The sequence below is a fragment of the Prosopis cineraria genome, unplaced genomic scaffold (genome assembly GCF_029017545.1).
Source record: "Prosopis cineraria cultivar Desert tree isolate PC_DT_omini unplaced genomic scaffold, ASM2901754v1 PC6, whole genome shotgun sequence".
NCBI lineage: Eukaryota > Viridiplantae > Streptophyta > Magnoliopsida > Fabales > Fabaceae > Prosopis > Prosopis cineraria.
Window position 1 is genome coordinate 5,572,923 of NW_026555337.1, and position 133,698 is coordinate 5,706,620.

Below are 133,698 nucleotides of genomic sequence, written 5' to 3' on the forward strand. Positions count from 1 at the left end.
CTGAAAACCAACCCAACCTCAAGTCCTCCTTCTTCAGATCCACTCTCAGCAAGAGACATGCACTTGAAGGAATGAACCATCTCAACCTTTGTAGGTCTCCCAAATCCAAAGTCAGTCTCATAAACGGTGAATTTGGGCGACCCTGTAACCAACACCGTGCTTCCTAACACGAACATTTTCTGAAAGTTTTCCTTCCACTTTTCTGCATCTTTGAAAGGTTCTTTCTTCATATCTTCTATTGCCCCATCAATCACCTTCACCGCCTTCAAAAACCCTCCTTCTTCTTTCAGCTCTTTTCTCTTCAGCGATGCATAGCATCGCGTTAGGCAGTTTTCCAAAGTAGTTCTTTTGTACTGCATACTCGAGGCGGTTTCTGCAATCTGCTGCAAAACGAAAGTACTCATCTTTCTCTTCTTCATCCTCGTCCCTATATCTCGTCTTCACCAAGCTTGTCCACACAAAACCGCATATCACCACAAAGTTTGATAGATATTTCGGTGCGTTCGATTCGTCATTTTTCTTCCATTGATAAAATGCCCAATTTCTCAGTACTTCAATGTCTTTTCTGCCGAACACAATCGTTGCCTTGCAAAGGTCATTATCATTATTGACGACACGCTTTGAAGTTGTACCCGCAAGACTGTCCTTCCACGTTGCTCTTTCTTTAAAATAGTCTCTCAAGAAAACGGCTTCAAGGCCCCTCGGGTCTTTGATCACTTCCCTGTCATACGAAGGAAGTGATTTGTCCAGAAAAGTCATATCTCCACCATCGGATCTACAAATGGAAGCCCACGTTTTCATGAAATGACTGCAACAATTGTCGTCCATCACGTGGCAATACGTGATGGCGATGCAAAGGCCAGCGTTAGGAAAAACCGTGACCTGCAAGGCTACGATTGGGAATACGAATGTGGGATCAGTGCCTTCGAGGTCTTCATCCATTGTACGACATGACAGCTTGGGAACCAAGCTGTCCAAGTCTTTGAGATTTCTGGGGTGGTTAGCCGAATAATAATTGAAATTATCAGAAGCAGACTCGACCACCGTTAAGGAGACAGAAAGTTCACCGGTGCAGAGGATAAAAGGCTTGTGAGGCGGCGGCGGACAGAGGAGGTTTCCGGCGAGAGGAAAGAAATGGTGGAGAGCGATGGAGAGAGAGTGTTTGAGAGAGGGAAGCGTAGAACGGATGAAATGATGAGTAGGGTAAGGAAAATGGTAGAAGAATTGACGCCTGACATAGATAGGCCCTGCAAGAGAGATGTCTAGGAATGTGAGAGGAAGAGTGGTTCTGTCATTGGCTATTGCTGGACCGACCTTGGATTGCTCCAGAAGCTTACGAGAGCTTGCTTGTTCCATTGGAGAGATCGATCGGATTAAAGGGCTATGGAATGTTGATTATAATGGTGTGGAGATGCAAATACCATTTATAGTACGTAGTCTCGTTCTAATTAGCGTGACATAAGGGAGTCCAAAGTTCAAAATTCAAACGATGGCTGAGTCTGCATGGAGGAATGCGAGAATCGTACTCACAGGACTCTTCAGTGTAATTACTAGTTGTTGAATGCCAATTAAATATACTCTTATTCGCTTGCTCCTCATGAGGCCAAATGTGAAGAAGTTTCATGAATTGAATGGAAGCTATGTCATTCAAGCGTTTAAATTTCAATAGTAGCATGTTAATTGGTCCTCGAATAGTAATTAAATTCTGAGTCGGCGCTGTCCCATTGCCTGATAAGAATATTATATTTTTGTCGACACTTTTGCGGAAAGCGAGCGAAGAGCGAGTTTAAGAGTTTCTGGGAAAAGAGAAGGGATTTCACTCGCAGTTTCACGACTTCTCTTTCCTCACGGCTTTTTCCTTTGAGCTGGCAATCGATTGCAATTGCTGAGAAAAAGTTCTGTGATGAAAACGGATTAAATAATTCCTTTCTTTTTGATGTGATAGCGGATTAATATCTAATCAATCTTCTGTTTTTTTTTTTTCCCGGCCAGTAATATCTAATCTATCGCACTATGAAACGGTCTTAGCTTCATGATTATAATTGAAAATTATAACTCATTCACTTGCAATTTACAATTAATTCTCATAAATTATTAACTGCATTATAAATAATATTAAGTATATTTTATAAATTTTTAAAGTAATTTATCTATGCATCAAAAGCAAAAAAAAAATATAAGTGATTAAATTGCAATTTACAAATGACTCTTATAAATTTTCAATTAATCTTGTAAATAATTTTAACTATATTTTATTAATTTCTTGAATAATTTATTTGTATATTGACAATAAAAAAATTAAAATTTACAATTAATTTTTGTAAATTTTAAAATAATATTACAAATATTTTAAATATGTTTTGTTGATTTTTTATTAATTATTATCATTATTTTTTATTGCAAGTAAGCTCCATGGTGTTATAAAAATTTCAACAATTTAAGATTTATAACTGTCCTTAATGTTAGTATTCAATAGGTCCCTAATTGTCATTTTTCCTAAATTCTTTGAAAAATTAAGTTGACGTCGATAACTAAGAATCATGAAAAAAGTAATGAAAAACAAACCATAAGATGCAAAAGACTCAACATTTTTAGAGCCCTCCTTAAATTAGTTTTTTTCCCCCCTTTATAGTCATGAACATTAAATCTGAAGTCATCCAAAGAATCTTGTTAAGAATTCAAAGCAGGGGCTTCTGCGAAAGTGGGAAGGGGCAAGAAAATGAAATAAGATGAAGCATTGGTGGGTTCGGTGGCAGTCATCATCTCACATGGGATATGGCGGATCGCGATGCATGAATTTCGATCAACGCATATACTCGCCCCATTTAGAAATATAAAATATTTTTAATTAAATTTTATTTTTAATAAAATAATTATTTAATTTTAAATTAATTTTATCTTTTATATTAATTTTTTATTAAATATTCTACAATAAATATAAAGTTATTACCAATAAAAGTAGTTTTAAAAAAGATAATAATTACATTTTAAAAAATTTAAAATATTTTATATTTTTTAACATTTAACTTTTTAAAAAATATTTTATATTTTTAAATCGGACGGAATATATTTCGCACGTGTTTGGGAAGCTCTACTCTTGTCAGCTTTTCGGCTTTTTTATTTTGGACTAGTGTTTTTCAAAATTTGTGCTGAATGTTTTACCAAAAAAAAAATTTAAAATATCTTAATTTAAATATAAAATTGGTTTATTTTGTGTCAAAAAAATTTAAGATATGTACGTTTTCTTGCCCAATTTATATTTATGATCTATTATATTTAAAACGATCTGCTTTCATTATTTTTATTTGGGAGAATATCATTAAAGAATTTTAGAAGCAATTTAATTTCATAAAAAGATCTTTAACAAGTAAGCATTAATGAATAATAAGCGAAGTTTTTATTTTAACAAGTGTTTGATCTGTCTAGATCTTTATTAGATGTTAAAATCTTTCAGATATTCTTCCTTTTAATTTCTCGCACATCTAGTGCCCTTCAATTTTTTTTAATTCTCTTATTGGAATTTTTTATGCTCTCATTAATTCATGGAAAATTACAGAGGGATCTAAAATAGACATTATTTTTTATGAAGGACGACAAAATTCTAATCACATGGAAGGACCAAAAAATTGATAGATAAGGCACACCCTTTGGCGTATTAATGAATTTCCCTCTGACATTTGATGAATTTCAATATTTTACTAAATTTATTGATATTTTTAATGTAATTGAAAGTTATTTATTTGAGTTTTTTAGTAAAAATATAATTAAGTAGATGATTATGTGTGAAAATGGATACGGAAATGTGCTTGAAAGTTAGTGGATCAATTTTATCATTTATTACAAGTTTTATGCATGTAGGGAGGCCCAGTTTATAGGTTCAAAGATGAAAATTTTGAAGCCTAAATCAAAGGAAGTGAATTCAAAAAGAAAATTTAAACAAGTTATGTTTGCTATAGCGAAGATGTATTTGCTACAGCGAAGCGTAATTTTAATAAAATGTACAATTTTGATCTTCAATAAATTTTTAAGATTTGGGGACCTCATTTTCAACCATTCTTACTTCTAGTAGCTGCAGAGCGTCTAGAGAGAGCAAAATGAAGGGTTGGATGAGCTTGGATTTAGTGAAAAATTAAGGATTTTCCTCAAGATTGCTTTGATTAACCTTTTCTCCTCCTCCTTCTCTTACTTTGATGTATATATTGCTAAATTTTACTATTAATAGAGCAATGTATGACTGATTTTCTCTTAATCTAGGGTAGCTATCAACTAATTCTTGGGTTAGAGTATGTCTAAGCCATTTATTTGAGCTTAATATTAGTTTTATTTGCTTAATCTTGTACTTATTTGTCTACTTAATACTCGGCCACCATTGAGTGTGAATTTAGGGGTTCAAATTTTGCCTTGAAAGAGAAAAATTTGAATTAGACCATTAAATTAAGTAATATGAGATTAGAATGTTTTTAATTTGCAATAGGATAGGAATATACTTATTGTACCTATATAATTATATTAGAGTGAGTTTGTGCCTTTTTGCCTTTTGGGTATTTGTATTAGGAATAACATATTAATTTAAGAGAAGGGTGTAATTAATCAAAAAATAATTATTCCTATTAATACTCTAGATTGGCAAATTAATATTAAGTAAATTTATATGAGTAATAACATGTTTTATGAATTGAAGAAGAGATTAGGCACCTTAGGTTGCCTTAATTATTTGTGGTTGTTGAAATTTTTATTTTAATGCATTCGTATAATTTTAATTAATTATTTTACAAAATCAAATCTAAATCTTGCTTTGCTTGACTTAAATGAAAATAAAAAATTTATTATCTAATTATCAATTAACTTGATTCACTGTGAAAACGATCTTAATTTATCACTTACTATTCTATGGATCATATAATTGCAAAATTCATTACATATTTGTGAGCATCAATATTTAAGAATATTTGATCCTAAATATACAAAAGTTTTTTTCCCTATTCAAACAAATAGTATAACTATTTTTCAAAGCTTTTGTTTTACCTATCCGTTTTTTTTTAAAAAAGAAAGAGGCTGATATTTGACTCATATATGAGTTATTGCAATGCAGTTTATTAATATTTCTAAGGTATATAAATTTTTATGAAGTTTATTTTTTAAGAAAAAAATATAAGATTTCATATTTTGTAAAAATAATAAAATGAGAAAAGATATAAATTTTCAAGAATTTAAATCCCATCATTATTGTTGTCAAACTCTCAAGTTAACTATATAAGTCTATCATTTTTTATATTTTAAATTTATAAAATTATGTTAACTTACTCATAAACTTAAACTAAATATAAACTTAGTTCAGCTTATGATTTGATTCTTTGAGTCCATTATTTTTATATTTATAGCTTACAAAATCATATTAACTCACTTATAAACTTAAATTAGATACAAATTTAATTGCTAAACTTATCAATTTGAGCAAGTTGTGTGTGTGAACTCTAAACAACAGGACCCAATTCAAAGAAAAATAAAAATCAAAAAACAAAAACTAATATTAATAAAAAAAACAAGAAATACAAATAATAAATTACCAAATTTTGAAATTTCTACATTGAGTATGATAATTTATCAATATAGATAAATTTAATTTAAATGATTTATGTTTGAAATATATTGAAATCAATTTATGTTTATATTTTATATTTAATTATATATTTTTAATGACTATTTATTAATAGAAATAAATTCTATGAGTTTATAATTTGAGTTTATTTAAACTCATGAGTTTGACAACCTTGCCTATCATCATATTTGCTCTGTAAATTATGAATGAAAATGAATTTCCTCTAAATTCTAACTAGTAATAATCAACAACCTCACTAGACATTTAACTATATTTGTAGCATTTTGAGTCCAGCGTCAGAAAAAATAAAAAATGGTGATGTTGTAGTGAAGTTTGATTCTTACGGAGTGACGTGCTTCTACTACTTCCTTTTACTACACTAGTTCTTCCAAAGGCATGCTTATAATTGGTTACCAAAATCTTGAACGAAAACTAGAATGAGATCCTGCTATAGAAGAAGGCTTTCTTCTAAGGCCTTTAACCCTATTTCCACCATACTGTGTCACCAAAACTAGAACCATCCTATCACAGAACTACTTCGACGCCAACATATCCCCAATCGCTCCTAACATATCTACATTATCTAACAAGTTCGACAATACTTCCTCATCGCTTAATCCTTCTATCTCCACTATGTGCTTCTTCCCCACCATTACTAGGTCATAGTTCCCTTCCAATCCTCGAATCCTCTCGAACACCTCTGATCCCTCCATTTTTATCTGGGTACTCTACTCATGCTCTTCCAAACTTCACCACCTTGAATTCGTCTATCAAGCTCTCATCCATCCTTTGATCCTCCTTGCACTCTTCCTCCTATTCATCCTTATTCTCCTGGTTTTCATCCACAATAAACCTAAAAACCTCAAGTCTCATGTCCTTGTGCTTTTTCATTCTCATGCCTAGTACCAGTGCTTCTCGATCATCTGAGCCTCTCATAAAGAAGATTCCAATATGGAGTGATAATATAATAGTCAATCCTAGTCCAAGGTCTAAGAGTCGTACACAGTCTAATAGCTTAAGATAATAGAAAGCCCAATCTTTTTTATTGTATATTTCTTTATTGTATATTTAGAATAGTGTATAAACTGTGACGTGGCCTTTCTGTTGTGACAATCTGCTTTATAAATGATGAATATTTGCACAGTGGCCACTTACGTTGATTGAGCCTCCTTTTTATATGGTCATATTTTCTTAATTTAGTATCAAAGCAGATCTATGCCTATGGTTTACTTTTCAATTCTTTCCACAACTAGCTCACCATTTCTCTTCTCTTCAACCTTACCTATTCTTCACTCTTCCACTGCTCCATTTCAAATCTCTTCTTTTTTGACAACATCCTCTCACACCAATATTCCTTCTATTTTTATTGAGTCATCGCCTCCCTTTATTTTTACTGAGACAGTTCCACTCCTTAACAATCTAACCAAGCAGGATCAATTAAGTTAGATCGATCCAATTATTTGCTTTGGCACAATTTTATGCAATCTGGCTTACGTGATTATTGTCTTGATGGGTTTCTTACTGGGATAAAACCTAGTTCACTAGAATTTATTTCCAATAGTAATGATATCATTGTGAACCAGCATTTAATGATTGGCATGCCACAAGTCAGCTTATATATGGTTGGTTACTTGGGTCTATGAATCCTGACATTTCTTTGCAAGTTCTTCACTATAAGATGACATCTTAGCGTTGGAAAGCAGTCACAGATCAACACTCATGGATTACTTTCATGAAGACAAAATTTCAATGACAGAGAAAAGGATCCCTCAAGATAGAGGAATACTTTATAAAATGAAGCTTCTATCTGATCATATGGCTCTTGCTAGATATCCATTGGCACTTTCAAATTTGATTATGTAGACACTAGCAGGTCTTGATATTGAGTATACTCCGATAGTAGTGCAGTTAGTTAACAGAGTTGATTTATCATGGATAGATTTGCAATCATACTAGCTTAATTATGAAAAACATCTTGAGCACATCAACAATGCCACCTCAGTAAGTCATGCTTTTGCTAATTGGAGTTTTCGATCTGACAATGTTGTTGGTTTTAGTTCTACATAGATATCTGGTGTTTCTTCTTCTTTTAGATTATAACCTTCTTAGAGAAGCCAAGGACGAAGAGGACGTGGTAGAGGTAGAAACTCCAGAGGCAATGGACCTTGGTGTTCGCTTTACACTAGAACAGGACACACAGTTGTTAATTACTTTTATCATTTTGATAAAAATTTTATGCCTCCTAATAATCATTCTTCTTCTTCTGCTTATTATGCAACTTTTGAGACTGTTCAGGATCCTTTATGGTATATTGATAGTGGTGCCTCTAACTATATAAATCATTTGAATAGAAATGATTCTGGAATAAAGGGTGAATCAGGATCAGGTACACTTATAGTTGGAAATGGAGCTAGCTTACATATTGCTAGACATTCTTCTAGTTTTATTGATTATGATAATAATACTCAATTATTTTTAACATCTAGTTTTATCCATTAAGAAGAACTTACTTAGTGTCTCAAAATTAGTTTTGGATAATAATATACTGATACAATTTTGTGTTGATGATTGTGTTGTGAAGGACATGAGAATGGGAAGACCCCTACTTAAAGGAATTAGATGCGAAGGACTTTACAATGTTGATGGCAATCCTCAAGTTTATAAGCTTTTATGTACTCCCAGCATTGATAAGCTGGTAGCACTGCAAGTTGCTCTTGATACTTGGCATAAATGCTTAGGACATACTTCTTGTAAAATTGTCCAACAAGTTTTGGAACGTTGCAATATAAAGCTTAATACTAATGAATCTCTTGATCTTTACAATGCATGTTGTTATGGAAAAATGCATAAGTTATAGTTTCTACTATCTGAATCACAAGCTAAAGCTTCTTTAGATCTTGTTTATATCGACGTGTAGAGTCCTTTGCTAATCTTATCTAAATCTGGATTCAAATATTATATAAGCTTTGTTGATGATTTTAGCCATTTTACTTGGCTTTTTTCCCTTATGGTTAAAAGGAGAAGCATTATCTGCCTTCATACAATTTCAAAAACTTGTTGAAAATTAGTTTGACAAGAAGATTAAAGTATTACAGAGTGATTGGAAAGGCAAGTTTTACTATAGTTTTAACTGAATCAGGCATTATTTTTTGTTACTCATATTCTTACACATCAAAACAAACGAACGTGTAAAAAGGAAACATCGATGTATAGTTAAAATGGGTTTAAGCATGCTGCTCAAGCCTCTATGCCATTTTACTATAGTAGGAAGCATTTAGTGAAGCTATTGTTACATTATAACCATCTGCCAACCCTTGTTCTGACTTTCAAGTTCTAGACTTTCAACCCATTTTCAAGTTTTTTTTGGTTTGAAAACTAATTATGGTGGTTTTAAGATTTTTAGATGTGCCTGTTTTCCTTGTCTTAGGCCTTACAACAAGCATAAACTTGAATTTCGCAATGACATAGTACTTATTTGGGACCAAGCCCATCATATAAGGGATATAAGTGTTTAAGTCATTTGACAAAAATATACATTTCTTGTCATGTTATTTTTAATGAGAATGATTTTCCTTTTGCAGGCTCACAAAAGAAGAATGATGTGTCATCAATGGCTTCATCTTCATAGTGGTTGTCGAACCCTATTTTTGATATTTTCTATTAAGCACGTCGACTCTATTTTTATTTCAGAAACCAAGGTTGAAGATGATAACTCACTACTTGAAACGATGTCGTCTAACTCTATTAAGCCAAGTAATGACTCTCCTTTAACAACATCGTTCGATAATGCTTCTATCGATACTCATCTACATGTTTTAGTACAATCTAATATTGGGCCTACTACTCAACCTGGTTTAGTAATTCAATGTCCTGATGAAAAGAGTGGGCCTGTTAAATCCACATCAGAGAGAATTCTATCGCTTGCCTCAAGTGGGTCAGCTAAATCTTGTCCACCTATAGCTATTATTCCTGTGTCTAATAATCATCATATGATTACATGGGAGAAAGCTGGTATTTCAAAGCCTAAGAGACCTTATGTTGGTTATGTTCAGATTGATCCACAGTGTCTTCTTACATAGCCTCATTCTATAATTGAAGCTCTGAAGCTCGATCATTGGAGAAAGGCCATGGCAGCTGAGTATAATGCATTGATGCATGATAAAATGTGGGATTTAGTTCCTTTTAAGCTATCCTATAATCTTGTCAAATGTAGATGGATGTTTTTAAAACTAAATTTAAGCCTAATCATTTTGTAAAATGATATAAGGCGCCGCTAGTAATAAAAGGTTGTCTCTAAGAACTAGATGTTGATTTTAGTGAAACTTATAGTCTAGTTGTTAAACCATCCACCATTGAGTCGTTCTTACTCTTCTAGCATCACAAAATTAGGATGTTCGACAACGGGATATCAATTATGCATTTCTCAATGGATTTCTTAATGAAACTGTGTTTATGTCTCAATCAGAAGGTTTTGTTGATCTTAATCATCTTACTTTTGTTTACACATTGAGAAAAGCGCTGTATGGACTAAAACAAGCTCCATGAGCTTATTTTGATAATCTACGGTCTACTTTATTGTCTTGGAATTTCAAAAACAACAAAATTGATTCTTTTCTGTTTTACTTTCAAACAATAGAGTAGATTATATTAATTCTAGTTTATGTTGATAACATCTTGGTTACAGGAAGTAATCCAACAAGTGCAACTATGTTTACTACTAAACTTAATGATATTTTCTCTTTGAAGGATATAGGACCAATGCATTACTTCTTGGGAATAGAAATTACCTGTGATGACACAGGTTTCTTTTTGAATTAGGGAAAATACATTAGTGATTTGCTTGATAAGTGGAATATGAATCATGCTTTTTTATGCATAACTCTAATTGTACCTAGTCGTACATTATCAAAATATGATAACACTATTATGGTAAATGGTCATTCTTATAGAAAAATTATTGGTGCACTTCAGTATCTTGCAAACATACGACCAGATTTAGCTTTTCTGTGAGTAAACTCATTTAGTTTCTTTCTGCTCCAACTAAGCAACAATAGCAATCAATTAAGCAATTATTGAGATGCTTATGTGGTACAATTAATCTTGGGCTACATATTAAAAGAACAGACAATCTTGACTTTGTTGCTTTCTTTGATGTGAATTGGGCTTCCTGTCTTAATGATTGTTGATTTACTAGAGAATATTTTATTTTCTGTGGTGATACACTAGTGTCATGATCATCTAAGAAATAGAGTGTTGTAGTTTGATCTAGTGTTAAGTCAGAGTATAGAGCTCTTGCTCATACTTCAATCTCTTCTCAATGAATTAGGACTACTTTCATAGGTGACTTTAGTAATATGGTGTGATATTATCTCAGCAGTTGCTTTGGCCTCTAATATTATTTTTCATGCTCAAACAAAACATATTGAAATTGATACATACTTTATTCAAGACATAGTTCTTGCAAAGAAGATAGCCATTCGTTTTGTTCTAACTAAAGATCAAATAGCAAATATTCTGACAAAGCCACTGTCATCTTCATGTTTTCTTGCTCTAAGAAACAAACTCAATTTATCTGTCATAACCCTTTGCTTGCAAGGGCATGATAAAATAATATTCAAGACCAGTCTAAGGTTTAAGAGTCATACACAATCCAATAGCTTAAGATAATAGAAGGCCCAATCTTATTTATTGTATATTTAAAATAGTGTATAAACTGTGATATGGCCTTTCTGTTGTAACAACCTACTCTATAAATGATGAATATTTACATAGTGGCCACTTACATTGAGTAAGCCTATTTTTCATGATGTCATATTTTCTTAATTTGGAGTGACATGAGACCAAAGATGCTGCTCATTCTTAGATGGGAGTGTTGGTCCATGAATATCCCTACTATACACCTAGTATGAGCGTGGAAGTTTATGTTGAATTTGCAGATGGTGGCTGTGAGGCCACCGACGTGGGTTTGATTGTTTTGATAAAAAGGGATGATGATAAGAGGCATTAATCGATCTTGAACGAAATTGCAGATGGATTCGTGCATGCTTTTATAAAGGGCGATGTTGATACAAGGCACCGGGTCGATGGAGCCCTCATTGAAGTTTTGAACATAATTATCGAAGGCTCGCATGATGTAGTTTATGGAGGGATGAGTTAGGGATTTTTTCTTATTGATGTCTACATGATAGAGCATAGGTGTGCTTTGGCCTGAGAGCTCGATAAGTTAGATGATGTAGACACAAATGGGATTTTTGTTGGATAGGTTGATGGATTCTAAGAGGCTGATCATGCTTCGTACTTCTCCTTCCTTATACACATATGACATGATGCATAACTTTAAGTTTCTTGAGGTGTTTTGTATTGTCCTTATCATTGTTGATGCTTGTTGTGATGACCTCGAAAATGTTTCTAGCCTAATAAGAGGTTTATATAGGAATTCAATCAATAGTGACACAATTGTTGTAATCTCGATCACAAAAAACACCCAGTGAGTGAAAAGTTGATCATCCACTATCTGAAAAACACAAATCACATAGAATCATCAATATGAATTAGTAATATTATATTATTTTATTTAATCAGTATGCCAAACAAAGCTTTGAGAGAGAAAAGAGACATATATATAGATATAGAGAGAGAGATTTAGACCTTGAGTCTCCTAAATTTAATGAAAATAATGAGATCAATGATGCCCTTGCAGTTCAACATGAGGCCAAGCACAATGCCATGTTTGAGTCTAATGCTGTAAGAGAGTGAGATAAGTATGCAAGCCATGAACTTGGTGACAAAGCTCGCAACTATGATGAGTTGAACCTTAAAAATGATGCCCCAAGTTTGAAGGGTATACACATTAACGTTTAATCCTATATAGCAGGAAAACAAAGGCATAAGAAAGTGTAATATGATGCCCTTTATCCTCTCCACTACAGTTATGGCTATTAAGGACCCATGGGGCATAACCAAGCCTACGAGAAATGGTCCTAAAATGAAAGACATCCCAACTGGGTTACTTATAGCCCCCATAGCCAAAACCCTAATTTGTATGAGAGCAACATAACCCTGACTTAATGGCATCTTAGAAGGTATCCTCCTAGCAATCATCAACATTGCTAGCTTTATCAAGAAAAAGCATAAACATATATAGGCAACGCAAGAACCCTAATGTGTTCCCCACCTTAAAGTTGATGACTGTTGAGATCGTTATAAAAACCCCGTGAGCAATCTTGTTGAGGATGGTTGTGACATCGCAATCTGGCCTAACTTGGAAGTTAAGAGGTTTAATTCAACTAAGTTTTCAGACGACGGGGAAAGTAATGATTGAGGTTGTCACACACAATAACATGCGTACGCGTTGCATGTTGTCTAGCTTGGAAGATACATGGGGGAAGAGGAGAAGAAGAAGCCGGACATGACCTAGAAACTGGACCAAAAGGTATTGTTCCTAATTTCCAGTTTTTTATGGCATGTTTCAGGGTTGGACACCACCTCCATTTTTCATTATGACGATTAAAGATGTAATATGCGACCGACGTTGATGACATGCACCACAAGATCTTGGCTTGAGTTGGCCGGAATAGAAGATTCTTGAGTTTCTTGTTGTGCCCTGCAACTGAATGTCCAAGAAGAATCCCAGCCTACAAGTTTACATAACCAAAAACAAAAAAATTTGGTTCCTGTGGAACCACAAACATGAATGCATATCTATGCCTCTGAAAACAATATAACATAATATAATATTTCTTTTTGTTGTATCCCAAAAAAAAACATAATATAATATTGTTGGCAAGAGCTCAGCCTCAAGATTATTTTATTCGTTTATGTATATGTGGATGAATATATAAAATGCAGGAACATATCAAAGATATATAGCGGAGAAAAATACCAGAACTGAGCATATGAACTTGGGAGTTCTGACAGGCCTGAGAAGGAAGTAAATTAAGCCTATAGGAAATGAGGAACAAGAAGATTTGGAGCAGCGTGATGGGAAGTACACTATGGAATGGGCTATTCCTATACCCACGCCGTGGAAGAATCTGGAGCGTATTGTGTCCTTGCTTAAACAAACTTCATAATACGAATTAATGTCAAAGTTATCAGGATTAATGGTTCCATTCACTCGCACTTCAACATTTACCATTGTTGTATGCAGGTGACCAAGAGAGAAGAAGAACCTAATGTTTTCTCTCCAGGTTTCTGTGCTACAGATGAATTTATAATGGCCTTCCAAAGGAGATATATATAATGAAACACTGCAATTAATTAATAAGGGAAGCATGGGTTCGAGATGGCATTGTCACGTTTAGGTATATCAGTACAGCATTGAATAAAAGCTATTTTGGTCCCTTGGTATCTAAAACTGGTAAATGATAATTAGACAAGTTTCAAGAGAACATATCGAAGTATTAATGTTCTAAAGAAAACCAAAAATCGGCTGACAGGATGATGGGCACAGAAAACAAACTTCAAGGTTTGCATAGCTAAAATTTGAGTTGTAATGCCAAAAAAAAAAAATTGAGTTGTAATTATGTGCACATATATATATATACAAAATAAAAATCAGAAGAAAGTGTAGTGCGTAAATGGTAATTGAGCTAACAATATTCGTCAAGGTACAAAGGTCTCAGGTACAATCGTAAATTCTAAAAGTAGTATACAATCTGTTAGCTAGTGTAGCTTGCATAAACGATTTCAATCAATTTGGATTTCAATGTTATAGAGAAGTAGGTTTTAAGAAATGAAAGAATGCCATCTTATATTTTCGTGCAATTAATTCCATCAAGTAATAATTAAAATGAAGAACAACTATGATTAGTTGGCAAATAAAGGACAATTTCCAAGATTAAGGAAAAGAGGGAAGCACAGCAATATAAGTAACCTAAGGGAGAAGAGAAGAATTCACTAGTTGCAGTGTCACACACTTCATCACAGTACAAGAACATGGACGACGAGAGTGATGGAAGAGAGAAAGCAAGAGATGAAAAGCTTCCTTCGCATCCCCCCTCCCCTCCATTAGTTTTGGGATTTTTGTTTATCTTTTTAATATCAATAGAAAAACTTTGATTTTAATTGGCATTTTTAAGTGTTGAGATCCTAAATCATAATTGCGAGGCTAAAATGGTTCCAAGACTCAAGATTCCAACTTTGGTTTTAGGTATTCTCTTTAAATTATAATATAGGATATTAGTATTTCACTATTTTTTTTAAAAAATAATTGAATCTTAATTGTTTTAAAAATTTAACATCTTTAATTTTTAATTATATTCTCGTTAAATGTTTATATAAATGTCTTGATAATGATAATTAAAATTTTAATACTTATATTTATTTAAAAAAAATAAATGAAGTATGATGTACTTGAAAAAAAAATTATAAGATTAGTCTATGCCTTATATTTTTTTATCAACTTAAGATATCCCGTTTCTTGCTAGGAGGAAGTAGGTGAAAACAACATGGTCTCACTCGCGAGTCATGTACAATAACCCTATCATTTGGACTCAAACTCTCTCCCCCCTATTATCCCCTCCTCTTACCCTTCTCCCACCCCCTTATTAAATTTACATTTGGATAATCTAGATTTAATTTTTTTATTTTTTTATTTTATAGTTTTTAAAATAAAAATTATATAAATTTTAATAAATTATTTATCAGTTTAAATAATCTTGATTAGTATAAATAATTCATATTTAATTCATATATAAAAAAATGTAATATTGAACATATATGATTTAAAATATATTTAAAAATTTAATTATAAACATTTTGATATTAAATATGAATAATTCATATTAAATTTGAAATTTACAAATAAATAAACACAAATTTATTAAAATATTTGGTATTAAAAATATCTATAAAGTCAATTATAAAATTTTGATATTAATATGAATCATTTATATTAAATCTAAAATGTCTAGACAAATAAATAAATTTATTAATTTTTTTTAAAATTAAATAATTTTTTTATTTTAAAAAATTTAAAATACAAATATTAAATTTAAACTGTTTAATAATCTAGAACATCCAGAGTCTATACCTCCTCAGTAGGGAGGATGGCTTCTCTCCTAACATCTTAAATGCACGTGAGCCAACTTTTTAATGGATCCCGCATCTTTGGTGTCAATATTCCAATCTCCGCCATTATGTTTAGAGAGAATTTTAATAAACGCCCTTAACCATATTTATTTAAATGCAAAAATTTTAAAATGTTGAAATTATATTGTAATTAGAATACTAATTGATATTAAATTTATAATAAAATAAAAATAATTTTTATTTAAATTAATATCAAACTTTCTTATTTCACTTGTTAATTTGCTTACGGAATACTATTAATTATCTTACTTAACTTGTCTTCCTTTCATATATTTAAATAATCTCAAAACAAATTGTTCATTTCTATACTATATATATTTATTTATTTATGAATTATTATTTATTATCTTACTTTACTATTTATTGTTCTTTCACTTGATTTTATTTCAGAAAAATAAACAGTGAAGTAAGATAATTAATCATATTTTGTAAGTAAATGAACTAATGAAGTAGGGCAATTAATAAAGTAAGTAAGACAATTTTATATTAATTCAAATGAAGGATAATTTTATCATTTTTTAAAAATTTAATATAAATCAATACTCCTAAGTTATAGTAAAAATGTAGGGGTTTAAAATTGGAAGAGTGACAGAGAGGTTCCAAAAGAATTAATTAATTTAAGTTAAATTTCAAATATTAAATTTTAAAAATTTACAACTCTATTTCTTAATTTTTAATTTTATTGTGATGAATTTATAATTTATATTTTAAAAGTAAAAATTAAAAAATAAATTATAAATTTATTTAATGTAATTGTAAAATTGAAAGATAGACTTTTAAATTTTTTAAGTTTAACATTTAAGATATAATTTAAATTAATTAATTTTTTTTAGGATGTCTTTGTTATTCTCCCTGGAAATTTAAATAAGCGTCATCAAGGGTAAATTCTCCCTTATTTCCAAGGCATGGTGGTGTCCTCCTCCTTCCTTCATGTCTTTCTGGTCCCATCCTTTTTCTATGGTATCACTCGCATATCCGCTAACTTAATCCATGTTCAATCTTTTTTTATTCAATATCAACAGCTCACGGAACACGGTCTCTCGTTCCCTACTCGGATTCTTCGTGCGCTCATCTCTTCACTCGGATTCGGATTCGGATTCGGATTCCAACGGACCCACTAAGATCCCTTGTCACTTCCCAGATTTCTCAGTCGCTTTGTACTCCACGTCCATGAATCGTCTCCCTGATCCTATTTTTACCAACTCAACTCACCCGTTATGCTTCGTGTGTTAGGTTGATGATATTTCATTTTTCTGATTCCCCTCTGCATCTCAATTCTGCAATAGAGGACTCAGATCCCGCCAGAATTTCCTTTCCGGGTACGATTACGATACTGTTTGACTGACACAAGCCTTTTGTGATCCAATTTGCATAAATTTAGTTTTATTGGCAAGTTTTTCTATGAATTCGAATCGTTCACTTCAGTCCTCTCTGCTCCAGCTTTCCCCCTCTATATCTACATTTTCAGATTGTCTACTCTCCTTCTGAGTATCTGTCTCCTTCTTGTCCTCATCGGTCAGGCTGATATATGATAACTGAACTGGTGTTTCTAGTTTGCTTTATTCCCGACTCTCATTTTTTGTTTTTACGGTGAAATCGAATTTGACATGGTCATTTTCCAAAAAAAATTATGATATATGAAAATTTTTATAATAATAATAATAATAAAAAGCTTGTAATAAGTCTTATGTGATGCATGATCAATCGTAGACATAAAATTAGTTTTTTAATATGATCTTAAAGTTCATATAACTTTGAGTCTGCCATAATAATATATCATATGGATCACATAGAACTGTATATTAGTTCTTTTTGTTATCTTTGTAGTATTATTATGTAGAGTAAATTTGCTTACCTACCTTAAGAATTGGTTAAATTATATATAATATTTTTCTTGTTTAAAAAAGTACACCAGGCCCCCTTACATTTTGATATATATTATAGAATTATCCCTTCCAGTTTTTTTTTTGTCAAATTAATTTTTTGTACTAAATGAAACTGTGATTTTATAGACTAAATAAAATTATTTTGGAGTACCTAAAATTAACCAAAGAGGTATTACTATGGGGACGGCTTGAATCATTTTGAAGTACCTATACCAAAATTTGTAGGGATGAATCATTTGGCATTATTGTTAGGCTTGCTAAGATTTTTGAAAGGAAACTTGTTTGTTTATAGTTCTATTGTGTTGTTTATCATCTTTTTACCTTTGTTTTATATACTTTTTTAATGTTGAAGGTTCGCCATCCAAAAATAAAAATGTTAAAAGGTTCTTGAACCCCATATCTTCATTTCTTTACAAGGTATATAAAAACATAAGCAATATGCAGTCTTATTTGCAAGTAAGGTGTTCTAGTAATTGGTTTGTCCAGTATAGCCCGTCTATATGTGACTTTGAAATTTGCTCACTGGAATCCCTCCGTGGAAGATGCAAGTTGTATCCAAAACCTGTTTATTATTATTATTATTATTATTATTATTATTATTATTATTTGCATTACAAATATATGTCCCTGAGAGATCAGGTTTATTTTGATTGATATTAATTTAGGCCACCAATATGTACACAAAGGCAGACATTGATGCACGCAGAAAGGAAACATCTGGAAAGAAAAAGAAGCTGTACAGTACCTTGTTATCTCTGAACATTTTCTTTTTTTTTTAAATTGTCTCTACTGAGAGTTATGACATTAAGTACAGTAAGCGATAAATATATGAATTCATTTTACTCAATATATTAATTTCATGGTGATTTGGACCTTTTCACATGATATCATTGTGTTTAAGTACTCTGAATATATTTAACATAATAATAAGGAATATTGGTTGTCATTGAATTTGATGGTAGTAACGATGAATGTCACCTCACCTCATGGATGGCTTCTTAGTTATACATCCCTTTGTTTATCTGTTAACCCCTGCACTTGTGAACATGGTACAGTTGTGCAGCAGCATACAAAGAATGGCTTGTCCCAAGTCTGAGCCCAACTTCTTGAAGGACTTTTGGATCCCTAGCTACATACTTGCACCAGAGTCACCAAAGGGTGAGATCGATCATGATGCACCTTCATGCCCAGTGCTAGTTTTTATTAACCCCAAGAGTGGTGGTCAGCTGGGAGGGGACCTTTTTAAAACGTATTGTACTCTTCTTAATGAAAAACAGGTAAAGAAAAAGAAAAGAAAAGAAGTATTACTGGTCTCATGTTGAATATTTCTAGAATCTGCAAGTCAATGATTACACATTGGACATTGTAGAAATGAACTCCACAGTCGAAAATTTTCAATCTCAAATGTGCCAGGGAACAATTCTCAGGTTTTTGATTTGGGGGAAGAAGCTCCTGATAAGGTGCTGCGTAGAATCTATATTAATTTTGAAAACCTCAAGCTGCAGGACGATCAGTTTGCTATGAGGACTATGGAGAGATTGAAGTTAATTGTGAGTTGAGATATACTTGATGTTTTAATGGAAATTTTTCTGACCAGCTTAATTTCCCTTTTGAATTGTCAATTTATTGATTTTATAGGTATGCCCTCTTGTGAATTTCTGATACATACCTTTTCTTTAGGTTGCAGGGGGAGATGGAACTGCAGGTTGGCTACTTGGTGTTGTTTGTGACCTCAAATTGCCTCATCCACCACCAATTGCCACGGTTCCCTTAGGCACAGGGAATAATCTTCCTTTTGCATTTGGTTGGGTATGAGATTGCCCTTTGTGGGTGCTGCTTCATGAAAGTTTGAATTGCTTGTTAAAACATACAGACACTGCAAGCAACGTAATAGTTCAAGAACTATGATTTTAACATTAGAAGTTCTAATTGAATAAGTGCTTGTTTTGAATTGGAACCTTTACTGTGTTACACAGAGTGCTGTGCAGCAGTGCAGCACAGCAGAGGTGAAGTTAAGAATAAAACTCAAAAAGGAAAAAGAAAAGAAAAAAGGGCCCCCTTGTTCCAGAGGGGCATCACAGCACAGCAGGGGATACTCACTCTGCCTGTATCTTTTTTGATTGTATGGTCATGAAAGGGCACGCATCTTGCCTTTTTTTTTATTTTTAATGTTGTGGTTCCTGTTATGCCTTTAACTTCTAATAGAAGGTGAGGAAATTTCCAGTTAGCCCTGATATGTAAGATTTAATAGAATAAAGTAAATTAGACCCATTAGTTTTTCAGTTGATCTTAGTGAAGAAAAGTAACTGCTTAACATGAATAGCAGGATGACACGTGTATTTGGCTGCTATACAGGGGAAGAAGAACCCAGGAACAGATGAGCATTCGGTTGAGTCATTCTTAAAGCAAGTTATGGAAGCTAAGGAAATGAAAATAGACAAGTAAATTGTGGTCCTATTCTTTCATATGCTGCTATTTAGATTGTTTACATATTAGTCTGTGGCAACAATGGTTTTTTCTTCCTGGCTTAGTGCTATGCACAAAATGATTCAAATATCCAAACAATTCAAGAAAATAAATTGTGGAATATCCAGGCTGTGTAATTGAAGTGGAGAAATGATTCTGTGATTCCAGTTCTTGTTGAATTGTAGATGTTTTATAAATCCAAATTGAAAGTTTAAAATTTCCCGGTGGATATATTAGTGAATTTTCATTTTGTTGAAACCACTACAATAGGCTCCTTTTAGTGATCTGTTCAGACAGTGTTAACCTCAAAACATTATGTTAGCGATGTTTAATATCAGTCACTGTAATTTACACGGTTGAATTAATTATTTTGGTTCCTTAAGGCCATGGTTCTTTCTTAAGTTTAGTCATAGAACTTTGTTCCTTGTTTTCATCTTTTATTTCGCTCCTTCTTATCTTCCCAAGTCCAGTCTTTAGGACCCCCATAAACCCTTGGCAAAAATATGAATTTTGAAGGGCTGCTTTTTTTTTTTTTTTAATAACACATCAGCTGGCACATTCTTATGAGGATGAGGATTCCAAAAGAAGGTTCCTGTGATCCAATAGCGCCTCTTGAGCTGCCGCATTCTTTACATGCATTCCATCGTGCTTCTGAGGCAGATGAATTAAATATGGTAAGACATTATATGATTCACTGTTTTGCGATCTCCAATCTGGTTCATGGTGCATCTTCAGGAATTTAAATGGGAAAGCATCCACTTTAATGTCATATGTTTTCATTGGCTTGACTTTGACATGTTGAATTGCTAATTACGGTAGTAACCTTCTTGGAGATGACTGGATCATGTTGAGCGTTGACTCCAATTATATTATCGATGGAAAAAATTTGTTTTGAACTATGAAGGGCATAATGCCAAATTGCTGGTGTGACATTGCACACAATTACAATGAAATCTTCATTACACTCTGTTTCAGAGGAGAAACTAATCCCAATACGCAAGCCAATAGAGGAGAAGGAAGCTTCCACTTTAAATGGAAGTCCCTTGTCTCCCAGCCAGCTGACATTGGTTCAGGCTCCAAATATGTTTTTCTACTTGTTTTTACTTATGGATTTTAAAATAACAAAAACAATGAGGTGACAGTGGTTAATAATTTTTTTTTTAATATTTTCAATTTTTTTAAGAAATTTTCATCTTTCCTTGCTTACTTTCCTCATGACTGTTTCTTCTTCTCAGGAAGGTTACCACACTTTCCGTGGGGGATTTTGGAACTACTTCAGCATGGGTAAGAATTGTTCTTCCTGGATTTTTCTATAGCTGAACCTAAGTTAAAAAATTATATTTGTTGTCTATTTGATTTAACTAATTGGCATGAAATATTCTGGATGGTATCAAGTTTTCTCCTTTCCTCCTTCTTTGATCTCTTCAAGGTTATACAAGTGTGGTTGACAACCATGTAGCACACATAATGCAGTGTGAATCAATTTTGACAGTTGAAACTTTCTTTATACATGGTCTGAAAAATGTGTCAGTTATATAATGTTACTGTCTACCAATTCAAATTTTATAGATTTCCTACATGGTTTCTCTTGATCTTCAATGGTTGGTTAAAAAAAAAAAAAAATCATGATCGCTGACTGTAGGAATGGATGCTCAAATATCTTATGCATTTCACTCAGAACGAAAGATGCATCCAGAAAAATTTAAAAATCAGCTGCTTAATCAGGTAATGAAGCCCTCTTTAGTATTTCAGTAATAAGAGTAAATGCATGAACAATAAATTGTAGGTTAATGCCTATACTTGCTCGATTTCCTTACTCCTTGATGGAAAGCAATGAGTCCAGTTTTAGATATGGGAGATGTATATCCATCCACTTCTAGTTACCCATTTTGTAGTGATGATTCCGATCTAAATGTCAGAGCACATATGCTAAGCTTGGATGCACACAAGGATGGTTTATGGCACCTCTTTTCCATCCACCTTCCAGGTTAGTTCATGTAGATCTTTCACAGATTAGACAATCATTTGCGTGCCTTTTCTTTATAAGTATTATGTGATGTCTTTTCTTGTCTTGCACCACTTCAATTGATTCAGGAATGATTTTATATTGTGCAATGTAAATATTTGTTCAACTGATTTTTTTCTCATTCAAGATGTGATCCTGATAATTTATTGGTGCAATATTTTAATCATATTATTTATCCTTATGTGGAGAGAACATCAGAGTCAAGATTTGGAAATGATCTCTTCCTCTGTTCTAACAGAAAATTGCTGGATCTAGACTTACACCTAGAAACGTTATTAGCTTCTCTAAAAACATGTATTCCATACCACTCAGTGTAGGACTTAAGTTCCCCATATTTGCCTTGGTCTCTCTTCACCAAGTCAAATGTACACGCATGCATATGTGTGAACCTGTTAGGATAGAAAGAGACGAAGAGAGAAGAAGAAGAAAGATAGGTAGACGAGGAGGAGAGAATAGAGAGACGCGTAGAAGAGACGTTCTGATAGTACGTTTATTAAAATGAGTTTCAACAACAACACTGTGCATCTGGACTTGGGTATTTATAGGGCTGGACCATTAGACTAAATATTAGTAACAGCACCGACCCAAGGAAATAACATTTATACCCCTGCCCTAACTAATTCCTAATATTTTCATATCAATACTCCCCTCCCTAACATCCTTGCCCTCAAGGATCAAAAAGAGGAAAATCCGGAAACTGTTTTTGAAATTTGAACTGAGACAGCCATGTAGCTTCCTCATCTGGCAAGCCTTTCCACTGAACTAACACTTCAGTAATAATCCTTCCTTTCTTCCTTCCCACTCGCTTGTTTAATACCTTCTCAGGAAATAACATTTCTGGGATTTCTGGCCATTCATCAGGCGGATGTCACTGCTTCACTGATGGGTCAGGGCATAACTTGAGGAGAGAAACATGAAAAGTGGAATGAATTCTGGAACTAGGAGGTAATTCCAGTCTGTACGCAACCTTCCCAATCTTTTTGAGCACTTTATAAGGCCCAAAGTACCTTGGTGCTAGCTTTTGAGTGCTTCTAGAGGTAATAGAGATTTGCCTATAAGGCTGTAATTTCAAAAACACCCATTGACCTTCTTCAAACGCTCGATCAGATTTTTCAAATCAGCCCTTTGCTTCATTAAATTCGCTGCCCTATGCAAATGATGCCTTAAAACTCCAATCATGCGTTCCCTTGCCTCAAAACTCCTGTCTACAGCTTCAACGATTGCTAATCTAGGCAAATAAGGAAATATTAAGGAGGTTTCTGTCCATAAAGTAATTCATAAGGAGTAGCCTTAATGGAAGTATGAAACTAGTATTATACCACCATTCAGCAAGTGATAACCATTTACTTCCATTCTTTAGGATTCTCCCAACACATACAACGTAGATAAGTTTCCAAACACCAATTGAGCACCTCGGATTGACCATCGGTTTGAGGATGGTAGGAAGAAGTAAGCTTTTGCTCCACTCTAATCACCTTGAGGAACTCCTTCCAAAAATTACTAATAAACACTAGATCCCTATCACTTATCACTTCAACCGGGGCTCCATGCAATTTATATATATTATCCAAGAATGCTTGAGCTAACGTAGAAGCTGAAAATGGGTGAGATAGGGCCATAAAATGGGCATACTTGCTCATTCTATCCACGACAACCCAAATGACTTCCTTCCCACTTGATTTAGGGAGCCCTTCGATGAAATCCATAGTAACACTTTCCCACACCTTACTCGAATTGGTAGTGGCTGTAACAACCCTGGACTTGCCACTATCTCATACTTACAGCGGGCACAAGTGTCACAATTTTGACAAAATCCTGCACATCTCGTAACATTTTCTTCCACCAAAATAACCCTTTGATTTTCTGATATGTGGCTTGTATTCCAGAGTGTCCCCCTTGAGCACTGGCGTGTAACCATTCTAGAATAAATTGCCTCAAGGCTGGACTTTCCCCTACCACCAGCTTCCCATTTCTTCTAAGGAATTTGCCATCCCAAGAATAGGCTTTAATACTGCCATTTTGTCTTTGTAACTCAGAAATAAGGCCCTTGAGATCTGGATCCAACTCCCAACTCTCCTCAAGCTTGTGTAATAATTCTGGAGATGATGTATCTAGAGTCATCTGAAGTAACTGAGGTCGTGAGAGTCGAGAAAGAGCATCTGCAGCTGTGTTATCATTCCCTTTTTTATAATGAATTTCATAATCATACCCCATTAACTTTGTAACCCAATACATCTGAAAGGGGTCTTCAACTTCTGTCCCAACAAAAATCGAAGGCTTTGCTGATCTGTTTTGATAATAAACCTCCTTCTTTCAAGGTATTGATGCCAATGCTCAACAGCTAGGACAACTGCCAATAATTCCTTCTCATAAACTGCAAGCTAGAGCTGTTTGGGACCCAAAGCCTTGCTGAAAAATGCAATGGGTTGATTTCCTTGGAGCAGGACAGCCCCAATGCCCCTTCCACAAGCATCCGTTTCCACTACAAACTCTTTATTGAAATCTGGGAGAGATAAAACAGGTGCTGAAACAAGTATTTGTTTCATCTTCTTGAATGTGGCAGCAGCTTCTTCATGCCACTGGAATGCATTTTTCTTCAAAAGGTCCGTCAAGGGTTTGATTATCTGTCCATACCCCTTTAAAAACCTTCTATAGTACCCGGCAAGCCCTAAAAAGGACCTCAATTGTTTAATAGTAGTTGGTGTAGGCCAATCTACCACTGCTTGAATTTTCTGAGGGTCAGTAGCCACCACTCCATTACTAATAACGTGCCCCAAGTATTCCACCTTATTGTTGGCAAATGTACACTTGCTCCTCTTGATGAAATAATGATTTTTCTGCAAAATTTCAAACACCAGTCTTAGATGCTGAACATGCAGATTTAAATTTGAACTATAAACTAAAATGTCATCAAAGAAAACAAGAACAAAGTGGCGTAAGTAAGGTCTAAAAATAGAGTTCATTGCTCCCTGAAATGTTGCTGGAGCATTGGTTAAGCCAAATGGCATAACCAACCACTCATAATGACCCGAGTGTGACCGGAAAGCTGTTTTGAATGTGTCTTGAGGCTCCATTCGAATTTGATGGTATCCTGCTCTCAAATCCAGCTTTGTGAACCATCTAGCTTCCTTCAATTCATCCAACAATTCTTCCAATAGGATATCTATTCTTGATTGTCTTCTTATTAAGCTCACGGTAGTCGATACACATGCGCCATGAGCCATCCTTCTTTTTTATCAATACAATAGGTGCAGCAAAAAGGGAGCTACTCTCTTGTATCACGCCTGTAGCTAACAACTCTCCCACCATTTTCTCAATAAGGTCCTTTTGGGCAGAAGAATAACGATAAGGCTTGAGATTAATAGGATCTGTCCCTTCTTGTAAAAGAATAGGGTGGTTATGACCCTCCTAAAAGGGGGCAGACCTTTAGGTTCATTGAAAAGACTAGTAAATTCTTCCAAAAGGTCACCAACAGCTTCTGGAATGGGTTCTGTTGGTTGCACAGCATGGATTTGACTCTGAAACTGACTATTTTTTGCTAATTGGAGTAGAAATAATTGGCACCCGTCTCCATTCTTAATTTCCAACTTGCTAGAATCAACCATTTGCCATTTTGATGGAGGTTGCGCCTGCAAAACACACATTTTCCCATACAACAACAAGCCTTTTAAGCCATTCCCAGCCCAACACAATATCGTAATTGCGTATGTTCATTATCCTAAGGTCTCGGCCAAAGTCTTCTCCTTGCATTTTCCATTTAAATGCCTTCCAAACTCCATATATTTTCAATTTTTCAGCCCCTGCAACCACTGCATCAGTCCATCCATCTCTTCTTCATTCCAACCCAGCTTCTTTGCCAAGTCATAATTGAGAAAATCATGGCCATTATCTATGAGAATTTGGATAGGTCTTCTTCCCACATATCCTTGAAGTCTCATAGAATTCATACTAATTTCACCCTCAATGGCATGTATTGAAATTTGATGGCATTCAGGAGGAATTTCATGTTCATCAGGGTCTGTCTCGTTAGGTTCCACCTCCTCTTCCTCCAGATTTTCATCCAGCTCTATTAATTGCAACTGAATCTTGCGTCTTTGAGGGCAATTATGGTCTCTAGAAAATTTTTTGACAATAAAAAGCAGAGGTTTTGTGCTCTGTGTTCTGCCTCCTCCTCTGGTGTTAATTTGTGGGAATTTTAATCCCAGAAATAACTTGGCGAGAAGGAAGATGAATCTTTTGCTGTGTTGGACGCTGAGCCTTGCACGACTGAGGATTCTGAGGTTGGCCGTGCTGTTTTTTTAGTTGTGTTTTGGTGAGACCCATCACGTGAGAAGCTCTGTTTCGGTGTTGCCCAGGTATTCGCAGAACGCCAAGAGGCTGTAGATGCCATGATGTTGCTCTGCGGTGTGTAGGCCCTTTCTTGGGCATGTGGTTGCTTCTAGTGATCTCTGAAGGTGTATTTCTTGAAGTCGTGCCAGACTTCTTGCATCCTGAACAGATGTGGGCTTAAGTAATCTCACTGGCCCAGCATATTCTTCTTGTAAACCCTCTAAATAGGTCTGCACCAAATACTCCTCAGTTAGATCCAGCTTACATACGATTTCATCAAAAGAATCATTGTAATCTCCCAAGCTCCCTGTCTGTCGCAGCCGCATCAGTTCCGCCATGGGTGCTTCATAAGTGGGTCCAAATCGGTTCTTTATGGCTTCCGAGTATTCTTCCCATCCAGTCGCACGTCTCCTTCTGGTGTGCATGAAGCTTTGATGCCGTTGGAAGGCTTTCTCATCAAGATGAATACTAGCCATCATGACTTTCCACGCATCTGGGGTGTTATCAAGCTGGAAATACTGATCACACTTCATGAGCCATCCAAGAACATCTCCTCTCTGAATTTTGGAAACTCCATCTTGGTAAATCGGGGTAGGAGGTTGATATTCTCGTTCTTGTCTTGGTCGCTGGCGTCCTTCTCTAATTCTTCGCTGGTGTCCTTTTGCCTCGTTGGAGTCGGTCTCGTGATGAATTCGAGACTCTTCTACGTGCGGACAAGTTTTGCGATCTGGGCAGTGAGCCCCTCAATCTGGTTTTCAACCATCGTGAGTCTTGCATCTGTTTCTTCAGCCATCCTTGTTTGTAGACAAGTGACGGGCATATGAGGGAGGAAGGACTGGCTCTGATGCCACTGTTAGGATAGAAAGAGATGAAGAGAGAAGAAGAAGAAAGATAGGTAGACGAGGAGGAGAGAATAGAGAGACGCGTAGAAGAGACGTTCTGAATAGTACGTTTATTAAAATGAGTTTCAACAACAACACTGTGCATCTGGACTTGGGTATTTATAGGGCTGGACCATTAGACTAAATATTAGTAACAGCACCGACCCAAGGAAATAACATTTATACCCCTGCCCTAACTAATTCCTAATATTTTCATATCAGAACCATACTAGTGCGCACAGAATAAATCCTTAGCAGTCCATCTTATGGAAATGTATGCATGCATGTACACATCTATGACCGTTTTTGCATTAATTGTACCATGAATTTGTGATCTATCATTTCATTTTCTCTTCTCTCAGTAATCAAATATTTTTTCTTCTATTGCAGGAACATAGCACACATGTTAAAAGTGAAAATCATGAAAGCGCATGATCATGGTCGCTGGCAAGACCTGCACATACCTTCTAGGTCAATATTCTTATCAAACATACAGGAATGAATGCCATTGAAAGTTCTAATTAGTGGATCGATGATAGATCCCTGCATTTTTCCCTAGCTGAAGGTTTAGCACTCTAATTTAGTTTGCACTTATTTCTAATAGTTTCTCCCGTTGTTGTCATAAATATTCATGTTTTTCCAAAACACATTTTGCTTTTGTTGATGACGGGATGATTAGTGTCCGATATGGGCCATATTTTGTAAGGATTTCTAAAGAAAAAGTGTCATTGAGCACTTCTTAAATACTTCCTCTGATTCAAAATATATGTCCAGTTTAACTAACTTAAGGGACTGAGGGAGTTAAAAATAGGTCAACTCATTAAATTGTCCAAAAATTACACTGCTTTCCTGTATTATTCTTATTGATAACTCTAAATTTTAATATACAGCATCAGGTCAATTGTGTGTCTTAACTTGCCTAGCTTTTCTGGTGGTTTGAATCCTTGGGGCATGCCAAACGGAAGGAAGCGTCATGAGGTCAATTTTCTCTGCTAATTCTGAACAGTTTTGAGTTAAATTTCTTTATTCCCTGGGTTGAGCTCAATTCTGGGGAATAACTGATTTTCATGCAGCTCTCTGTTTTTTTTTTCCCCTGGGAAGAAAAAAAAAACTCTAAATAACACATGGTCTCTGTTGGAGCACAGGGAGGTTTGACACCGCCATTTGTGGATGATGGTCTTCTAGAGATCGTTGGTTTTAGAGATGCCTGGCATGGACTTGCTTTGCTTGCTCCAAATGGACATGGAAGGCGTCTTGGTCAGGTACGTGTGGAATGAGCAAAAGTGGGAAACTAGTTTTAATTCCAAAACTACCAAGATTACCCCCAAAAAAGAATCATTATAAGTAGATGTTAAGGAGGAAAACCAAAACCAAATATACGGGATTTCAAGCTGTCCTGGTTATCACCAAGTAAAAAGTTGGCTGTAGTCTAATGATCACACGTTCATTACTTGAGATCATGGACTAAGCCTTCAATTTGATTAACATGGCACTTTTATGTCCTCTGTTGGCATCAGGCTCACAGAATCTGCTTTGAGTTTCACAAAGGAGCAGCAGATCATACATACATGAGGATCGATGGGGAACCATGGAAACAACCTCTCCCACTTGACGATGACACTGTTGTGGTTGAGATATCTCACCTTGGCCAGGTCAACATGCTTGCCACTCATGATTGCAGTTCTAAAAGTGTGCATGATGCATCAAAAACACACCATGATGATGCGGAGGAAGATGATAGTGAAGATGAAGACTCTACAGCTGAGGAGTTTCGGAAGTTTGGCACAGCAGATACCTTTAAAATCCCAGATGGCGTTGATCTTTCCCATCTTAGTTAGGTCTTTCACCATTAAAGCCAGTATCGTGTATTCTACGTAGTTGGCAAACTTGGCATTTCTTACCCCAATAGCATATTGATGCAGGGACCTTTTTAATACGGTTTTCAATTTGTCATTGCTCATTGCTGTCTTTAATTGGGAAATTAGGGTTGAAATAAAGAATTTGAATAAAAACCTTGAAGGGTTGAAGGTTTTTTCCGGTATGTTAGCCCAGAAATATGGAGACACATTTTCTCCCTGCAAACAAACAACTATGTTGTGATAATTACTTTTTTTTTTGACTGATATTAATAAATTTGATTTTTGAATTGTTCTTATTTTTAACTAGCCGTTGTATTGGTTACTATATTAGCCGTAGACGACGTCGAAGTCAAACTACGAATAGTTCTTAAGAACTTTACTGACCAAAAACTCGACCATATCCTTGCAAAAAGTTCTTTACAATAAATAACTCGATGAAATCTGATCGTGGCTTAGGAAAAAAAAAAGGCATTAAATCTGGGCAATGATTTCTCAATCGAAAAACCGTTCTCTACCCGTGAGCAGATTAACTGCACATATGTATATGTACCTTTTACAGGCACCAAATATCTGCAGAAATTGAAGGACAGAGATGAGCATAGTTTTACTTGTAACCACACTATACATTCCTCGAGGCCAGCAATTGATAATTGATAATTGATAATATATTAAATATATATATATATCTGCCGCCGAGGAAAACAGTACATTTAAAAGGGGAAGATATAATCATATTGACAGGGTGAGGGTTCAGCTGGATCACCGTGAGAGGTAATACATTAAATACAACATGTAGAACCAAGCTGATAACAGAGCCTGACTGATTATTCAAGAACCAAGAAAAATGAAGCCGAGGATGCGCAATCATCATGGGGAGATAGTTTCATTAATGTCTAGAGGCCAGAAGATTGATACTTTGTCCCCAAAATTTTGAAATGGCCTCATTAACCGTTTGAGATTCAGTCCTTTCTTCTCTTTTCTTCTTCTCCCTGAAGCAATATATCATTTCAAAATGTCAAAACCTTGATATGAAAAGCAAGTAAATCAAAGTTTTATTATGTACCAAGAACAAGAAGTAGATTGACAACTTCAGCCTTAAATAGAACTCGTTTAAAAAGAATTTCAGCATTATAAATTCATAAATTATGCAAATTTATTTTGTCTTGGGGCTGGAGATAGTGACAAAATTACAAATGACTGTCATCCGAAGATCTGAATTTTACCTGTCAACATATTCCCTCAGCAGCTCTTTTGCCTGAACCAACTTGGAAAGCAGATTACGGTACACATCCAAATCCCTATCAACACTTCTTTTATTGATGTTCAGAGCTACACAAAGCTGTTGAGATGACAGTATGGATTACTTGAGCAATAAATCATATAAAAAAGTTATGGACTTATTCAAGAGCAAGTTTTACTGTCTGCAAATGAGGCTTGGAGAAAGAGTTTCAAGGCCATTTATTCAACTCAGTTATTCCAAATAGGCCGACCTGATGGCATCTAGATATGTAGGACTTTCTTGGATGTCTACTTTGCTTACAACTCAAGAAAATGTAAACTAAACTTGGCAGAATATGTTCAAATCATTATCATATGACACATAACAATGCAAATATTTGTAAGTTCGAATGAAACAGCCATGATCCCTAACCATACCTTCTCCAAAATGGCCGGTTCTGTCGCATTTGCCAGCTCAAGAAGTCGAAATAGACCAATTGCAAAGAAACGACTATAACTGAAATCCCCCTTGCCACCTGCTCTTTCTGCGATATTCTTTAATACCCCCTCCACCTCTCCTTCTCTGGAAGAAAACTCAACCAGGGAAGTTGGGTTCTGAGCCCGGGCCCACTCTTCCAACTTCTGTGCATCTATTCTGTAGAGGCCCATACATAAGATCATTTATGATACAGAATTCTCAATGCAAGTTATTCAAATTCCCACAAAACAACGAAATGTTGACAGACAATGCTACTTCCATTTTTGCAAAAAGACCTTCCTTTTTATCTTAGAGACTCAACTTCTGTCTCAATGTTATTGTGTACCAATTCATGTTTCATGCCCCATAAATGACACTGGAAGGCACTTATTGACAGATGTGAAACAAACATTTCATTCTTTAATTCTTGTGATTCACAGTTAAGAATAGAAGACATATAAAGAAACAAAATAACTAGATCAATTTTGATTAGTTAGTTTATCTTGTTCAGGCTATGACATGTCTATTTATATGTTAAAAATAAAAAATAACTAGATCAATTAATTACGGAAGGAATCAATTATTCTATCTTCTAACCTATATCGTTCTGGCTCTTCCTTCAATGCCTTAATATATGCTTGGAAGATGTCATCTCGATCTTCATCACTAGGATACCCATCCATGAGTTGATCGTACACAGTGACAAAACCAAGTGCAAATACGGGGTCATAACGGTAAGATCTCTTGTATCTCATTAAATGTTGCTGAACAATGAGCTCCTGAAGCACAGTGTTGTAGATACTAGGGATTGGCCGTTTATATGCCTTGAGGAAATTTAACTTTGTCTCGGCTACAGTGGGAACATCTGCAGATCAAAAAGGTGGACAACCCGTGACGAACATTAAAATGAAGAGGTTTATTTTTCATTTTTATTGCCTCTGCCCCAATTGCAGCACGAGTCTCTAGAAAGATGAAAGAAACAAGTGCGGAACTATCAGCAAACAAATACAAAAAGCATATCTGCTCCTCACACAATCGCACTATGGACTTGAAGTGTAGACAAAGCACAAACTCAAAATACCATTTGTCGAAACATGATTAATAATTAGGAGTATGTGGAAATGGGAACAATCATACTGAACTCTTTACCACTTGGCAATGAAGCTACAGCTCCCATACCTAGTCAAGGACTACTTCAGCCTAAAACCTTAAGCTATTAAGTGGATGCTTAAAATTGATTTTTATATCTCTACCAGTTGCTCCAACAAGCTTTGACACTCCATTATGCGTATAAATGTCAAATGGATTGGAAATGCTTACAACAGACAAAGCCCCCGATATGCAATTTTAAGAACCTCTTCCTTTTTAAGAAGAATACGCTGGTGGGTGAATTAGAAGTGCGTCCACAAGAACTTAGATTACAAGAAATTCCAAAGGAGAATAGAACGTGAGATCAATCAGGAAATTTCCCAAATATAAACTCAGAAGTAATTGCATTCTGGTTGTTACTGTGAAATTGTGAAGTTCAAGCGTTTGCAGAAATTCAGGCACAGTACTCAACAACAGCAATAGTATTTAGCAACAACCGCAAAGAGAATCTAAGGAATATGTATTCCCTTCGATTGGGTAACATCACCCCTTGGAAAAATTTTCCAGGGTTTCCTTGATAGATATGAAGTTGCTACACTTAAAAATCAGTAAAAGCACAGGTTTTTATTTCATTAATAAATAAAAACCTGCAGTTTAAGAGTAACTTGCAGAACCAGAGTTTCATCGAAATCGAACTTTAAAAGAGTCAATATATCAAACGCCAAATGGGAAACGATTTCGTGAATATGTAGGACATCCAATCATGATAACAATAGGAATCAACAAATGAAGCTTAGTAACCCTTTAGTAAATTTGAACTTCAGAATTCTTAAAAAGATTTAAAACGATAACAGAAAGTTCATAACTCACCCCTTCCCGAAATCTTCCTCGAAAATCAGAAATAAGGAAAGAAGCAAATAGATACCAACCTGTCGCGGAAGACATGCATTGAATAATCAGTTTAGAAGTGGAATTGGAAGCTCTAACGCCAGCATAGTGATAAGAAATATTCGTCCGAAACCGCAATGCCTCCGAATTGAACCCGAGGAAGCGAGTGGAAGGGACAGCTGGCTTTCTTTCAGAACATTGGGTTAACGCGAAGAAGGACAAAGAAGTAACGGCTGCCATTGAAGGGAATAGTAGCAATGAGAGAGAATGAGATGATGTAATCAGAGTGAGCGAAATTGCGGCATGGCGGGTTGATTATGAGGGGAAAGGTAAGACTTAAGAGAGAAAGCAGCACCGTTGGGTTTCGAAAGTCCGTGAGAGAAAAAGCTTATCCAGAGTGTGATACCGAAATTTTTGTGTGTTTTCGAAAGGGCCGGTAGAGTGATGACACGTGGAACGCGTAGCGAGGTTGGGTTCTCTCGGGTTTTCAAGTAACGTTGTTGCTTGGAGTCTCTCATTTTTTCCTCTCTCTTCTTCCTTTGCGTGGACTTCGGCGTTGGCTTCCATTTCCAGTTCGACACTCCCCTTGTCTTGTACGCTTGTGAAAAATTGACAAATAATCCTTTTATACATTTTTTAAAAAAGGAAAAAGGTTAAGGTTTTTTATTATTCAACAACGTATTTTAAATCTTTTTTTAGTGAAAAAAGAATTATGATGAAAGTGAATCACCAAAATTTCTCTCAACTCCATAGGTTTATGAAGAGCAACTTTTTGCAGGTATCTAGGGGATGGGGGAAAAAAAACAAAGAAAAGCAACTTCGATTTCTCTCTTGAGCTTTGTGGCGCAATTCCATTTCTTCATTGACTAGGCAATATTTAGTCTCTGGGAGACCGAGACCGAGACCGAGACCCGGGAGCGAATAAAAATCATCGTTGTTGATTTGGTTTCTTTTTACCAATATCGTTTGAGTTAAAGTTTTGAGATAACGACCTTTCAGACGTTTATTATATATGATATATTATGGGTTTAATAGTTAGTCGACGTACAATTAAACAAGTGTAATCTTGTTAAGCTTCAACCACGGTCAAACTCAGATCCAGTTGCAGTGATAGTGTTAATCAATAGTAAGTCTGTCATGCCTACAAGTGAGATGGGCCATGGACTTGAGGTGATCCCCTCCTTTCCCATGCATATGGAACAGTGAATATTGCCCTATCAATGACTGAGCTCGCACCAACGAGAGTTAAGTCTCGCATAAACAACTAATGAATCAATATTTAAATTTTTATTAAAAGATATGCAATCATATTTAGTATTCATCCTTGTGGGTAAAGGGGGAAAAAAGACTGAGCCTCCTGAAAGCACTACAAGCTAAAATGACCCTCAAGATACGAACGTGAAACAAGTTCATGCCATGAGTTAGGTGGATTAAATTCGGGAAGATTAGTTCTAAGCGTCCGGCTAGGGGGATAACCAATAATCACACATGACCAATGGTAAACACTATAGGTGTGAAGATTGCTCACTTCTTATAGGCCCAGGAAGGCTACTAATTAATCATGATTCTTTCTCAATTCCTGGTTTCACTGAATGAAGGATCAGAGTAAGCACCCACTGCTGATGAAAAAGCTTACTGAATCATGACTTGTAATTCCAAAGCTAAAGCATATATAGTGTGCAATTACCAGGGATAACATGGAAGGTTTCAACCTGGCATAAGCTAAGTCACCTCATTCGTCAGTCACTTCCCCTGTTTGGTCAACTCTTGTCAGGTTAATGAATTTGAATGAATCATATATTCATTATATTGCGTAGAGATACCTATTTACAGTTCCTTCATCAATAATGGCTCGTGAAGCTATATTTTTTAAAAAGCGAGGGGCTCATCATTAAAAGTAAAAGATATTAAAAGTAGGGAATATGCTAATAATTTTTTAAATTATATAAATAAAATTTTAATTTTTTAAAATATTATAATTCTCATAAAGTTTTTAAAAATTTTTTTGTCATTAAAAAATTAGTATAAATAATTAAATTATTATTAATTTAAATTTATGAATTATTATTAAATTTTATAATTTAAAAAAAATTGTGAATCTTAAAATAAAACTCATAAATAGAAGTTGATATTTGAATTAAAGACAATTTGATCATTTACATTAATTTCTTGATAACAGAAATGTCTCCAAAGGTTTCAAGAAAATTATGATATTTTAAAAAATTAAAATATTATTTATATAATTCAAAGAGATTTGATTGTCATCTTCCCTAAAAAGTATAAAAAAAGAAAATAACATTAAATGTGATTAATCTAATTTTGATTCAGACAACATAGATTGATTCGAAATTGCTTCTAGTGTGGAAGATCTCTATGGTTATATATAGGGGTTGAAGCTTGCTAAACAAGCCAACGCTTAAGTAGTTAAAGACTGTAACAATTATTAAGACCAGTATAAAAGAATATGAGAATTTGGATTCGATTCCTGTCTCAAGTACAGACACATAGTGCTTGTTTCATTCGAGTTATTAAAATTTAAAATTATTAATATAAATTTCAACTAGTTAAATAAGACAAGTACTTAGTATGTGCACTAGGATAGCACTGAATTTAAATCCGAGTGCATGAAAGCTTCAATCTTGATGTTGGACTACTGTTCATATAGCCCTAGGGCACCGGAATCCAACTCATATATTAGGTAAAAAAAAAAGTCAAACTTGAATAATATATATAAACATTTAATTTAGAAAAATTATCCGGTACTTAGGGCGTATTGTATTGTATTGTATTGTTTATATTCTGATTAATAAAAAAAATAATTAAATATTGTCAATACACTCATATATAATCTCCCCACTTGTTATTGACGTATTATTTCGTCTTTTTTTTAAATTAAAGATCTTCTCTCTTATCGATTTTCATCATAAAGAGGATGTGTGAAATGGCACTTTCACAGTGTAATTATCTTTCCATAAGTTCCCGCTGATAACTCCATGAAGTGAAAGCCCCCTGATGAGTTGGAGCTTGCCAGCTCGCGTGAGTCCTACTACGTACCCTACGGCCTTTTAGGTGCCAAGATAAGAGAGGAAATGCTTCATCTTTCGGACTTTCCACTGATAATATATATATATATATATATTGACGATCAATCTTATCCGATCTACACGGGGTCACATGAATATATTCGTTCTCATCCAGTGCTTGATATTCATCCTGCTTCTACATATTTTACAATTCCTTTTTCACTCTAACGTGAGACTCAATCAACAGTACAAGAATCAGGGTTTCGGAAGAAGCTGGTTATGGATTAATTGAGGATATATATATATATATATATTAAGCAAGCTGCTTTTAATTTATGTCACGTACACCTCTTCATCTTTGCCGCAGATTACAGAATCTTGTCCTTGTTTTTCAATTTTCACTATGATATCTGAAGCTAAGCGCCAAGCAGACAATCAAGCGTGACAGGTGGCCACTTGTATATTTAATTTGTTTATTTATAGTGCAGTACAAGTTGAACTAGTTATATATGGAAATTTTTGAAGATGGTTTGATCAAGCCTACCCGATCTTGATCACACCTGTGAAATATTCCGAAGTAGTTCCGAAAATGGAAGGAATCAAAGGTCCAAGGAAACAATACATGATTGGTTCTCCGAAAGGATGCTCAAGGCAAAAGACACAGATTAATGATAATGTTCATCATCAGGCAGGAAAAACCAGTAGTATTACTACTGATGCTGGAAGGTTCAAGCAAGCAGAAGAAACCCTCCGCACCGTGATGTATTTGAGTTGCTGGGGTCCTAACACCTAAATCCTCATTTATTACTTTTGAGTCAGCTGGCAAGTATCATCTTTTCTTGTTACTACTACTGCTTGTGTAATTTGTATTCATTTTCTCTAGTAATACCCTGCAAGCTAGCTGAGTACTGTTCATAGAGTTGTTGTGTCGAGTCTAAATAAAGACCCTATTTTATGTGCTCTTCTAACATCAGAAACAGAATATGATTAATGAAAAGTAGCCCTCTCACTTGACTTGAGAAGGTATAATGCTACTCGTTGCGTAGTAATGACTTGAATAATTAGTTTATCATGCTCAGGGACCTCTGAGAACTTTCTGTTCAAGCAAAAAATTTGAAACAAGTTAACGAAGCCGCTATTAGGGTTCTTTTCTCTTGTCAAACATTTAGCTCCATTTGATGCACGCTTGAATATATGCGTATAATAAAATGATCATTATGTGAGCAAGTAAAGCATGTGATCCCCTCATCCACCCATCTTTAATTTATTTAGAACCTATTTTTTTTTTTTTCTATGGATCATAAAATTTAAATGGCTAAACTTGACCGAGATAATAACAAAGAACAGACAAAAAGAAGTTAAATGCATACATCAAATAGCTACGTACAAAGAAGTGTGATATGTTTGTTTAGATATGGTGGAAAACAAAACAGAGGATATGTATATATATGTATGTATGTATGTATATACATGGCATATTTAAAGCCTTTCCTCTAACACTTGACAAAGTGATAACTGAGAACCGTGGTACAAAAATAAAAACGAAAACATATGGAGTTTATTATACGAGTATTTATTTATCTGGGTCACCACAATATAACATGCATGAGCGTTTCAGCGCTCTCTATTTTCTTCAACTTGTATTTCTTGTTTGCTCCCACCATCTTCACGTTGGCTTCTTGTCCAGCAAGACGCCTGACCTTGTAGTTCCCTCGCTGCGTCGCACTCACAGCGGGCGCCAGATCCTGTGAGGCAAGCTCATTCATGGCTTCAAATTGAACCAGAAACAGCTTCCCCCTTATTCAAGGGCGAACCCTCAGCAGTGCGAGTCTATGCATATGTAAGCAGTTCCGTTTTATATATGGCATTTTTGTTGGTCTAACGAAAAGGAAGCCATTATAATAATTGATGATCGAGACTGATGGACAATAAATGTGGCTCTTCTGGTTACGTTAAAACTGAGCTATCTGATAAAATAAAGCTCAGCAATGACCTTTCATGACACTTGGAATGAATTCGAGTAGTAATTGGTGAAACTGCATCCTTTAAAAGTTCTTTATATGCATTTTGCTTTATTTATAGGGTTAAAGGTAACATTTATCTTTGAACTTTACCCATATTATCTCTTGATATTCTAAACCCCACATTAGGTTATTTTTGTCCTGTTATATAGGTCATTTTTGTCCTTCATATTAATGTGCTTAACGGCCGTTATGTAAATCCATCATTTGCATTTTTTAATACTTTTTTATAAGGGTTGATGGTTATGTTCCCCTAACCTTTTTCTTGAGATTTGTGGTACCTTAAACTCAATTTAAATTTTTTTTTTATCTTTGAATGTTTTAAATTGTATTTTTATAATAAAATATTATGTGTGAGTTTCATTCTTCTTCTTCCTCTCCCCTCTCTTTTCTCCCCACGTTCTCTCTCCTCCACTCTTCTTCTCCATGCTTTTTGCAATAGAGTTGGTTATTCGAGCAAAATCTAAATTAAGCTTAAAAAAATTTAGAATGAAGCTCAGTAAAATTATTAAGTTTGGGGTTAGTGTTTGGCCTGAATACTGAAATCAAAAATTATTTTTTAAAAAAATTACAGATTATATATTAAAACATTTTTCATTTGAGTATTCACGTAAAGTCTTAACTTGATCATATTTGGCTTGGATTTGTCAAGTTGACCCAAAAAAGCTTGAACATTAAAATATGATTATTTTACTAAGTTCAGCCTCAAAATTTTCTAGCTTATTTGTGCTTGACATGAATTGTTGGCTTTGCAAAGCCGGAGAGAAATACTAAAGGAATGTTGGGGAGAAGAAGAAAGCTAGAACCCATGTGTAATATTTTATTATGAGAATAAAATTTAAAACATAATTTAAGGAAAAAATACCAAAAATCAATTTTAAGGTAGCCGCAAACTTTAGGAAAAAATGTAAAGGCAAAAATAATCATTAATTTTAATAAAAAAAATTAAAAAAATGCAAATGATGGGATCCACACAACTGCCATTAAGAGTGCTAATGTCGGGGACAAAAATTAAATAACCCATATAATGGCCATTGAGGGACAAAAATAATCCAGAGTCGAATTCAAAGTATCCGTATATCTCAAAGGTAAAGTTGATCAGTAGCAAAAGTGATCCCTTATTGAGAGATAAAAGAGATGAGTAGATATTGATAGCAACACTTGATTTTAACCATTTCTATGTGGTGGTTCTTTGGACCCCACCTCACCTGCTTCAATACAAACAATGGATTCATTTCCAAACTAGGGTCTGAAATAACAGACCAAGCGTCAAGTGATTCTCGCAAAACCATGTGCCGCATAAGAATCCCCCAATGAATGCAAAGTTGAATCACTAACGATTTTGGGTTCATTTGGTAGCTGATATAGTGATACATGGCCCCACCATAAATGAGATCCATTGGCTATGATGACACCATTTCTGCAAGATCCATGCAAGTGGTGAACTCATCTTAGTTTGTTTTACTAAACTAATTTCAATTTCAAGCAGTGATTACAACCCCTGAAAGGTACACAGAAAAGAAGGGATCAAAGGTATTGCAAATGGAACAGCCAGACAAGGTCAGAAGCTCAGGCTTCTTCAGTCATTTCAAAGAAACCGATAAGAAATAATGAGAAGGTGAAAAAGTCATCAGAGGAGTCTCTAAGAACAGTCGCGTACTTGAGTGCTGGCTAACAGCTAGAAAAGCAAAATTTATGTGACAGAGTTAGGGTGCTAACCTGCTATCAATGTGCACCTCGGAGTTTTGATATTGATAATTGTATATATAAATACGTGCTCTTGTTTTTCTAGAGATAAGGGCATCTAAACTGTGACTGTGACCGCTCTCCTGAGTTCTGACTCTGGATATCAATAAAAATGAAAGAAAAATCATCGGGGAGATTGATTTACGCGTCCCCGGTTTACAGGATTGATGTAAATACTGAATAGTGATGATAGATGGGGCAATCGTTGGAGTAACACTACTCCATTAAGAATATGGTGTCTTCATTTCAGAATGGATGTTTTGTTCAAATCTTATTATATAGCCAAGGAAGGAGTAGAGATGATGATAATGATCCTTCCTCGACATAATTATTTTCTTTACATTAATAATTTACCTATTTATTTACTATCATATATAAATTGATGCCAAGTTTGAATTATTTAATTACCCACGAACTTCACAAGAAAACGAGAGGTGTTGATTCCCCTGGTTTTCATCCCCCGCGTCTATAATATATAATATAATATAATGTAATGATAGGCCATTTGCGTCCAAAGCGAGAGTCGCTACGTGGAAATTTCTCTTCCCTAAGCAATTTGGGATTGGGCAGCTGTTGACACTTGTCGCTGACATGTGCTAATACAGCAGAGGAAGAGGATAAACTGATAGAGATAAAGAATAAATAAATATTACTTTAACATCTTTAGCCCATCAAACAGGGGAAAGGGCGGAAAAACCAGAGGCTTTCCCGCCCCCAGGAATTCTCGCACAGACCCTGGTTTTCTACAAGTTTGGCCTTTTCTTCTTCTGTTTTACCGATTCAGGCATCTAAGACCTCACTTGTATATAACAACCACATATCCCTCCCCCTCTCCATCAAGCATAAATCTTGACACTGATATACCATTCCTCAGTGAAGAACACTTTTAGCGAACTTCAATAGTTTCTGAGAAGAATAGAAACATGGGTTCAGCGAGCAGAGCCTGGGTTGTAGCAACGAGTGTTGGAGTTGTGGAGGCCTTCAAGGACCAAGGAATTTGCAGGTGGAACTCTGCTTTGAGGTCTATTGAGCAGCATCTGAAGAATCAGGCTAGGTCTATCTCTCAGGCTAAGAAGCTTTCTTCTTCTTCTGCAGTGGTTTCCAGAAGACGTAAGGGTGATAATGCAAATCAATCAGAAGACTCCCTCAGGACGGTCATGTATTTGAGCTGCTGGGGTCCTAATTAGAACCGAAGGGCGGCGGCGGCGTCGTCGTCGTCGTCTTTCTTTTTTGTAACAAAAAAATTGTTTGGACCCTTGTGAAAGTCGAAAGGACTGATGTAAATTTTGATAAATGTTAGATGCAGTGTGATCTAACACTTGCGAATTTCAAGCATGCTCGTTGGTGGTGTTTTTCTTTTTACTTTCATATGCTTCGTTTCAGCGTGGAAACTCCACTTCGTGCGAAGCCTTTATTTTCCCTGAAAAACTGATCCGACAAGTGTAGAACAAGAATATTTTGTACGACTAGGAAGAATTCTGTCTGATCAGGAATTTGTTACAGTCCAGGCTCATATATACTGGGAAAGAGGACTGGAACTCAAGCCACAGCGGCGGAAAAATAGCAAAGTGGATTTTCATGTGGAAATCAGAAAATGAGAAGTGTGCCTGTTTCGATTATTCTATCAAAATGAACATAGATTGTTGAACCGAAGTCTGCCACTCAACAGTACCTAGACGCTCGATTCAAAATTTGGAAAAATAGGGCAAATTGACCTTCATGTTATAAAAGAAATTATTTATTATAATACTACTTTTTTAATAATATTTATTTAAATGTCATAAATTTAAAATTCGGTGTTAATAGTTTCAAAAAAATATTTTTATCAAGAACGTACAGAAAACTCTATTTAATTTAAAAAATAAATATTTATCTCATTATCTTTTTCATTGGCGGAATTTTTTTTGTCAGATAGTTTTACTTAATTTAAAAAAATTAAATATATATTTTATTTTTTCTCTCTTCCAACTACATTTTAATCAATTATTTAAGTAAAATTTAAATTATACAATTTTTATTTTAACATCCTTAATTTCATTAAAAATTAAATAATTAATTAAAATTTTTAAAAACTCAAACTATATCTGGCTTTAAGTTTTCTATCATCAAAAAATAAAAAATCAAAGAGAGTGTGATTAAAAAAATATTTAAAATACTTATATAATTTAAAAAAGCTTGAGATCATATATAAAATATCTTATTATAAAGATTATGTATAAAATATCTTATTATGGACCTCTCCATCTCAATTTTTCACTATGTACTGTGCGAGAAGAAGGCAGAAATAAATAAAGAGGAAGTGATATGTATAGAAGAATAAATAGAATTAGAAATAATAAGATAAGTTAGTGGCTCTACATTTCGCTATCCATTCTATCTTTCTTTTTGTGTTTTTTTCTTTTAACCTTCTTCCTTCTTTTCTTTTTAATAATTAATAATCTATAAAATTTTCCCCACCCACATATTATGTAATTTTTATAGTACTTTTTTAATATCTTAAAAATTAAACTCTACTAATATATTTTGTTAAACACAATTTTTTTAATATTTATATGATTATAGTTTTTTTATTTAGTTTTGAGGAGTAAAAATAGAGATGTTACAATGATTTAGTGTCATTTACAATATCTCAATTGAACAATTTTAAGGATCTACAGTCATTTAATATCACTTATGGTATAATCTAAAATATGCTAGCAATTTTATTATTTTTATATATGATAACTTAATATCACTTAAAGCATCTCGTTTGATAATTTTAGAGATTCGTGGTAATTGATTCGGTTAATCCAAGTGTTTAATATTGTATTAAACATTAATATTTTAATTTCAATTGATTAAAAACTTCAATTGATTATTTAATCTTTCATGGAGTTAATAAGATTGAAATAAAAATTGTATGATTTAGATTTTACTTAGAGAATTGATTAGAACTTAGTTGGAAGAAAAAGAGAATGAGATGTATATTTAATTATTTTAAAATTAAATAGAATTTGATTTGATAGAAACTAAATTTTAATAAAAAAAATTTGATTGAAGAGCGAAATGATGGGACATATTTATTTTTTAAAAATTAAATAGATTGACAAAAAAATTTAATTTTTAGGTAAATATTATTGAAAATGTAGTATTGTGATAAATAATTTCTTTTTATGACATGAAGGACAATTTGCCAAAAAATAAAGATTACGCCAGACTCTTGATTTATCCTGTCTGAGGCTTTTACTTTTTTTGGGACCGTACTACCCGACATAATTATATTCTTTGCGTTACTAATTTACCTATTTATCCAATATCATATGCAAAATTTTGCCGAGGCCGAGTAATTTACCTATTAATTACCAATAACAAGTTGGTCCGGAAAAAGAAGCCAACAACTTCACTAGTTCGCTGGAAAACCAGCCGTTTTTTGGTTCTCAATCCCGCTACATCCGTGATCAATAATCAAATATACACTTTTAAATAGGACTGTGTAAAAGTTTTGTGGTCTCGTTCGGTCCGGTCTGACATATAAAAATTCAGTCCTGTCCAGTCCTGTAAAATGCTGGTCCTATAGGACTAAAAAAATTAAAAAGACAGGACTGATTTTTTGGATAAGACCAGACTAGAGACCAAGCATTTGGACTAAGTAGTCCGATTTGGTCTTATATAATTATTTTAATATAATTAAAATTAATTTATAAATTATTAATTAATAAGCCTTAGAAAAAAAGTCTTAATCCTGCCTTGTACTTTGCACTCTGATCGAAAAAAAAACCTCAACACTATTACTCAACAGCACTTAGCGTCTCAGCCACTCACTCAACTTTGCTCTCATTCTCAATTTTTTCAGTGTGCCAAAGCTTCTAGCCCCTGCCTTACACTTTGTACTCTGATCTTGATCTGTTCAAACTTTGAAGGAACATGTTTGTGGATTGATTTTTATTACTTCTGTTCTTGTTGATTTTTTTCCTCTGATCTATTTTCGGTCTTTCCTCTGATTTTTTATTGAAGTTATGTATTTAAATCATTTAGAGTTTGGACTGTAACTAAAATATTATTTTCTTGGTTTTAGAAATTATTATGGATTTATTATGATTATAAGTGTTTTATTATCTTAATTGAGTTTGTTAAATTGAAATAGATTATTGATCATCATAGAGAAAAAAAAGAAAAAAAAGGCCAAGTGGGTATTGGACTAACAAGACCAGTCTCCCAGTCCTATGGACCAAGTCCAGTCTTGTTAGTCTCCGGGTTTTCACAGGACCAGACCGGACTACGGGTTACCTAAGCCAATCCTTTTCATAAAAAGGACCAGACTTCGGGTCAGATTAAAGTTCAATCCCGTCCAGTCTCTTGTGCAGCCCTACTTTTAAATATACTCTCTCCCATCACATTTAAAAACTAATAATTTTTATTTTTTCATATTATAAAAAAAATATTTATAATTTTAAATAATGATATAACTATATTAAATATCTTTACATTAATTAAAAATAAAATTAAAAAATGATTTAATTATTACATTCTATATTTTAGAATAAAAATTATTTTTAAAAAATACCCTACAAATAAAACTGAAGGAATTACAAGATAAGTAACTTGCACTCTCTATCTCAAATTATAAAATATTTTTAGATAAAATTTTACATACTAATAAATTTCATTTAATATACTTAACAATCTTATCTTTTTCAAAATAAAAATATAAACTTTTAAAAATATCCATCATTTAATATTTAAAAAAAAGGACATAAATTAATTATAGAGAGAGAAATGATAATATTAAAATTAATATATTTAATAAAATCTTAATTTATTCAAAGTGTTTTATATTTTGAGACAGAGAAATTCATTTAAAAATACTCTATAATTTGAGACGGAGGGAGTAAAATCAAAAAAGATTAAGGGTCATTTTTGTCCAGTGTACACAAAAAGTTACAAATATCCTAAACTCAACTATGAGTTAATTCTATCTCTCAACTTTAAGAATCCTCTCATTATCCTAACGTTAAAAATACATAACGTCCGTTAGTTATGAGTAGATCTCACAATTTTTAAAATACCTTTTATCAGGTTAAGGGTCACTTTTGCCCCTCAAGTCCTATTTGAAGGGTTATTTTTATCTCTCAATTTAAATATTTTATAATAAAAAATATTAAAAAAATATAACATGGGTCCTTCTAACAATTAACTAATGATAAGAAAATGAGAAGGTAATGAGAAAGAAAATTTTTAAAATTAAAAAATAAAATTAATTCATAATTAAATTTATGATATTTATAACTTTTTATATATTGTTCAAAGATAAAAATAATCTTTAACCTAATAAAAAATAAGAGGAATGATGAGGCCTATTTCATCATATTTTTATTTTTCTGTTTTTAAATGTTTTTGTTTAATAAAGATTCCAAATTGTTTTCCAAATTAAGAAAAACATGTGTTTGATCATGTAAATTTAAAAAATTTAGAAGCTAATAATTAATTCTGATGATTTATAATAATTATTGGTTAGGTTACTTTTCAATAGTAAAATGTAGTAGGTAGTGTGCTTTAAGAATAAAAATAAAAATAGATCAAAGATATTTTTTTTTTTTAAAAAATAAAACACTGATTCAAATGAGATTTTTAATGTTTTATTTTTAAAATCAGAGAATAATTTCAAAAAATAGAGATAATTTTATCATTTTAATAAATTCAAATAGTTTTCAATTTTTTTTTTTTTTAAATTCCAGTGGTGTCTTCTCTATAATGCAATTGGGTAGCCGTTGTTGGCACTTGGCACGTGACACTGACATGGGCACATCCAGCGGAGCGAGAGGATAAAGACTGAGACAACTTTATCATTTTGTCATTTCTTTCTTTCTTGATTGTTTTTTTTTTTTTTTTTTTTTCCTTCCCCGTTTCATTGCGTGGGTTATTTTAAGGGAAAATCATAATTAAAAATCATTGGACAAAATTTATCATTCTAATATTATTCTGAAGCACTAAATAACTTAAATGTAATTAAAAATTACTGTAAAAAATAAAATTACCCCTCATGTATATATATACTATCTCTGTTAAAAAATATAAGGTATTTTTAACAATCTTACCCTTTAATGAATTTCTTACCTACTTTTAAATTAATCTTATTTTTTATATTTATTTCTATTAATTATTTTATGATAAATATAAAGTCATCATCAATAGGGATACTTTAAAAAAAAGTAATGATGACACTTTGAAAGATTAAAAATATATTATATTTTTGAACATCTAACCCCTCAAAAAATATCTAATATTTTTTAACGGAAGGAGTATGTTTAACAATAAGTTCTCATTAAAAAAAGTTTTATTTTTATTTTAATAACAATTAATTTCTTTATTAATAATTTTAAAAAATTAACTTGACAATTGAGAGGAATAAGTATTATGCTTTGATGAATAAGTTTCATTCAAAAAAATTAAATATTATTTTTATTTTAACAATAATTAATTTCTTCACTAACAAATAACAATTTTAAAATATTGACTTGGTGATAAAGAAAAAGTGTGGTAATTTAATAAATAAGTCTCCATTAAAAAAATTTATTTTAATTTTAACAACAATTAATTTTTTTATTATAACAAATATATATATATATATATATATAAAAGATAGTTTTATCTTTTCATAATAAATTTTATTACATCTAAATCATTTGATCCTATAAATAATATCAAAATTATTTAGTTTTGTAGAATAATTAATTTTATCCCGTAATCCTTTATTGTAATTTTCCCTTCCTTTAATATCTTTCAGCACATTAAAAAGGGAAAAGGCCTCCAAAAACCAGAGGCTTTCCCGTCCCAGGAATTGTTGCGAAGTCCCTGGTTTTCCATGAAGTTTGGCGTTTTCTTCTTCCGTTTCACCGGATGGATCACACTCACACATGAATCTTCTCTCTACATTCTATATAAAAGTAAGAAACCCAGGGCTTGTTTATTTTTTATTTTTAAAAATTATTTTTTGTCTTTAAAAGTAAAAAAAATTAAAAATTTGTTTAAATGAGTGTTTTTCATTTAGTTATTTTTAAAACTTTTTCTTTTTTATTTTTGTAACAAAAATAATTATTTTTCTTATTTTAAGAATATACTAAATTTAATTATTAAAAATTATAATTACTTTAATTGATTTCTATTATTAATTATAATCATTCGATTCATTTTTAAATTTTAAAATATTTTTTCAATTAATATAATCAAACCAATTTTATTTTATTTTATACTCTGCTTTCCTCCAGGCTAAAAGACGACCCAATTAAAGCAGAAGGGAAGAACATTTTTTTGTAATTACTTCTTAGTTCTAAGCTTCCTCAAACCAGAAAATTGGGGATGAATTTTCCGGCGTCGTGTTAGTTTTAGTTAATTCTCCATGGTGGAGTGATGTAAACTTCGATGACAGTAATAGAAACGCCTGATTTTTTCAAGTTAAGCATGTGTTAATCTCTATTTTGAGTTCTGTGAAGATGTGCTTCATCCTTCTAAAGAGTTTCAACATTTACATACTGATACGTGCTGTATTTAAAAAAGAAAACAACCATGCCAACTGAACATAGAAAGGAAAATACAGAGCTGGTTATGATTAAAATTTTAGAAGGATAACAGAATGGATGTGGCTGTCATTTTGTGAATTTTGTTTACAGAGATTATTATATAATTGCCTCTCAATTTTTTCGTCTTTGATTAAAAAAAATGTTAAAATGAGGAAATTCTATCCTATGAACTGTGTGCTTCGCAATTAAAATTAAAAATGTTTGATTTAACTACTTGTTGCCCTGAATTTCTGAATCAAAAATAACTGGGGAGTGAATAATTCTCTATAACTTCAGTGTGAGTGGAAAGCCATATAGACATGTATCAATTATATGAAGATATGATTTCTTTTTAATATCACCATACCAATGTATGTTAATAATTCTCTTACAAATCAATAGTATTAGTTTATTAGTATATAGTAGAGTTTTATTTATTTTATCCTAGGCCAAATGGTTGAGATTTATTTACTTCACAACATTTTTTACTGTTCTTAATAGACATTAGAAGACAGGCATTGACCATAACGTCAATATTCCTAGGGGCCAAAGATTTTTGAAAAATAATGTGCTGATATATTGTAATTCAATTATTGATATCAGTATGTTGCAGCTACTGAGAACTTGAAAAGTAAACAAAGAATATGGAATTAATTAGTAAAGTAATGCCTTGCCTCAATGTGCAATGCATCCATTCACAATAGAATCAGCTAGTGTGTAATGTGTTAGTCAGGTGATCACTGTTTTATAATTTTGGTTTCATTATTAATTGTCTCAGCCTCGAATAACTGGATTCAACGTGCGTTTCCTTTGTCTTGAAAAGTAATGATCAACTCAAAAGATAGGGGTCTTTTGGAGGGTAATAAAATCAAAAGGCCTAATGGGAATCATGCTAAATGGCAAGTGGCCATGTGTGACAACCTAGTGATAAAGACATGTGATCCTATCGAGGAGGATACATTTAACTTGAATATGAAGCTCACCCAATAAAATAAAGAACCATGGGCTTCTAAGCCACCAAAACCACCTACACAATTTTGCAGCCCCTGGTTTTTCTCCTTATCTTTGGTCATTTTCTAGTTTCAGCAACTAAAGCATCTTAAGCTTCCTTCTGTGTATAAAAGAACCACACTCACTTCATCTTCCTCCATCAAAACATAAGCATCTTAAGCTTCCTTCTCTGTATAAAAGAACCACACTCACTTCATCTTCCTCCATCAAAACATATATTCATTTTACCACTGAGCTGAACCAACCTTAGTTACAGAAGAATTAAAAGATGAGTTCAGCAAGCAGAGCTTGGAGTGTTGCAGCAAGTGTCGGAGTTGTGGAAGCCTTGAAGGATCAAGGCGTGTGTAGGTGGAATCATGCGTTCAGATCAATTCAGCAACAAATGAGAACTCAAGTGAGGTCTCTGTCTCAAGCAAACAAGCTTTCTTCTTCCTCTTCTGCCATGGCCTCCACCAGACTAAAAGATAGCCACACAAAGCAGGCTGAGGAGTCCTTAAGGACGGTCATGTACTTAAGTTGCTGGGGTCCCAACTAAACTATATTTTTGGATTGAACTGATTTATCGGCCATCTCTTTCAACAACATGGAGGCTGATAATTCAGGGGCTATTATTTAGTCCTTCCTTGGTGCTTGTATATATAATGTTATTAATGAAACTCTTTTTCTCCATTCAACTTGTGCGTTTATCATCATTTTTCGCTTTCATAAACTTCCTCTTACAGTGGAAATTGCATGCCCTTCAATTTTCTGAGAAACTAAAACGCGAGGGAAAAAAAGGTGCGAGGGATTTATGCTTATTCCAATTTTTCCTACAATTTAATCATGGTTTAAGGCAACGATTATCTAACTGTGGTGTTGATAAACAAAGAACTAGTACTAAGTTGCAGTCATGAGATAGATTTTCAAAACTTGAAAGGAAATTGCTTGTCCACTGTGAATCACCAGCATGATTTTGATATGAACACTTGAAAATTTCTACTATGTCCATTTGATATAGAAAAGGATGATTGACTGTGAAGAACCTGTACTTGTGTGCGCGTTTTTTTTTTAAAAAACAGAATCAGCCCTTTGCAAACTGAACTTAGATGAACAGTATGTCCAAGAATTTCTGAATTCTGATTAATATAGCCAAGTAAAGGTAGTACAAGAATCGGAAGATTGGATTTTAAAATGCATCAAAGCTGAAAAACTGAGAATAAAGTAAGTGAATAAGAATACAAAGCGTCACGGAAATGAAACGCATACAGCTTAAATCCCTTTCCTCATTTGCACCGTATCCTGTAAATTTCCATTCACGCATGTTTTGATTACAAACGCTTGACTCTACTTATAGTACATACGTGGTCCACCCGAAGAAATGGATGAAAAGCCCATCAATATGTGTGGCTCGATGGGAAACTCTTTGAACGATATATAAGTAGAATATTATTTTCTTTTTGTTATTACCAGCCGCTTGCTGAAACAGTTTTACTACTCTATATTCTTGGGATCCGCATTTCGTGCTCATCATGATGAGCATTGGTGAGTGATCCTAACCCTTCATTTTGTTCTAATATGATTTTTGCCCTTAATTTTAAATTAATTTTTAAATATTTTAAATGTTTATTTATCAAAATAAAAATTATAAAACTTTTTAATGTTAAATCTGGATTGTTCTCAGTGCTCATTACATGATAAGCACTATCATGCACAACAATTTAGATTTAAATTTTTATTTTTATTTTATATTAATCAAAATAAAAATGCATAAAAAAGATTAAATTTTTAATAAATCTGTTGATAATCAATTTTATTTGTTCAGATTTAATTGAAATAATTTAATTTAATATAAATTTTTTATATCTTTTATAAATTGACTATACAAATATATTTTGAATAGTTTAAATATAATTTAGATCATCCAATTTAATATTAAATCTTTTATAATTTTTATAAATTAATTATTTAGATATATTTTAGACATTTAAGATTTAATAAAAAATTTTATAATTTTATTTTGACAAATATAATATTTAAAATTTTAAAAATTAATTTAAAATTAAGGACAAAGATCATTTTAGACAAAATAAAGGGTAAGAATCACTAACAAGAGTGATGAGCAACGAATACGGATCCATATTCTGGCGAAGTAAGACTCATTTATTTCTTCAAAAGACCCCGAAAAAAAAAATAATAATAACAAGAAGCAGTTTCAATTCTTTTCCTGCAAACTGGGGGTATGATAATTTTTTATGAGATCCAAACCGCGTGCGGGTTGTCATTTTACGTGAAGCTTACCCTCTCAAAATCTAAATCCAAGTGACGTAAGTATATGGTCCTGCGTCCCAAAACCACTTGCTTACGGCCTCTGGTTTTCCCAGTTTTGGCCTGTTCCTTCATCTACCTACTTTCCCTTCTCAAGCTTCCCTATATAAAACAAACCTTCCTCTCGTCTGCTCCATCAAAACCAAATCCCGCTAGGGTTCCATTACTCACCCCGTTCCTTTTCTGTCATACGAAAAGCAAAGCAAACAGTGTTTTAAGGAGAATTATAAGATGAGTTCTGCAAGCAAAGCTTGGATTGTGGCAACAAGTGTTGGAGTTGTTGAGGCCTTGAAGGACCAAGGAGTTTGCAGATGGAACTCTGCTTTAAGGTCAGCTCAGCAACATCTGAAGAACCAAGCGAGGTCCATCTCTCAGGCTAAGAAGCTTTCTTCTTCTGCTATGGTTTCCAGAAGACTCAAGGACAAGAAGGCAAAGCAATCAGAAGAGTCCTTGAGGACCGTGATGTACTTAAGCTGTTGGGGTCCCAATTAAAGCAGAAGAGAAGCCAGAAAAGAACGTTTTTGTAATTAATTCTTGGTTCTAAGCTTCCTCTAACCAGAAAAGGGGGGATGAGTTTTCTGGTGCCATATTAGCTTTAGTTGATCCTCCATGGTGACAGAATGATGTAAATTTTGACAAGCACTAATCGAATTGTCAGATTTTTTCTTTTTTTTTTTTTTTCCACGTAACACAAGTGTCCGTCGCCCTTTTCACTTTGGCACGCAGATGTGCTTCCTCTTAACTTAGAGATTCATACCCTATCAGCATTTCTTCACAACTCGAATGCTTGGCTGATTTAAAAAAGAAAATCAACACTCCAACTTAAGATTAAAATACCCCTGCCCGCGCACACAAAAGTAGGTATCATTGAAATCTTAGGAGGAAATTAAAACAGAATGGAAGTTGGGCACATGGCTTCCATTTTTTAAATTTTGATTACAGATTACATAATTGCCTCCCATTTTTGATGAAAAACGATATGTTAAATTAATGAATACATGATATCATGAGAAGCAAATAATTACTTATTTATTATGGGGAACAATTATTTTTATGAAGTTTGGGAGAATGAAATATATAATTTGGGAGAGAAATTATGTTTACTAGTGTACAATTCTTGTTGGATCACTTGGTAATCTGTTGGATAAAGTGAAAAGTTTTACATTACTTGTGATATTTATTATGTGATGAATGTATAATTTTCAATCATTCTTTTACAAATTAATAGTAGTTTTTTTAATGTACAGTAGAGATTCATTTAACCTAAACCTTTTGAATTGTTTTATAGACAACAATATGTCGGCATTTATCATATGCAAAAGTCAAAACATTCAAAGGGACAAAAGATTTTCCCAACCAGAAAATTATTGTATGAGCAAAATTAAATTCTTGAGCGCTTGAAAATTTACTGCTTTTTGTTTTTTTTAATGAAATAGTGCCTTTTTTTTTTCCAAAAAAAAGATATATTGCTTTTTTATTTAATTATTTATATTAGTATGCTGCAGTTACCATACAATTCTTGATCACTTGAAAAGTAAATAAAAAATGGTTTAATGAGTAACGCAATGCCACTGTCTGCCCCAGTCAGTCAATGTGCCATGTATCCATTCATACTATTAATTAATTATTAGTACTTGAGGCTTGCAAACACTTGATCCAAACTCCTTCCTGAGTTTTGAAGCAAGCAGTAATCAACTCAGAAGACAGCCACATGGGAAGAAGCAATGTGTGACAACCTTGCGATAAAGATACGTAGTCCCTTTGAGGACGATGCATTGAACTTGGGCCGGAAGCTCAGCCAATAAATTGTAGAACCATGGCCTTCCACTACCTCCAAAACCACTTGCACAATTTTTTCAGCCCCTGATTTTTCTCTTTATATTTGGCCTTTTCCTTCTTTCGGCAACAACTTCAGCATCTCAAGCTTCCCTCTCTCTATATAAACATCTACATTCACTTCACTTTCCTCCATCAAAGCATACACTGATTTTATTCTTGAGTGACACAAGCCTTAGTTACAGAAGAATTAAAAGATGGGTTCGGCTAGTAAAGCTTGTGAGTGTCGCATCAGGTGTTGGAGTTGTGGAAGCCTTGAAGGACCAAGGCGTGTGTAGGTGGAACCATGCTTTCAGATCAGCTCAACTACATCTGAAAGGTCAAGTGAGGTTTCTGTCTCAAGCAAACAAGCTTTCTTCTTCCTCTTCAGCCATGGCCTCCACCAGACTAAAAGATGACCATCCACATCAATCTGAGGAGTCCTTAGGGACGGTCATGTACCTGAGCTGCTGGGGTCCCAGCTAGACAATATTTTGAATTAGTTATTCATAACTCCCCTCTTTGGAAAAAATAAATAAATAAATAAGTGAGGGCTTGGAGTTCTGAGACGATATTGGCCTGCCTTGGTGCTTACATATATTCCAGCTAATGAAAAGTTTATTTCTCTAATATACTTGTCTTTGCCAACACTTGGTATTAATACTGAAATGTCTTGCATTACAAAGCAATTGTCTCTCTCCAATGTTCCCGTATTGCAATTTAGTCACAGTTCAAGGACAAGAAAATTGAATATGTAATCGCTAAACACAGTGTATTGAGTTGCTGACATTAGATGACATCTGACCTTGAGGTCTGAAGTTGGAGCCAGCCTTCGTGCTTGTTTATATGTAGCATGTAGCTTATTTCTTGTCTTCTTCAGCACTTAGTAAGCATCTTTCATTTCAAAGGAAATGACTCTTTTTCAAATATTCCCGAATTATTTACTCAATTCAGTCACGGTTAAAGGGCAGAAGTGTTGAATCTGTAGAATTGCTAAACACAGCTTCTGGTGTCAATAGCTAACATGGCTGACATTTGACCTCGAGGTCTGAAGTTTAATGACAAATTATGTTATACAACAAGAAGCCTCATTCTAACCTTGAGGTCTGAAGTTTGATGACAAATTGTGTTACAACAGCAAGCCTCATTTTACTAGGTGAGATTGGCTATATAAATTGTACAATGTCATTGCACCCTCTCATTTATCAAGCTTCTAAAAATGTTGTTAGTTGAGAGGTTTCAGTCAACAACTTTTATAAATGATTTTTTTGGCCTTCCTCTACTTCTCTTTATAAAGCTCAAAAATATTTATTTTACTCTCTTCATCGGTGCCTCCTACGTCTTCTTCATATATGTTCAAATCATTTCAAATGATTTTCTACTAATTTCCCCTCAATAAATGCTACACTTACTTTTTTCATATATGCTTATTTCGAATTTTATCATTATGTATCTCCACACATTCATCTCAATGTTTTTTATCTTTACTATTCCAACTTTATGTTTCTACTATCCTTTTAAAGCCCAACAACATTCACTATCATATAATATACTTTTTCTCAAAGGTAGATTGCTTACAAATACCAAGAGGGTTAGAAGGAGGATGACACTAGATCCAAAATGTGCGTTATGCAATGGTTCTCAAGAGGATATCAATCATGTTTCCAAAGAATGTACACTGGCTTTTGCAGTCTGGAAGAAAATCCTACCAGTAGACATGAAGATTGATTTTTATGGTAAGACTATTGATGTTTGGATGGCTGACACTCATGAATCCCCACTTTGATATCTCTTGAAAGATTGGCACTGCTATCCTGCGCTGGAAATTTTGGGATGCATGCAATTGCAATATTTTTACTAATGAATCTTCCACTGTAAATAGTATTTTAGCAAATGTTAGAGTAATAGTTGACCACACTATTAGATCGTATCAAATTTATAACGCTTTGATGTAATTCGTTTTTGGTTGCTGCACAGCTTGATTATTAATGAAATTCCTTTTTCACTCAAAAATATAACTGGTCTTATAGTAATTCAATAAAATTTTCAGTTAAATTTATTTGGTAATTTATACTCCTAATGAGAAATTGTGTTGTTGCGGGAGTTGGCCTAAGGATTGCTGGAATGATTGGTCACGTCTGTGCCAACAATATCAATCAACCATGGATCTATTTTAAGCACTAAACCTTACTCTTCAGATTTTATTGTGTTTTTCTGATCTGGGCTAGCAGCAAAGACTCAGTTTCTTCAACAGCATAGGGAAAAGTTCTTGATGACGCACTAGTTATGAATGCACCCTATCCTTTAATAACTACTCGAATATCAGGTTCAATACGATAATTAACAGAAACCATGGAACCTGCTGGCATTGAAACATCCACTGTTCTGAGCGAATACTCATTTATGGATAGGGAAATAAACTTGGAGTTTCTCAGAGAGGATCTTTATCATGCCTTGTACTTTTTATATCAGAGTTCACATCCAATCCAATGCCATTCGAACTTGAACGCTTCATTGAATGCTTAAAACAGATGGCTTCTGACATAAATAGCAAGTCTGGTTATGGAAAGCTTCTCACGAAACATTAACTACCAAAATATCATTCTCTAACAAACAGTGAACTGGTACAATAGTAAAATTAAGCGTTAAATATTTCAATAACTGAGAATTGAAGCTTCTCTTCTCATTACCTTGGTCCTTGTATAATTGCACTGCGGGATCCACAATCCGTGCTGTCGTATGTAATTGACTTGATTGATTCGCCATCCATTATTGGGCTCTTTTTATAGAAGAAAGGACAGCCACACCCCAAAAGCTATGCAGAGAGAACAAATTATTTGGCATCACTGTATCAGTATCTTGCTGCTATTGCAATATTTTCAAGCTGCAACAGAACCGTAAATAATATTATCGAACCCAGAGATTTGAGAAGTTCTCGGATCTTGTTTAATTCTCTCTCTCTCTCTCTCTGCATATTTTATTTTAGCAGTTAAATCGCTGCATCATACTTACTGAAGAGAAATCGTATTTTGGAAGTGATTCGCCACTTCAGATGTTAATTGGAGATTGGCTGAACCTATATTCTGGCAATCTAGCGTATCATAATTTGAATGCTCACTTTTTATTGGTGAATAGTGAAAGCCGTATTTATTTCACATTAATTTCAATCCCAAGGACCCATAACGAGGTTCTTTTCTCTTTGGATATAACAAATAAGATGTTAATCGTAACCAAAAAGAGAAAACAAAGAAAAAAGAAATAAGATGCTAATTTTGCAATCATGGGCCCAGAAATCCTAAAAGACGAATATTTGTTGAAGCCTTGCGGTTACGTAGCTATGTATGATTATTAAACTCCTATACAATATTCTTTCTTTTTTGGATGAATCCTTTGCAATAAATTCGAACTGAAAAGAGATGTTATTCATCTTTATTAATCATACTTTATTTATTTTTTAAGTTCAATACACAATTTTTTTTTTATTTTCAATCAAGCATGAAATAGGGTAGATTATGTAAGTAAAGATATCTAAATTTGGTGAATAGAGCGGTTAGGTAAGCCCATTTAACAAGAGGAATTAGCTTATATTAGGATCCTAGAATCACAAACCAAACTAACCCTATTAGGCTCCATTTTAAGGGGTTTAAATGAGCTGACCAAAACGAGCCAAGGGTTGTCTGTTTGAGCCTACATATATATTTTTTAAAACTTTTTTTACATAAAAAATTCTAAACTAAATTTTTTAAACCCACTTAAGCATTTTCAATTTGATAAAAAAATGTCAAAAAAAACATGTAAAAGGGCTCAAAGCCCTCAAGCCAACCCTAAGTCCATTATGTTGAAGGTTGGGCTTACAGTATGAGGATTTTAAAAGGTAAGTATGCTTAAATATACTAACTCTTTTAAGTTCAAGCCTATCAAAGGTCGGTTCTAAATTAGACTATTTTTTCAACTCTACTAAGCGAGCATCCCAAATCATCTCACTGGATAAGCATTTATGTGACATTGTAGAAATAATCAAATAACTAACTAAGATTAAGACATTGATAGAATATCAATCACAACTTTATCTTTTGTTGTACCTTGTGCATAAATTCAATCGTTAAATGATTAATTTGACTATTGAATAAGGGTTGAAATGTATGAAAATTTTATAAAACTTTTATTTAATTTATTATTTTATTAAATATAATGCTGTTGAAATTCTACAACTGTAGCGTAAACACCCAATGAATGAGACTATTTTAAGACACTCTAAGATATAGATCCTGAACCAAGGCTGTTTGATTATTTCATGGCATAATATGGAGTTAGCTTTTAAAAAGGAAGTGAGCAAATATATTTGGTGGGGAAAATTAGAGAGATAAAGATGCCAATGGGCAAAAGGGTTCACGTGGAGAGGACAAGTGGAATTTTGTGTGTGGTCAATCCTAATGACATAATCCACTTATTATGTTCCAAGTAACATCATAGCATATTTTGCCTTTATGCCACATCATCTTCCCCAAAAGACGCTTTTTCCTCTAACCACAAAAGAAAATCTCATCAATGTACCCAAATATTAATAAAGATCGTGAACAAATCTTTTGTCTTTCTCCCCATCCATATCCACCCGTTTGGATTTATTTATTCTTTTTTAAAAAATTAGCGGTTTAGACTTGAAGCCAAGTTGATCTGTTGATATCAGTTTGGTGTTTGTTCTTATCCAAACTCCTTTTTCCTTGGCCAAACGGCAACCACGAAAACTCCCCGCTTCCTATGGTGTCATTATTTACTCCTTCATTAAAAAAAACATAAAACATTATTTTAAAATTTAGGTATTAAAAAATATAAAATATTTTTAGTGTTTTAAAATATAATTAATGTATTTTTATTTAAAAATATTCATCATAAATAAATTATTTTGTATTTATTTTAAAATAAAATATTTTATTAAATAAGAATAAATATTGAAATATTAACATTAGTTCGGAGACAATTACAATTTCATTGGGTGTAAAATTTTGTTAAAAATGTTTTAAATTTAAAACGGACGGCGTATACCCTAACTTTGTATAATTGCCGAACAAAGGAGCAGGTAAATACAGAGAGGGTGACGTGATACAGATTCGTAACTAATAATATTGCAAATGTTTTCGACGATCAATATTGCAAATTGTGCAATAATTCACTAATTTTCTAATATATCATCGGTACAAGACGAAACCAATAATAGGTATATCATCCAGTGAAAATATATCAAAACAAAATCATTTATCACCGTTTAGTGTTTAAGCTGTTATGTCAGTAGCATGTTGGAATATGGCCATATGAGAAATCTTGAAAAATAAAAAGAAAAGAAATGCAACAAATGATTGCAGTGAAGAAAGGGTGGAACCAACTGTTAAAAAAAAAAAAAAAGGAAGCCCGGGAACCCATAAAACGTAGGACCTTAAACTCACCAGTCAAATAAGTATAATTCCCAGCATTGAAATCCAAATTCTTCAGTAAATTTTTTCACTCTGTCAAGAACCACTATCTCGGACAGGAAGCAAAAGAAAGAGGACATGAATCAAATGGAATGTAAGGTCATATTCAACCTATGAATAGCTGAGGCTATCACGTCAAAAGGTCTTTCTCAGACAGAAACAGCACGAATGGGAAGATATAGATATATCTGACAGAAGTGCCAAAATCTTTCTTCAAGAAATTACAAAAGTCTCGAACTTTTGTACGCCGCTCGGAGACCCAGTTGCCAGAACTTGCAGATTCAGGTTAGGAGAGTGGGTTTCCGGCGAAGAATGGCGGTGGAAAGCGAAAAAATGGGCTCTGATGGGAAGGTTTGGAGTCTCTGTAGAATGCCGTTTTGGCAAACGAGCCACGCTTCTTCTTCTACCTCCACTTCTATGCATTATGTTCATCATCACACCAAAACATGAATCTTCAACCTGGTGATAGATCGGCTCAACATCAATCTTCCAGTATGGTTTCCTCCATGGCCAAGTCTCTGCTTCCTACAAGGAAGAGGCTACGACTTGATCCTCCCAACAAGCTCTACTTCCCCTGTAAGTCTCTTACGATTCCTCTTAACTTTTGGGAATCACCTTATGTTAAAGCTTTTTGTGGAATTATTGGTGGAATGTTTAGCTGCCACGGATACAAACAAGAATGTTGTATTGTAGGTTGAGCTTGATAATGATTCGAGTTCCCACTAATTATAAGATTTATGCTCTATCTGATATAATGTGACTTTGTTTTTCAAGATGAACCAGGAAAGCAAGTTAGGAGTGCTATCGAAATAAAAAACTCTAGCAAATCTCGTGTGGCTTTCAAGGTGAGGAGCATGTTTCTAGTTGCTGTTGTTGTTTGTTCTTATTTTCTTGTATCCAGAATTGATATTTGAAAATAAGGCATTTCTGTCATGTTACATATATGACAAATTGAAAACTCGTCGTGTTGGAAATTTTGCTGGCTCTCGCTCTCAATACTGCATTGGGAAACTATTGTCTGTGTTTCAACTAAAAAAAAATGGCAATATTGGTAAATTGGAGCTTCCTAGCTAGAGTGCGTCAATAATTGTGACAGGACTGGATAAGCATTCTCTTCAACTTTGGAAATATTTCTGAAACACCAGAATTCATGCACTTTTTTTTTTTTTAAAAAAAGTTTTTATAAGGTTCAAAATCTTTAGATAACTAGATGATTGTACAGTCAATATAGTTAACTAGATGGATATTGTTTTTTTGCCCCATGCCTTTTTTTTCCATATGTTTATTTATTCACTTCTATTATTGCTATTATTGGTGACCGACATGTTGATTTGTCTTAGTTTCAAACAACTGCACCCAAGAGTTGTTTTATGCGCCCCCCGGGTGGTATACTTGCACCTGATGAAAGCATAATCGCCACTGGTAAGCTATTCTTCTAAACTGGTATTAAGAAATATAATTCAATGCTAAGAAGTTGGTCGGTCATCCTAAGATAGTGACATTTCTTTGGCAGTATTTAAGTTTGTTGAGCCACCCGAGAACAACGAGAAGCCAATTGATCAAAAGAGCAAGGTTAAGTTTAAAATCATGAGCTTAAAAGTGAAAGGCGAAATGGACTATGTACCAGAACTGGTAATGTATTAGTGTTCCTTTCCTCGGGACACGGCTTAAATCTTTGTAGTTCTATGCCTCCTTGTCAACGTGAGCCTAAATTGAACTTCGAGTTCCTGCTTCTGCACTGATTGGAGTTTGTATAGTTATGTTTATAATCGTTGAATCACATTTGCATTGTAAGTTAGTTAGTGGCCTCCTTTTTTCAGGGAACTTACCTCAAACTCTACTAAATTTCATGAACCGTTTTTGGCTAGCATCATTTAGACATTTTGGTCAAGTTAAAAGACCCATCCTGGTAAAAGTTTGTGCTATCCTAACCAGCGGTTTTGACTTCGAGTTCTGAATATGCGGCTGTGTTAAATACTTGTTGGGAGAGCTTTGCTGCCAAAGTCATCCTGCCCTGCTCAACCCACTAATAATGGGTAATTGTATTTTTTTTTTAAAAAAAAAAGACCCATCCTGTGCGAATTTTGCATATCGCATTATTTATACAAATGGTCTTGAGCCACAACTACTTGTCAAACGTGACCGTATTCTTAGAATCATATCCCTAACCAATTCATAATCTGAACATACATGACTGGTAATATTTTGGGCCTATCAATGTATGTAGGAATAAGTGAAGTCAGTTATATTTCACTTATTTGTCTGAACATTAGGAATAGAGCAGTTTGGTTGCTTGGGGGACAAAAATGACTATCAAGTGTAAATGCAGCAATCAATGCAAATGCTTTCAGATGCCAATAAAGTTGCCATGTTATCCTTCATATGCAGTTTGATGAACAAAGGGATCAAGTTGCGGTGGAGCAAATTCTGCGGGTTGTATTTCTGGATCCTGAACGTTCTAGCCCTGTAAGATTAATAATACATCTCAAACGTATTTGCGATCCTCACCATCTCAAATATATGTAAGGTTAACATGTCTCAAATCTTTCTTAAAAGGCCTTGGATAAACTTAAACGACAGCTAGCTGAGGCTGAGGCTGCATTGGAGGCGCGGAAGAAGCCACCTGAGGAGACAGGCCCACGAGTAGTTGCAGAAGGAGTAATAGATGAATGGGTTAGATTCTTTCTTCATGTTCTCTATTTATAGTCTCGTCATTTTCTCCGTAGCTTCAATTGGATGTTGTCTTTTTATTTTTCTTTTCTCTCATACTCTTAGTTGTTTTTTTTTTTTTTTTTGGGGGCAGAAAGATAGAAGAGAAAAGTACCTAGCCCGGCAGCAGGTTCAAGGGGTCGATTCAGTGTAACCTGTACAGTGGTGTTTCCTTTTTCTCAAGTCTCTGATCATCTGAGTTTTATGTTGAAAAAGTCACATCCCCTGGCCAGATCTGGTGGTTTGAGTAAACCTAGAAGGAGGCTTTAAAGACAGATTGTCACAACATTTCCTTTTCCCCTCTATTAAAATAACATGTTCGTGATGGTAGATGCTTTTGAATAAGTACAATGATTCTCCGGATTTGAGATCTTTAAACTAGTTTAAAAACTTATCAATGTTGATTTTTGATGCTGAAGGAAGATCTGTATTTAATTATAAAATAAAGAAAAAATTAATAATTTGATTTTGTAATTTTGTCTCAGTTGTAATTCAATCTTTAAATTTTAACTTATAATTTGATATTGATAATTTTGATTCGATTGTAATTTAATCCTTTAATTTTGACTTTTTCAAACAGTTTTATAATTTTAATCATTTAAAATATTGGTTCTTGTATTTTAAAAAAATAACATTATAAAGATTAAAATTATGTGAAAATTTAGTACTAATATTTTAAATTACTTAACCCTTTTAATCTTTAAAAAGATTATAGGGATTAAAATTTTAAAATAGTTGCAATATTTATGATTTTTTTTCTTTAAAATACAGAGACAAATATGTAAATGATTAAAATTATAATTGCAAAAGATAAGATTCAATAATTGAATTGAAATTATAAGGGTTAAGTTATAATGAGTTAAAATTTAAGATTAAATTATGATTAAGTTAAAATTATAAGAATTAAATAATTAATTTTTATCTTGCTTGAAATTGGAGACACTTCAGTTTATGTTTTACAGTATGTCAGTGCATTGATTTCTCTATTCAAGCTCTTAATGAAGATAAGCGGGCTTGCAAAGGCAATGTGTCTTAACATGTTGTAGAAAACACAAAAAATCCCGGAAACATAGCATTGAATTTCATGGTAAAAATAATGATATCATCCATTGACATAAATTAAGAAAGGAATATATAGTTGGACATTGTTGAATGAGAATTTTAGCAGAATGAAATATTACAGATTGTAAATATTCTCCTCTTTTTGTCATGAATATATGATCCAAATTTGAAGGCCCGTTTCTGGTGTGGTGCGCCTTAATTTAATGTGGTTATAGCCCTGTAGGAGAGAATTTGGTTCAGGTAAAGTGAGAACTGAGAAGTCATTCATATTCCACTTGAGTCCCTGCCGAATATGACGCGTCTTCCCCAATCAGCCACCACCAAATACCTGGTACGCCAGCTCACTTGTTTGCTGCAATATAGGAAGCCATTAGAGGAAGACAAGACAGAAAACACGCTTGAAACAACAATATGGTACTTTTGAAGAGGTTGTTATAAAATTATATTGTTATGTTACCTTGCATATACAGAATACCAGAGCCACTGGGTGCTGTGTCCGATTGAAACCCAATCTCCCGGAAGCTGAGCTGCTGCTTGTTCTCCTCCTAACGGAGCAAATTGCCCGAAATGCTTGTACCTTCCACCATTCGAACAAGTTAGTACAGTTATAACTCGTCATCAGCAACATGTATTACCTTGAACTTCAAGAAGAAAATGATAAAGCAGAGGATGAAAATACCTGAAGGGACGAAAACGATGACGTCCTGTTCCTCTAAACCTAAGTGGCCCTTCAGGATATTTCTCACACTTCTCCATTCGGTTGAAACAATCTGCAAGATACTCACCTTGTTGAGCGGCTACCTATGAGCAATCCAAAAAAGGGGGGGAAATCGTTTAGCCACAAATGCAATAAAATCTAGTAGTGGTGCCTGATTTTTTGTATGTACCTGAGCTGTTGCAGGAAGATTTTTCATCTGGGAATCTACTTCGGAAAGACAAGATTTGAATGTTTCAATGTCCACCAGAGCAGCGTTGTCTTGAGAGTTCTTCATTAGTGCCAATATGTTACTCATTTGCTTCTTCTTTAAATAAATATCCACTTGTGGGTACCTCTCAATGATGTCTCCAACAACCTCTTGAAAATGATCCAGATCTAATTTTCCGATGTTGTTCTTGTCTGCCTTGCTAAATATAACTGCTATATCTTCCTAGTCAAAAACATGGCAGGCCAAGGGTAGCCACTAAGAATTTATTGTTTGGACTAACATTTCAGAACGTAAAGAATCAAAGCGTTTTTTGGGCTAACATTTCAGAAGGTACGACGTGCATTAGATTAGATTAGGGCATACATACCATAACTCTCCGTTGATTTACAGTGGCACAATCTCCCAGGGCATAGATGTCGCCAAATCCTTCCACTCTCAACCATTCATCAGTGCTAATTGCGCGCCTACTACCCTGTCAGAATGAGAATTGAAACCAGATAAGCAAAGAGCTTGCCACACTGACTTTGAAGCTCAACACTTGAGAGATTGCAAGCGGGACATAGAAACAAACCTGACCAATATCTTTCATAAATTGAACAACTTCAGGACGAGGACCAATACCAGTCGACCAAACCACCATTCCATAAGGTAGAGATACAACCTTACCAGTTCCTCTTTCTTTTGTACAAATTTCATTCTCAGCCACTTTCACAACCATTGAACCTAGTTTCACATCAATCCCATCTCTTTGGAACTTTGCTTCTGCAAACTCAGTAATCCTCTTGTCAAACCTGCAATAATTTAAACCAGTTATATATTATCATCCCACAGCGGAGAAGCTAACCCAGAAATCCAAAAGAAAAAGGTTAAAGATTAAAGATGTTGAGAATCAAAGTAGAAATTGTATTGTACATGTTTAGAATATGATCGCCTGCTTCCAAAAGCGTAATCTTTACGTAGTCTTTGGCAGAAGGATATAGTTTGTATAAATCCTGATGAACATGATCATGAAGCTCTGCAGCAAACTCTACACCAGTCGGACCACCACCAACCACCACAAAATGCAGGAGTTTCTTCTTCTCCTCTTCTGGTACGCATGGCAGGCTTGCCTTTTCGAATAGTTCAATCACTTTTCGACGGATTCTCTGAGCATCTTCCACTTCCTTCAGAAAGATTCAGAGTTCTCTAGCAAGTTACATCATTTTATGTACAGAGAGAAAGAATAAAAGTACGAAGTTTATGGTGACACATGCACACACACGCTGATACAGAAATTGAGAATATACCTTCAAGAAGTGAGTATACTCTTCAACACCTGGGGTGTTAAATGTGTTAGAACGGGCTCCCATTGCTAGAACGAGGTAGTCATAATCAACGGAATATTCTTGTTTGCCATTTTTGCTGTCTTGAGTAGAACGACAGTATACTTTCTTATTCTTGGCATCGATCTTAAAGCATTCAGCTTGTGTGAATTGCATGTTTACGTTCTTCTGTTGCAACATTTTTAACATTTCAAAATAATGTATTAAAAATCTCAAAATGAATCCAAATAATAGTAAGAAAACTCAGTCTTTTGGAAGATGAAGAAGACAAAAGAACTACTCAATTCCGTAAACTCAGAAAAGAGAAGACTAAACACTGCTCATGATTTTTCTGGGGAAAAAAATACTACAATTTTTCAGCCTAGTCAACTCATCTATCATTTCAAGTAGTTTTGTTTGCCTTCAGGCAAGAATTCTCTTCACTTCTTGAACTAATTACTTTCCCTCCACCGCAGCAGGCAACTGTTCAACATAAAACTGGCATAAACGTGCAATGAAATGAAAGCAAAACAAACGAAGAAAAAGGGGCACGCGGCAGAATATTACAGAACCAAAAATGGTGATGAGTATGAAGGAGAGGACCTTCCGGATTATTTTGCGAATTGGTTCAACAATGCTTCTTGATTCCACTGTGCCTATAGTAACGCTTGGAAGCAAAGGCGTAAATGCAAAATAGTTACGAGGCGAAACCACTTCCACATCAAACAAAGGGTTTTTCAGATTCTTCACAAAACTGGTCCCAGCCCATCCAGTTCCCACCACCACCACCTTCTTCTTCGGGCATTTGTCTCCGCCACTCGCATCAGCATATGCCACTAAACCTCCACCGCTGCAGCCCAGACCAGAAAACGAATTAAAACCCAGAAACTATAAGACAATGGAGGATTTGAAGCGACTTTATAGCATATGAGGATGGATGATGACCTGACAGTGCAGACGACAAGAACCTTGGACCAGGAAGGAGACTGATGAAAGGCCCTTGAGGCTGTCTGGTAGAAAGAAGACCAACGCATTGCGAAATATGGTTGATTTGATTTGCGGGCAAGAGAGTAGTAAATTTGAGAGTGAAGGTTGCAGAAAAGGAAGAGTAACCGAATTAGATGGTACGTGAAACATGGAGTTGGCATGTGATAATGCGTGTTGTTTGTAAATTGACTTGTCAAAGGATCAACAGTAAGACACGTGGCGTTTGGTTAGGGAAGGGGATGACCTTTGTGTACGGAGGAGTTGCACACGTTCAGGATTGGCTCAGCCACAGGGCTTGGAAACGCTTGCCAGCGAAGCGAATTTTGCTCTCGTATTCTTGTTTCGTGGAAACTATATTAATCGCTATTGTCTTTTGTGTGCGCGTGTAGAAAATTAATTTTAAAATCTATTAAAGGGGTATCGTATTTAACATCAGATTATTTATACATCTTTTTACTAAGTAATCATTTTATTTTTATGGCCAAAAAAGGATTTTATTGATTTCCGATTTTCTCACTGAAATAGTTCAAGCCAGGGCGTTCATGGAACGGGACGAGATCGAGACACTCCTGTCCCATGTCCAATCCAAAAAAAAAGATCAAAACTGAATTTTTGTCTCACGTCCTATTTCATCTTAAAAGTCATCCTATCCCGTTAGAAATTGAGACAAGATTAGGACATTATGCTGTCCCGATAAATTAGAGAATGTCGGAAAAAAATTTAGATAATAACATTCTTTAAAAACTTAAATCATATAACTTATTAATTTTAAAATCAAAACAACACAAGTACATAAATTACAATAATTTAAAGTCAACTATTGAATTACATTAATCACAACTACACATTATGACAGTAATTACAAGCGATCTCTAACCTATAAGAGCAACAATAACAGGCAAGACAAATACAACATCAAATCATTGTTCTTCTACTTTAATTGAGATGCGCTAAGCTAACTACTCTGTTAAAAATAAAACAAAAAATATAATATAAATAAAAGTTAGTAAATGGATAGATCTAAAAATAAATTGTATTAATATAATCAATATATTATAAATAAAGATATTACCCTATTTATTTTATGTTATTAAAATTATCAATATAAAAAACTTTAATTTTATATAATAATTGCAAATATTGAAATTATAATTGATATAATTAATATAAGTATAAATTATATTAATATAATTAATATATTTAATGTATATTTTTAAAATAAAAAATAATATATATAATATTTAGGATAGGATAAAACATCCCGATGATAATCTTATGTCTCACCCAGTCTTAAATCCTTTTTTTGTTCCATTCTGCAAAATTTTATCTTGATTGTCTTCAAATTGAAAAAAAATCCATTTTGATATGATCATGATGATAATGTGTCAATCGAAATAAATACAAATTAGACACCCCTAATTCAAGCTCGATAGGAGCAGTCGACGATAATTTAAAGTAATGGAAAAGTCAAATCAATTAAACATTTTTTAAACAGCATATGAAGGTTATTATACTCAATATGATTGTTACTCCTTGTGGACATTATTATAAGGTGTTTCCAATATTGTTAGATATTTTAAAAAATGTTATATTCTTAAATTTATTAAAAAAATTGAAGATTCCAATTTTACTCCTATTAATTAAAAGGTCGTTACATCTCTTTTCACATTTTACAATGAAACTCATAAATAGAATTAGGAATAAAAATATCAATTTTAGAAAATATTACACAACCTTTTACCTCTTATATCATGCAACGAAAGCAGCTGTTAAAAATCCCTTGTGATAAGGATCAAAGGGAGTATTAATCAAAGTAAGAAAAAACAGAGCAACGTAACAAACAGCAACAGGGGCTCAGGGCCAGCCACGCATTGAATTACAATCACGAACTGTACGGAAAAATTATAGGAGGGCCAAGAAAAAAATTGTAGCTTAAAATGTCAAAGGTACTATCAAACACAGACACAGAGCACCTTAAAATGTCACTGAGCTTGTTTAGTTGTTGACTCAGATACGACTTGAATCTCTTCCAAAGATGAATCTTCTCGTCCAATCAGCTATCACCAGCACCCTTGTGCGCCAGCTCACTTGCTTACTGAATGTAACAGCACATCAAACAAGCAGTGAGGCACATGAGTTAGTACTAGGGAAGGGCTCTTTGAAGAGAAGTTCATGAATGGACTCAATTTACAAGTAAATACATAGGATACACTGAAAAACGGAACCTGCTTCTACATATTGACAATTGATCCGTCTACCACTTTTTTGTAAACCCTCCGTATTAAAGAATTTCGAGTACTTGAGCGGATAAATTACCTGGCATATACAGAGTACCAAAGCCACTGAGTGCTATGACCCACCGAGACCCAGTCTCCAGGAAGTTCTGCCGCCGCCTGCTCTCCACCAAGAGGAGCAAATTGACCAAAATGCTTGTACCTTTGCATCACAAGCAAAATCACTGATTAGGTAACGACAATTCAAGGAAAGCACACGAAAACAAGATTTTCCACGTTTGCTATCCAGTACTTCATGTGCCCCCCGCGTGGTTATGTGCCAAGCACATGCCCTACCATTGGTCATATTTCAAGTCTATGTTTGTTAAGCACGCATAAGATTACAGCACTATCATTAAAAATACCCAGAAATGTGTTTGCTACATGCATCTCGGATATCCTCCTCCTTCTTTTACAGATATGTATGCTGAGAATAACTGGTTGGTTTCGTTTGAGCACAACTACAGAGAATCAAATGAATGTGCCTATTGGCTAGCTTGTAAAGCTCATCACCTGCATGCTAATATTAATAAGGCTAACAATAAAGATATTAGAATATATTTACTGGAGTAGCAGGGTATGCTAATCAGATCAACAGGCTGTCATTCCTTTTTCACTCCTAGGAACAAAAGGAAAACCAGAACAAGAGATTAGAGTGTCATGTTATATGGATCACCTGAAGGGACGAAACCTATGGCGTCCGGAATCTCTAAATCTCATTGGACCTTCAGGATTCTCAGTGCATTGCTCCATGCGGTTAAAGCAGCTAGCTAGATATGCACCTTGTTGGGCAGCAACCTAAATACCAAATATAAAAGCCTTAGTTCTCAATTCGTATTGTTGAAGGCAAAAGGAGTCTGCAGATGCAATTATTTAGTTGTAGATAAACATACCTGTGCCGTTGCTGGCAGACTCTTCATCTGTGAATCCACATGACAAAGGGCTGACTTAAACCCTTCTATGTCTATTTCTTCTGTGTCTTTCCCCTGAGAATCTTTCCAAAGATCAGCCACATCAAGCATATGCTTGCTCTTCAGGTATAGTTCCACTTGAGGATATCTCAAGATGATGTCATCCATCACATCCTTGAATTCTTTAATGGTTAAGGTACCAGAGTTGTCCTTGTCTGCAGCTTTGAATATGCTTGAGATATCATCCTGAAAACAGAGGTAGCAAAGATCAATTATTTTTTTTGTACTATTAAAATAAGTTATCTTATTTTACTCCATTCCCTCTCAAGAAGAAAATTGCAGTGATTTGTCTTGTTTCAACCAATGATTATTACAGGAATACACAAAAGGAAGACTTTGTTGAAATCCTAAGGAAAAAATCAAACCACAGGCATAAATGCAGAGTGAGATTAATAGTTTGCCTGATCCTAAATCAAGTTGTCCCAATTTATAATAATTTGGTTAAGGAAGTAGATTTAAGTTTAGTATGTTATAAATTCACAGTCCTGAAGTTGAATTAAACATGTTCAAGGATTAAGAAATACCATGATTTTACGTTGATGTATTGAAGCACAGTCCCCAATAGCGTATGCAGCTTGACATCCTATCACTCGTAACCATTCATCAGTTTGCAGGACCTTTCTATTTGCCTGCACATAAAGCAATCCACAATAGATAACATAACAGATTTTAATAAAAGAGAAAAATTGTCGGAAATCCATTTAGTATTTGGTTTGAATGGAAAATTATTGATGAACACAGAAGAGACTGTTTCAACCATGAGATAGAGAGGGAGGACTGTGTATCAGAAATGCTTGGACTTGTGTAATAGCTGGCATTGACCAAAAAAGAAAAAATTAACACCTGATTAATTTGTTCCATGAAATCCCTCACAACTGGAAGAGTCCCAATGCCAGTGGACCAGACTACCAACCCATGAGGTATTGAGCAAACTTCTCCTGTTGATTTTATCTTCATTTTAATTTCCTTATCAGTAACATTGATAACTCGGCATCCTGTTTGAACTTCTATACCATCTCTTCTGAATTTCTGCTCAGCAAATGCACTGATTCTTTCATCAAACCTACAATAAAGAAAAAGAAGGTATATTGGAGTTGTGTCCTTTCATTGCCAATGTTTTGAATAGAATTTTTAGTTAGTCAGACTTTCCCCATGATTATTTTAGTTCATGAACACAGCAATACAGACTCAAGACAAGTTCTCATAAAGGCAATTTCTACTGTGTAATGATGCCTGCAAAGTCAGTAAAATGCACAATTAATGGGAGCCCTAAATTGTGTTTCAGACAAATGGCAACAAGCCTATGATTATAAGAAATCGTAGACAATTAAAGCCTTCCTTACATGTTCAAGATGTGATCTCCTGATTGGACCATTGTTATTTTCACCATATCTTTAGCTGTTGGATATAATTTGAACAGATCTTCATTAACATAATCATGAAGCTCAGCAGCAAATTCCACACCAGTTGGACCGCCACCAACAATTACAAAATGAAGATTTTTTTGTCGCTCTTCATCAGTTAAACTAGGGAGCATGGCCTTCTCAAAGCAATCTATCACAGACGTTCTGATCCTCTGAGCATCCTCCACCTCCTGTGGTGATGATATTGTGCATATTTTAATTAGCAGTCAACTGAGATACCAATTTACTGTCAAAAGTCTCCTGGAAAAAATCCTTCTCAAAATATTGTTCAAAGATTTTAAGAATCAGGAGATAGACCAAGAATTGTTCATAAGCATAGTAGTTCTGAACCATTAAATGACTACCCACCTATATGGTAAAGGTGCATATGAAACTGAATGAAATTTACCTTTAAAAAATGACAGTTCTCCCTGACGCCTGGAGTGTTAAAAGTATTCGCTTGTGCTCCTGTTGCTACAACTAAAAAGTCATATTCCAGAGAAAATTCGCCACTTCCCACCAAGTTGGCATCAATATTGGATCGACAAAAAACTTTTTTGTTTGCAGCATCAATCTTGACACACTCTGCCTCCCAGAATTTAATTTCTCCTTTTCTCTGCATGGAGGAAGAAACAAAAGAACTTCCATCTTAATTATCAAAAGAAAATATACTAGAATAGAGCTTAAAAAGTGTTTAAGATTGCCAACACTTATTTCAAGAAGAGAGATGAGCATCTCATCACTTACAAAAATGGAGCCTCAAGGTCACAGATTGATTTTCTTTTGGTTAAGAACACAGATAGAAGATTTTGCAAAAATTGCAAGGTGATCCCCGGAGATGCTGTAACGACACAACATAGGGTCCTAGTCCTTGATGTGTGTATTATGAGTAAAATCCAAAAACATCGACAAGTAGTAGCACTAAGGATTAGGTGGTGGCAATTAAAAAGTGAGAAGCAAGATATTTTCAAGCGAAATTTTTTGGATAAAGGAATTTGGGAATCTCAGGGAAGTGCTAACATCATATGGGAGGATATAGCTAAAAAGATACGGGAGGTTGCAAAAGTAGTTTTGGGAGAATCAAAAGGTTCTGGTCCGAAAGATAAGGAGTCTTGGTGGTGGAATAATAGTGTACAGGACAAAATCAAGTATAAGAAGAACTGTTTTAAAGCCATACATTTGTGTAACAATGAGGAAAATTGGGAGAGGTACCGTATGGCTAAGAAAGAAACTAAGAGAGCTGTGGATGAAACTCGTTCTAAAGCTTTTGAAGAATTTTATAAGAGCCTTGAGACGAAGGAAGGAGAGCGAAATATTTATAAGATTGCCAAGAGTAAGGAAAGAAAATCAAGAGATCTAGAACAGGTAAGGTGTATTAAGGATGAAGAGGGAAGAACTTTAGTTACAGATGATGAAATTAAAAATAGATGAGAGACTTACTTTTTTAAACTTTTCAATGATGGAGAGGGATCATCTAGTAACTTGGAGGATTTAGTAACTGGTGAAGGAGAACAAAATTTGTCATTCTATCGAATAACATGTGACAAGGAGGTAAAGAAAGCTCTTAAGAAAATGGCAAATGGTAGAGCCAACGGACCTGATTGTATATCTATTGAAGCGTGGAAATGTTTAGGTGAAGAAAGGGTGAGATGGTTAACTAAGTTATTTAATGTGATTTTATGGTCCAAGAAAATGCCTGATGAGTGGAGGAGAAGTACATTAATTCCTATTTATAAAAATAAAGGAGATATTCAGAATTGTACTAACTATAGAGGGATTAAACTCATGAGCCACACAATGAAATTGTGGGAGAAAGTAATTGAGCACAGGTTGAGATTGGAGACAAGTATTTCTGAGAATCAATTTGGTTTTATGCCAGGTAGATCCACTACAAAGACGATTTATCTACTAAGGGGATTAATGGAAAAGTATCGTTGTAAAGATAAAGATCTACACATGGTTTTTATTGATTTGGAAAAAACTTATGACCGTATATCAAGAGAAGTGTTTTGGAAAGCGTTAGAAAAAAAGCGAGTACGGATTGCTTATATTAAAGCCATACAAGATATGTATGAGAGGGTAAAAACTAGTACAAGAACGCCTAGTGGTCAAACAAAGGATTTTCCTATAAAGATTGGACTACATCAAGGATCATCTCTGAGCCCTTATTTGTTCAACTTGATCTTAAATGTTTTGACGGAACATATTCAAGGGGAAATTTCGAAATGTATGCTCTTCGCGGATGATATAGTTCTTATAGCAGAGACAAGAGAAGAGGTTAATTGCAAACTTGAGTTATGTAAGAGGACATTGGAGTTGAAAGGTTTTCGTCTGAGTAGAAGTAAGACGGAATATGTATATTGTAAATTTGGTAAAAGACTATTCGACAATAATTTCGAAGTGAAATTGGGAGATCAAATTATACTTCAAGTGAAAAAGTTTAGATATTTGAGAGCCATTATTCAAAATGATGGCGAAATCAGTGGAGATATTTCACATAGAATTCAAGCTGGGTGGTTTAATTGGAGAAAAGCTAAAGGAGTTATTTGCGACCGTAAGGTGCCTAATAAACTTAAAGGAAAGTTTTATCGCACTACTATCAGACCGCCAATATTATATAGTAGTGAATGCTGGGCTCTAATGGGATAGCAAAAACATAAAGTTGAAGTAGCAGAAATGAGAATGTTACGATGGATGTGCGGACATACACGTAAAGATAAAATTCGAAATGAGCATGTACGCGAAAAAGTGAGGGTGGCACCTATTGAGAAAAAATTGGTAGAAAATCGATTAAGATGGTTTGGGCATGTACAAAGAAGACCAAGGGAGGCACCAGTGAGAAGAATAGAACATATAACTTTGAGTCCAATTAAGAGAAGTAGAGGAAGGCCTAAGAGAACACTCTTGGAAGTTATTGAACGCGATCTCTTAATTAATAATATTCCTAAAAGCTTGATAAATGATAGAGCACAATGACGTCTTGCAATCCATGTAGCCGACCCCACCTAGTGGAATAAAAGCTTGTTGTTGTTGTTGTTGTTGTAGAGCTTAAAAAGTGACCAGAGAGTAGTAACAAAGTAACAACAGTATCAGAACACAACAAAGCCATTACTTTACCAGACAAGAAATCTGGCGGCTAGATTTCAACAAAATTACGCATACATACGTGACAAATATAGTCAAATAAAACAGCATCCAAACAAAATCTTCTTGGAGCTCTAGTTCTGTTTCCTCTACCTTTTTTATGATGTTTCGAACTGGCTCCACAATGCTCCTTGCTTCAACTGTCCCACAGGTGACACTGGGTAATAAGGGAGTAAATGCAAAGTAGTTGCGAGGTGAAACAACCTGAGCATCATATATCGAAGCATCCAGGTCCTTAAGGAAACTGGTACCAGCCCATCCAGTTCCTAGAACCACCACTCTCTTTTTCCTAGGTTCATTAGTTTCAATACTGGGGGACCCAGAATCGGATTGTAATTCTGAGTATGCCACCACACTGCCACCACTGCAGTTTTTACAGGCAGGAAGACTCAATCAAACAGAAACTTGATCACCTGTAGTCACCCTAGATAATAAGCTGTGAGCAAGAAAGATAGCAAGAAAGATGAAGACATTGGTGGATATATCCACAAATAGACCACAACCGTTTTATCTGAAAGGACATTGAATAACTAATTGAAATATTCACACCAGTCCCCTCTTGTTTAAGCTTTTGTTAGAGACCCGTATCATAATCTCCTTAAAGGAATGATACAAGGCTTCAGATATAAGTTTCCCGGAGAAGATCAGATCCTTTATGACAGGACGGGATCAATTACTCAAAAGTCAAAAGGAACATTGAGACAATGGAAATACATGAGAGCGGACTGTTGGGATTAATCCTATATCAAGAATACACAGTATGTTTGATCAGTAGCAAGTGAAATGGTGGTTTATAGTGTTGAGATAAATCCTCTTGACCTTCAAGGATTTGTAAAGATATGCCACATTATCTAAAATGACTTTTTCGCTACATGCCCAAAAAAAAAAACATCATAAAGAGTTTAAGGTCAAAATCAGACTCAGCCACAGTAAACAAAACATTCTTTTCCGGTTTTGTTCCCATTAACATGGCCTATAAGAATCAAGATCTCAAAATTTCTCTACGCCATTCATACTATGAACCGGGCGTAATTTCCCATTTCAACTTGTTCGCAGAAGACCATAAGATTTACACTCTAAACAAATTATCAAATTAGACCCAAAAAGATTTAGCATGACAATTCCCTCTCCTTCAGATCCTTCATGAATGTTGTCAACAGTGAGCACTGGAAGAAACAATGAAAATAAAAGCAGGAAAAAGGGAGAAGGGAAGAATCCTAGACGAATGGGGGAAAAAGATTTATGGAGAAATAAAATACCTGAGAGCGCAGAAGAGGAGCAGCTTAGAAGAGGAAGGACAGCCATGGAAAGTCCTGGCAGCTTTGCTGAAGATGGAAGCTATCGTCATTTGAAACCAGAGGAATAGGTTTCCAAAGGTGAGAGCTCGAGAGCTGAAGGAGGAGCTTCCAGCCAAGGTCAGGCCAGGTCAGGCCTTCCTCTGAAATTCAGTAGCTACCTCTTGTCCTCTTCACCTTCTCTTTCTCTATCTTGTTTACACTTGGGCGCTAGAACGACGAAATTAATCAAAAATTACGTAATCATAATACGTGGCACCTTTATGTCAAGTTCTGAATAATACTTAAATAATATTAAATATAAAGAATAATAAAAAAATAAAAAAAATATTTTATTATAAAAATTAGTTATTACAAATAATAATATAGATAATTTTATTTAATTAAATTGATATAATTTTATTGAATCAATCATGGTATTGAAACCCGGACTGAACCGGCCAGGTCAACCCGAAAACCGGTGACACGGCCCCTTGTCCGGTCTAGGTTTATTCCTAAACCGGTGGCAAAATAAACCGGTGTAACCCGGTCAACCCGGGTTCAACCCGGTATAACCCGATTAACCCGATGGGTTGACTGGGTTAACCGGGTTATTTGTTTTGAGATTTTTTTTATTTTTTATTTTTTAGAGTGCTGAATTTAGAAATAAGATAACAAAAAAAGTAAAACTAAAGTCAAAAAATAAAAAATTAGAAGTAGAGCACGCTTAGAGCTGGAAATTCGGGCGGGCCAGGCTTATTCGGGCCAGGCTTATTCGGGCTCGGCCCGAATAGGCCCGGCCCGAATTCCTTCGGGTATTCGGGCCGCCCGAATACTCGAATTTAATTTTTAAAATTATTTTTTTACTTTAAAATTAATTATTTTATTTTATAAAAAATATAAAATATATTTTTTTAATACTTAAATGATGTCTAAGACTCAAATATATGGTATTTTAGTATAAAATGATTTAAAACTTAAAGAATTAATTAATATTTATTATATTATATATATTTTTTAAAAAATATAAATTTTTTTATTCGGGTATTCGGGCCAAGCCCAAACCTGATCGGGCTTGGCCCGAATTTTTTCGAGAACATAAAAAAATACTTTTTTTCATAAGCCCAGCCTTAAAATTTTTCAGGCCAATTCGGGCTAGCCCGTCGGGCTTGGCCCGAATTACTGGCTTTAAGCACGCTAAGTCCAATTCAAATTTTCAGACAGCATTTAGTTCGGCCTTTCATCTGTGTCTCTCCTCTCTCACCCTAACCTAATCAGCGTCTCTTCTCTAGCTTAGTCTCCGTCTCTTCTTCAGGCTCTAGCTCTATCTTCATCTCTTCTCCAGCTCTATCTCTGTCTTTGCTATCTTCATCTCTTCTCCATTTTAGTCTCTGACTCTTCGTCTTTTTTCTAGCTCAATCTCCGTCTCTTCTCCAACTCTATTTTCATCTCTTCTCTAGACTTTTGAGATTGAAGAGTTGTAAGTGTAATGATAGATATTTAAAATGTTGTATTTTATTACTGTTAGACTTTTGAGTGGTTGAATTTAGTTGAATATTTTTATAATTAATGTCTTTTTATTTAAATTGTATTATTTTAATCATGACCGGTTCGCCACTAGTTCAACCCCCAGTTCAATTCTAATTGAACCACTAACCCGTTACTTAATGTCATAATCGGTTCAATGATCGATCTAATTTTACGTATCTTGGAATCAATTATAAATCGCGCCATGCGCTGGAGGAATTTCACAGCCTTACCCCGGCGGCCTGGCCACGGTGGTATTTGACATTTATATACAAAAAGCTTTTTTTAATCATTTAGTATGTTTTATTTATAAATCATTTAAACTGTAGCTTACGGAAAGCTTCGCGTTCTTCTTCCCAGCTTTTTTTAATTTGTACGGAAATTTCGAAGTTTGAGCAAGCGACAGAATCCTCACTTCCTGGGTAGTTTTAACTTTTGACCAAGTCAACAGGACCATCTGCACAGGAAATGACAAAAAAATTGAGAACCCATGTTTTATTTTAAGACAAAATAAATAGACGTCGAAAGTCTCGTCCCTCATTGATAATGTTCAATATTATATATATGCGCAGATGAAATGTTAAACTTGATTTTATATCTTTTGACCCAAAAAAACATGACTTTCTATAAAGTTTTATGACTTTCTAACAAAATCTTGGTAGGCAAAATCAAATTAGAGTTGACGGTGGACTTGGATGAAGATAAATCCCTTTTATAATTCTGCCAGCGAAGGATCTTTCGTGAAGTTCAATGAACAATGAATATCATCGTCACGTCCATCTCAGTGCTAACGTGGCACATTTTAAGTATGTGTACTTGCGAACCTGCGATCGCAAGTTCATTAGCCATATCATTATATATGTTTGTATTATTAATTAAGTCAATAAGTTATTTTATTTAGTATTTTGTATATTTGATGCCTTTCAAATTAGAAACTTTTGAGATGAAAGGAAGTTTCCATTCACAGGGGGGAAAAGTGAAAGAAAGTTTATGTGGTGTTCCGTCCTCATGGAGTCGGGGCTCTCCTATGCACATGAAAAGGAACAGGGTAATGAAACCTTGGTGGGATTTGCATTAGTGTCACGTGTTGAAATGAAAATTAGTGGAGGTATTTTTTATAGGGAAATTCTTGTAGAGATATTAATGTTCACATATATATTGAGTAAATTAAATCTACAAATATCTTTCAATCCTGCAATCATACTCTTAGAAAACTTCAAAAAATAATCATATATTTATGCAATTAGTAAGTTTTTAATATTTAGTGTTGAAATATTTAAATATACTGTAGATTTGTATTAATTAGTTATCAAACCAAAAATATATTATCCTTTTATGGTCTATTATAAATATGATAAATGAACCACATGAGTAAGGTCATTGTACAAAAGTCCAACCTACAACCTTTAACCATAAGTTATTTTCACTATTTTTTAGTTGACTTGATTAAGATAATTTGAGAGTGTTAAAAAATAATTAATTAGTCACATTCATAGGTGAACAGTGAATATAACCCCAATCTTTACATATTCAAGATCTCTTTGTCTTCTACACACTTTCATATGCTTCATATCTTTGTCGGCTGCAAGAATTTTTATGGTAGAAATGATGGCTATCACTTCACTCATGTGGTCTGGACCCAAGAGTTCACGGACCACCTCTGTCACCGATGCTTTCATCTATAATGAGAAAAACGATTAAAGCGAAAAGACATATGACCGGAAGCTAAAAGCTATTGAAATTTAAAAGAATAGCTTATTGGGAATTAATAAGAAAAATATAAAATTAAAATTAACAAACAATTAAAGAAGGATAATGGACATAGTTATATATTCTTGTAAACTAAAAGGCTTGAAAACGGATTAATATTAAAGGGCAAGTGTCCGACAAGCTTCTGTTCTATAAATTCTTTATATATACTGTATGCAAATCAATTCAGGATTAAATCATACACGCACATACGAATATATATCACATATCAAAATGATAAATCAAATTTTTTTGAGCAAAAAAAAATGATAAATCAAATTGAAATTCTTGCTTATACATTTGTTACCTGTAAAATTATTATCCAGTTTCTACATCACTGGCCACAACGTTGAGATTTTTGTGGATTATGTCATTTTTCTTAAGTAATACAATATTGGCCTTGATGGCCATGAACAAAGAATATTTACTCAATACATAAAAGAAAACAAAGAAAGGGAGGTATGATAGATAAAGTGTTCTTATTAAAAAAAGAGAGAGAAAACATATCTTCAAGCCCTTGTAATCTATCTCGATTCTCAATCAAGTCTTTATAGTTTTAGATGTTAAAATTAGCCCTCCTACTTTTACACATTAAACTCATTAACCCCTCCTGCTATGAAGTCCATTTAAATCATTTAACACTGTGTTCAAATACTTTCTTTGAACTCAACATGAGTGTTCAAATCCTTCATTTGAATCGTAAATACTTCCCTTGAATCCTTTGAATGTTGTTTGATTGATTTGGTTCAAGTTCTCTTCATTTGTGTTCAATATGGATGATCCAAAATCATTTACGTGCAATCTAATATGCTTCAATGGTTTTGTTTGGGTTATATAATGTGTTTAAGTTGCTATTTTGTTCTACTAAAGTACTAATTATTAATGATAAATTGTTAATGCCTAATGGATGTTATTGGATGGATCTTTTGTACATGGCTAGAAATGAATGACATATTGATCCAATATGTCAATTGATTATCAATTCTATTGACGTAGATTGATGATAAGATGAAACTAAACATGGTCAATCAGGTAGATGGAATACATACCATAAACCAATGAAAATGTTGAATGGAGGTATGCGAAGAGAGAAATAATGCAGCTGTTCAAACATGATAAGCTTTGCTCTGCTATTTCAAAATATTTGTGGGCAATCTACAGAGAATAGTTTTAGCTTTGGTCATCAAAAAATTTCTTTTGGAAGGAGTTTGGAATTACTATTCCTATTTGGTTTTGGATTGGTTTTGAAATAGTTACATGTACTATTGTGATTTTGAATTTTTGTAGGGATCTTCTTCTTACAAGAATTTTAGTGAAAGAATATGTGAAGATAATTCAGATGAAGCATGAGAAATGACATATTGGTGAAAAGAGTGCAAAGACGGAGCAAGAGAGTCAACATTTGAAGGAAGAGAATGAGAAGAAAATGGCGAAGCAAGAGAAAAAGCATGAAAAGGAAGAGAAAGATGAGGCAAGAGATTGAGAGGTGAGAAGAAATGTGAATAGCTTGAAGGCTATGTTCTTTATTATGGCTATTGTGAATAATTTTGTGAATTATAGGTTGCATAAGATTTAATGCTATTGGTGTTTTATTGTTGTAGGATTTGTAGGCATTACATGTGTGAAACAATTGAAATAAAGGGAGTATGTAACATCCTAAACTTTTAAATCAGGAAAGTAATTGCTAATAAAGGGTAAATTAATAATTAATGGATTGAATGTGGTTTTGAGCAATGAACTGATATCGTATGTTGTTGGGCTAATATATGAATAGGATTAGGTGGAAGGATTATAGTCAGAAGTAAAGCATACAAGCTAAGTAAGAAGTGTCTTACTATGCCACGCACCGCAGCGTATGACATAGAATTTAGATAAGTTAGGTGTGGCTCAACTCATGAAATCAGAGAAAGGGAGAAGAAAAAACGTGCAAGGGAGGGAGAGAAGGACTAGCTCTACTAGGGCTTCGGTTTTTAGGAAATTGGGAGTTAGCTCTGATTGGTGACTTGTCGAGTAAGTTTTGTACTACCTTAAACTCCTATTCTACCCTAATTTTTTTTAATTTAAACTATAGAGAAATTGAATTAAAAGTTTTAAATGGGTTAACTTTTAAGTTAAAGATTAAAGAAGGACTTTTGGGTGTGAAACTAAAATTTTATGATCGATTTGGGGTTTAATGGTTTAGCCTTAGAGATACAGGCTCAAATTAACCTAAATTAAGGGGTTTAAAATGGCAATAATGCTTGTTAATTATGAGAGAAGGCTATTTTAATCATTCTAATGACTCAAGTATGTATGATTGTGGTTAGTAGGTTAAGTGAACCTTAAAAGGTATGAATGGTATGAGAGTGAGCATAACAACATGACACATTAGATACATATATATGCATGATTGATTCCTTCTTATTTCTTACGACTGAAACTATGAGCTATAATATTAATCAAAGTTCCTTTTGTGTGACTAAACTATCCAAGCTCACTAATTATAAGGTATGACTTAGCCAAAGGTCATAGCACTCACTCTCAAACAACGGCTTCCCTTACTTCCCTCACTCTCAAATATATGAAAATAGTTAGGTTTTAATCCCTCGACAAACTATAGGACAGTCACTCAACAAATAATAAGACAAGGCTTAGCCTTTGTACACAAAAGGTAGCTATAAGTACCATATAAATTTTATCTACTCCTCTCCTTAGACGAATTCCCACCAAATGATCATGTAATATCTCAAGCTCACTCACAATTCTTATACGTTCATGATTCACAATATCAAACTTATTATTTTCAAACCATTTAGTTAATTATCATATGTGAGCATAACAATACTAACTTATTTATCGATTCCTTACTAGCACACAATCATCACATCACATATTTTATACTTCTCATTTCAATACATACTCATAGTTTAGAAATCATTTTAAATTCAACTCCATTACATTAGGTCAAGTCAAGATTAATATACTAACATATGACTTATAGCATGCTTCCACATTCACAATCACGATTATACATGCAATTAAATACATTTTCACATTATAACACAATTAACAAACAACTACCTAATATAAGGTTTCCTTAGTTATCTCAGACCTTTAAGAGATTAAAAGTTTTTCCCTCAATATATGTTTTCAAACTTGCTTTCCAAGCTAAATATAGTTCCCAAACGGTTAATCTATAATTAATCAAATCTAAACTCAATTAACATTGCCAAAGATATGCTTTTAACCTCATTTTTCACTTTTAAATTATCCAAATTCCTTATTTCTTTCATTTAAGCTTACATATTAGGCATATTAACTTTCTTTGGCTCCCATTAGCTTCATAAAGCTCTAACATTGTCATTAATAGCTTTTCAACCAAGTCTATCTACCATAATAAATGGCATCTTTGGCTATTAATGCACCCATAACCACCAAAGCATGTAAATCTATTATCCTTAGGTTTAAATGTCTTAAACAACTTTCATTAACTTTATTTGAGTTAATGGGTTCGAACTCATAACCTATATGAATTGAAAATGGTCTCCCATTATCAAATTTTAATAAAAAAAAAACTTAAGAAAATGGGTTGGAAAGGAAGAAGAATAGGTTAGAAAACTTAATCTTAGAGTTTGATAGCTTTAAAATGCCTCTAACTTTCGTGAAATTGAAGCCCTAGTAGAACTCTAAGTCTCCTTCTTTTCTTGTTTTCTCCCTTCTTTTCCCTCTATTTTTTTCATCAATTTCATGTCTTAGTTCTACAACAAATGTATTGTGTACCACAATGCCTGTGCCATATACCATAGCTTACTGTACATGCTCTATGACATATGGCATAGAGCCATTTCCTTTTGTTTTTTTACTTTTTGATGTCTGGGTGGCCCAATTTCACTTTAGGCTCAATCCTAAGGTTGAGATCATAACCTAAAATATCTGCTAGCTCTTTATAATCACACACCACATTATCTTAATCTTCTTTAACCATCCTCTAACTCCATTTAACAAATGAAACCTGATTATTTTGCTAATTAACTAAGAATTAAAATTCAAGATGCTATACATACATATACATGTAATGTTTAATGACTTGCTTATATCATCTTTTATATGCATCTTCGCCATTTGTGTAAGCATATGTAAATATGACTATTTAGGCAGCTTAGATGCCATATAAGCAAGCATGTAAATGTGCTAATTTATGAAATCTTATCTCATAATATGTAAAAGTGATATTTTCCTAGTTTGTGATGCCTAAAGTGTAGGTACCTGTATAAAGTTAAAGGTGTTCACTAATAAGTAAAATTTATAAGTGTGAAGTATTTAACTAGTTTCACTAGTGTATATTTGTGATTCTATGATGATATATATGTGTGTGAATCTTAACCACATGTTTGTGTGTTTATTATGTTTTCCTTATGCAAGATCATATCTGTAGGAAGTGGCGTTGAGAGATCAAATTGTGTATATGATGTGTGATACATAATTATATGTGTTAATCAGGTGCATGTGGTTCTTTTGGATTTAGTTCAAGGCCCAAAATGATATAATGAGATAAGTTGTTTAATTTGAACATTTAAGGTGCTTATTTTTTTAAAAAAAATAACTTTCTATACCTAAGTATCTAAATTAAGATCGAACTGTCAGATCGTGTCTAGAGTTTTTTCATTAGTTAACTTATTTTACGAGTTTCGTGTGGATATTTGAATCACTCCGATCGAACACTGTATGTGAAAATGGCGGCGGCAAGAGTTCATGTTAGATTGTTAATGTGACAGTAAAATCTAAAATGTGCGTCGCGGTACATGGCACAGAACTAAGACTCGTGGCTCTATACCATATGCTGCAGTGTATGATGCCTTTTTGAAAAAAATAATTGTATTAATTTTTAACTTTAAGCCAGGATCCCACATCTTCAAAATCAATTAATTGTTTATGTTGTATTGTGTTGTAGTGCTTGTAAGTAAAGTTCGTGGGTATAGCATGGGACTTTATAGAGTACCTAAAAGCTAATTAGGTCAAGGGGGAAAAAGTCAATCCCATTTCATTTTCCTCTTTCCTTCTTTCTTATGCTCTACCTCTGAGCACTGTTTTCAGACCCAAATCAATCTTATGATTATCACTATAATTAGCATACTAATTAAACTATATCATTATAAAAATTAAGGTAATATCCCAAGTTAACCATTATTGTGGTGGAAAAGGCTTGATTGTGGCTATAAAGAGACAAAAACAACTATGTTTTTTAAAATGGAATCCCAATTTAAAATCAATTTTCAAAAACCATTTGAGCTTAAAACACAATAAGTAATCTAGCAAACGAAGGCCATGGATAATCTTAAAATAGAATTGTCCAACATCATAAGGACAAGATAGTCATCTTTCATGACTTAGTCAACATTATAACTTGACCTCCCAAGTCAATTAATCAAGCATGATAATCTTGAGAGTCCAATACAATAATCAAATTCATAAATAAACCAATTATAACAACATTTTAGAATTAATTAACCATGTCAATATCTCTACAAAAACACAAGCTTCCTAAGCTTGATTCAACAAAAGAACTTGACATACAATATCCAATAACATCACAATCATGAATTCCCAACAATTATCACTAGCCTTAATCTAAGCCTGTATAAGCTTAGTTTACTAAAAAAGCTAGGCAAATGATGATACTCATTCACAACTCAAATTATAACCACAATGCTTAATATATCTCCTAGTTGGTAGTATATAAAATGCATAAGATAAAAGTCACTTACACATAACACTATAAGGCATAACAATTACAAATATACAAACTAATTGTTTGCCTCTAGTTCCTTTTCCTCATCACTAATCAAGCCTTCACCTGTAAAATGTTAAACCATGGGGTTAGATAAATATCTCAAAAATAAAAAAAAATTATAACTTCTAACATATACAAGTATAACCATTCAAAGGTGTGTAAAGAGGAAATACAATTATAAACATACTATCATATTTAAGCATGTATGATCATTTTATCTCCTATTTGTTTTGACTTGAGTCCATGGGTTACAATTTATAATAGGATTAATCTGTTTGACTGAACTAACCCATGCTCTCTAATTTTTGAGGGGTAACCCAGCCAAAGGCTATTACTCCCTAAACTTAGACTCTAGACTCTCTTGCTAATTGAATTCCTACAGGATGTCATAAATATTGTCGATAACATATACCCGCTTTTAAAGTGAGTATCATCGATTGAGAAGAGACCAGAGCAAACTTTCACATATGCCACAACCATTCAACATTAGGAGCTACCCAAGTATTGTCCATGCCACATAGGCTAACAATATAATAACCTTCCAACTAGGATGAATTCTTATCTATTTTATTTTTCAATCATGCTAGTATGTTTCACAATTTCAATCGTGTATCATAAAGCAATTTCACAAATAAAGTAATCACAATTTCTAATCAACATGCTCAGTTTTATCCACATATGCCTACTTTATAATTTAGATTTCGAAAGTTATCAAAACATTCTCATAAATTGCAATAAAGCATAGCTTATTTTATTCACCCACATTTTTCAATGAATTAACTTATACTTATTTGACACATTTTCTAAAACATTAAAATTGTGTTTTCACATGTAACATGCATTTCATAATTTTCATAATACCAAAAGCATTTAAAGCATGTATATAATGAAAATTAAATTCTTGATTATCTCCACATCTTTGAGTCGCTCAAAAGAGGTATCATTAAACACCTAGCAATATAAAGCTCATGCTTGTTCCAAGTGTTTAAGAGAGTTAGTCTATAGTTCAAGCAACTCAAAATCATCAATTCTCTACCATAAACATAATTTTCATACCTACCTATTCCATTTAAAATCCCAAATCTCATTTTATTAGGACGTTTTGATATTCAACGGTTCCCTTAACTTATTTAGACTCCAACAACCACAACCAAACCCATTATTCACATACCTAGTGTCACATCCCAAACTTTTGAAATGTGATCAGCTGGAATATGAGAAAACTCATATTCCATAAGCCTAAATCCTTAATACATCTATCAAATTAATTGAAATTTGTTGTACAATTCTCATTTATATTAAATAATTATTAGTAAATGTAAAATATTTGAACTAATTGTAGAAATTTTAGCAGAGTCTTCGCTGTAAGTTGGGCTTCTCGAAATTTCTACAACCTGCCAAAAGCATATCCAAGCAACATTCGAAGTTCTACTTTGATACAATATATACAAACCTAAAATAATTTAACTGAGGATCCTGCCTATATGATTCGTGGGGCGATTCTAGAACAAAAAAACAGAATATTTAGATATTTACACTCGTCTACTATGTAATTGAAGCAACAAAATATCCCTCGTCTCAAGATGTCCCAGAAGGTCTACTAAAGAGCAGGTCTACTCCTACTATTTGAATACCAAAATTTTTTCAGTAAATAACGTTCCCAGATAATAAAAAAGTAAATAAATAAATAATAATAATGATTAAGTAATAAAAGAGAAAGGAGGAAAGATAATCGTGATCAATAAATTAAAATTTTATCTTTTATATAACACAAATCATAACGATACAGTTCTTAAAAGTAAACAATTTGGAAAATTGATTTTCTGTTAGGACTTAGACAGAACGAATAACAGGTGTAGACACACAGTCTATAAGGGTAAGTAACATCCGGCGTGGTTAGAAACCACGAAAAACAGGCGCAAGCATAAAGCTCACGAATAACAGGCATGGATTATATCCACAAAATTGTATCCTCCATTCCACGTGTGTTGGCCGACACACGGGGCTAGCATCTCCCATATACCCTGCTAGCTGGGTGTGCCATGGCGTGCCAAGGGCTAACGAAACTGTCGTTAGCAACCAGCGTTCTGTATTCAGTCCTATAAAACATTTCTGGCATACATGGAAGGAAAATATATTTGTAGCTCAATTTGTTCACAAATTATTAATGCCTACTAGATCTTCCCATTAGTAGATTGTTCAACCCATGCACGAATAATGTGTTTGGAAAACAAATAACCAAATGAAAATATAAGTTAATAAATTTAAATCCTATGAAATCAGGTACATTCTTCAATGCAAACATTTCAAGGCTCCATAATATATATGTATAAACATAAAATTTCCTCGAGAAAAGTTCTATTTATTTATTCAGAAAAAAATCATCCTCATTTTAACGTATAGGGAACGTTATTTACTTACCTGATATACCACCTAATTTCAAAAATCTCCTTCTTTTTACAGTTGCAATTAAGTTTTTCCTTCTTCTAGTGACCCTATTAAACATGATAGAATTTTAATAAATTTGCTGCGAGATGAACAAACTCTCTTACTCTAATAGCAAAATCACAATCAACTTAAATAAATCAGAGTTTGTCCTTCATCATTATTTAAATCTCTTTACTTTCTTAAATCATTTTCCCTAATAGTTATCAACACAATTATGATATTTCACAACTCCAATTCCCATTAAATGTCAATTTCAATTTATGAAATAAATTTCCAAAAATTCAAATATTCGCATATTACTTCCAAAATTGGACCTTCTTTGCAACCTTTTCTAATAAACCTTTCACCAACCATCTTATAAGTGCTGATATTCAAGATTTATATTCAAAGCATTCTCTTTCAATTTCATTTAAACAAATACTTCTATATATTAACCAATCCAACAATTCTAATTTAACTCAAAATTTATAACCTACGAGCATACCTTTATCAAACTTTAAGTTAAATTCTCAACCATTTTTTTTCACAGCATAGCAGTGACAGCGGCAGATTTGAGAGAAAACAAATTGCAAACTTCACTCCTTCACTTCTTTCATTTGCACGCACCACAATTATCAAAGGAAAGAAGAAGAGATCAAAGCTTATCACCTAGATGAATTAACAACATCCAAACAGGGAGGAGGAAGCAAACATTAGGTCTGTACAGGGGGTAACGAGAACCAGAATTAAGCATAGAAAAGAGATGAGCAACTCGACGGTGACCAAAGAAGCAAAAGGGAAGAAAGAATTCTAGCTTGCTTAAGCAATTATACACACGAAACAACAAGAAAAGAAGAAGAAGAAGAAGAAGAACTGGGCATACTTGGGACGATGATAACGCCGGAGGAATGGTGAGATAGGAAGAGAAATCTCACAGCTGCAGTGGACGAAATAGCAGCAGGCACCGACGACAGAGACTTACACAGACGATGGTGACCGACGATCGAGAGGGGAGGAAGCAGAAACGCGACAGGAGACAAGCAAGGATCCAGATATCTAGCTCTCTCTCTCTCTACTTCTCAAACGTTCGAAAGAAATAATTAAAAGGAGAAGGAAAAAAAATCTGATGCAAAGAGGGACATATTGATAATTTCATGGAGTAATAAAATTAAATAAATCTCCTTTAGGCCAGAGTCAGGTTCAAACTTGGGACCTAAAGGCATATTATTTGCATAGTTTCCACTACACCAACATTCCTTCTTGTCCTAATTGTCTCAAAATTAATATAACTAACATATGTTTAATTAATTTATTATCATTTTAAACATCTGGGTTATTACACCTAGTCCCCAATTTCCTAAGTTTTGGATTCCTTTAGCATGCTTAAAATCATAATTAAATTCAAAATAAAACTTATAAAATGATAAAGCCTTAGTTATAATCTATATAAATATGAACCAAGCATTGAATTCTGATTTAAATGATTAGAAAATCATTAACCACCTCAAAACCCTCACTTTATTACAAACTTTGACGTCAAATTCTCAAAATCAAATATTTGGACAAGCCTAGAATGATTATACACTTAATATAACTACATTAGCATATCTAAACTCAAATTAATCGGTTAGAACTATCCCAACTTCAAAATTACATAAAACTCAATTTTCCTACTGTCAATAATTAAAAAAATAAAAAAGAAAATATGTGTAGAGAAATATCTAGGAAATTTACCTAATCCTAAAACATTTCAAATCATCCTCAAACTATCATATAATGGAATCTACTCCTTGAAATTTCCTCCTTCCAAACGCACCTTGTTCGCCTCTATAGCTCTCCATTCACGTCGAAAATGAAAAAGTTGGGAGGAGATGGTATATTAAATGTTAAAGTAGGTTGGGGTTTTAAAAATTATCCAACATGTGGGGTAAAGAAATTTTGGGTTGAATGTTATGGTAGCCCATTTCTTCTTCTTTCTTCTTGTGTCTTTTCTTTTTTTTTAATAACAAAAGGAGCGGCAAGTTAGCTGCTTATGCTAGTGCAGTTTAAAAGGAGAACTTATCCTAGGTATAACTAAACTGATAGAACCCTGCTTATTGTTGAGCCGCTTTTCCAGCAACGAAATCAACAACTCTATTCACTGAACGATTAACATGAATAGCTTTTATTCTTCTTTCTTGCTTATGCTTTGTTAATTTTTTTAATAAATTTCAGTCCAACTTTTTTTAATCTTTCCTTAGACTTAAAAACTAAACTAAGTTTGTATATTTTTTTTTCAAATAAAATTTTCATAATATTAAAATATTTATAATATGTTGAGTTGGAAAATATCTTAATAGACTATTATTTAACCCTATCAAACCTTGTTTTTTTTTCCTTCTAAAGATTGTGTAGAATGAAGTCTTCAAAAATTAATCCCATTTTAGGTAAACTTTCTTTACTCAAATAATTACATGATAATTTCTATTCATTATGTAATAATTCTTCCATAATATTGCTTATAGTCTAGAAATAAAAATCGTGATGTTACAAATTAGGATGGTTAGACTAGTTAAATCGTCATTCAAAAAAAAAAATAGTTTAGTTCGTCCATTTGGCTCATTTTGACAGTTAACTTGGATTGGCTAGCTTTAACCTAATGGTTTTTGAAGACTTGAGGTAAAACTCGAGACCCAAAGCGATTGAACCATTTTGACCTTTTTTTAGTGTGTGTGTGTGTGTTTGTATATAAAATATTATTTTTTTATTTAATTATAATCTCATCAATTTGATCATTGATCTAGCCAATCAAACCACGAGAATTTTGACTCGCTAACCTTTTCAGTTCATTGTCTAATCAATTTTTAAAAACGTTGTCTTTGCATCATTGTAGGTTGTTGGTTTCATATCATCCACAAATTCTGTCCATATCTAGTGGTTTCATGACAAATCTAGTTCTATATGGTGATTCTGTGACACAATGAGCATGAGCAGAGTGGTGGTTTGCTACGGAACAAAAAAGCACTGTAGAAAAAAAAAGAAGAAAAACTCAAAGCAGCTAGCCTTTTATCTTCTCCTCAATCTTTTTTGTAGATTTCTTTCCCTTTTTTGAATTTTTTTCATGCCTCTGTTGTCTTTTGTTCTTTTTATCATCTTCTCTTATTTATTATTCTTCTTTTTATTTGATTGTTCAAATTGGCTATACCGTTGATTTTGTCCAGTTTGTCATCTATTTTTCCCCCTAGTTCTAGCTTAGTTCTGGGTTGGACATGTAATCGATTCTTGATTCAATTGGCCGATCCAATCTAGGTTTCTTTAAGCTCCACTTGAAAAAAAAAAAAATACAAGACATCGGGTAAGAGATGTGTGTGTGTGTTATATATCCCTATTATACTTTATTCAAGTAATTAACTAAGAATATTTTGAGTAAATCAAATATTATATTTATTTTAATATACCATTGGAAAACTCTAAAGCTATTCAGAAAATCCAAATTTTAATCATTTTTTATAAACGTAAATTAATTAAGAATAATTTATATTGTGTGGTCAAGAGAAAATAAGGTGTGAAAATGGCCATTTGGTAAATAGCTCGAAGAAGAGTAATTAATTTTTCCCATGCAGAGGAAATTGCCAATGAAATCCGATTTTCATGTGTCTCTCTATTCTCAATGCTATTTAAGCTTGGCGGCAATATATATATATATATATAACGGAATTGAGAGGCAAGAGCAAGAGGAGCTACCCCAACGATACTTTTATTTTTTAGTTTTACCAGAACAAGTGCTGATAGGGCAAGACAAATCAAGATTATATCACAAGGCTGTGTGTAGAGAATAATTTCACGCATACTTTTCACTTTCAGTGTGCAGGATGAGCATAATATTATGCAATATATAATTTGCAAGAAATTGTAAGAATTTCACACATAATTTTCACTCCGAGGGTAAAATTAAAGATTGAGTGTAGCGGTTGTCCTGTAATTAATATAATTTAAAGTATTAAAAATTAAACTAATTATTAAACCGATGAAATTAATAGTTCAAAGATCAGTAATTCAATAAGGGGTTAAATTAAAATCAGATCAGTATTGATTAAAATAATCATATTGATTAAAAAATAATAATAAAATAAAAAATAAATTAATAATAGCCAATAATAAATAAATAAATAAATTTAAAAAACTAAAAGATGAGAAAAAGTATCCTTGAAAATATAAAAATTTGTTAGTTACGAAATTAAGAAACAGGAATGTTGATAATAATAATATTTTAAATGCTTTAACTATGCGACATTATTAATTATTACTAATTACTAATATTAAAATTTTTAAAAAATATAATTTTAAATATTTATACTTTACTCATATTTTATTATATATTCTTACATTTTTTTAATGTTTAAAATTCTTATATTTTTATTTTTTTACTATTTAAAAGAATAATTTATGAATAAAATTATCTCATTTATGAGTACGGAAATAAAATTATTTTAGGAGAAGAAAAGTTAAGAGTTAGCTTAACTTAACCCTAAGATTGATGATAATTTTTTCACATTAAATTTTTTTTTTTTTTTTTTTTTGCTAGTCACGGAATCAATCACCGCCAGCGACCTGCGACTGCAAATCCTACCGAGTCCGAGGTCCGGAGTGTTCCAATATTCGGCGATGCTGATATTTATAAGTATAAATACGATAAAATATAATTATATTATTTTATAACTATAAATAAGGTGTCCTTGACTCGCTGTTTCTTTTGCTTGAATCCGACTAGATCAAAAGCCATCCTCTCATCGGGTATGGCTCCAGCACTCACCGCAGCTTCGCCTTCTCAATTTCTCTGCACTCCTCCCTCCGATTCCTTCAGGTTTGTTTACCGCCTCTCCATTTCTCCTTCCTCGTTTTCCGTTCACGATCTCCGTCTTTTTCTCGGGACACACGCAACCTCGAGTTTTGCCTTCTTTTTTCTTTTTTCTTTTTCCTGCTCTAGTTTTTAACATATACATTTATGCGACGGCCTGGGAGCAGAGATGCTGTTATGTAAGATATTTTTCAGTTCCAAGAAATATGCTTAATAGTTGTCCTTATTGTTCCTCATATTGTAGTTTGTTAGCTTGATGCAGTGCATTAAAGAAATGGTAGTTTTTTCACTCTTAGGAATAGAACATGTTCTTTTTTTCTTTTTTGACAAAAGCTGATAATTGGTTTTTTGTTTATAATTGCTGGAATACTGGTTGATTGTAATGCCCTCCCAAATTCTCATTTCTATCTGCTTTCCAACAAATTATATTTACAGTCATTAGGTATTTCAAGTGTCATCTGAATCTTTATATGAACACCAGTTTCAAGATTTTAGATTCTTGTAGAAAATTGTACAATCGCAAGTTCTTTTTGTATGCATGCGTGTGTACAAACTGACAATGCATAATAAGAATTTATTTTTCCATCCGGCGACCCATCTGTCATTATAATGTGCCTTCAGTGCACTCATTTGTACACAATCACGTAAAATATGTACTGGACATTGATATATTGAGCGTGTAGTCTTGTCCCATCAAACACATAATGACTTGTAGATTTTGCTAAAGAAATCCAACACCGCCAAGTTCGAAGATAAGTAAATTTTTGAAAAATACTAGTCTATTTGGGTATTGGGAGCAATTCAATTATTATTTATTGCGCAAATGAAATGCTCAAGTTATTAGAAGTGTTTGATATATAGTGAGGGGTTTGTATCGTTGGCTTGCAAATGATTTTATATTTTTCTCCATACTTATGTATACCAAAAATTTTGAATATTAATATTTGATACATCATATATTATAATGACAAAATCATCCATGGAACTTGCTCCTATAGTTCAGAAGCAAGAGGATGCCATCTTTGTGCTGCGTATGGCTAGAAGGAGTGGCATGTAGTCCATGAGGATCTGAATTGTAAACTTAAGAAACATTATTTGTCAGAGCTCAATACTATTTGCAGTGCTTTATAAGGTTGATTATTGGTTTTCTAGCACTACATTTCAAAATCATGTTTATCAATTGACAGAGTAGATTTACCAGGGGGTGGTACCTCTTCCTGTTGGTTGTTTTAAGTATGCAAATAAGAATCAAAGATGCATTGTCTTGTTACATTGCTGGTTCTTGTTTAGTCTACATGCGGCAGGGCAAATCTGTTTCCTGTGTTAGTTGATATTTATAGCAAAGGAATTTAAAAGGTATTGATCTACTTTGAGAGAAATTTGAAAATTCTTATGACTGGGGAATAGTTTGAAAACAAGTGGATAATTCTAAGGGTATGTTCTTGAAATATATATATATATATATATATTAAGTTTCTCTATTACCTAAGAATGAAGGGTGAAAAATTTGTTCTCATTGTCTTCCTTTTGTTGTGAAATGCATTGCTTGACTTGCAATTTCTACTACGAGGGACCAGGGTGGATGTTTTCAACCTCCATCCCTGGCTGATCCAATTTCAATTCAAGATCAGGAGAATTAGCTGATTGAACAAGATTTTCTTGGAGTAGTATCAACGTGCACCTTGGTGACTGGTGGTAAACAACAAATGATGGTTGGTCTTAGTAGAATGGGCCCTAAAGAGATCATGGTAAATTATACAAAAAGGGTAGTGCCATTGATCCACTGGAAGCTCCAGAAATAGCAGAAGAAAGTTTTTTTCTTGTGGTTATTGGAAAACTGTACAGTGTCGAAAAGATTTTTCCAATGAACAAATTTTTGCGACATGTTTCAGAAATGAGGAGCTTTTTGTAGTCATCATTATGATGTACTTGTTAGCTTTGACATTATGATGGTACTTTCATTCAGGTTCTTTTTCTGGTATTTTGTTTGGATGGGTGTTTGTGCACAAGCATTTTCAATTTGTGCAAATCTTCCTCCCTTGCTTTGCCAATATGTGTATTTGTGTACTTTTAATCTTCTTGTAATTGTTTTTCTACCAGGAATAAAGATTTAAGTCCAAATAGATGGGTCGCTAGAATCCACTCAGCAAATTTTGCATGCAATGTTCGAGGTATACCTTAAGCTTCTCTGCCGTAGGAATCAAGAGTTGACTTGGTTTGATTAGATGAAACAGCATATTATTGAATTGATTATTATCCTTTCAGTACATTGTTAAAGAATCTTATTAATTCTTTTAATCTCCGAACCTTTGATTTCAGGGAAATCAGTTCTTCAAATCACTGCAGTTTCATCTCCTCTGTTTAGAGGAGATCAAGCTGGCCAATTAGTTACACTTCCTTCAATATCTCGAAGCCGCAAATCTATGACCTGCAGTCAAGCTTACATATATCACTCTTCTGGCTTCCGAATCCCTTCAACAGCTGAAAAGCCAGAATGGTGGTGGAGGACATTGTCCTGCATTCCCTATCTAATATCGTTGAAGATGTCTGATACTGGATTTTACATTCAGCCTTTCATTGAAAACTTTAAATGCTTTCAAGATTTGGTTTATTACATCCCGGGAGCTGTCAATCGATTGCCAAGCTGGTTTCCAATGATATACTGCTATTTGGCAGTTGTAGTTGTCGTAAAAAATAAGGACTTGCCTCTTCTCTTCAGATTTCACGTAATGATGGGAATCTTGTTGGAAATTGCTCTGCAAGTGCTGTGGTATTCAAGCAATTCATGCCGCTAGTACACTTCAATGGAACATTTGGGATGTACTACTGGGCCGGTGTGGCATTGGCTTATGTTCTAACAATGATGGCGTGCATAAGGTGCGCCCTTCTAGGCACGTTTGTTAATATCCCACTTGTTAGTGAGTCAGCTTTTCTTCATTCTCTGTTTCATTTAGGAGGATTCGGGAGGCCTTTCTAGGAAGCCTAGGACATCTTGTACCAGAGGTTTGGCAGCCGAAGGAAGGATTGTTTCCATCGTATATTGTTTCCATATAAAAATATTAGGAAAAAGGAGAAAGTTGAGTTCCTGATCCAGAGGACTGTGAACTTGAATCGAAAAGTAAAATTTTGTACTTGCGTTGTTTAAAGTTAGCTTATGTCCAATGCTCCAATTATTTTCTTGTTATGATTGGTTCTCTGATTTCGTAATAAACATGGATGGCTAAGCTTAGAAAATAGTTCAGACTTTGTCTTCGTGTGATCATCACAATGTTAGAGCGTGAAGAGCTAGGCGCATCGCCTAGAATTCTCGTATTTAATTGACATTTGGGATCTGGGAAGGAAACAAAAGGCGACTATTCCGCCATTCGGACGGAAGAGATTAAGAAACAAGTTTTATGATGATGCTCCTTTGTCGGTGCTCTCGTTCAATCCCTCACTGGGTCCTTAGTGGCGTCACTTGTCCTAGTATGTCCCGTCGAAAAGTTAGATGGGACACGCCAGGACGAGTGAAAATTGTTTACGATTTACATTGTTATAGAGATTAAAGGCTATGCCATGAAACTCTTTGAGTAGTCTTCAATATAGGCTCACAAATCAGTCTCCTTCAGTTTTAAGTTTTTTAATTCAATATATATATATATATAAATCTCGAAGCCCAATTTTTATATCATATAATATAAGCCAAATTTTTATACCATATAATATAAGAAAAGAGATTGTTAAGGTACTCCCTTCATTAAAAATTGTAAGGTATTTTTTGAAAAGTTAAATATTTAAAATATAAAATTTTTTAATCTTTCAAGTGTAATCATTATTTTTTTTAAAGTGTCTCTATTGATAATAAATATATTTATTATAGGGTGTTTAATAGGGACGAATATGAAAATATATGGTTAGTTAAAAAATATATAACTATTATATTAAAAAGTGAGGTTTGATTAAAAATATTTTATATTTTTAAATGAAGTGAATATATTTAAACTTTCGATATGCTATCAATGATATTATAATAATGTCTAGGTGTTCTAATGATGTTTATAACGTGAACCTTAAATTAGAAAGACCTTGTTAAAAATATGTTTTTATCCTCTCTTTGATCGCCACTCACATGATTAGACTGTAAAAGTTGCGTGTAACTAAAATAAAAAAATCTCAATCAATCAAGGTAGGATATATCAATTTAAGTAGATTTAACTAATTTGTTTCACCGGTGAGTGTCAAGTTACAACTTATAAATATGGAGAATTAAGTGATTTTGATCTTACAAGTATATAAAGTAACAACACAAAAGTCCTTGTAATATTGGATTACTGATTCCACGTGGAAGTTTTGTGATGCATGATCTGTTTTTCTTCTTCGTTATTCTATGTTATATTAACATCTCGCTGATGATAATTTTAATTTACAATACTGGATTCGGCTCCTATTTTTTTCGGCATTTAAAAGAATAATAATTATACTAGCAATAATAATTGTAGATACTAAAAAGAAAAAACAAAACAAAACATGGTAGTTCACAGTTGAATGAAATGGCGGACCCAAAGTTTATATTTCAGCTGACATGGCATGATCAGAGCCGTTAGTCAACATCGGCGGAAAGCAGATCGCCAATATTAAAGTACTGCACTGCATCTCCCACCCGATCACATTCATAATGGCAATGGCTTAACCCCACTCCTCATATCCAAACTGTCTTCTTCTCATTCTGTCCCGAAAGAAATCATTTCTCTGCTTAGTGGCCACGAAGCTCTACGCCGGCTCAAACCCGCCGAAAGGAAAATCACAGAACCACTCAAAGATTGATTCTTTTAACCTCAAAGATCCAAATCCGAAAAACTCAGTTCTTGCGGATCTTGGTAAAAACTTGCAACCTCACAGATCCCGAGCATACCCCTCGCTGCTAAGCCGTCTCAATTCTCTCTGCGGCTATCAGAAACTTCCCCTCAAGCATTATTTTTCCCGGAATTAGCGACGGGAAACCAAATTTTTGAATTTTGGGAAAGTCGGATATAGCTAAGCTATGAGGCGAAGGGCGGCTGATTTTCGAAGGCCGGTAAGAAGGAGGGTTCCGGATGTTTTATGGTGGGCATTGTTCAGCGTAGTAGTTCTTCTCTTTATTTATGTCTTGAGCAAAGGGAATCAGGTTCAGTCTAGACCTGCTTTATACAAGGTAAAAAGGTCTATTCTTGTTTTGGTTTTGTCAATCGGTTGAAAGATTCATGTTGTTGGAGTTATAGAGTTCATGGCTTGAAACTAAATTCCAGTGAAGAGGAAGATGTAGATTTAAGGAAGCGATTTTTTTTTTAATGTTTGTTTACATATGCGCATTCTGTTCACTATAAGTCTATAGCTGGTTTCTTGTCTTTCTTGGGCCATCTACTATATTCCTCGTGTGAGCAATGAGACCTAGGAACGGTGATTGTTGATGAGATGGCATGCGTGTTTCTTTTTCTCCATCTTCTTCAAAAATTTATTAGTTGCGCTACCCTGTTTTCCTGAGAATCATGCATTTATTTGTGTGACGAAATTGTCACTTCTCAATCATGTCATATATTTTCTCACTGTTTCTTTGTTTCCTTCCATTCCACGTTTTGACTTCAAAGTTCAAAGGGATTATTGAGGAGTGAGTTGAATCAAATTCTGGTTTGAATAATAGAAACAATACTATTTATACTGGATTTTACTTCTCTGCAGCCTTAGCTCTTTAGCTTAGATTTGCATTGTTATGCTGGATTGGATTTCATTGTTCAATTGCTGGACATGTTTACGTATAAAATGACGTACAATATATCTTTTTTAGTTCCTAATATACTAGTCCATAATGTCTCGCTGAAGCTGATATTGCCAGGTCAAATTATTATCTTTGTTCAAAGTTGATACATTTAAGTCATCATTTTATATCAGGCAAGCGAACAATGACTTACAAATATCTATGTGAAATTGATCCAAATTTGACTAAATTACTTCAGTGATATTTCTGCATAAGGTGTGCCTAACCAGAGTACCAGACTATTGGTGAACCTTGTTATGGGATAGCTAGAATAAACTTGAGATTGTGTTGTAACTGCCTTAACTCTTTAAAGTGTTGTCATGTAAATACCAAAATATCAGTACCTCTCTATTCCTTGTAATTATATTTAGGAAAAATGATAATAAAATCATATTGAAATATATAAATGACAATCAAGCCCATCGAAATGCCATAATTCTTTTGAAATCCCTATAAACTTTTCTGACATTAATAATTTTAGGTTAAATGACTAAATTGCTCCTTGTTTAAAATAAAAAATAATGGGTTTATGTGAAAAGTTGTAATTTTTTATTCAATTTTTGCAATTCACAAAATAAAAGTTGTGATTGTTTAAGCAAAAGTTATAATTGGTTATTTTTAAAACCTAGACTTCAATCATAAAAGAAATTGCATGTGGGAAATTATGATTTCTTGTTCAATTCTTACAATTCACATAATAAAAGTTGTGATCAATTATTTTTGGAACTTTGACTTTAAGAATAAAATAAATTTCACGTGGAAGTTGTGATTTCTTGTTTACTTTTTATAATTCATAGAATCAAAGATGTGATTGCTTAAATAAAAGTTGTTATTAAGACTGATTATTTTTAAAACTTGTTTATCAATCATAAAAGAAGTTTCATTGAGAAGTTGTGATTTCTTATTCAATTTTTACAATTCACAAAACAAAAGTTGTGATTAAAAAAATAGAGTTAGACCCGTTATTTTTATTTTAAATAAGGGGCAATTTAGTCATTTAATTTAAAATCACTAATGTCGGAAAGGTACCCAGGGATTTCAAAGGAATTATGGTATTTCAAGAAATCTGATTGTCATTTATATATTTCGGTGGGATTTTATTATTATTTTCTTTTATATTTACTATGATATTGCCTATGATGATTGAACTTTTGTATTAAATTGTTAAACTAGGCTGGAGAGATTATGAGGGTCATATGAAACAAAACTTTGATTTGATTCAAATTGTTACAATGCTGCTTCCATGGAATGCTTAAGTTATCATTATGAAATTCTAAGCATAAGATTTACTTCCTGTGTAAGGTCATTATGTTCCTGAGTGAGGGCGCGATAATAGTTATAGTCCTTATCATCCTTATGTTTACATATTACTTCTTAAACACTGTTATGCAGAGAACGTACAAACATGATAGGATTCTGGAAGGCCTTAATATTACTGAAGAGATGTTGAGCCCCAACTCAGTGACCAGACAACTGAATGACCAGATATCCTTAGCAAAAGCTTTTGTTGTCATAGCAAAAGAAAGTAACAATCTTCAATTTGCTTGGGAATTAAGTGCCCAGATTCGCAATTCAAAGATTCTTCTCTCAAAGGCTGCTACAAGGCGTGCCCCTTTAACAACTATGGAATCAGAACATGCTATTCGTGATATGGCATTAATGCTATACCAGGCCCAGCAGCTGCATTATGACAGTGCAACAATGATCATGAGACTGAAAGCAAAAATTCAAACTCTTGAAGAACAATCGAGTTCTGTGTCTGAAAAGAGTTCAAAATATGGACAAATAGCTGCTGAAGAAGTCCCAAAAAGCCTATACTGCCTTGGTGTGCGGCTGACAACTGAATGGTTCAGAAACCTTAATCTGCAAAAGAAATTGATGGAAAAGAGGCAAGTGGAGATGAAGCTAAAAGACAACAATCTTTACCACTTTTGCGTGTTCTCTGATAACATCATTGCTACTTCAGTAGTGGTCAATTCAACTGCAATAAACTCTAAACATCCTGAAATGGTAGTTTTCCACCTCGTCACTGATGAAATAAATTATGCTGCGATGAAGGCATGGTTTGCCATGAACGACTTCCGTGGAGTGACTGTTGAGGTTCAGAAGTTTGAAGACTTCAGCTGGTTAAATGCTTCATATGTTCCAGTTCTTAAGCAACTCCAAGACTCAGAAATACAGAACTACTACTTTTCTGGCAATAGTGATGATGGCAAGACGCCAATCAAGTTTCGGAACCCTAAATATCTCTCCATGCTCAACCACCTAAGGTTTTATATTCCTGAAGTTTTTCCTGCACTAAAGAAGGTGGTGTTTCTTGATGATGATGTTGTGGTTCAGAACGATCTCTCTCCACTTTTCTCCATCGATTTGAATGGCAATGTTAACGGAGCTGTTGAGACATGCATGGAGACATTTCATAGATACCATAAATACCTGAATTACTCCCATCCTCTTATACGAGCACATTTTGATCCGGATGCGTGTGGATGGGCATTTGGGATGAATGTATTTGATTTGGTTGAATGGAGGAAAAGGAACGTCACAGGCATCTACCACTACTGGCAGGAAAAGAATGTTGACCGGACATTATGGAAACTTGGTACCTTGCCACCTGGCCTGTTGACGTTTTATGGATTAACTGAACCCTTAGATCCGTTTTGGCATGTATTGGGATTCGGCTACACTACTGTTGATCCGCAGTTAGTAGAGAAAGGAGCTGTACTGCACTTCAATGGGAACTCCAAACCATGGCTGAAGATTGCAATTGAGAAGTATAAGCCTATGTGGGAGAAATATGTCGATTACTCTCATCCTTTATTGCAAAAATGCAACTTTCATTGATTTATAACCACGCTTTATTAGGAACTTGGAAGTTCTTCCTTGGTCCATGACTAGGACTGGAATCGTACAAGCCCCTGCTGGGTAATGATTATTCTCTGTTGTTATTACAGCTGTGCGATTTTCAACGACCATGGAACCAGAAGGTTGGGTGACCCCTTGAACAGACAAGCCGGGTTTTGAGGTTTGAATTTTGTAGCCTGAACCAAGAAATGCTTGTACAATTTTTTGTAGTGACATGGGAGTACTCATTTGATTCTTGATATTCTGTTGTAGCATATGGATATTAATTGTCATTCGATCATATCAACTTAGGAAGGAATTTTAGTTATAGTCCCAATCGTCGAGCTGGATTGCGAGCTACTCCTACATTACTTGCCCTTGTTTATTGGAACTTTCTACATTTCTCCAGGTTCCTCAAAAGTTGCAATACTAGTTTCATATTGGCAGTCTGGCTCCAAAGGCGTAAACATATTTGTAGCTCTCGTGCCATCAATTAAAAGAAATAAAATTGTGGCTATTTATTTAAAAGTGAAAGTTGCACCTGTTCGAGATGTTGACATGCTGAAAGGATTTTCATGGTTAAAAGGCAGTGATGATAATATTACGTTTATTCAATTGAATGAGACTGGTGAAATAGATAGGAGTTTGAGATTGGATATTTCTTGCGAGATTTTCACTTAAGTTTTGAGTTTCGTGGTATCCTGCCCCCGCAAAGTAACGTGGTTCATATTTTCCCCTCCTTGAATCGCAAATTGCCAAATTGTGTGTTTGTGTGCGTCTGAATTTGTTGATCCCGATAGTTTATGCATTTAGTGATAGAACTAGAATACGATAGGTGAGTCTTGTGTTTTGTACAGGGTTTTGACTTGAGCTATACACATCCTTTTTTTTTTAAGAAAAAAAAATTCACCGTCCATAATTGCTTTTTTATTGAGTTAACACACACAGCAAAAAAAAAAAATTGCCTAAATGTGCAACATGAAATGTATTTAGTTTGTGTTTCTAAAGAAATTGTTCTCGCATAGAATAATTTTAGAGTAAAAAAAATTTTTTTATTGTATTAAAAATGAAATCTTGCATTATTTGAATGATTTCAGCTTATTGTTGATGTGACATTAAAAGTGAAAAATAAACTTGTTACTAAAAAATAGTTTGCATGCCTTATATATGCAAGGTTCAATGAAGTGTCCATCTTTCGGGCCCAAAAAAATAAAATTGAAGGGTCCATCCATTTTTGGTAGTTTCAAAAAAGTTTGTTATCCTCCGTGGCTTAAATGGATAATAATCGTAATGTTTCTTCTAAAAGTTTCACGATATGATTCCGCGCAAAATTCCAAAATCAAGATTTTCTCACAACAAAGGAGCGAGTTATGATTCACAATCATAACCATTCCATTCTGTTTCATATAAATATAATTTCTAATTCCGAACTACCGGCATGCTGGAGTCAACAGCCTTTTCGACTCGAAACGAAACCAACATGTTGAATGCAATATCTGTAATTCGAACAATGATTCAATTTAAACTAGCCATTTGTAATCCAAACAAGAAGCATACATTAAGGCCGTTTAAATTCCGAAATATTGTGGACACGTGGCAGTCACCCATTGAACCTGTCGCCCGTCAACGGCCGGCGTCTCACACCAAGAGGCGGAGCTTTCACCAATCACTTCCTCTGTACCACTCTCCGTCTCCTCACAGATAATATGAACCTGAAAGCATCTTCTCACAACAATAACTCCACACTTGTCGTCATTCTCTCTCACTCCACCCAAACTTCTTATCATGTCTTCAACCAAGAGGGAAAAGGATTCAGCGATTTCTTCTCAATCGTACAAGCACCGTAAAGGCAAAACACGTGAAGTCAGTTCACGATTTCTCTCTCCCACCTCAACCACATCGTTTGAAGCTGAATTTTCGTCTCCCGGAGGGGCTATCTCGCCGATTCGACGCAAACAGGGGTCTGACATTACTGAGATCCGAAAGCATCGGAGTATGGAGGACCCGGCTCTTTTTCGAGGACAGCTTTGGCCTTCTTCGTCCTCTACGGTGAAGAAAAACTACCTTGGCGCTACTCTCGCGGATCATCTTGGTAATGATAGGCTCAGAGACTTCCTTGATCGCAAAAGTTATGAGAAATCTGAAAAAACTGGCTCTGTTTTTACTCTCACTAAGCAGAGGAGTTGCAGTGTGTTCAAGAGGTTTGAGAATGATCAAATTGATCGTAGTAGTAATAGTAATAATAATAGCTCCAAGGAAAATCATCAACCCGCTGCTATCGGTGGATCTACGAGGTACACTGGAAAAATTGGTTTTCCGGGAAATTCGTCCTCGTCCGTAAATTCCAGTTCTAAGGATTTTAGTGTTGTTCCAGGAAGATTATCAGTAGATGAAAATGTTCTGTATGGAAAATCGGAATCATTTACTACGACTCTTGATTCTGAATCAGACTACAGCGATGTCCCTTCAGGTACTTCTGATTTAAGTTCCAAGAAATTAGGGATAGAAGTTCCATCGAAGTATATGAATCATGTGTCAAGACGAAGCCGAAGAGGTACTTCGGATTCGAACATTCAGCATCCATTGTCATCAGAGGACTCGTCATTCTTAAAGAAATTCACCATAAAAAATGCGATCAAGAGGGCAAATTCTCTCTCCGGATATAAAAGCTCAAAATCGCAATGGGCTCTATCACCAGGGAGGTCAGGATCGCCACCGATGTCTGTGGAAAGCAAGGAGAAACTCATTTCATTTTCAAGCTTGAAGCCTCCCACAAGTCCTTCGCATGCAGTTAAAGGCGTGGATAAATTTCTTAACATGGGTTTCGATTTCTTCAGGAGCAAGAAATCGTCTCCAAATTCAACTTTAACGGGATTGAGTACTTCGGATACTGTTTATCAGCTTCGATTGCTGGATAATCGATTGATGCAGTGGCGATATGCAAATGCTAAAGCTAAAGCTGTGAATAAAAGCCTTTCTTTTCAAGCAGAAGTATGTATCTAACTTCTAATACTGGCATTAACTTCGTAGTCTTTTCCCCCAAATCTGTATAATAATGTTTAGTGTTCATTTCAATGTGTTTTAGAGCAATTTACTAAATGCTTGGAATGGTATCACGAAGTTACAACGTTCAGTGATGCAAAAAAAGATGCAATATGAGAAGGAAAAGCTTGAGATGAAGCTTGACTTTATAATACAATCCCAAGTGAGTATTACAGCTCGCCTAATTATAAAGATTTGTCCAAAGAAAATATGATTTAAAAAGTAAGACTCTTCTCTATGCATGTCTTCTTGTTTTTGTGCAGATTAAGCTATTAGAAGCATGGGGAGATTTGGAAAGACAGCACATCTCAGCCATTACCGTGACCAAAGATTGCCTTCATTCTATTGTCTGCAAATTACCGCTAATAGAAGGCGCAGAGGTAGGTTCAATAAAGACTCGATTATAACACACACTTACATGCTCTTCTAAATGTTTCATTCTTCAATTTTTACTATAAAATAGAATGTTTATATACTAAACTTTAAGGCACGATTTACTAAGTTCTTATGCTTGCAGGTTGACATACCGTCAGTATCTGTTGCTCTCAAACATGCATATGAACTTACAGTTTCCATGAAGTCAATGCTAACTAGTTTTCCACGTGTGGTATGTGGAGATCCTATTGATGTTCATGTTGTGTTGCTAATTTGTTATCAAGTCCAGACATATTTATAAGAAACACTTTCTAGTTAGAATTTATGTAATAAAGATTTAAATTGACATTGTTTCATCAACAGGCTGACGAGGTTGCAACATTAATATCAAAACTCGCAGAAGTTGTTTCCCAAGAGAAGCTACTCTTAGATGAGTTCCATGATCTTTTCCAGACCATGTCTTTTCTTGAGGTAACAAAAGATTATGTATGCCATTTTTTCTAGCACAAATTTGAAATTAAAATGTTAACCGTAAGTATCTAAATTAAAGATTTAGTTTATCAAAGCATGAAAAACACTTCTCTTCACCATTGGTAGAAGTGAAAGAAGCCTCTATTTATACTAAATTTTCCATCAACATAAATCTGTGTTTCATGGTGAAAAACTAGAAGGCTAACATTGACGATTTTCTCATTTGAAAGCTTGTGATATATGTATATAATCTTAGAATGGCTTAAAGGAAGTGACTCGTTGCATATGAGTATTCTTTTGATTTATCGTTTATGTGTTATTAATGTTGTTTACACTGCATATTTCGCAGGTGGAAGAGAGAAGTATGAAGTGTGGGCTCATTCAACTTCAATGCTGGCAACAGCAATATTTGCAGCAGCAATTACAACCAGAGAACTCTTCATAGATTACATGTAAATGAATAAAATGTTGACTAGTTTAGGTTGATGCATAACACGGATACTTATAGGAAAACAATTTTGGAAGTAGTAGAGTTTTGTATGATATTGATGGTCGTTGAAAAAACCATTAATTCAAATTGCTAGCAAGCAAATGATACTACCTCTCAGGAACTATGAAGTGTTTCTTATAAATAATTCTGGAAGGAGTGTTTGGCAATGTGTCAATTGAAAGAAACAATTGCTCATTTATTAATAATCATATTATCATTTGATATTTATTCAATAAAATTATAAATCAAGACAACTTTCCATGATTGATTGATTATGCTTAAATTGATGGGTTAAGGGGCAAAGATGTTGAAATTTTCTGAAACGAGCACCGAATACTCTGTCTTTTAATTGGAACAATATCATTGTGGAACTTTCAAAAGTGTGCAATTTTATCTTATCATCAGAGTTGACTATTGATTCCATTTTATTTGCCACGTGGTGACACTTGGCATTTAAAAAATAAAAAACACTAACATCTTCTCTCTCCCTTCCCCCCCGGCCACCCTCTCTCATGGGTAATCTTAAGCTTCCTTGACAATATTTCTGACTTCAGTCATATAAAATTACAGAGCTTTTGCTAAATTAAGATGGTAATTGATGACATGTAAGTAGCTAATGGCAAATAAAATAGAACAAACGGCCAACAAATGATCAATCTTGACAACATGATAAAATTACACCTTTTTTAAAATTTTCAGGTTGACATTATTTCCGCTAAAAGGTAAGGTATCCAGTATTACTTAAAAAAAAAAATTGAAGCATTTTTGCCGCTAACTCTAAATTGATTATGTGAGCAAAGTTGTTCAAATCTTACAGTGTCAATAATCACATAATCTTATTATCATTACATTAGATATCTTTTGATGCTCCACACATAGGATAAATAATTAAATTGAAACTTCTTAAAAGATTATACTTATTCTTGAGCTTTGACAGTTGAATTTTTCTTATCGGCGAAAGACGGGACATTTTAAAGGGGGATAACTCAAAATACAAGTACATTGATGATGTGCTGTGTTCACTTCATGATTATGCATGCTCCAAGAGAGATCCAAAGTGATCAGTGACAGATTGGCTATCATTGTGTTTGTAATAGGAGAAATAAATCAATATAGTCTTCTGCTCCAAAAAAAAAAAAATTCAATATAGTCAACTGATAAATAATAAATAAGAAAGGAGATAATTAGACACTAGAAGAATTATCTTGATCCAGTCTGCTAACTTATGCCTTGGTTTAGGAGAAATTCTTAAGATATGTCACGTCATTTGTGATCTATCTAATTAAAATGTCTCTAGTTATTTAACTAAAATTTTATGTAATATTATTTTAATTAATTTTATTCTTATAATAAAATATATTTAATTTTTTTTCTTTTTTTCTACTATTATTTGTCAAAATTAATTGACAAATGACATGATGCACCTAGTTTATTTGAGAATTTCTTATTGATTTAGTCCCTTGATTTGAGAAACATTTAAGGTATTTTTTTCACCATAATAATCTAATTATAATCCTTGTATGTTTTACATCCAACTCACCTATAACTTATAATTCTTTGGATTTTGCTAAATACATCGAGAACTAAATAATCCTTGTATTACAAGACTTTTACAAAACTCATCTCAAACTAATATAGTTATAAAAATAGTTCACTGTATATCGGTTTTAAATAGATAGGCAGTGAAAACACTCTTAAGCACTCAAATTCTCATATCACGATAAAGATGTTCGGGAAGGACGCAGTTTAGCTCAAATGAGCAATGATCTCAAAATATCATCCAAGTTGAATCCCCCACCTTTTATACTCAGGAGCAGTTGATCATTAAAAGTAGGGTCCTGTTTGATATACAGCATTGGAGGGTTGGGTTTGGGATTGGGTTTGAGTGATTCCACATTTAACATGTTTGGTATGAGTCACTTACTAATCTTTAGGATTGTTTAGTCTCACTTAGGTGAGAATACTCAAACCCATCATCCCTCTGGTATTGCAAAATTAATCCTGAGATTGAAATTATCATTGACCAAAATGCCCTCCTAAAATATGCCCAGATCTGACCCCTCTCGTTCTCCATGGAATTTTTCGCTCAGACAAATTCACCGTGGATGATTTCGACGACAACTTCCTCTCACCATCAACAACTTCCTCTTGCTGTAGATGACTTCCTCCTTTACCGGCATCATAAAGCAAAGAATAGAAGCACGAACAAAAGCAACGACAATGGGCAAGCAAGATTCATTTTCTTGTTTCAAATTGGGTGATGTTTGAGATCAATACGTTTTCAGATTCGATAATGGGCGAGCAAGAACAGAAGCAACGACGATGAAAGGTTGCAACGGGATCATCTTCTTCCTCCCTTAACTATGCATATGTATACGTTTTCAAATCTAATTTGTTGTTAGACTTGCATTCGAGATTGTCTTCTTACTGCCTTCTTACTTGTCGCCCTTTCCTCCAGCTCCTCCGCATCCACCTGGGAAGCTCCAAATCTAAAGTGCAGAGCTCTAAATCCACCATATCTTCCCCTGAGCTGTGCACTGTTCATCTTGATGACTGTATTTTTTTCTTAATAATAAAGGGAATTATGATATTTTGCTCATTTTTGATGAATTAAAAAAAATTAATGTAAGTATTTCCTCCAAATATTACTTCATACCAAACATATTTTTAAAGTCTTAATCCCAATTTTAATCCCAATTCCAATCCCAACCACAATCCTAATCCCAATCCCTCAAAATTCATATCTTTGTACCAAACAAGGCCTAAGGGTGTTCAGCTTGTATTCATCCTAATTGATTCAATATCATTCCAATATCATCCTGACCTGAAAAAAATCAAGATAGGATTTTGTGAATGAGACGGGACACAGAATTACCATTGGGACATCCTGCCTCGTTCTGAATATATATATATATATATATATATATTATTTTTTATTTTAAAAATAGACATTAAATATTAATTATATTAATATAATTTATTCTTATATCTATCTATTTAATAACTTTTATTTATGTCGTATTTTTTGCTTTATTTTTGAAAGAGTAATTAGCTTAACACATCTCAACTAAAGTAGAAAAATAATGTTTTGATGTTGTGCTTGACTTGCCTGTTATTACTATTCTTATAGCATGGAGATCACTTTTAACTGTTATTATAATGTGTAGTTGTGATTAATATAATTTAATAATTAATTTTAAATTTTTATGATTTATGTATTTGTGTTGTTTTAATTTTGAACTTAATAAATCATATGATTTAAAATTTTTAATGAATGTTATTATCTAATTTTTTCTCCTAAATTATTCAATTTATCGAGATAGCAGGACATCCTGATTTTGTCTCGATCCCTTCCCAATCTTTAATGGGATGAGATGACTTTTGAGCGAGATGAGATACGAAAAATTTTTTTTAGGACAAGACACAGGATAAAGGTGTTTTAATCCCATCCTGTCCTGTAAATATTCTTAATTGAAAGAAATCTTTCTTGATTTTGAAAATCATGACTCCATGTTAATTTTTTATTTGTGCCCCATAAGTACTCGTTTTGTCAAAAAATATAAGATATTTTTAATTAAATTTTATTTTAATAAAATAATTAATTATTAGATCTTATTTATTTTAAAGTGAATATAAAGTAATTTATTTATTATGAATATTTAAAAATATATTAATTATACTTTAAAATATTAAAAATATTTATGCTATTTGATCCTTAAAAAAATGTCTTATATTTTTAAAAGGTGAAACTAATTAAAGTTTTTTTCATTTTTGATTCCAACGGTTAATTTTTTTTCTTTCATCATCGTCAATTATTTGTTATTCCTTGATATCAATCAATCTGGACCGGATTTCCGAAAATATCGCTTCATACTTACAACATTAATTTTAAGATAAATTGTTGTTGTTATAATATTAATTTTGGCCAAGACCCACCCGTTTAAAATTGTTTTAATATTTTTCGCTCTTAATTCCCGGAAAACAATAATAATAAATGGAATGGTATGATCAGTGATCAGGTGTGAAAACGACGTCGTTGTCTATCACAGTGGCTTGGGCGGGTTCGTCACCAGTGCCCCAGCATTTGGAGTTTTGGACATTTGATCATGGGGAAAGCACAATCAAGGACCTTGAAGATAATTAATTACCCTACAGGATTAAATAATTTGGATATTAATTTTGCAAGACTAAATGATCAAAATATAATTAAAATTTATTGTGAAAAGATAAAACTATCCTTGATATATTTTTGTTGTGACGATATAATTAATATTTGTTAAAATAAAAATGAGACTTATTTTTTTTAAATAAAAATTTGCTCATTAGATTATAACAATTTCTCTATCAAATTAATATTTTGTAGTTGTTACTAAAGAAATTGATTATTATTATAATGAAAACTGTAACATCCTGATTTTCAAATTCAGTAATTAGTTATTGATAAATGGTGAATTAATAATTACTAAATGATTATAAATTTAGATGATTACTTGATGATTTAACTCATTAAGATGTTAAATGAATAAATATAGGTGAAGTGATTGCATTTCGAAATAAAGTGTGTGTGCATGATGAGGATTTTCTTTACTATGCCACGTGTCACAACACAAGCTACCATGCACCACGGAATTTGGCTAGTAAGTATGGGAGTCATCTCATGAATTAGAAGAAGGAAACAAAGAAACACAAGAGGGAATGGGGAAGAAGAGAAGTCTTAACTAGGGAAAGAGTTTGTTGGAGCTTGAGAGATATTTTCAACCGGTAACTTATCAGGTAAGTTTCGTATAATCCTTAACTTCGATTCTACTATAATTTTTCTTAGTATAAGTTATAGAGAAATTGAATTAGGAAGATTTAAAGGATTTGTTTTTTACCCAATAATAATAAAAGGGTCATCGAGAGCCAAGTTAAAATTTTGTGACGGGTTTGGAGTTGAACAATAAAGTTTTCAAACTGTATGCTTAAATTTGCCCTAACTCAAAGGGTAGAAGCAAAATGAGATTGTTAGAAGCGATAGAAAGTGGTAATTCAGTATTAATGAACCTAGAATGACTAAGTAAAAAAAAAATAGATGGCTAATCATAACCTTAATTAATAATTAAGTGTTTTCTGGTCAATTAGGTTAATTGACCAATAGCATCAATTGTGTGTAAATTGACATATTCTGCATGTGTTTTCTGGTCAATTAGGTTAATTGACCAATAGCATCAATTGTGTGTAAATTGACATATTCTGCATGTAGAGTGAGAAAGAAAGCTTGTAGCAAGTCGTTAGTGATTGTGAAAATTCATAGATAACTTTTTTTGTGACAGAAAGGTCGAGGTAATTGTTTTAAACTGAGCATGTTTTATAATATTACATGATTATTGCATGAAAATGAATTTTTACTAAACAAATGAGTAGAAACATGTGGTTATATACTATATTTACACACACACACACATGTATAGTTGTAAGTGTGAACGCATTATGGGTACAAAAATATGATTATAGGGAGTACTTGATGGGGTGTAGTAATGGAGAATTGTATCTCCTTAATACCTATAAAGGTGTAGTGTTGAAAATTATCTTTGTAGTTCTTATTGAGGTGCAATGTTGGAGATTCAGACTCCTTAATATCAATGTGATGCAGTGTTGAAGTCAACAGCACCTCTTTGTGTGTAATAGGGGAAAATCATAGTCTGAAAGTGAAATAGAACACCTTTGGCTAGGTGATTCTACTACTAAAGGTGAACTCAAGACCAATGAGCATATGTGTTAGCCTAAGGTGAACCTATGATTTTAAGTCGAGGTGATTTAGAGGTTTGGATGATAGTAATTATGCTATACGTCATTAATTGTGAATTGATGAGAAAATGGTTTATAAAAGTGGTGATCAGTAGTGAAATATAATCTTGTTAAAATGAAACATACATTGCATGCTGTGTTTAATTATATATTATGTTATACTTACTTATAGTTGCATGTGATAATTAGTAGTAGAGAGTTATTTTATCATTGAAATTATTATTTCACCTCGTGGTTATATTTTTACAAGTAAAGTTAGTGAGCCAGTCACAAGGAAAAAGTCAGGATCAACATAGCCATGCCGTTATGGTGAAAGTTCTTAAGTTTTGTATAATGAACACTTTTTTTGTGTAAAATTATATACGAAAGTTGCCATGGAATCTACATGCATGTTTAGAGCAATGATTTGGTGAAATTGTGATAATTTTATAAATCTTAGCCCTTATGTGTAAATATATGGTGAAATGAGGAGTAAGGGCTAAAATTAAGTTGTGAACATGTTGTGAAGGTGTTAGTGGTGAAATTTAATGAATGGATTGAGTTTTAGCTTGAATATATTGTGACGATATTTTTGAGAAATTTATATTTGTGAAAATAGGCTGTTAAATGATCAAATCTTAATCTGTGGATATATGACATAAAATGTAGTCAATTAGGTGAATTATGTTCTCGTGAATTTGATTCAAGGCCTATAATGATCTAATGAGATAATGTGAACGATTTGAGTGCTTGAATGCGCAAAATTTTTAGAAAAAGTAGTTTTTTGCACCTGAATATTTAAATTTTGATTGGATTATTGGGTCGTATTCAAACTTCTCTCATTGGTTAGCTTATAAAATAAGTTTTGTATAGGCGTTTGAATCATTCCAATTAGATGTCGTATGTGAAAATGATACACTTCGGAAGTTCGCCTTACAAACTATCATATGATAACAACAGAAACTGTCATGTGCGTCGCAGCATATTGCGCATCACATTGCAGCACATGTCATAGAGAGGTCAGCTTGTGGCTCTTGTCACATGCCGCGATGCATGTGGTGCACGTCATGGCGTATGGCTTAGTTTCTAATTTCATTTCTTTGTTTCGAAAACATGTATGGACTCTAATGAATGCATAGGCTATTTTTGACTGTGCCATGCTTTATTTTGTATTGAGTTAGTTGAAAATTTTAATGATTTTCAAAACGAGTTTTGAATTCAAGCTTTTCAAACAAAGTATTTAAATGCAGTCTTTATAGTAATTAAGTTAACCCTTCCTAATGTCAGGTAAATATTGAAAGAGGTTACAAAAACAAAACTTTTTTTTTTTTTCGAGCAGGAACTTGTGCACCAAATCACTATAGTTGTTCCTTTTCACTACCAAGTTAAATTTTTTTGAAATTATTAATAAAAAAATTGATTGTAATTAAAAAAAATGAGACTTATTTATCAAAGCATAACACTTATGTCTATCTCTATTATCACTAAGTTAATTTTTTAAAATTACTAATAAAAGAATTGATTGTTATTAAAATATAAATGTGACTTTTTTTTAAATGAATTATTAAAAAGCATATATATATATATATATATATATAAAGTATTTTTATCTTTTTCACAATAAAAATATATACCTTGAACCTGCAAAATAATATCACGATCATTTGCTTCGGGAGCATAATTAATTGCCTCCAGGGTTGATTGTGATTGTCCCTGTGGTTATAGACCCCGAAGCTCTCCTGTCTGGTCTTTCTTCCCTTCGTCTCTCTCGGTTTCTCCCTGTCGCATATTCAAGCCGAAACCTATGGCCACCCTAGCGGCCGCTGCGGCTCGCCGAGCAGCGTCATTGAGTCGTAACTCCTCTCCAAGATCTCCGATTCAAACTGCCAATATTATCCAAAGGCGCGGTCTCGCCGGAGCTGCAGGTAAATTTTAGTTTTAGATTGTCCATTTATTCTCTGATTCCATTTGCCATTAGATTGGGATCACTAAGATCCCTTTGATTTTCGCATTTTCTACACCCTGACGTACTATTGGTAACTAAAAATCTGCCTTCCAAGAATTGAATGTGTTGTATCAAGGGAAAAACTCAATCAGTCTTTCTCTTCGATCCTTACTTATTGCCATTCTCTGGCTGGTGATATTGATTTATTCAAAGGTTGATGTGGATATACGAGTCACATTTAATAATCCACTGCTTACAATATGTGTGATTGAACCAGGAATCTGTTAGAACAATTAGATTCAAAATCTAGCGTTATTCGAAAGATGAGCTGGGAGCCTTTTAAGTTATTAGCAAGTAGCAGATGTTATTGCCCAAAGGAACCCTTAAATAGTTGGTTCGTTCTCCGCTTCTCGCGCAGAAAAAGAGTAAAAATTGGGGTGGTTTTTTTTTTTTTTTTTCCGGTGAGGAAAAATGAACCTTTTCATGAAGGTAACTTTTGCCTATGATGAGGTAATAAAACAAGGAAACATAGAAATGAGGGAATAAGTAGAAAACGGATATATATCTAACGTTTTTTTTTTTTTTTAGGTGAGTGTTAGTGTGTGTTTACTTTCTGTGCTAATGAACATTTTAACAACTTGAGGAATTAGAATTTGGCATTAATGTTGAAATCTTTTTTGTTTTCAAACAAGTCAAGATATATTAACAGCAAAATGATTAAATTGCAGAGGTTCTGGATACAGTCCAAGGAGTAAGACCACAGTACATAAATTAAAATCATCCTACATACAGAAGTAAAAAATAGTTGTGAAAAAGAGAAGCACTGTCCACTAAAATGGTGTTGTTCTCCAACTTATCAGAGGCTTTTGTAACGATGAATATGTACTTTATGCAATTGCTTTTCAATGGCTTGGGATGCGTAGTCTGTTAATCTTTCTACACTTTTTAATGGTTGAACAAATTGTTTCGTGTTGTAGTTTACAATTTGCGTTGGTGCAAAGTTCTGATGTACATGTAATGGTTTTGTCATTTGATTCTTGCAGATCACCATGGCCCCCCTAAAGTTAACTGTTGGCAAGATCCAATGAACCCATCTAAGTGGAAGGAGGAACATGTATGTCTAATTTTGTAATTGAAGACTTTCCACGTCCAAGGATTTATTAATTTTGACATGGCATGAGAGTACTATTTGTTACATTGCATCTACTGTGTAAAATAGAAACGCGTTCGTACACCTCTTGACCAGTTACTATTTGCCTGCAGTTTGTTATTGTTTCTTTATCTGGCTGGGGCTTACTCTTCTTTGGAGGATACAAGTTCTTCACTAGAGGCAAGGGCAAAAAAGAAGAGGTATTTCTATTTTTGTTTTCAATCTTCCAGCTACAAATTTCTTTTTCCAGTTTTTAATTACGCTGCTTGACTGGTCATGAATTTATCCAAATCTCAAATTTATTTGCTATAATTGACTTATGCAACAGCTGTGTTTTGTGAGTCCAAAGAATCCTTCTTGGCCTTCAATTAACCATACCAGAATACTTACTGTGTTATAGCCTGAATACTGCCAATATAAACATACTTGTTTGGAAATTCTTTCATATGAGAGACTAATTACATCATTGATAATTCGTCTCATTGATGATGTTTGTGGTTTGGTTTCCCTTTGAATGCCGAAGGTGCAATAGTATTTTTCAGTGGGAATCATATGATTATGTAGAAACGTTGGTCATTGTTTTTGTATTCTTGCCATCAAAGACATTTTGTTTTTGGGAAGCAATCTCTTAAGACAGTATCGTGTGTTTTCCTTTATATGATAATCAATTTACTACCCCATACATATGAAATCCGGAATTAATATGATTAATAGGATAATTTTTCATGTTTCAAAAGGTCAGACTGATGAAAATTACATTTCATGAAACGTGATTTACTGGTGTGAACAAAATGTCTCAGAAAGGTGTCATGTTAGTTGGAGGCGTTATTTGGGGAGTGTTATACGGAGTGCTGAAGTTTTTGTTTTGTTTTGTTTTGTTTTTTTTTTTTTTGTGCGCAGAGTGCTCGCTGCCCAAGAGCAACCTATTAAGAAGAAGATAAACCTATTATAACTAAAAAGAAATATATAAATACCATAAAATTGTTACTTTTACAACTACGTTTGAGCATTCCATAATATGAGGCACTGTGGGATCCACATGTGTGTTATAGATAATACATATGCTGTTTGCTAACTAAATTCTGAATTTTTGCAGACCGTGGTGGAACCACCGAAGTGAGGTCAGGAGAATTTGCGAGATTGCGTCTGCGCGGGTTTTCTCATTGCCATATCTGAGACTTAGTTCTGTTTTGGCACATAATTCTTTTGGCTAGCTATCAGTCAATCCTTGAAGATGATGAATCTTGTGAGATGATTAATTCCAAAACTACATAAATCACCTACTGGCTAGTTATCAGTCACGCTTGAATACTTCTGCATTTGCAACTAAATTACTTTCATTGGCCTAGAGCATGCTTGATTGCCTGTTTTCAGTACAACAAATTTATAAATTAAATATTTTTTGAATTGTCAATTTTTATTAAAGTATTTTGTTTTAAGATTTAATAAAGTTGCTTAATTGCAAGTGCTTTTTTAAAAAATGCAAAGTTAGGCTTATTTTATTTGAAATTCAAACTTTTCTTTTCCATAGAACTAACCTTAACTTTTCATAATTTGTAAAAACCAAGAATTTGAAAAATTATATTTCATAAAAAAGGAATACAACACGTTAAAGAGGGCTATGCAGACAACATTTTATTTTGCGTAATTATTTGACAGAGGTAACATCCTGTTCCTACTCAACTGTGTCCTTTGTCCAGATGCCCTGATGACAAAATAATATAAATACATGAAAAGTATAAATAAATAGAAACAGACTCACCTTCTCATAAAGAAACAAGAAATTCAGAGATTACTTGCACTTAATGGCTACAAACAATGTACTGTTCTTGAACACTAAACAATTGTTAAATTTATAGGTTATAGATTAGTTGTGCTTTATTTGCCTTTTGAAATGGACTGTCTTTTTTGCCCAAATCTAATAAATAGTTTGTTTTTAATTAAATCAAAACATATATATCTTTTACATATTATTTTTTCTAATAAATTTTTATTATTAATATTATTAATATTTTAACATTTACTTAATTTGATTTGATTTGATAAGAATATATTAAAAATATAAAGTTAAATAACTAAGTCTTAATCTATTAGTATAACTTTATTTTTCGCGCTCAACTATCCCGGTGTATTAGCTTGGGAAGGAAAATGAAAATAACAAGTGAGCTGCTTTAGGACGTGGGGGGAAGTTGCTTCCGCCCATTTAGGCAAGAATGGGCTTTCCTTGTGGCCCCAGAAAAATTGGGAATCGGCTCTTCTTCCAGGAAATGGATGACCATATTACTATTTTGCCCCTTATCCCATCCAGAACGCGACTCCTCCCACCCTATCTTTTCTCCCTCAAATTCGCTACCTGCACTCTTGATTTGCCCTTCAGCTCCGCAGCTCTGCTTGCTCTTCCCCACAAATTATTCAAGCTTCATTTACCAGGTATGACCCCATCCCAAATTGGATTATGTTTTTATTAATTTTATTTTGTTCAAAATTTGATACTTTAATGATGCTATTAGGGAATGACACTTCGATTCTGCTTTTCTTCTTCTTCTTCTTCTTCTTCTTCTTCTGATCACTTTTACACCCAAAGCACACGTGAAGGAAATCCAAGAAAAACGGTGCATCTATCTAAGAAGACATTGTACAGTGTCCTTAATACTAGAAAAAATGGGAAAATCTGTTCTTGCCCACCACCGCTAATGCTCCAGAAGACGATTCACACACCAGTCATCCACAAGCTCCGCCGAGATTAGCCTTCTGCTGATGTTTTGAATCTTTTTCCAGAACCCAAAACAATAAATAAATAAATAAATACAAAAAAGCCGACCTCAGTGGATTCGAAATGATGACGCATTCGGTTCCGGTATAATTGAGGGTTATTTCTGACATTTCGCTACTTTGTTCTCTTTGAATCTCTCGAGCTCTGGATCCGTTTGTTGCCTTCTTCAATAAAACAGTCTCATGGTTGCTCCATCTTCGGTGGTTGATTTTGTTTGCGCTAAATAATTAATTATCAAATAAACTAATGTATTCTGGCAAGTTGCAATCCAAATTGCTGATTACGGACAGCAAAGAATGAAATCTGGATTTAATATAATAAAAAAAAAGGAAATGAAATCTGGATTATTATTAATTTATTACTGATTATGGTGTTATTGCGGTGAGATCTGGATCATTTAAAACTGATTCTAACGGTATAATTTTTTTAAAAAAATAACTTGTACTAGTTTTTTATATATAAAAATTATTTTTTATCACAGTAACATCTTTATTATAAATTTTATACTTATTAAAATTATAAAAACAAAATTTTATCAAATTTAGACCCTGCCAAGTTTTTTATATAAGTGCATTCCTCTGCATGCCAAACACAAGTTTTTGGGCTGGTAAAATTCATTCCAGGTAAAGCTTTTCATCTTTCTCGAGCCAGGATTTTCGCGTCTTTGCAAATTGACTTCACGCGCTCGCGCGCGCGCACTGATATACCATCTCTGGGACGAGAAGGTTGTCATCGATGAAAGGTCGAAATTAGTTTGTTTGAGAATTTTGTTCTTGGATATCAGTATTCATGGATGACATATTTGATTCCTCCCTTAACTTGGAAGAAACTCATCTGAAGCAAGGCTACGACGAAGGCTACAAGGACGGTCTAATCGCTGGCAAGGATGAGGCAAAGCAAGTGGGTCTCAAAGTTGGGTTCGAGGTTGGCGAAGAGCTTGGGTTCTACAGGGGTTGTGTTGACGTTTGGAGCTCCGCTATCCGGGTCGACCCGAACTGCTTCTCTGCGAGGGTTAAACTTACCATCAAGCAGATGGATGAGTTGATTGAGAAGTATCCGGTCTTGGATCCTGAAAACCTACAAGTACAAGAAATCATGAACAGTTTGAGGCTCAAGTTCAAGATGGTTTGTTCTTCACTGCACGTGAAGCTAGAATATGATGGCTATCCAAAATCTTCATCCGACGCCAAGGATATTGAGTTTTGAAGGAGGTTCTATGATGTTTGAGAACTGAGAAGGAGTGTCGTCGTTTAATAAAGAGATTTGATTAGTTATAGGATTTTTGCTTAAGTTGGTATTGCGTAACTTCCTTCTTTTTTTTTTGCCAACGGTATTAATGTGCTTAATGCGTCCTTGAAATAAAATCTTCACCTCTGAGTATGGTAACTTTGCGCAAAATTAACTGTGATTGTTATTGTTGGTGTTATATCTATAATCTGTGTAAAAACATCTTTCTTGAGCACGTGAGATAAGGTTGGTTATGGAGGCTTGTGGTCACTTTGTTGTCTTAGTCTATATTTTTGGTCAGTCTCTGACAGGTAACAATTGGAAAGAAAATGTTGAAGATGATGCTCGCGTGCTGCAAGGTTTATATATCAGAAAGCAGAAACAGGAGCGCACTGGAGGCTATTGAACGAGCCGCGAAGCTTTTCCCTCGAGCTCCAATAATCAATAAGTTTGAAGATATGGCTTACAATAGAGTTGGTTACACTCTAGTTTCTGAGTTATCTCCTTTACCGTCTTCTGAGCCATGCCACTTGAAGAGTGCTGTGTCTGCCATGGTGAAGGCTGCGTTTGACAGCATTGACTTTGAGATGCATTGTGGAACTCATCCAAGACTTGGAATTGTTGACCACATTTGTTGTCACCCGCTGGCAGATGCTTCCTTGGACCAAGCCGCTGAGACTGCAAGACTTTTGGCTGGAGACGTGGGCTCCAGCTTGCAAGGTTGGTATCCATGGCTGGGAGCTTTAGCTGCCATCAATATATGCAGTAGGTAGTCACCCTATAGTTTAAAATTGATTAGTTTCTTAATTTCTATTTACTTATGTATTATTTGATAAGAGGCAGCAAGAGCGGTGACTGCTGTCATATGCCATGGCTGTTTAGTGATGACAGGGACTTGTGTATTTTCCTTAATTTGTTATCTCCTTTCTTTTGCTGTCCAATATCCTGGTCAAGACAACTCATTTTCTGTTTGAATTTCACTGGTTTGTGGCTTGTAAACTACAAAAATGGAAGATGTTAGAAGTTGAGCAATTGTCCTTTAGTCAGAGTTTATCTTTTAGATCACTATTCATTTAGTGTATGGAATCAATGATGTTTTGCCAATCTCTTAAATTTGAGAAATTCACCCCCTTCTGTTAAGTTGATAGTTTGACCTACCCTAGGTAAAGCATTATGGGTTCTCATAGGGGGTTGGATCTCACAACACAAGCTGATTCATTGATAAAAGTGATTATGGAGCTATTTTAATATGTCAACCATCTCTCCGAACTTGTATTTCTGGAGTTGTTACTTTGACTGATCATATAACTTCCTTGCAGTTCCTACTTTTCTATACGGTGCAGCACATGAAAAGGGGAGGCCGCTTGATTCAATTAGAAGAGCTTTAGGATATTTCAAGCCGAATTCCAGTGGAAACCAGTGGATTGGAGGGCCAAAATCAAATTCCTTGACGCTGAAGCCAGATAGTGGACCATCTCAACTTTCTCCATCAAAAGGTGTTGTGGTCATTGGGGCAACCAAATGGGTTGATAACTATAATGTCCCTCTGCTATCTTCTAATATCAGTGCTGTTCGTAGAATTGCAAAAAGAGTTAGTGGGAGAGGTGGTGGACTTCCCACTGTACAGGCAATGGCACTAGAACGTGGTAAAGGTGTCATTGAGGTAGCCTGTAATTTGTTGGATCCAAGTAGAATTGGGGGAGACAGAGTACAAGAAGAAGTTGAGAGCCTTGCTAGGGAAGAGGGTATTTCTGTGGGGAAGGGCTACTTTACAGACTTCTCACAGGGAGAAATAATTCGAAGTTACTTGAAGTTAGGTCCATTTGACTGAGGAGGGAACGAGATGCCAAAGAACCCTTGTTTCTTGTATACAGGATTTGCCAAGGATTTTTCATGATAAAAGACAACTTTTCTCACGTGTAGGATAGATCTGAGATTTTGTGAAATCATTCTAGAATTATTGTAGTCCAAATTATGACAGGCTATCCCCATTCCGTCGATCATTCCAGTGAACACAGAAGTTATTTAGACTATTGGCTAGTTTGCAGCATGTAATTTCATTGAGGTAAGACATATGGTTTTTTTTTTTTTTTGTGGGGGGGGGGGGGTAAAGAAGATATATGGTATTTAGAGGGTCGTTGAGATGCATCATTTGCCTTCTTGTCCATCTGAATAAAAGAACAAAGTTCGAGATGAGATATATTGTGTATAAAAGATATTGAAGAATTCGGATACGTAAATTGCCTTCTTGACGTTTTGGATAGGAGAAAATATCTGTGGTTCTAGTATTTTATCTGTGAAGAGTTCATCTAATTTTTTATTTTTTTTAAAAAAATCTGGCTTGTAATTATTCCATGTCACTGCCAAGCAGCCAGTTTCTGAGTTTTTGTGTCTATTAGGTGGAGATGATTCCAACCGCATCCATATATTGTTCTGTTTTACTTAAAATATCTGCACATCGTCCATCACAGATTGTCAATGCAGCTTTGTCGTTCTTCATCAATAGACAGAAAAAAAAGGTTAAAAAGTGAAAATGTTTTAAAGTTTTATTTGGAGTAACATTATCTCGAAATTTAAAAAAGATGTAATTTTATCTCACCTTTAACCCCAATAAATGTTGACCATTAAAATAATTCATCTGATCACAAGGTTGGCACATTTCATATGCTGAATGGTTCTTTTTCCTCATCAATCATTTAAACTCTCCCTCTAAAGTCGAGAATAAGGGCTGGGTTTGACGGGCCACCCGTTTAAGTTTGTTTTAATAAGGATTAGGGCTTAAAAATTTGACATTTTTTAAGGTAATCGGACTTCGAAGTCAGGCCCTTTTAAGCCCTAAAAAATGGGTTCGGGCCCGGGCAACCGTGAAGCCCGTTTTACTATTCATAAATTATTGTTTTTACCTCTTTTCAGATAATGTGCAAACATTGATTTGTATTTTATACCAGCAATTGGTTGAATTGTTTTGTGCCATTTTATAGTAATTTTTATATTTTATCTTCTGATATATGTATAGATATATATTTGATAATAAAATAATTTAATTAATAATTATTGTAGGTGATAATGAAGAAGCTACAGAAATAATTAATATTGAGCTTCCGCCTCATCTTTCACAAGTGGACCTGAGGGTTTTAATATTTTATTTATGGATGATAATGAGGAGATCTTGATTAGAATTGATGATGATGTTTGCCTTCATCTTATTTGGACTTTTAAATTTTGTGTTTATTTTTTAGATTATGTGAGACTTTGGTTTGATATATGTTAAATTTTAAAATATTCTAAATAAATTTTAATGTTGAATTTTATTTTATTTTATTTTATTCTTATCTCGGCCCTGAGCCCTATGAATAAGGGCCGGGCTTTAGTTTTAAGGTAAAATAAGGGTAACCGGAACCGCCCGTTTACCATCTCTCTCTCTCTCTCTCTCTCTCTCTCTCAATGCCCACTGAACCTTATCAACTTACCACCTGTGACTGAGTCTTCTTCCACCTGCAGTTTAATTCCTTTAGTTGTTCAATGTCTTCAAGTGAACAAGGTAAAATGTTGTTTAGTTTCTTAGGCTGCAACAAGAACAAACAAATTCAAGGGACTGTGGTGTTAATGGAGAAGGGAAACTCCCTTGACTTGACTTCTGTCGGATCGAGCTAGTGAGTGTTTGGGCCAACGCATGTCTTTCAGTTGATCAGCGCTTTTAAATTTGTTAGTTCTTTCATATTTCTTTCCTTTTAGTTTATCCCAAAAAAAAAGATTTCTTTCCTTTCCATTTCATACTTCATTCTGGTGATGCACATGGAAGGTACCAGAACTGTGACTCTTACCAATCATTCATCGACGACCTTACACATTTGGAAGTTCTTCAAGTTTGGGAGAACGACTTCTCGTTCATCTTGCCGGAAAATCTGGGCATGAACGGGAAATTCAACATGCTTAATCATTTCACCAAGATGGTTTCAAAGGATTTGTGTAAAGGAGGAAGGCTAGAAATTTTCATTCTCATGAACAATTCCTTCTACGGTTTGATCTCCTTAAATCTCATCACTTCCTTGTACTAAGTTGCTCCTTGTTGTTTCGTCTTCTTGTCGGCGCCATGGATCTTGATAGAGTACCGCATGTTGAAGGAGACTTCTAGCTTCCATTTCGATTTTGTGATCTTTGGATCCAATTCTGTGCGCGCATTCGCCTTGAATCTCGTTGTTTTCCTGCTTGTGGGAAAAACCCTTGCTTTGACCATGAATTGCAGGAATTGGAGGTGAAGGATGTGCATGAGAAGACTAGGCTGCTGAAAGAAGAGGAAGAATAAGAACCCCTGAGCATTTGACACGTGTTAATCTTATGTTTAATGGCCAATGTTTATGAGAGTTAACGGTAGAATAAAATTACACTTTTTTATTTTTTTGAAGTTGTGAAGCAAATATTGCTTCAAATAAAAGTTACACTTCTCTCAAAAAAAAAAAATGTTTTTGACCTTAACTCCAAAAAACAAAAAATTAAAAGACATTTCGAACAAAATAGAATGGTCCTGGCTTAGTTCCAGCTGGTAAGCGAGAGAAAGTCTTAACAGCTTTCATTCCGCATTCCAAGTGTGAAAGGCCAGCAGCTTACTTCATCTGTTCATCATGTCAGTGCCTGTTGTGAATCTGTTAACATGCCAAGTTTTTACTGACTGGAAAGAGATGCGGGAATGTAATTGTGGAGCTGAATTTTCTCTTTTGTAAACGAGAGCAAAAGAGAAACTAATATGAATGTAGACTGTTAAATTAAATTTAAAATTTAAAATTTATAATTTTATAATTTTTAAAAATATAAATTTAATTTTAATGATTCAGATTTTCAGAGACAGTGGAGTAAAAAAGTAAATGAGAGAAAACCAAGTGTCCGGATTTGGACAGCGTCTGGCTCAATTTTTTTAATTATATACTGTCATTCTTGTAATTTCAAAAAATTCCAACAGTTGATAATGACTCTTCATTACGTGAAAAATATAATATTTTTTTATAAACGAAAAATATGATGTTTTGCAGCACTACTTGTCATTAATGTTTTTGGGATACAAAGTGAAGGGCAGAAGCCCTAAAAAGGACCAGCAAAGTCTTAACAAAGTTGGCTTTTACAATCTTGTGGAGTCTCCTTTAAAATTGTGGATTGTGGATAAGTAAATAACTCTTTAAGGCTCTTTCAAATCTTTAATAATCTAGTTGGGATTTATGTGATAAATAACCTACACTACCCTAACATGCCCATCAAAGCTGCCCTATCTTTTTTCATTTTTCTTTTTCCTTTTTTTAAAAATGCTTATTTAAAGCAGGTCTGAAAGCTCAACAGAACTAGAATAGACCTGCGGACTACGGAGTACTACATTTTAGTTTGGCCTCAAGAGATGCGTCATGGCAAAATGACATCTGAGGACATTTTCCCTAGATATTTGGTTAGATTTGCGCATCTTGCTGGCATGCATTTAATTACATAAAAGTGGAAATTCGAAAGAAGAACCCTGAGAAAAGACTATTTGAGAAAAAGGATCAAGATCTTTCTAGTAAATTAAAGTTATATTTAAATTCCTTCTTCCCAATTGTTCCTCCCGTGCACCACGCATCAACTATGAAGAGACTGTGAAAACTTAATTTAATTATTATATTTTAAATATTTTTTATTTTAATAAATATATAATTTGAAATAAAAATAAATTTTTAAAAGTTAAATTTATTATTTAAAAATATAAACTTAAAATCTTAAATTTACATGGAATTAAACAGTTGAAATCTGATCGTAGTAATAAGCTTGCAGTGCCAAATGGGAGCCCTGGACTAGATTACACTTGTCAATCATTATTTACCAATTACCAGTGATTATTGAAAAGGATTTCAAAATCCAACAACTTTAAATATCCAAAGGAGATCAATTATTAAAATTAAGAAAAATTTATATGCTTAATATTTATATTTAAAATCTTAATCCTTAATTAAATCAAGACTTGTGAACATTTCATATATTATTTACTTTATAACAAATTATTGTTATTTATATTTTTAATATGTTAAAATTTTGATTTGATTAAATAAAAATATGTTAAAAATATAAGGATAGCAACATGTGATTCACGCCGAAGCAGCGGATGAGCAAGCGTGTTCACCTCTGTTCATTTTCGGTACGTGCAAATCTGTCCATTCACGTTCAAGCAATCCCCCAAAAAGAAAAAAGAAAAAAAAATTTAATTAAAATTAAACTCCCATCCTTATGAATATTTCTTAAAGCATATAAATTTATTTCATATTTTAAGTGATTTAATTAATTGTTTTTATTAAAATAATTTTACTAATTTAAATGCATGCTATATTTTATTAAGAAGAATAAAACTATTTTTATTTCGAATTTTTTAAAATAAGATTTTAGGAGCAAAATATTTTTAAAAAAATAACTGCCGAGTCTGCACACTTTCCGGAACCAATCAGGTACAGTGCTTTTCTCCAACTATAATATAGTACTACTAACATTGAAAATTTTAATAATTTCATTTGTCAATACACGGGACTCACGTTAATTAGTAATTACATTAAACGATTTTCCGAGAGTCTGAGAATGCACTGCTTCAGGGCCTTTCGCCTGTATGCTCGTTGCTATCCGCTGATGAAAGCTGAGTCACCAGGTACTTATTTATTAGTCAACTACCACTGCAAATCACAAATCTGTGTGCCTTCTCAATTTTTTGGACTTCTCGTGACGCGGCGTTTTCAGAAAGAGATACCACACCTTGCTGAATCAACCAATGGATTTCCATCCCACTTGCAAGGTCAGAAAATCTATTCCCACTTCTTTGATTCTCACTTCTTACCTTCCAATCTGATGTAACTGTCACTAATTTCTGGTGTCAATTCATATAATGCAACTCCGGATTATACTTGCAAGGATCTCCTTGTTCCTGTTCCGGTTTATGCCTCTGCAATGAAATCTTTCTGGGTTTCATTGGCTGAAATGATCTTTGAATAATCCAAGTATTAAGGACAGGAAGCAAAAAGTGGATGGACAGTGAATTAATCCTTAATAGTGTTCTGGAGTTCTTAGTGTCAGTGAAAGAATGTAACGCAAAAATTGCTGATAATTCTCATGTTTGGGGTGTAGTTGGTCTATCGTTTCTCCACTGAATTGAAGACATGGCTCAACCAATGATCGTTAGTTTTTTCTTTCATACAAAAGACATTTTTCAATCAGCGTGTCTCTGGCAAAATTTGTTTCTTTCCTTTTTCAAGGAATGAACTTGAAAGTCATGTTTTCACTGTTTTTTTTAACTGAGGCCGGAAAGAACTGTTTTCATTTTGCTTTTGTACCGTAGTTCTGTTGAAATCTTTCAGTCTTCAAGTGCGTTAATTAACTGACAAAAGCTAGGTGAAACTGAATGGCACCAGCAACACGCGGTGATTACATCCAGAAGATTCTGGGGATACTTTAACATGTGACGCGCTCAAACAATCTGATTTTTTTTGCTTTGGTTAGTTCGGTTTTGAAAATCAAAATGACATACTCGGAAACAGACATCGCTGAGAAAATCGTAAACAAAATCGTATTTTTCAATGCAATTTTCGATATATCTGTCGTAACACAACCACTGCAAGTATATAAGGTTGCAATGATCATAGAGAGGACAGAGCATCATGTTATGTAAGACGAGTCGAACCTATCCTCAGCGTGTAAAAGTTTTTGCCTTTTTGGTTGGACCATTTCTGACTTGTTAGGAAAAGAAAGCCGCGTACCAGTCGATGCTACTATGCTGCAAGATGTTCATCTCTGAAGCACGAAACAGTGCAACCCTTGACGCCATTGAAGGAGCCGCGATGGCAAACACAGAAACCGTGATCGTGACCAAATGTGACGATAGAGCCTACAACAGAACAAGGTACACTCTTGTATCTTACGTTCTTGATGACTGTACAGGAAATGCTATATATAGCCCCTTGCACCAAACGGTGATAGCCATGGCAGAGGCTGCATTCAACTCCATCAACCTTGAATCCCATGACGGGGCTCATCCAAGATTAGGCGTCGTGGATGACATTTTGTTCCACCCTCTTGGTCGTGCCTCACTGGATGAAGCTGCCTGGCTTGCTAAAGCAGTAGCTGCTGACATTGGCAACCGATTCAATAGTCAGTGTCCGATGTACTCAACCCATTATAGCTCTCATTGCATGTTGATGATGGTATTTATATTTTGAACATTTTCTACGGGTGTTTTTGTTAGTATAGCTAGAAAAATTTTAACCTTTTTTTCCCTGGGAAATGCAGTGCCAGTCTTTTTGTATGCTGCAGCACATCCAACAGGAAAACCCTTGGACACTATCAGAAGAGAGCTAGGGTATTACAGGCCTAATTTCATGGGAAGCCAATGGGCAGGATGGACTATGCCCGAGATTCTTCCGCAGAACCCTGAGGAAGGACCAATCATGGTTTCAAAAGCCAAAGGCATCTCCATGATCGGTGCACGCCCTTGGGTGGCTCTCTACAACATACCCATTTTGTCCACGGATGTAGCAGCAACAAGGAGGATTGCAAAGATGGTTAGTGCTCGTGGTGGTGGACTACCAACAGTTCAAACACTGGGGCTTGTTCATGGCGAAGACTCGACTGAAATAGCCTGCATGCTGCTGGAGCCAAACCAGATTGGAGCCGACAGGGTGCAGAACCGAGTTGAGATGCTGGCTGCTGAAGAGGGTTTGGATGTAGAGAGGGGATATTTCACTGATTTTTCTCCAGAAATGGTCATGGAAAAATACACCTCTTTAATTTCTGGTAATAGAATGTGATCTCGTGATCACTGGCTATATGCCAAGTGACATTAATTTCTTCGTCACCCATGAACGATAGGTGTTGTAAATTGCCTTAAAGACTGGCTAATGATTGCAATGACAACCAAAAAAATGGTTTTTACCAAGATAAAACAAGCACCTGAAAAATTGCTGCTCATAATGCTTTTTGCTTCTAACTTTGATCTTTGAATGTTTGATATATTGAGCACAAAATACCGGCCTTTGGAATCAATGAATCCTATAACCACCTATTTACACTTGTGATTATCATCCTAATTGGATTGTTAAATCCTCAAGAACACTGCTTGCTTTTGAAATCTTCAGATAACAGAGTTTGAAATAATTCACGAAGCCTCTCAGCACCAGGGCCTGGCCTGAGCACAGTATTATTACCTCGAAAAGAACAAGGGTCAGCACCTCCTGTTGAGTTGCCAATACACCATGCTCCAGGCGAAAATCTATGCGTGCGTCCCAGAAGCTCTTTGTCAATCTTGTCGAGGACTGGATCGTCCTTTGCAAACTTCCGTGCAAAAGGAGCCTTGCTTTGAACCATTTTGTTGAAGTCCTTCATAGTTAAGGAGATAGGGTGCTGCTTTGGTGGTGTGTCCCATGCTATGTAGTGAAGATCATGACTTACAACTGTGTGCTGGAATTCCTCAGTGTTACAAATGACAGTGTGGAAATAGCCCTCTGGAGAAGAGATAAAATTTGTATAATACATCAGAATTGTCCTTGGAAGGTTATCCCAGCCCCATATGCAGTATTCCAAGAAAGACCGTGTCAGCAGAACCCAAGCTGAACCTGTGCACAGAAGCATACACAAAAGCTGCTCATACAAAAATCTAGCATAAACAAAAGCAGCCACTTGTTCATGTTTGAAGCCGCTTTTCATGCAGTGATAACTTAAGAAGAGGACTCTACAGTGTTGGTTTATAACGGACAATTGACCAATCAATATATGTGGAGTCTTTGATATAAATGCACCTGTAAATAACTTAAACGAGGTGGGAAGTGTTCTTCGTTGAGTCGTCCATGCAATATCAGATTTCTTTGATAAGTAAAGGGCTGGATCGATGATGATCGGTCTTGCTCTATGGTTGCTGAAGATACATACAAGCAGGAAAAAGAAATAGAAAAGCTTGGTAAACCGATATGCTGGAGCAATGGGAAGAAAAGCACCAACTTTATTGTATGATTCAAACAGTGATAACTTTCTTACAGTTTCCAACCGGCAATACGAGTATGTTCAATGAAATTGATCTCTCTAGACAGATTAGAAAAAATATGAAGCAAATCTGCAAAACCAGAAAATAAATCTCAGATTACTTCAGAAGGACATTTTGAAGGGTCATGAAGAATTACATAAAGCTAAAAACAGCTGAGAAAATACCATTAATGTAACAAGAAAATGAAAAGAATTTCAGTACGTAGTTCTCAAATATTTAGTCCTGCCATCTCATCCATATTGACATCCATTATAATCACCTCACCAATTAAAAATGATGTCAGAATATAGGCAACCGTTTTCCCCCCTTTTGGAAGAAAATACAAGAGCATTCTGCTATTGAAAGATTTTTTTTCTTTTTTGGTGGACCAACACTACGCAAAGATCAAGCATCAAACTTAATGTACAATAATAATAGGTCAAAATTGCCAATACCACCTCCAACACAATGCACTGGGGAAAAGCACCACATTTTCCCACTCATTTATTGAACCTTAAAATCAAACAAAAAAACCAGGGAAACGAAAGGGAAAACCTTCAGAACTCTTTAATTATATATTACTGCTACAAAGCAGTGTGGCAAATAAAAAGAGGGGAGTGTAAAAGAATGATGCTTCATATTAGAAGATAAACTCATGAGTGATCAAATATTTTCAAGGAGATGGATTATATTTAAAGCAAATAAGAGAGTTTCCAAATTTTCCAAATTGAATGGAAAAGACAAAATAAAACCAAATTATAATCCCTCATTGATTTAAGTGAAGAAGGATATTGATGGAACCCAAGTTTAAAGTGAATGTTAAGACTAGTAAGAATCTGGCAGAGTGTAGGTCTAACCAGAAAACTACAAAGAAAATAAGGGATACGATAGAAAACACACAAACACTCATACCGGTTTCCTAGCATTCAGGAGGTAAGAGTCTGTTCCTCACAATACACATTTTTGCCTAAAACCCCATTAAAACCTGGGCTTCTAAGCCACCAAAACCACCTACACAATGCTTTCAGCCCCAGGCTTTTCTCCTTATCTTTAGTCATTTTCTAGTTTCAGCAACTTAAGAATCTTAAGCTTCCTTCTGCATATAAAAGAACCACACTCCATCTTCCTTCATCAAAACATATTCTCATTTTACCACTGAGCAAAACCAACCTAAATTACAGAAGAATTAAAAGACGAGTTCAGCAAGCAGAGCCAAGCCTTAGTTACCATTGAGCCCATTCTAGTTTCACCCACCATCATCCCCTTCTCTCTCTCCCCTACACCCCACAGCCCATATATGCGATACTCTTGGCCCCTTAATTAGGCTTATCAGATAGTAATATTCTTATCACGAAATAAGCTCCTAGAATGTTCAAATGAATTAATACAGACCAAATCCAATGATAGGAATGAGCCATGTGAATCTTGACTTGTGCGAACAGGAAATCTGTACTTATTTGCAGCGCAATATATCTAAATGCCAAAACATTATAAGATATTGGCCATAAAATACCCCAACATGATCTTATATGTAGGGAATAGGAATTTTATTGGGGCCAAAACTAATATAGAAAGAATTTATTGATTTTATTGACATCCCTATCCAAAAAGTAACCATCAAAAGATTTTTGTGGAATCGAAAGTTAAGGAAAAAAAAATATAACACCCCTTAAACAAAGGTATCTGATGAAGAAGTGCAGCTCCTAAATGCACTCCAGCAGGTGTTAAGCTTGATAGAAGTAAGGGTATGCTTGGAAGAAGCAACCAAGGAAGGTGAAAAGTGGAAATGCATCAGATATATAGCATTCAAATACCTAGCCATGCTCCATCTTTTCACTTCCCAGTTCCCACCAGTTATACTTTATATCACTCCTCTCAAGTACATGAAGTGCAAATGGAGGAACTCCAACAAACATAGAACCATGCAGAGATATTGGTATTATCTTTAACTAGCAATAAGATTTTCAATTCTGACATTAAAGTTTTTATTCATCTTTGTTAGACAACTTTTTGAGCTACATTTGTTTTTTTTTTTTTAGCTCATATAACAACAAAAATATCCGGCAAGTAAAATTCTTCTGTGAAGTCTGCTTTCAAACTATCAAAATAGCCTAAATGGTAGCATAGACTGTATATCACTGTTAGGAACAACACAAGCGTAACATGAGCTAGCTCAATTCTGTCTTACTTTTGGGTCATGGCTTACTCCTGAACTAATCAACAAAATAGTTTTTAAGGTAGGATGAACATATTTGCAAGCTCTGATAGAAATAAATTAGTTGAAATAGCTACAGCAAAGCAACTAAATTGCAAGCCAGATTACACTAAACTACCTGAAGTCTTCACTCTTGAAAACAGTGTAAATTACAAGTGAAGAATATTCATTCAAACAATCTATAACCCGCTAATCCAATCATCACTTGTTCCAACTGTTACATGTTATCTAGACATCCATCTTCCATATAAATCCACAAAAATCAGGATACAGATTAAGTTCAATAAACTTTCTTAGTTTTAAATCAAGTGTAAATTGATCAAATAAATGCTTAGGGGAAGATACAAAGATGAGCTCGATGTTCCAGGCAAACAACATTTGAACACATTTACAAACCTACCTATCACCTGCAAGACACACCCAAACGAGGACTGAGTTTCAAGTTTTCAAAACAACTCCAAAAGCATGCGTCCATACTCAAGACTTTTGACAAGAGTTACTTTAATAGCATATAAAGCAGACAGAGAGGAGGGGTTTGTGACTAACCATCCTGTGTCACAAGAGGATAATCTGAAGCACTAAGGTTTATAAACCAGTCCCACTCTGAGCTCTCTTTCAATAATATTGCAATAGCTTGAAGGGTGCAAGCAATCATAGTGGGACCTTTATAAGTCACCAGATTGGATTGAGACATAACACGAACATTCTCCACTTCACGAAATGTAGGATCAGCTTTCACTGCAGTTGCCAATTCCAATCTCTCGCGGGGTGGAGCCTCAAGATCCAGATGCAAAACATATTGGTTTCTTGGGTGGTATACTGCCTCTAAAGTCCTCATCATCCTTTGACTATCACCTTTCGTTCCTGAAATAAGATAAGCAAACCTAGCTGCCTCCTCCATTTTTCGAACCTTATTAGCACGCGACGATCTATCCAAATCCGATTCCACAAAATACCCACTTGAATCCTCTGATCTTGCAAATGAAATGATGTCAAACGTCGATTGCTCTCCCACGTTAGAAGAACTAAGCGCCCCAAGAATAGCTGTGAGAACCAGACTAACAGACACGAGCAAACTGGCAAAAAATGGTATAATCCATTTCCTATCACTAAATATCCTTCCTGAATGAGAATTAGCATTTTTCCTCATACTCTTTCGAAATCGAAGCAACACCCACTAATCTTCAGAAGAGGAGAGACCAATGAGAAGTATTGAGGTTCAGAGATAGAACAAAGTTACCTTTTATGAAGAAGAATCAGCTTTGCAATCGATAAAGCATGGCTTTCATGCAAAGATGCATGATTTAACTTCGGTTAAATCCATACAAATGCTAAGATTGTGATATGGGAACAGAAATTAACGGGATATATGAAAAAAAATTGGTTTCGGGACCCAGCAATGGAGAAGAGGCTCTAAACCGATTACCTCACTAGAAAGGGACAAACTTGAAGGAGGAAAAGAAGGAAGCAAATTTGCGACAAGTCACCCTCCAATCTCTTTACAAGTAACGTCAAGTGATGAACTTGAAAATCTTCGTTTTTTTCTTTCAGATCTCGCCTGAACTTAATTAGACGCAGCTTGTTCTTTAGTGTGTTTTCTGCCGTCGCTTCTTCCCTCGGGAAACACCCCGAGATCTACGCCCCTCCAAACCAGACACAGAAATAGAAAAGGAACAGAGCACACTTGGGATGCAAGTTTTATATAACTTCCAAACTAAGAGGGGATTAGATTATAGAGAGGAAAACCGAGAGATTATATCAGCAAATAACCCAACACAAAAAGGTCCTGATGGATTCAACGAAGATTCAAAATATACAGAATGACCCGGGGGGGGGGAATGAATTTGAAGTCAGGAAGATTCAAAGTTAATGGATTTTCGCCTCGAGGAATAGTGATAAAAGGAAAACACTCAAACAAGGAGGAGGAGGAGAACCGGGTTTGACAGTGGGAAAGGAACGAAGCGAGAATGAGCCGAGCCGAGGGCGTTGAGTTCTACTTGTAATACAATACAAATGCGAACCTGATGTCATGCGCACTGTACAACGAAGCTCCAAGGCATTTTTCCCCTTTTTCAGTCACGTTTAAAGAAACCGAAACTCCGATTATTTTTGGTTGTATTAAGAAAGTTTTGATCTTTAAACCCCACACACAACTTGTTCTTGTCACTTTAAACCCCGATTTAAAAAAACTGAATCGCGGCGTTTCTTTCGCAGAGGAGCAAAGACGAGACTGATCTCCATATATTTTTACTTGAAGCTATAAAGAGGGAAAAGGCGGATTAATTTTTCTCTACTGCTTTAGTCTATTGCGCATTTGCGCCTCCACTTCTCCCAATCAACGCCTTCGCTTTTAGTTTTGGTAATCTTCAAGGTTTTCGTTGGCATCTGGGCTCTTGAATTTTTTTTTCTTTTTTTTACTGGAAAAATTTCTAGCTTTTTCATACAGTGAGCTGCAATGGGCGGAATAGCGAATGTCATTGTGAGGAGAAACAGAGCTGTTACGATCAGATTTGCTAATATAAGATTTTAATTGCAGTGGAGAGAAATCGATTGAGAGAAAAAGTAAGTGTATCCTCTACGCAAGAAAATAAATGAAAGAAAAGGAAAAGGCATGACTTAATGCTGAAGCAAAATAAAATAAACTGATTGGTCTCTATCAGAAATAAAATTTAAAAAAAATGATTGGGTAGATCTGATTTTTATGGTAAGTCTATAAAAGCTTACTTTTTAAGATTTTTATAGCCGATAGTTTTGATCTGAATTTACGTGCTGGAAGTATTAGTAAGCTTATGCATGAAATAAACAGAAAATACAAATAATAAAATGTCAATTTTTATTTTCAGCACTTTTAACTGGTTAAAACTGACTGTCTATCAAGTCTGCTTTAATTTTTCTAGCTTAATAAACTGAGGTGATTGCTTCGCGTTTTTTCTTTTTAACTTTTTAAACAAGAACCGAATTTGAACCAGGCTTTTATCTAACGTGCATACTATTTAACAAATTATCCCAATCCAATATGTATTAGCATGTCCGGACTCACTCAACTAACCCAAAGTCAATAAACCAGCCCACTACTTAATGGAAATGGCTACAGTAATAAGGGATGCATTTGTCTTTTTTTCATATATATATATATATATATATTTTACAAGATTATGGCCCTTGTTTAATAGATTCATACTTCCGGGTTCCCCCTTGGAAAGCAAGCAAGCAACATTAGAGTAATTCATTCAGTTAAAAAAAAAAAAAAAGGAGACGGTAAAAATGATAATGGGGAGGCAAAAGGCTTGTTAAAGTTAGACTTATAATAACAATTAACAAATTAACCGATGCAATGTTGCGCAATAATTTAAACTTTTATGGATTGTTGAATATAATGCAAAGAGGTAAATATTAAAGATACTAATTGATAGTTAAAAATTTTCCTATTTGTTCACAAAGAGTTTTTTTGGTTGATGATGCTAATTAGAAATAGTTAAAAAATATTATTTGATATGTCTACATATAATCTCTAAAGAAATAAACAAGAAAATAAAATAAATAAATAAATTCACCAAAACTTAATCCACTCCTAAAATTAGTTTATCAAAGAAAAAAACTGAATATATACCCAACTAATCTAAATTGATTAGTCTGGCTTGATTTTTTTTCCCTCAAAATCAAATCAAATGGAATATATAAACTCCTTAATTTCAAATATAACAATGACTTATATTTCAATTTTAAAAAAATCTTATGAAATCATACAAAGAGATCTTCAAGCTTGACAATACATCAATTAATTAGCTACTCCCTCTATTTTTATTTGTAGGAAAAAATAATATCATACAATTTAAGTCAAATAATTATATTAATTGTGTTTGAAAATAAAAGAATTAAATTACAATATCCTCTATTAATTGTGTTGATCAAGCTTTTATTAATTATTTCTTATGATTATCAATAATAAAAGCATGAAAAATAATTTAGGAATTTTGTAATAAATGTCTATTAAAAAGTATGATTTTATTTATATAAAAAACAAATTAAAAATAATGATTTTTTCCATGAATAAAAACGAAGGGAGTATATCCTACGGGGGCGCGTGGGGGCTTGAGATGAGAGTATTAACAATAACTTGATGGGAGAGAGAAAAAATTTGCGTTAGGTGATTCAACCATCGGAGAAAAGATAATCTGAACAATGAATGTTCCGTACTTAATCAACCTTTGTTTAACATATCAATATAAATGAGTATTTTTATAACATTACTGTTTACCATCAAACCGTGATGAAATAATATTTTTTCATCTCAAATTATAAAATATTTTTTAAAAAAATTCATTTCAAAATATAAAATATTTTGAGTATGTTAAAGTTTTATTGAATGTACCAATTTTAATATCATTCTTTCTTTCATTATAATTAATTTTTAACTCTTCTTCTTTTAATATATTAAATGATAGATATTTTTAAAAATTTATATTTTTTAAATATAAAATTATTAAATATATTTAATAAAATTTATTGATATATAAAATTTTATTTAAAAATATTTTATAATTTAAAATAAAGGGAGTACTGTTAAAAAAAATGTTATGCTGGTACGTTGCATGTTCCAATCTTGGGCCGAATTCCAGCACAGGACATAGTATCATGCTTTGATAAAGTGCTTGGCAGATCAGACAAGGAAGAGAAGTTACGGTGTTACGCTCCCACTAGATATCGTGGAACCCACTCGTTAAACGTTTTGGCCCGGAACCCTTGGACAGTACTTGAATAGCGTCTTGATTCTTATGGACCTACAGAAAAGAATTTACAAGCAGAAATTAGTAAATACATTGAAATGACCAATCAAAAATTGTAAATTGAATTTGAACATTGATTAAAATCAAAGAATAATTATTTTTTAAGGGTTAAGATACAAAAATATTCTTGATATTTTCACACGAGTGTAACTCATATTCCTAATTATTTTTTGGCACAATTTTATCTTGACGTTTTTTAATTTAGTATAATTTTGCCCTGCCATTAGGGTTTGATTGCATTAACCACTAATACAATAAATTTGACCGTTATCTGTTTACTTAATGTATCGTGTGGAAGCCACCTTGCACATATTCTTCGAAGTTATCCATCGTGGCCATTTTAGAAATAAAAAAAAAAAAAAAAGAAACCATCATCTCATCATTTGATTCGTCTAGCCATCCTCTCATTCAATTTCTTTTCTTCCCAATTTCATTCTTCATGAAAGTCCATATTCATATCAATGCACTCAACCTTTGTTTCGACCATAACTATAGTACTAAGCCATCATTGTTGTCTAACCTTCTTCTTTATCAACCTCTGAGGTAGGTATGGAGGAGGTCGAAACCACAAACTCATAACAAAGGGTGACAACGAATGACGTTGAGGGAGACAATAGGAAGATGCTAGTGGGGTTTTAAGGAGGAAGAAGAATGCGGCGAGTTAAGGATTTGGTTTAATTGGTTAGGAAGAGTATAGGTTCAAAGCTATCGTAAGTTTGCCGTTCTTTGGTCAACCAAAGTAG

General features: G+C 34.0%; 13 protein-coding genes, 1 long non-coding RNA gene and 3 pseudogenes across 19 annotated transcripts; 12 read left to right on the forward strand and 5 right to left on the reverse strand.

The window, feature by feature from the left end:
• The window catches only part of LOC129312387 (coumaroyl-CoA:anthocyanidin 3-O-glucoside-6''-O-coumaroyltransferase 2-like), a 1,685-nt pseudogene extending 199 nt beyond the window's left edge, over nucleotides 1-1,486 (reverse strand).
• Nucleotides 1,487-16,632: 15,146 nt separating this feature from the next.
• LOC129314380 (diacylglycerol kinase 5-like) lies at nucleotides 16,633-29,434 on the forward strand. 4 transcript variants are annotated; one of them, XM_054957815.1, is made up of 14 exons: nucleotides 16,633-16,651; nucleotides 16,925-17,010; nucleotides 18,633-18,854; nucleotides 19,005-19,127; nucleotides 19,258-19,386; nucleotides 19,933-20,018; nucleotides 20,594-20,717; nucleotides 21,279-21,327; nucleotides 21,686-21,768; nucleotides 21,963-22,030; nucleotides 27,670-27,750; nucleotides 28,170-28,257; nucleotides 28,425-28,541; nucleotides 28,797-29,434. In XM_054957815.1, the coding sequence occupies exons 3-14, from the start codon at nucleotides 18,654-18,656 to the stop codon at nucleotides 29,115-29,117; spliced, it is 1,470 nt and encodes a 489-aa protein (XP_054813790.1). In that variant the 5' UTR covers nucleotides 16,633-16,651; nucleotides 16,925-17,010; nucleotides 18,633-18,653; the 3' UTR covers nucleotides 29,118-29,434. The 4 variants fall into 4 exon arrangements, with proteins under 4 accessions (XP_054813790.1, XP_054813791.1, XP_054813789.1 ...); XM_054957816.1 differs by lacking the exon at nucleotides 16,633-16,651 and adding an exon at nucleotides 18,243-18,313 and having other exon boundaries at nucleotides 16,662-17,010; XM_054957814.1 differs by lacking the exon at nucleotides 16,633-16,651 and having other exon boundaries at nucleotides 16,663-17,010.
• A 347-nt stretch (nucleotides 29,435-29,781) lies between these two features.
• Nucleotides 29,782-33,179, reverse strand: LOC129314382 (protein THYLAKOID FORMATION1, chloroplastic). Its single transcript, XM_054957817.1, has 5 exons — nucleotides 32,853-33,179; nucleotides 31,432-31,699; nucleotides 30,795-31,011; nucleotides 30,362-30,477; nucleotides 29,782-30,127 (listed from the first exon to the last, which is right to left on the reverse strand). Exons 1-5 carry the CDS (start codon nucleotides 33,049-33,051, stop codon nucleotides 30,025-30,027), a joined length of 903 nt encoding a protein of 300 aa, XP_054813792.1. The 5' UTR covers nucleotides 33,052-33,179; the 3' UTR covers nucleotides 29,782-30,024.
• A 7,164-nt stretch (nucleotides 33,180-40,343) lies between these two features.
• LOC129314449 (uncharacterized) lies at nucleotides 40,344-40,936 on the forward strand. The gene has a single exon (XM_054957886.1). It carries the CDS (start codon nucleotides 40,525-40,527, stop codon nucleotides 40,786-40,788), a length of 264 nt encoding a protein of 87 aa, XP_054813861.1. The 5' UTR covers nucleotides 40,344-40,524; the 3' UTR covers nucleotides 40,789-40,936.
• Nucleotides 40,937-48,263: 7,327 nt separating this feature from the next.
• On the forward strand, nucleotides 48,264-48,821 carry LOC129314427 (uncharacterized). Its single transcript, XM_054957870.1, has one exon. The coding sequence runs from the start codon at nucleotides 48,416-48,418 to the stop codon at nucleotides 48,680-48,682; it is 267 nt and encodes an 88-aa protein (XP_054813845.1). The 5' UTR covers nucleotides 48,264-48,415; the 3' UTR covers nucleotides 48,683-48,821.
• Nucleotides 48,822-50,575: 1,754 nt separating this feature from the next.
• LOC129314404 (uncharacterized) lies at nucleotides 50,576-51,121 on the forward strand. The gene has a single exon (XM_054957848.1). It carries the CDS (start codon nucleotides 50,683-50,685, stop codon nucleotides 50,941-50,943), a length of 261 nt encoding a protein of 86 aa, XP_054813823.1. The 5' UTR covers nucleotides 50,576-50,682; the 3' UTR covers nucleotides 50,944-51,121.
• Nucleotides 51,122-57,685: 6,564 nt separating this feature from the next.
• LOC129313493 (vesicle-associated protein 4-2-like) lies at nucleotides 57,686-60,917 on the forward strand (annotated as a pseudogene).
• Nucleotides 60,918-61,581: 664 nt separating this feature from the next.
• On the reverse strand, nucleotides 61,582-64,810 carry LOC129312904 (external alternative NAD(P)H-ubiquinone oxidoreductase B2, mitochondrial-like). 2 transcript variants are annotated; one of them, XM_054955689.1, is made up of 10 exons: nucleotides 64,678-64,810; nucleotides 64,336-64,582; nucleotides 63,718-63,918; nucleotides 63,344-63,594; nucleotides 63,003-63,222; nucleotides 62,799-62,903; nucleotides 62,393-62,653; nucleotides 62,185-62,306; nucleotides 61,963-62,082; nucleotides 61,582-61,857 (listed from the first exon to the last, which is right to left on the reverse strand). In XM_054955689.1, exons 1-10 carry the CDS (start codon nucleotides 64,764-64,766, stop codon nucleotides 61,770-61,772), a joined length of 1,704 nt encoding a protein of 567 aa, XP_054811664.1. In that variant the 5' UTR covers nucleotides 64,767-64,810; the 3' UTR covers nucleotides 61,582-61,769. The 2 variants fall into 2 exon arrangements, with proteins under 2 accessions (XP_054811664.1, XP_054811663.1); XM_054955688.1 differs by having other exon boundaries at nucleotides 63,718-63,921.
• LOC129312905 (uncharacterized) lies at nucleotides 62,539-65,141 on the forward strand. Its single transcript, XR_008593766.1, has 3 exons — nucleotides 62,539-63,079; nucleotides 63,445-63,726; nucleotides 64,212-65,141. It is a non-coding gene; the product is annotated as an uncharacterized LOC129312905 (long non-coding RNA).
• Nucleotides 65,142-66,486: 1,345 nt separating this feature from the next.
• On the reverse strand, nucleotides 66,487-73,990 carry LOC129314385 (external alternative NAD(P)H-ubiquinone oxidoreductase B1, mitochondrial-like). Its single transcript, XM_054957821.1, has 10 exons — nucleotides 73,770-73,990; nucleotides 72,604-72,874; nucleotides 69,776-69,982; nucleotides 69,307-69,557; nucleotides 68,807-69,026; nucleotides 68,488-68,592; nucleotides 67,886-68,149; nucleotides 67,669-67,790; nucleotides 67,036-67,155; nucleotides 66,487-66,814 (listed from the first exon to the last, which is right to left on the reverse strand). The coding sequence occupies exons 1-10, from the start codon at nucleotides 73,856-73,858 to the stop codon at nucleotides 66,727-66,729; spliced, it is 1,737 nt and encodes a 578-aa protein (XP_054813796.1). The 5' UTR covers nucleotides 73,859-73,990; the 3' UTR covers nucleotides 66,487-66,726.
• A 15,959-nt stretch (nucleotides 73,991-89,949) lies between these two features.
• On the forward strand, nucleotides 89,950-93,346 carry LOC129312920 (protein TIC 20-IV, chloroplastic-like; annotated as a pseudogene).
• Nucleotides 93,347-94,762: 1,416 nt separating this feature from the next.
• LOC129314516 (probable galacturonosyltransferase 10) lies at nucleotides 94,763-99,128 on the forward strand. The gene is made up of 2 exons (XM_054957966.1): nucleotides 94,763-95,264; nucleotides 97,257-99,128. The coding sequence occupies exons 1-2, from the start codon at nucleotides 95,115-95,117 to the stop codon at nucleotides 98,706-98,708; spliced, it is 1,602 nt and encodes a 533-aa protein (XP_054813941.1). The 5' UTR covers nucleotides 94,763-95,114; the 3' UTR covers nucleotides 98,709-99,128.
• A 1,365-nt stretch (nucleotides 99,129-100,493) lies between these two features.
• LOC129313245 (QWRF motif-containing protein 3) lies at nucleotides 100,494-103,192 on the forward strand. Its single transcript, XM_054956210.1, has 6 exons — nucleotides 100,494-101,699; nucleotides 101,794-101,913; nucleotides 102,014-102,130; nucleotides 102,268-102,357; nucleotides 102,489-102,596; nucleotides 102,946-103,192. Exons 1-6 carry the CDS (start codon nucleotides 100,494-100,496, stop codon nucleotides 103,039-103,041), a joined length of 1,737 nt encoding a protein of 578 aa, XP_054812185.1. The 3' UTR covers nucleotides 103,042-103,192.
• Nucleotides 103,193-110,534: 7,342 nt separating this feature from the next.
• On the forward strand, nucleotides 110,535-113,248 carry LOC129313431 (uncharacterized). The gene is made up of 4 exons (XM_054956522.1): nucleotides 110,535-110,777; nucleotides 111,841-111,911; nucleotides 112,061-112,147; nucleotides 113,044-113,248. Exons 1-4 carry the CDS (start codon nucleotides 110,657-110,659, stop codon nucleotides 113,065-113,067), a joined length of 303 nt encoding a protein of 100 aa, XP_054812497.1. The 5' UTR covers nucleotides 110,535-110,656; the 3' UTR covers nucleotides 113,068-113,248.
• A 2,008-nt stretch (nucleotides 113,249-115,256) lies between these two features.
• Nucleotides 115,257-118,220, forward strand: LOC129313432 (uncharacterized). Its single transcript, XM_054956523.1, is given in 3 exon segments — nucleotides 115,257-115,868; nucleotides 116,249-116,667; nucleotides 117,267-118,220. Coding segments are annotated over 3 exon segments (1,290 nt in total). The 5' UTR covers nucleotides 115,257-115,509; the 3' UTR covers nucleotides 117,779-118,220.
• Nucleotides 118,221-122,487: 4,267 nt separating this feature from the next.
• On the forward strand, nucleotides 122,488-124,883 carry LOC129313163 (uncharacterized). Of its 2 annotated transcripts, none has more exons than XM_054956110.1 (3): nucleotides 122,488-122,740; nucleotides 123,070-124,089; nucleotides 124,228-124,883. In XM_054956110.1, the coding sequence occupies exons 2-3, from the start codon at nucleotides 123,705-123,707 to the stop codon at nucleotides 124,743-124,745; spliced, it is 903 nt and encodes a 300-aa protein (XP_054812085.1). In that variant the 5' UTR covers nucleotides 122,488-122,740; nucleotides 123,070-123,704; the 3' UTR covers nucleotides 124,746-124,883. The 2 variants fall into 2 exon arrangements, with proteins under 2 accessions (XP_054812085.1, XP_054812084.1); XM_054956109.1 differs by having other exon boundaries at nucleotides 123,681-124,089.
• A 12-nt stretch (nucleotides 124,884-124,895) lies between these two features.
• Nucleotides 124,896-130,265, reverse strand: LOC129313162 (beta-glucuronosyltransferase GlcAT14A-like). The gene is made up of 4 exons (XM_054956108.1): nucleotides 128,715-130,265; nucleotides 125,968-126,043; nucleotides 125,733-125,848; nucleotides 124,896-125,549 (listed from the first exon to the last, which is right to left on the reverse strand). The coding sequence occupies exons 1-4, from the start codon at nucleotides 129,316-129,318 to the stop codon at nucleotides 125,041-125,043; spliced, it is 1,305 nt and encodes a 434-aa protein (XP_054812083.1). The 5' UTR covers nucleotides 129,319-130,265; the 3' UTR covers nucleotides 124,896-125,040.
• Nucleotides 130,266-133,698: the final 3,433 nt, after the last annotated feature.

Bases quoted from the DNA above. Each gene is read 5' to 3' on its own strand.
- LOC129314382 (XM_054957817.1), bottom strand. From the start codon at position 33,051: ATGGCAGCCGTTACTTCTTTGTCCTTCTTCGCGTTAACCCAATGTTCT. The intron at 31,700-32,852 runs GTTGGTATCTAT...TTTGATCTGCAG, and splicing joins ATGCATGTCTTCCGCGACAG to ATGTTCCCACTGTAGCCGAG. The intron at 31,012-31,431 runs GTTAGAAGATAG...GGGCCTCTACAG, and splicing joins GAAGAGCCAGAACGATATAG to AATAGATGCACAGAAGTTGG.
- LOC129312904 (XM_054955688.1), bottom strand. From the start codon at position 64,766: ATGCGTTGGTCTTCTTTCTACCAGACAGCCTCAAGGGCCTTTCATCAG. The intron at 63,922-64,335 runs GTCCTCTCCTTC...ATGTTGCAACAG, and splicing joins TTCGCAAAATAATCCGGAAG to AAGAACGTAAACATGCAATT. The intron at 63,223-63,343 runs GTACAATACAAT...AAATTATTGCAG, and splicing joins GGCGATCATATTCTAAACAT to GTTTGACAAGAGGATTACTG.
- LOC129314385 (XM_054957821.1), bottom strand. From the start codon at position 73,858: ATGACGATAGCTTCCATCTTCAGCAAAGCTGCCAGGACTTTCCATGGC. The intron at 69,027-69,306 runs GTAAGGAAGGCT...TCTTTATTGTAG, and splicing joins GGAGATCACATCTTGAACAT to GTTTGATGAAAGAATCAGTG. The intron at 67,791-67,885 runs GTATGTTTATCT...TTTGGTATTTAG, and splicing joins GTCTGCCAGCAACGGCACAG to GTTGCTGCCCAACAAGGTGC.
- LOC129313431 (XM_054956522.1), top strand. From the start codon at position 110,657: ATGGCCACCCTAGCGGCCGCTGCGGCTCGCCGAGCAGCGTCATTGAGT. The intron at 110,778-111,840 runs GTAAATTTTAGT...TGATTCTTGCAG, and splicing joins CGGTCTCGCCGGAGCTGCAG to ATCACCATGGCCCCCCTAAA. The intron at 112,148-113,043 runs GTATTTCTATTT...GAATTTTTGCAG, and splicing joins GCAAGGGCAAAAAAGAAGAG to ACCGTGGTGGAACCACCGAA.
- LOC129313163 (XM_054956109.1), top strand. From the start codon at position 122,717: ATGGATTTCCATCCCACTTGCAAG. The intron at 122,741-123,680 runs GTCAGAAAATCT...CTGACTTGTTAG, and splicing joins ATTTCCATCCCACTTGCAAG to GAAAAGAAAGCCGCGTACCA. The intron at 124,090-124,227 runs GTCAGTGTCCGA...TGGGAAATGCAG, and splicing joins CATTGGCAACCGATTCAATA to TGCCAGTCTTTTTGTATGCT.
- LOC129313162 (XM_054956108.1), bottom strand. From the start codon at position 129,318: ATGAGGAAAAATGCTAATTCTCATTCAGGAAGGATATTTAGTGATAGG. The intron at 126,044-128,714 runs GTTAGTCACAAA...CTGGTTTTGCAG, and splicing joins TCCTCTTGTGACACAGGATG to ATTTGCTTCATATTTTTTCT. The intron at 125,550-125,732 runs GTGCATTTATAT...TTCTGTGCACAG, and splicing joins CTCGTTTAAGTTATTTACAG to GTTCAGCTTGGGTTCTGCTG.
- LOC129314516 (XM_054957966.1), top strand. From the start codon at position 95,115: ATGAGGCGAAGGGCGGCTGATTTTCGAAGGCCGGTAAGAAGGAGGGTT. The intron at 95,265-97,256 runs GTAAAAAGGTCT...ACTGTTATGCAG, and splicing joins CTAGACCTGCTTTATACAAG to AGAACGTACAAACATGATAG.
- LOC129314427 (XM_054957870.1), top strand. From the start codon at position 48,416: ATGAGTTCAGCAAGCAGAGCTTGGAGTGTTGCAGCAAGTGTCGGAGTT.
- LOC129313245 (XM_054956210.1), top strand. From the start codon at position 100,494: ATGTCTTCAACCAAGAGGGAAAAGGATTCAGCGATTTCTTCTCAATCG. The intron at 102,358-102,488 runs GTATGTGGAGAT...TTTCATCAACAG, and splicing joins TAACTAGTTTTCCACGTGTG to GCTGACGAGGTTGCAACATT. The intron at 102,597-102,945 runs GTAACAAAAGAT...CATATTTCGCAG, and splicing joins AGACCATGTCTTTTCTTGAG to GTGGAAGAGAGAAGTATGAA.
- LOC129314404 (XM_054957848.1), top strand. From the start codon at position 50,683: ATGAGTTCTGCAAGCAAAGCTTGGATTGTGGCAACAAGTGTTGGAGTT.
- LOC129314380 (XM_054957813.1), top strand. From the start codon at position 18,624: ATGGTACAGTTGTGCAGCAGCATACAAAGAATGGCTTGTCCCAAGTCT. The intron at 19,128-19,257 runs GTGAGTTGAGAT...CCTTTTCTTTAG, and splicing joins TGGAGAGATTGAAGTTAATT to GTTGCAGGGGGAGATGGAAC. The intron at 21,769-21,962 runs GTAATGAAGCCC...TCTAAATGTCAG, and splicing joins AAAATCAGCTGCTTAATCAG to AGCACATATGCTAAGCTTGG.
- LOC129314449 (XM_054957886.1), top strand. From the start codon at position 40,525: ATGGGTTCAGCGAGCAGAGCCTGGGTTGTAGCAACGAGTGTTGGAGTT.